The sequence below is a fragment of the Haliotis asinina genome, chromosome 1 (assembly GCF_037392515.1).
Source record: "Haliotis asinina isolate JCU_RB_2024 chromosome 1, JCU_Hal_asi_v2, whole genome shotgun sequence".
Taxonomy (NCBI): Eukaryota; Metazoa; Mollusca; class Gastropoda; order Lepetellida; family Haliotidae; genus Haliotis; species Haliotis asinina.
The window spans coordinates 93,350,481-93,485,067 of NC_090280.1; the positions used below are offsets into that span (position 1 = coordinate 93,350,481).

General features: G+C 40.0%; 1 protein-coding gene across 1 annotated transcript; it reads left to right on the forward strand.

The window, feature by feature from the left end:
* Positions 1–44,062: 44,062 nt before the first annotated feature.
* LOC137284420 (uncharacterized) lies at positions 44,063–106,926 on the forward strand. The gene is made up of 3 exons (XM_067816219.1): positions 44,063–44,438; positions 104,341–104,505; positions 105,722–106,926. Exons 1-3 carry the CDS (start codon positions 44,432–44,434, stop codon positions 106,591–106,593), a joined length of 1,044 nt encoding a protein of 347 aa, XP_067672320.1. The 5' UTR covers positions 44,063–44,431; the 3' UTR covers positions 106,594–106,926.
* Positions 106,927–134,587: the final 27,661 nt, after the last annotated feature.

A 134,587-nucleotide genomic window follows, 5' to 3' on the forward strand; every position in this document is an offset into this window, starting at 1 on the left:
AAAGAACTTATCAACATGCTTTATGTTCATACAAATATTCTAGACCAGAAAAATGCAGCGCTCTGTGGGAGAGAGTACCCTGTACAAGCCAGCTACCTGTCTACCATCTTATCATGTGATTGAATCCGACGTCTCCATCGTTCGGAGCAAATCGTGGAGGAAAATCCACGAGATTTCGGTACTTGTGTGAGAGTGTAAAGAAGTTCAGACCAGATCCGATGAAAAACAGTCAACCTGTCTCAAGGCTTGCTCTATTCATCACTTAATTGGTTTAATTTCTTTAACTTGAGACCCACATACATCTTGATGTGCGTCAACGAGTACAGTACGTTCATTGTCTCATTGATGCACCAAGATGATATGGTATGTATCCTACTGTTTTTTTTCATATCCGTCAACGTGGATACAAATGAGAGCTGCGATGGGTATGTATAGCGTATTTAACAGATGAAAAGTAAAAAAACGTAAAGTGAATCAAAAGATTAACACAAACAGTAAATGAAAATCTACTTAGCATTTATTTGTAAAACTTGAATGTTTAGCATGTTTGACTAGATCTAATTAATCAACAATTGCCAGTTAATTGACGAGGTGTGTGCAAAGCACGAATTACAGAAACGAAACGAACTCAGAACCAGCACTCTACGTTTCCCAGTAGTCTGACGTCCTCAGTTCGCATGAAGATGATTTCGCTTTTTAGATTTTGGAGTGCAACGTTATGAGATAATGTAGAAAGTCTGTTAACGACGTTAAAACGCGAAATCGTACAGACTAAGGACCCCTAATTGTACTGACTACTACGTTGTGGTACCCCCCCTTCAGGACCCTCATAAAAGCGTATGTCAGTCTGTCAATGCATAGATGACATTCACAAGATTCATAGTACATATGCACTTAGATCTAAGATAATATTATAGATTTTTTTTCAAAATTCCTTATAGCTGTCATCGGTCATATTAACGTCATTGTCTTAAACTCCACCGCGACGTCTAATTAATCATCTGTAGCTGTTTATTTAATTATTTGTTTGGTTTACAGATGTTTACAAACATCGCTCCTCTGCCGTCTGTATCACCCGCCACCATCTTGAGCGCGAGGAAGGGAAGGTGTTCGGAGGGGGCTGGGTACAAGCCCTGCGTTAATGACTAGTGTACATCACACGGTGTTACGTTACACCACGCACGTCCGAGCGACTGAGGGACGTTTAGCTGTCGCTGAAGCAACGATACGAAGCACCTGGAATCCCTTACTCAGCGCCTATCAGACCCATACCTCCCTCTCTCCATATTTCATTAGCAATGTGTAATTTATCAGCGATGTCAAAAGTTAATATGGGCTGATAAGATCGAGCCGGTAACTGACAGGCTCCCAATTCCACTTGACTCCAAGTGATACTGCCAAGGGGAGATCACTCTATTTGACAAGGAGGCAGTCAGGAAATCCCCTTACATGACAGCACGTGTCAAAGTTCCCATGGTATCTGATGGGATGTTTATGTGACGTCACATATATCTCTAAACAGCTGAGGTTGTCATTTCACAAAGACATTTCCGCTATTGTGATATAGTGATAGTATGCTGAAAACGCCACAAAGGCAGAATTATTTGTTTTGCGGTTAAAATTCTGAAAAAAGTCCGATAGAAAGCTATACATACTTTTTCAGAATATTTCGTCGGGACCCAAGGCGTACATAAACATGTTGAAATCTGTATTTTTGTGTATTGGTGCATGTAGCCTATTCTTTTGCAGCTCTGACTAAACACAAAGCATAGGTTGCAGCCTTAGTTCGCAATGGTGATTTAATATATGATAACTGGATTTAAAGACGACTGAAGTCACACAGCACTTACAACATAAAATATAGACTTGCTCAATACTCTAGGACAGTACTTCTGAATATAAGTAAGAATTTCTAGATGAAATCATAGGAACAAGTCGTCCCAGTATTGGACAGACGTTTTTCCCATTTGGACTTGCATTTCATAAACACACAATTGAGATACAATAAGATATTTATTGCATAGCATTCCATCAAGAAACAGTAGCAATATTTAAAACAAACGACAAATATGAACACAGTAGTTACAAACATATAGCCATATAGATACATAAATGATGTACATTACAACAGTTTACTGTAAGCAATATTATCACATGGAAGCAAAATGAGGCAATAAACTGAATTCATTGTAAATTGTAAATATCATGACATATATTTCAGAAAAGTTTCGGGATTTCGTTTTGAAAAACTTGTTAAAAATTGTTCTTTTTGAAGGTATAGCAAAGTTTTGATTATGAAAAAGCAATGTTTGTAAAAGTTATCCCTTTTCTTTACTATAATTAGTACAAGATAATATATAGTGTTGTTCATCTACCGCACGTTTCACAGAGGCGTCGTTCTAGTAGGGTTGCAGGTTTTGTATATTGTATCTTACATGTATACCTATCAAACTGTCATTTAGTAAAGTTTGCAACAGTCTGGAACAAGAAGAGTATCCGTCACATGATTCATTTTGCATTTTAAAACCATAACTGAAAACCTTTATTTATTTCATTTCATGAAAAACATCAATTAAGACAAATTTATGGATAACAACTACTTTCCTATTGTGAGTGCGACCGCTGTCTAGAAGGAATGTGTACCGAAACGTCACACTCGCAGGGTATAAGAAGTTGTCATCATAAATATGTCATTACTGTAATTCCTAACTTCTAAAGAAACACTCACAGAAGTTAAAACAAAAATCAGACAGAAAAGGAAAATCTGTAAACATGTTTCATTACACTTTGTATTAATAGACATGCATTAGTTTTCCTTGAGATATCGAGCTTCATAAAATCACTCGGTGATTCGGAACAAGAAATATGTTTGGAAACAACATTAGTGTACTCAGAGTAACTGCGCCGTCTTTATATACTGTTATGTTAAAGTACTATACTCATTACATTTAGTCTCATACGACTGTGGTCGAGTCATTCAAGTGAGCAATGTTCCACTGTCACGGGAGTACCTATTGCATTGTATGATGAAAACTGATGCAAAAATCCATAGAACCTCTTAGGTACCAAGCTGTAGAGGAGGGTCACACACCAATGGCATTTCGCTACCAACGTTGATGACATTAACTGATTTCTGATTTAACTGAAATGCACCTTCCTAAATTCAGGTCTCTCGTAGAGAGGTGCAGTGCAAGTATAGATTATACAAAATTTTATTTACAAGAAACCGACATGATAGGGTCATTAATATCTTTTGCGAGTTTGATATTATTTTCTCCGAGTAGTCAAATCACACATCTGAGAATTTATGTACGCTGATTCGTGAAATATTGGACTTTATGATGATTATTTTACATAACCCATATGTTCACTTTAATATTTCGAGGGGCGATGAGGTAGCTATAGGCTAGTGGTTAAAGCGTCTGCTACTCACATCGAAGGTCCAGGGACGATTCTTCACGTGGGTTCAATGTGTGATGTCCATTGTTGGTTCTCCGCTGTGATAGTGCCGGAATATTGCCAAAAGCGGGGTAAATCCATTCTCATTCACATGTTTAGCTCTGTTGACATGTCGATGCATTTCAATTTCGCACCCGTTTGTTTTGGTACCATTTTGATCGATAAGTCTAATGGTAACAATCTTTTGTTAAAATGATCATATACTGTACAATATGCACTTCACATATATGGGCCTATGGCCTTTCATGCAATACGCGACCCGTGAAGATCCGGGTACGAAGTAACCCATGCCTGTCGTCAGAGGCGCCTAACAGCATCGGGTGGTCCGTCTCGCTGACCTGGTTGCCACATGTCGTCGTATGCCAACTGTGTAGATCGATGCACATGTTGTTGATGACTGGATGTCTGGCTAGTGCGGCGTGAAACTAGACTCACTCACTTATGCAATGAACATTTGAATTTCAATTCAACTGCGGCTTGAAACCATACTCACTCGCTCGAGAATATTCCTATTCTCCGGTATTAAAAAGTAAATTCTTTTGTATGTGTTGATGTTACTGTTATTTATGAATGACTGCCACTTGTCACCACATTGAAGAAACTCGCCACAGGCATGCTTGCAGAATACACATTGTTAACCCTGTCTGTGGGTAAGTGTACATTTAGGTTTACATAACTACTGGTACAAATCTGTCAGCATCCTTGTGGTTCTCATCCTCAGCTGCTGATGGCGATAATGATTGACGGCAATTGTTCTCACCATAGTCCATCAATGAGTCATGTTGTCATTGTCCATAAAACTCAGAATTGCACTTCTCTGTCCAGTGCACATATTTCCAGCATCTAAAATTTCAAAATTGAATTCCATGCTTCCCTGTGACTCAGTAAGGCTAAAGTATGGTGTCCAGTTTAACAATACTCCAATAATTTCACAGCGATTGATACCAGAAATGGCTTCGCACGTTTTCCCCAGGTCGGGAATCGAACCTGGGTCTTCAGCGTGACGGGTGGATATTTTTACCATGAGGCCAAAACACCGACCCCTTTCTCCAAAATTTCCTCGTAAGTTTATCAACAATTTCAACAATTTACGAGAGAATGTGAAGCTGGAAAACAGCGAGGCGGAATATTCTCCCGTGAACTTTTTTAATCACATTATGTGAGAGGTCACAAAATATACTCGGTTATACTAATAAAATTGAAAAACACCGGGAGATATAGCGGAGAGAATCAATGTTGATATGATAATAAAGAATGTTTTGAGTGTACATCACCAAGTGCATTTCCTTATCACCACAGTTGTTTGTACAGTAATCCTTCTTGAAAGATGATGCATCACGTGAAATTTGCATGTGTTCTATTTTAATTTTAACAGCCCCCCCCCTCTCCCTCCCAAAAAAAGAAAGAAAAGAAAGGCTAGAAACAGACGCTAACAACTGTGTCTGTTGCAAGACTATTGGCAAAATTAATGGTCTACAGCGATTTAGAAGCGTTCTTAAAAACCGTCAAAATCAAGAATGACACCCCATGCACGTGCATGGGCATACTGCGTTGAGCACGTGCATCCTATGCGTTGTGTTTAGGGCGGTGATAAAGCAAAATGATGGTGCATTCATGGATGTCTGTCTTTGGAACGTTTTTAACGCTTATACTTCCTATCCAAACCGAAAGTTCAGGTTCCCCTACTTTTTCTAAGATTAAATGACGAGAGGATCAACGCTCCGACGTGGAACCTGATGCAGTTCACGGTATGCTGAGATGCTGATTCTGCGGATGGTGATGGCAGCAACACCGCCGACATTGATGCTGAAATTTGTTTTAGTTTACTCGTTTTTACATGATATAATTATGGAACGAAAGAAGCATATATTAAACATGTGGCTTTTTCAGATTAGTATTTTTTACCTTGGCTTGAAGCTCCAAATGGACTCGTTTTGAAACATCGTTATTAGAATGTGTCAAAAAATAATAGATGTACCAGAAGACACTGAGTATTAGCACCATTGAAATAGTGACACTATCATCTCATACAGACTTATCATCGCATCGCCGTGTCATTTCTTGGCTTACAAGGTTTTAAAGATAATTAAGAAATAATCTGAAAATCTTAATATGTTAAAAGAGGCAAACCTATTTCCTAAACAAAAAGATAATTTGTTTTTTTATTATAAAAAGTTAAGTAGATTTACGGGATCTAGATAATGTTTGTATGCATTAAGTGCTTTCCCCAGATGTACGCACTGTATATAGCGTTTTGAATTCAAAACAAAATTACGATGTCTTGTAGTTGAAAACCCAGTGAACGGCATGAAATGCGTTTAGTATTATGTTTAGTATATATGGTTTACAGTTTACAGACTATACAATCCGAGGTGGAACGGAAAGCCTAGTTGTTTGTGTCACTGCATTTTATAGTATCGGGTTCCATCATGTATCCGTGACGGGATCAGAGAGTAAATAGAGCCTGTCACCTAAGTAGACGAAGACAACAAGTTAACACCTGCCCATCACTGAAGCCTTCTACAGAAACACATTTGTAAGAATGGAAAGGGTGTATTCTCTGAAGCAAGAAGTATTTTCTACAACAGATGAGGCAGTTACCGTTACAAGAGCACTAAGGGCAATGGGGAGTCGAAAAACATCCTCCTTGAGAGACAAGCGGGACATTTCGTATCAACGAAGAACGAAGGTGAATACACAATGCCATTTAGAAAGTGATAAAGGTGCCTGAGGGTGTGGGTTCGAATAAATCCGGGATGAAACTCAACCAAACTAAAGTACTAGAATGTGTACTTTACTAAAAATGTGTAACCTTAAATATAACCTATGGTACAGGGGAAAGAAAGGTATTATCTAATACCCATAATGTATTGAAATGAATATAGTCTGAAAAATGGATAGCTAGTAGCAAGTTAATTTTGTGGATGGGAAGAATTATTTTTACGAACGTTCTAGGTTACTAAGAAAGATGTGTTGTCTTTGACAGAGAAATTGACCGACCCGTGAAGATGGGCGTTAGAACTGGCCTTCAGCAGGCCATGACTGTCGTAAGAGGCGACTAACATAATGGTCGTTTTTATGCAGATAATTAAATATATTTACCAGAGGCCTTCATACGTGAAAGAGAAGACTTTCTGTTTACTAGAAGGGATCTGTCACGTCCCAATCGAAACCATCAGTGTGTGATTCTATACAAAATGCAAATCTGAAATGAAGATTTTTACCGTGACTTTAACATTGTCAATGTATGCTCTGCTTTCGCACACACATAGCATCTTTAACTACATGTTATCGTCACGTTTGAGGTGTCGACTCCGAGGGTCATCCATGGTACGCCCCAGAAATTGTAGAGGGAGTTAAAGAAAATGATAATTGTACATTTTTGCCATACATGCCCGTGCACGAATGTGGCATACATGTACTGAACAACCAAAGCAATGCAAGTTTTTATACATGAACACGTAATCTCATTTTCATTTTTCGAAACTTGCATTTCTTTTAGTGTTCAGTATAGGTAAAAAAAAACCACCTGACCTTGTTGTTTGTGTAAAATCCCACAATCCATTCCATCAAATTCTTCGTCCCGTTTGACACCAAGTTTGATGAGGTTAAACACGATAAATATGCAGACCTCGCCAAGGTCAGTTCTGGAAATTCATGAATATGACTCGTGCAGTCAGGTACAGTGACTAGCACGCGTTTGTAAATAAGTTGACACCATTCTGTTTTGACTCATTGTATAACTGTGTCTGCATTTATTCTTCAGTCTGAAGATTTTTCCTGTTTCTAAACATCCGTGTTGACGTGTTATGACCCAGTATGTAATGGGTAATATGGATTTATTACAAGTATGTGAAGTTTATTGCTTTGGTGGACTTTTTCATTTTCCGAAAAAGGGTATGTGACATTCTAATGTACACTCTATATACACACTTCTTGTATTGCTGTACCTACCTACATACATATCAACATGTACTTGAAATACAGCTAAGTCAAATATTGATGAAGCCAGATAGTACGACAAACCAGAATTCGTGAATCTTTTTATATTATCAAAACTAGTGGAACAATTAAAATAGATGGGAATAGTTGGGAATTGAACCCAGACCTTCAGCGTGACGAGCGAACGCTTCAACCAGGAGGCTTTCCCATCTCCCCTGATGTATGTTAGACAGTTACAGTTGGTGACAATAACAGACGTAAAACGTATTCATGGGTTACAGTAGTGTTGCGTTTGTGACGTCATCATGTTTCTGACGTCATAGGTAGAAACAACAGTGGCGAACATGAATGCATTATGGTTTCAATGCACAAATACATACTGAGCTACATAAGGAAGATACAAAATTATACTTTTGAATTGAGCTTAAGTTTAAACATCCTTATGGATATTTTGTCTTCCTTCTGTAATTGTTTATCATTTCTAAACAACGGATAAAACGGAAAGATTGTAAACTGACCATTTCCGCATTCATCAAAGTGTTTGCTTACATTTATGCATCGCACATTAGGATATCGAATTTGCTGTCTGTGTTCAGTGACTTGGGCCTTTAGTTGCATTCCATTTTCTTCAATGTAATGTTAACCACATCCCGCACATGTCAAAACACTGTTTTCAAAAGAAGCTCTCTTGGAAATTTTACTGCTTTGGTTAAAAAAAATCCAAGAAAACAAAAGAAACAAATACAGAGATGGACATTATTCCATTTATTTGTGCTTACAACCCTAATAACTGTACAATTATGCCCATTATAAAAACGATTCTTCCAATTTTGTGTAAACGTAATGCTATGAAAAAAGGTTTATCCAAGACTAAATATGTGCGTAGCACTAGGCAGCTTAAAAATCCAAAACATGAACTGCCGCAGTATAAACGATATATACATGTAAATCTTTTAACATGTGGGGGATGTGTTGAACATTTTGCACAAACACAAACCTACTGTTTTACGTTTTACATCTCCCACTATTGTCACTAACTGTAACGTCATACTCATAATGACAACATGGCTATGACAGTTGTGCGTCACCTATGACGACAGTTAGTTTTCACTGCACACCTGAAGAGCCGTTGATCTAAAGAGATATAAAGGATTTTTAGCAAGAAGAAACATTTGGACTCATCTTTTATATATTTACTACTTATACACCTGCGGAAATATCACACACTCACACACACGCACGCACGCACGCACGCATGGACACACACACACACACATGCTGAATTTCAAATTTCAAGTACTACTTTAACCTTTTAATTACAATTTTAACAAGTGTTGTTACGGGCTTGCAAATGTGTCTGCCATATTTGAAGTCGTAAATATCTTGACAATATTTAATTTTTACTAAGTTACCAGTGCTTAGGGGGACTGACATGATATATGTTCCTTTGTTTATGATTTGATGTTGGTGGGAATGTCAAAATGTTTCGAGTACATGTACAGCATTCCACGTCACCTTTTATCCACTGCTATTCTACTAAGTCTGTTTGTAAGTAGAATCTTAGTTTCTCAATCATTCCATAAATGTTTTGTTTTTCATCAATGTTCTAGGATTTTTCATAGGTAACAGATGTATGTAAAAATCAAACTAAATGTAGTATTTAACGTTCGCAGAGGAATGTACCTCAACTACACAAAGAAAAAAAATGAAAGAAAGTGTCTTTTGGTATCGTTTATACTAAATATCAACACATAAGAAAACAGTTTATGGCTGAATCTGTATAATTCTGAGTATATTCAAAATCGAATATTCCATCCACTATATTGTCATAAATTTATACTACAATAGTTTTTCGCATTCGCTCGTTTGATACCAAAATCATTAACCCGTTTAATATAAATGGTGGTACACGGAAGGTCGTTTAGTATCCTCTTCGTATGCAGCAGATTTATGTTTTTGAATGAACGCAGAGAATTGTTGACAGTTTTGATCCACTCCATTATGCACTAACCTATGAAGAAATACATTGTAAAACAATCCATTCCTGCCTTTAATCCTTGATATCTAGATATAAACACTGCCGTTTTTAGTGCATTCCATAGCATTTATGTATACAGGTGGAATTTGTATACAACATTAAGACGTGTCAACATTTCATTTTAGTTTCTGTTAATAACCATTGAAACAATCTATCTCTTATGTTTTGACAAGAGATATGTAATTTACTTTATTTCAAGACCAGTGTCATCCAACATGAAATCATTCGGCTTCTCATATCTGCGAGGCTTCAAGATGTTGCACCTAAGCGTCTCCAGTCGACTTTATCTCGCCAAGACTTCGGCTACCATCGATTAGGGAATACCGTTCTTTCAAAATGAGCAAATCTGTAGCAAAAATCTTTGTTGGAAGGTGCTCGCGAAAGCTAACCTCGACCTTTGTAGGTCAGGGGTTACGTGAGACGTGACTGACGGCAGGATTTACGAAGAGTCGGCACCACTTTAGGGCAGAATGCCATTTTCGCTATAGATAAGGAAATGCCAAGAATATAACTTTTTAGCATAAGGGTACCTTATATTAAGTTTGAATCTTCAATTTTCAGACTACTTGTTTCTTAAGGTTAAGTCTGTTGGGTCATCCGGTCATACATTCCTGCTTCCGGTGCACCCTGCAGTTGGATTACTGTTATTCACACACCCACTCACGTACTCACTGGACAATCCCCTGCAAAATTCCATTTCTGAGCATAATGACTCAAAGTAGGGTTTTCACCGCCCTTGGATTTCCTTTCAAACATTTTAACGAATATACGGCACAAAAAGAGCAATTCAGGATACTATGAAAGAACTGCTTCTAAGTTTTTCAATACCTATCCGTACGTATACACGACACGGAATAAACCACAGATACATGAAAAGGTAAATGAAAAGTACGCACTTAAACTTTAGATTTGACGCAAAACTTACAGAAATTATTTAACAATGCCGGACTGAAACCACTCGCCAAAGCTCTGCAGAGTTAATGTTCAGCTCACTACCCTTTCCATCTGGGGAATCATTTGCTGTAGTAAAAAAAAACCATTATTTTCTTTTAGGAAATACCGTAAAAGAATCAACTCGCTCAGAATGAATATGATTCTATTGGTCGATGCCAAATATCGGAGATATTGAAAAGGAAACACGATATGCCACTTAAAATGCTGGACAGAGTGAATGAGACACAAACTGCCAACCACACCCAGATTCTCAAACACTTCACGTGTATACGTGAACAATTGTCAGACAGCTTATGTGAACGAGTGAGTTTCATTTTTAGCAATATTCCAGCAATATCACGTTAGTCCAGAAACTAGCTTCACACATGGCACCCATGTGGGGGATCGAACTAGGGCCTTCGGAGTGAAGAACAAACGGTCAAACCACTAGGCTATCTCACCGTCCCTCTACAACCTGGTCAGGTCCTGCGCGACGGGTTCGTGACAAGGACTCCACGTAAGGATGCCACATCAGTCCACGCACGCAATGTCTTACGATCCTATAGTATCGCAGGTATTCGAACCTACCGTCCGTTCCCTTTCCTGTACATCAAGGTCGTTGATGACTCGTGACCTAAGCAGTGCAATGCCCGAGGATGATTTAACTAAACAAAATAGATTCTGCTTACTCTGTACTGATGGTCATGTTCCTTTAGATCGTACCACGGGGGACTGATTGGCGACAGGTGGAGTACACCTTAATGTGTCAGAGTTCCAGAGTTTAGCTTGAGATGAATGTGTATCGGGCAGGATTTATTACCATTCGTGCCTACAGCAACGTGCAGATCTACATGGTTGGTAACCTTCAATCCGTGGCATTACATGTCCATCGCCATCAGCGGGACGCAAGATAGTAAGGGGTTCTTCCATAACCAGCTTGCTCAAAAGACCTAAACCCCGTCTGAATGCTTGACGGACACATCTTGAAGCGTCTCCATCCACCACAGACCGCCAACACCTGGAAGTTGCACCTTGGGACAAGCGGTAAATTATTACCGAAGACGTCATTGGACGGCCGACGACATAGATGAGACGGCGAATCTGGGTGTACGTTGGTGCTCCCGCTTGTCACAGTTGTTCCCTACAGTGCCTGCAGTATGTGAATCAAGTCAAGGTGATTATGGACATAACTGAACCAAGTCAAGGTGATCATGAACATACTTGAACCAAGTCAGGGTGATCATGAAAATACTGAACCAAGTCAAGATGCTCATGAAAATACTTGAACCAAGTCAAGGGGATCATGAAAATACTTGCTTTACTTGTATATTTATGGGTACTGTGAAATTGCGAGTTTCGATTTCATTAAATCATCATGTATACTCCACCTGTTGTGAGATGTTTGTTTGTTTGTCTTAGATCGTAAAATGAAATTATCGTGTCTGGACCAGACAATCCAGTGCTTGACATCATAGCTGCCGATCTACGCTTTGGGAAAGTATGGCATATGTCAACCAAGTCAGCGATCCTGACCACCCGGTCTCGTCAGTCGCCTCTTGCGGCAAGTATGGGTTGTTGAAGATCACTTCCATCCAAGATCTTCATGGAATAGTGCGATATTCATATAATGCCCAATCTAATCAAGTTGATCGCCATCGAATGGACGTTCCTACCCACCAACATATGACTCCACAGAAAAGCTGTACTTTCACTAACTGTAGGGATTTTTGGGGATCAGTGTTTTTGTTCCAGTTTGGTTCTGTAAAGAATGTATCTTTGAATTTTGAAAAAATACTCTCGCAGTTTTTGTTGGAACATTTGACTGGAAACACTTTTCCTAAATGCGTAAATGCTGCAAACACGTTATTACGAAAGAGGTCACTTAAAGTGCGTTGAATACACAAACATGAATGAAAACTCAATTCATTTAGACATCATGCAATTATAAATCTATTTCATTTCACAACAAAATTCGTTATCAAGCTGTAACAAATACAAACATAATCACGAGCACACATAAAGCCTTCACACGCATTGTAAACGTGTTAATACTGGCTCATTATTTTGGAATTTTTTCAAATTCATTTATTTTTGTTCGTAGTGATGCATTTTTAATGCTTTGTACATTCGCGTAAATAGAACATAGAAACAGGAATGCATTTGACGTAGTGTCATGACTTTGGAAGATTTATGCAACATCACGGTGGGAAAGGATTCACACACTGCACCGATATGAAGAATTGAACAGGAGTACTATTGGCTTGCCAGCGAACTCCTGTGCAACTGTGCTACCCAACCACCCCATTTTGATTTAGGTTATTTATATGTATATTTTGACTATATGACATATATTATGAAATACCATCATTTAACAGATTGTTGATCATGGATAAACGGGATTTTGTTGGAGGGTATTAAAAGCAAAGGGTCGTTCTTGCATTGACGGCTGTATCAACAGAGATATCTATTTACACACATGTTGTACCCCGTTATGCCTTTCTTAAAACTACCTCAATGCTCGATTTTTGCGAGACGGAGATGACTGAGTTGACAGGAGGGCTACGTTAGGTGGGCAGGAATGTTTGAACTGTCGGAGATTTTGGTTTTGGGAGATGGTTGAGTTTAAAGGACTGAGATGGTTGAGTTCAAAGAAAGAGATGGATGGGTGGATGTACGTGATTGGGTGGATGGAGATGGTTGAATTGAATGGATGGTGATGTTGAGTTGAATGGATGTGATGGTTGAGCTGAGTGGATGAAGGTGGTTGAGTTGTGTTGATAGTGATGGTTGAGTTGATTAAATGGACGTAGTTAAATTGAGTAGACGGAGATGGTTGAGTGGGTCGACGTGGATGAGTTGAGTAGATGGAAATGGTAGAGTTGAGCGGATGAATGTGGCTGAGTTGAGTGGATGGAGATTGTTGGTTTGAATGGATGGAGATGTCGAGTTGTGTGGATGGACGTGGATGAGTTGAGTGGATGGTTGTGGCTGAGTTGAGTGGATGGGGACTGTTGGGTTGAGTGGATGGAGATGTCGAGTTGTGTGGATGGACGTGGATGAGTTGAGTGGATGGTTGTGGCTGAGTTGAGTGGATGGTTGTGGCTGAGTTGAGTGGATGGGGACTGTTAGGTTGAGTGGATGGAGATGTTGAGTTGAGTGGATGGACATGGACGAGTTGAGTGGATGGAGGTGGATGGGTTGAGTGGGTGGAGGTGGATGCGTTGAGTGAATAGAGATTGTTGAGTTGAGTGGAAGGAGATGGTTAAGTTGAACAAACGGGGATGGCTGAGATGAGTTCATGGAAAGGGGGCTGTGTCGACGGAGATGAAAGCTGATTTATCTGCGTGGGCGGAGATAGTAAAGTGGACAGAGGTAATTAAGATATAATGTAGGCGAAAGTGAGTTTAGACTAGACATTATCAAGCTGTAAGCATCGTGGATTAAATATGCGAGGCGTTGGATGTTATTGTGACAATGGATGTGGAACTAAGTATATGATCATATTGACGAATACTAATGAGTGAGTGAGTGAGTGCAATATTCTAGCAATATTTTAGCAATATTCCAGCAATATCACGGTGAACACCAGAAATGAGCTTCACACACTGAACTCGTGTTGGGAGTCGAACCCGTGTTTTTGGCGTGACAAACGAACGCTTTAACCACTAGGCTACCCGATGAAGAATATGGATATGCTTTGATATTTTCCAACCAGGAGGCTTTGTAATTACGGAGCAGTGAAGAAGTCTCATCGTTACAGTCCGCTGAACACAGACATCAAAACAACTTCCTCCCATCCCCGGAGAAGACTGGCGTACCACTTTAATATACATATATATAGTCATGTAGTTGGAATATTGCTTTGTGCGGTGTGAACGCTGCACAGATTCACTGCAACAAACAAGACACAAACGAATCAGTTTTTAGTTTTCAAACGTATCGTGGGTATTCTACCGCCGCTTCATTCAATCAAACTGACTGTAGATCTTGTCTGCCAAACATGTTTTGGACTCTTCGTGGGGACGTATATTATATATTCCCCTGTGTTTCTGTTTACCTTGGCCATGTCACTTTAAATCCTATCATGACACATCTGTATATTTGTAACACCCGCTGGGCAGGTAGTGCGTTGTCCAAGCTACATACTAACAGGGAGAATAACGAGGATGCCCTGCTCTTGTATTCGATGCTATGACATCGTCTGTTTTTAAATGGTGGTGAAATGAAAATATATGTTTTTAAAGCCAAACTCTTTTGGACCTTGCACTTAAAATGGTAATGGATGCAAACCATCTTAACAACAACTCCAAGCTACATGAGTATAAAGAGGCTTCTCAAGTTGGCAAAGACTGATATTTTACTGACACTTTGCCCAGTTCATTTTTCCTAATCATTTAGTATTGTCAATCCATCAATCCATCATTATCAAGAGCCATAATGTCTTGAATTACTGGTGTTGCAAAATGATTGCTTGGTTGGTTTTAAACATTTAGGGAGACACGAGCCAGTAAGTGGCCTATTACCGTCCAACACATCGACTTGGTTTATTACAAATCGCAGGTTATTACATCACCAAAAGGAATCGTTTAGATTCACAGAACTAAATCTTTTTCTGACATTTGAGTGCCTGTCTAGATTACATTATATTTTCCAGATGTTAAGACAAAATATAAAACTGTCCTTTGCACGGACCCATGCGTTATATTCGTGTCGCGAAAGTAAGAAAGAAGAGTTATTTCCCTTCCCTTACACTGTGTCACTATTAGCATCTATTTTCCTCAGGTTTCAAACATATTTGGCAAATGTGTTTCTTTCTTCAACCTGTTTGCGCACTATAGATTCTTACAGAGGTCTGATATATGCCACTTAGCATGTTTATCATCGCCAATACACTGTATGCACTTTTACTGCAGCCGCCATATAGTTGGACTATTGCTGCGTTCGGCGTCTTTTTACAACAAAACTACTATCAGACTTGCAGGCAACGTTAGATACCATTTCAAGTCGCCCAGGTAAAAAAAGCCCTAAGTAAATTTATTTACAGATATGTGTATATGTGTGTAACTTTGATCTCGTCGCTTTATGTCGATGAGACGTAAAATAATAAATTATCCCTATTTCTTGAAAATAACGCCTAGGTTGCGCAGTAACCAAATGTATTCATGTACACAGCAAATGCCCCGTTAGGTAGTGACCCTGTATGGACACAATGGTGTATGTTGTCATATGACTCCGCGTCATGCGTGCACCCTTATTACCAATGTGACCATATGTCCGAAGATCGGTGGTTTCGTTACGTAACATCTTAGCGAGATTTCGTTCAATATATTAATTAATGGTATATTTTTGGATCGGACTATTTAGTGACCTGAAATATTATTCAGCGTTAAACAACAAGCAATGAGTGAGTGGGTGAGTTTAGTTTTGTACCAATATTCCAGCAATATCACCTCGGTGAACATGATGATGTGGGGAATCAAACCCTGGTTTTCGGTTGATGAGCGAACGCTTTGAACTACCCCACCTCCCAAACAACACAAACAATCACGTCGTGTGAACACGCTTTTTACGATCATTCACTGCGTTGAAGCGGCTGTAAAATCCTTCCCAACAATTCCGTGCAAGCTGGTAAAAATGACGTTAACAGTTGCTGGACTGGTTTGTGTCTTATCATCCTCGGTAATTACCTACCACAAACAGTAACTGACACGATGATCAATCTTGACTGCCACGTAATCAGCGTGTAGACAAACGTTTTGACCAAAGTTGTTGAGGGACGGTCGGGTATACGTAGCCTTGTAGTTTAAATGTTCGAAGACTCGGGTTCAATTCCTCACATGGGGATAATTTGTGAAGGCCATTTCTGGAGTCCTCCGATGTGATATTGCTGAAATTTTGCGAAAAGCCGCATAAACCCGTACTAACTCACTCACCGAATTGTCTCTACACAAACTGTTTCTGTGGCGATTGATCTTGATCAGCCAATGTTTTACCTTCCACGTACATCAATGGGATCTGGATATATGGCTGATACATTTTAGTTGATTAAATCTGTGCTGATAATGTGTGTCAAGGCATTATTCACTGACTGCCGTCATACAGATAATAATACTGTATGTGGGTCATTGAACAACAAACTGATATCTTTGAAAGGTATTCTAGAAGCTGAGAGGATGAGTGAGTGAGTGAGTTTGGTTTTACGCCGCCTTTAGCAATATTCCAGCGATATCACGGCGAGGGACACCAGAAAATGGGCCTCACACATTGTACCCATGTGGGGAATCGAACCCAGTTCTTCGGCGTGACGAGCGAACACTTTAACCACTAGGCTACCCCACCGCCCCTGAGAGGATGAAGAATAAGGGCTATGATTTATGGATATACAACCACACAATCAAGAGCACCCTCCATCCAACCACCAAGAGTACCAGACAACCTTGAATTCCCTATCAGCATCCCCTACATTGGATCAACCAGTCACCACATCCGCAGACTCTGGAAACAACAGGCCAACATCGACGTCACCTTCCAAAGAGGAAACACAATCCAGAACCTCCTGCAAGCAACAAGCAGACCCACATCATCCCAGAAGCCAGAACCAGCAGGTGTAGTGTACCACATTGGATGTGACTGCGGCGACACCTATGTTGGCGAAATCTCCAGACCCCTCGTCCATTGACTCAATGAACACCAGGCCTAATCAACTACACCAGAGACCACCCAGACCTCACCATCAACTGGAGCAACATAAAAATCTTAGGAAAGAACCAATAAGACTACAAAATCCGCAAACTACTAGAGGCACTCCACAACAAGAAGATTGAACCTGCGATCAACAGAGATGAGGGCTACTCGCATATCTTCACTTGTTAAAATAACTCTGTACATCAACCCACATTGTTGATCTAGATGTATGCAAATATAGATATTGGCAAGTTCATCTCATGAAGTGCGGTCGAGGTAGGGCGAGGGATAGTAGGTGAACTTATTGAAAAAAAATATTTGTTCAGTAGACAACCTGGATGACCGGAAAAGTAAGTCCAGTAGAAATTGCTTGGCTATTCCACTGAGAGTAAAATTACTTCTTGTGTAGACTGATACTGAATTAGAATGTCTGGTAAGCTTACGGTAAGTTTATTTCCTCCCATTGCTAGAAGTTGTTGTTCGGACGACGTGTTATCCTCGGACTTAATCTGAAGCAGTATGTAGTTGCTTTGTTGTAGGTTGTACTACCAGTTCTAACTGGTAACCGATGATGTGTAGGACCCCAGCTGCTGTCAGGGTCTAAAAGCTTATAGTTCCTCGTGTTTTGTTGTAGCTTCAGTTTTTAATACTGAAAGGACCTTGACGTTGTAATAAATATGGTTGTACACATATAAATATGGGCAAATTCATACCTGTACAAATACATAAACATGAACTAATGCATGTCTGAACATTTACATAGTGTTTAGTGTTTAAAACGTTCGCTCTTCAACGCCGAGGGCAGGGGTTAGATTCCCTGCATGGGTATTATGTGTTTTGGCGTCCAACACCGTGATATTGCCGGAATACTGCTAAACGTGGCGTAAAACTAAACTCACTCAGCCGAATACAAGCTATGTACAGATACATGTTTGATCAAATACATATGAAATCTGAACTTCAAATGCAAGTATGAACTGAAATATTTTTCCAAGAAAGCATGAAATACGATCAAAAACATACGTTTCACCAAATACATCAGTACTAGCTCACACATTTCGATTCCGTGGGTGAAGTGGGTGAAGCCAGTATCCAAAGTTGCCCGTCATGCCATTTCTGAAATATTCAGATCATCACAGTAAAATAATACTCACTCAGAAATACTTTAATATGGCTAAATGAGTGAAAAGGACAGATATTTCGGACTTAAACGGGCAATATATGTATGAGCATGGTAAATGTGTGTACTGTTTCTATCAACACTTCCAGACCATAATGCGACAGCATGATTCAGAGCATGCCCATCAAACAGTCACAGATCAGATGAGCACATTCAAAGTATCACGTTGCACCTAGCACACGTTGTCGTGTGCATGTCTGTTGACACGGTGTGTTTGGACGCCAAGTGTTGGATCAATGGGCATGACAAATACAAGGACGTGAACATCTCATCTCGTCATCATCAACGGGGGCAACATCGCTTTGGACGGTCGTTTCTGTTTCAGCGAGTAAGGGTTTACGCCGCCTTTAGCAATATTCCAACAAGATGAAGGGAGGCACACCAGAGATAGTTTTCACACAAATCAGGTGAATTAAACCTGGATTAGCTTCAGTGTCCGCATATATCAGCTCAATGAAGCAGGTATGAAATCGATGAAAACACTGCAAGATGCAATATGATCTGACTGACACTTGGTAGGATTCTGATTAAACTGGACAAATGCATACACTGTTGTCAGTTTAATACGTCATGTATTTATCGGTTTCTTCTCGATGACCCCAAAGAGAAATTAAAGCGGTGCTCATCCTGATTATACATGTAGTTTGCTTGGCTGCTTATTAATTTGTTGGGGTTTTTTTTGTTTTGTTTTGTTTTTTAGTTTTTTTCGTTTGGTCAACGCCGCACTAAGCAATATCTTAACCACACATATTTTGTCTGTAAATTCTCGTGTCTCGATCAGACAATTGACATCAGCATCGATCTACGTTACTTGGATGAGATAATATGCATCGAACTGACCTCTTGAGAGGTTTATCACCTCTTAAAACAAGCATGGGTTACTGAAGACCAGTTCTAACCCGAACCTACAAGGGAGTTTCACACATACTGCACTATCATGAAAACAACACCTACAGGCACTTCCTCTCGCTTTATTCCAGTACAAAAGAATTAAAATTGGTTGGTACGCTGTCCGTTTGTCTCAGCCAATGTGGGAATGCAATAATGAGTTATCAAACTGAATGTGTGAATCTGTATCCATGCCCGAAGTCTGTTAGAGGGCCGATGTGTTCTCTTTAAAATATATTTTAAACCTTATCATTTAAACAACTGATTGCTACCTTAGAAACGTATGCAAGCTCAGGTCGCTAGATGTGGTCGCAAATATGACCACTGTGTGACCACCGTACGTAAGACGGACTAATTTCTGTCAATTTCAGATGGTGACGGCTTTCACGGAACTGGAACACGTTAGTGTGAAGTCGATCAATGGATATGCTGCAAGAACTGTGGCTACATTAACGCTTTGTCTGCAACAATATATGCACGTGAGGGAAACAGATCACCTCTGATGTGGAAAATAAAGGAAACCTAGAAATTCTTCTTTTAGTGCATCAGCAATAAACAAGGGGAAGGGGGAAACTTTGTGTCAGGCCTAAGAACCAGGTAACCCCCAAACGCCGACATCGGCAACATAGATGTCAGTGATCCCGACTGTGTGAAGTTGGCAGCTAAACCAATGGTCAAAGTGTTCATTCGCGAGAGCGTATTCCATCCTTTCAATCATGCAGGTCAGATCCGAGCGTATAGGAGTGGATGGAAACGATTGTCTTCAGAATGCGACTTAAAGGTTCGTCCGTTCCAATACGGCGATACATTGGGCACATTTTGGAATGGAAGATGCGTCATGTCATCATTTGTGGAAACTGCAACGCTCAGTGTAACATTCATATCCTTCTGCAGCCGACAGCCAGTCCTTTCTCAGGAGAACGTCACGAGGTGCTAAAGTAAGACAGTGTCATGTGCTTTACAACAATTCAGAAGTTTCTAAAAATAGCGACCAAATCTGACAGACCACACAGCAATATGTATGTATTTATACCTACAATCGCATCTTAGCTAAGTCAAAGACACAATCATAGACAAATAGATAATTCACACCTGAAGAGTCGAAAGTGTTTCTACATTCAAGTCCCACGTCCAATTCTGACAAACCACACAGCAATATGTATGTATTAACACCTACAATCATGCCTCATTGACAATCATTTGGCTCCAATCAAGTCTCATTGACAATCATTTGGCTACTAAAACACAGCTACAACCACATGTCTACTTTATCACAGCTTCATGTAAGACGCACTTTTGATCACGTTTTATCAACAAACAAGTGTTAATTTGGGGAAATGTGAGACCGGGCTAGTTCACATCCGAAGAGTTGAAAGTGTTTCTACATTCATGACCCACAATTTACCTACTAAGTACAACTGTGTGACTGAAAGTTTCAGTAGCGGGCTATTTACACTCACACCGTACATCGATGCCAGTCACCTAAGGAGATCAACAATTAAAGTTGCCTCGATGCCTTGGCTAACATATATCGTCCTATCACAGTGTATCCCAAATGTAGATCGATCGCTGGATTGTATATTCCAAAATCGATTATTGATAGGCCGCCACCATATAACTGGAATATCGCTGAATACGGCGTGAAAGAAACAAACAAACAAACAAAACAGTTATGTAATAGCAAGATATCAGAGCAAGTCTTTTAATAAAACTACCACTGACGTTCCATAATGACTTAAGCCACAAAATTACCAGTCGGCTGTGTTCCTTGTTTGTCTCGATCAGCTAATTAGTAAGGCAGAGAACGGAAGAATAAACTCATTTACCCGAATCTAATATGAACTGATGATAAAGCGTGTAATAAATTGCGTAATACAATGCCAAATCAAACTGGTTAATGTGCTTAAAGCATGTAAGTGATATTGAAGTCGCATGTCAAAATCACATTACTGATGACGTTTGCTTTTTGTCCATTGTTACATAAGTGCAGTTATTTAATAGTGGTTATATATGCCTGTGCATATACGAGGGGATGTCAATAAGTTTTGAGCCTTGCATAGAAAAACTCAAAGTATTGGTATGAACCACATTTATTTTTCAACATAGTCCCCTTGTGAGTCAAGACACTTGTTCCATCTTTTCTGCCAGGCGCTGATGCCATCTCTGTAGAAGGCGCCATTTTGGTTCTCAAACCAAGCCTCAGTAGCAGCAATACGCTCATTATCATCCTGAAATCTACGACCACGCAAGTGTTTCTTGAGATTTGGGAACAGATGGTAATCACTTGGTGCCAGGTCTGGAGAGTAGAGGGGATGTGGCAAAATTTCGTACCCGCATTCCTGCAACGCGAGAGGTGTGTACTGGAGCATTGTCTTGATGTAGAAGAATACCACGTCTGACCTTGCCCCGGCGCTTCTCCTTGATTGACCGTCGCACGTGCCTCAACAAGTTAGCGTAATATTCCCCATTCATTGTTCTTCCTTTTGGTAAGTAATCTATGTGGATGACGCCTTTGCTATCCCAGAAGACTGTCGCCATTACCTTCTGCACTGATCTGGAGGCTTTGAACTTTTTGGTCCTGGGAGAAGTGACATGTTTCCATTCCATGGATTCTTGTTTGCTCTCAGGATCAAAGTGGTGGATCCAGGTTTCATCACAGGTTACTGGCTTCAAGTGAAAATCTTCTGGATTCTTGTTGTATCTGGTTAGCATGGAGTTGCTTATGGTGACCCTTGTTTGCTTCATTTCATCTGTAAGTATTCTTGGCACCCATCTTGCGCACACCCTAGACGTGACGAGATGTTCATGAAGAATTGTCTCGATGGATCCGTGTGAAATGCCAGTGTGGTCTCTTCTAACTCATGGAGTGTGATTCGACGATTTTCCAGCACAAGTCTATGCACTCTGTCAATGTTTTCCTGACTAGTACTTGTTGTTGGGCAACCTGGACGGGGGTCATCTTCAAGACTCTCTCTACCATGCTTAAATTCATTGACCCATCGTTTGATGGTAGCAGATGAAGGGGAAGATTAGCCATAAACTGCTGAAAGCCTTTCCTCAGTGTTCTTCGCCGAGTGTCCTTGAAGAACTAAAAAAATAATTTCTGCTCTATACTCAGTTTTATTCATTTTCACCCGTGAGGGGGGTCTCTTTCTGTCAATGTGAGCTGTTCAATAACTTCTGAGAGTAGGATACCAAAACTTATATATCACATCAGCTACACCCCAAGGTTCAATGTCGTACCATAGGTTGTGACACCTGGGTATGAAAAATGCTCAAGGCTCAGAATTTATTGACATCCCCTAGTACACAGCACCAGACTGTCGAGGTTACATAGTTGTGCAATGTTCCCCAGCCCACACCGTCAGTGATGACGACGCTGGGAGCGACGATTCTGGCCTGGAGTACAACGACGATAGCAGTAATTTGAAACAACTACAAAGTTTAATAGAACACAAGGCTTGTGTAAACTGAAACATACCCATGATTAAGTGTCACATGAAATATAACGGTATGCAAGTGTTAGCTGAAACATATCTATAATCAAGTGCCAGGATTAACATAACTGTATGTAAGTGTTAGATCAAACATGTTTATAATTCCATGTAACGTGAAACATAACTGTAATCAAGTGTTAACTCAAAATTCTTTATAGCCCAGTGTCAGGGGAAGACTAACTGAATACACGTGTTGCAGGAAGAGCTGTAATCGTGTCTCAAGTCAAACAATTTCAATTCCAGATATATTCTGGGTCAGCAGAAATGGTTCTATTCTCCACATACACATGTGGGGAATCGAACGTGGGTCTCCGGAATGACGAGCGGACGCTTTAACCACTAGGCTACCCCACAGGCCTGGGAAAATAGAGAGAAAACTACTCAGCATAACAACGGGTATCACCTGCGTTACCACATTCTAGTATAGAGAAATGTGTTGTCTAGCGCATCGCATTCTTGTAACATAATCAGAATAATTCAATGGACACTGTTTTTATTACAGATTCCTTCTTATTTGTCAGATCTATTTACCTAAATACCACGGGCGAATCGATCGTGATCCTAAATGTCACTGATCAAAGAGAATATTCGCTTACAGAGACGGTCAGACAGACAGATGAAATCAATGAAATTATGTGATATTTAAGTCTCGTTAATTGCAGGTGTCTGTATCAAACGAAGGCACTGAATACTTTCACCTCTCAGAACAGAGGATGATTACACAGTCTTTATCTCATAAGATGTGATTTGCATGGCGTCCAAACAATGGTAGGAGTACTGCTGTCAGTGTCAACCAAAGAATACGTATTTTCTGGTAAGGTATTGAAGCACTTGCTTCCTATTTGGTGAACACCTGGTGTCATCGGTGAATAACGTTACACCATTTTCGTACTTTTTTTCTACCAACGCCCTTCTGTTCCGAATTTCGATAATCACAACTGGTTTGTCTCTGGCATTGACGTATATCTGCTTCACAGGAATTCACAGGCTTACACATGAAGATCACAATAGTAACCTAGAGAAAGAAATAACTGTACAGACTTGTTGTATGGAAGCATACGTAGGCCGTTTTTCACACACCTGCGTATTTTTAACAGAAGTGCAGAAGTTTTCTTTAAAGTATATTGTTTACTTTTATTATTCAATGTGAGTTTTGTAAGATATTTCATTATCGATATGAAATAAGGAAGGCAGTAAATAGGATCTTACACATTAACTAACTTTTCAAAAAACAACAACAGGATTTTGTGTTGCTAAAAATGAATTTTTATATAGTAAAATCACACTTGATCAATGTTCAAAACTCAAAACAATATATTACCGGAGAGTAGCAACATTATCTCCAAATTAAACTTGATAAGGGGAGATAATTCTGGCTCAGGTTTGCCTCAGGATAACTGCTTGTGTAACTTTTCATTGTTAGTGCTCATTAACCAAAATATCATGGAAACATACACACATTCTTTACTTTTGTAATTTGTCTCAATCACATTTGGTACAATTTGTATTTTCATGTATTTCTAAGAATTTCAGTGCATTTAAAAGTGTATATATTGAAGCAAATGAAGAATTCAGTGGGTAAAATGTCATGGGAACTTCTGTATTTCTTTTTAAAAAAATATTCTGTCCAGTATAACCCCTTTTCATTAAATTAAAACTACATAGGTAATTTAGTTTCATTTATACAAATCGGGAGGTCATAAGAAAAGGAAATAACCGTGTAACTGATACGCGCTCCCAATGTTACATCCCGTCACGCGCAAACAGTTAAGGTTAACCTTAGTAACGGTTGTTTCGTGAAAGGAGCAACAGGTCTGGTTTTCCGACATCGTTTAAGCTGACACGCAATGATGTGAGCGGCATACCGGTCAAAGGGGAAGGGGCAGTGGGGTAGTCTAGTGGTCAAGCGTCCGCTCGTCCCACCGAAGACCAGGGTTCGATTCCCCACATGGGTACATTTATGAAGCAGATTTCTGTTGAAAACACACCCCACTCACGTATCCGGCATTTAATACACATCCAAATGTTGTTTTAGAGGATTTACAAGACAGTTACCTGACAAATGACGACTGAGTTGATCCCAAAACAATCCTGAATGTGAGAATAGGAACTGCAAATATGAAAGTGACACACATTCTGTTTAAAGCTTCCTACAGTTTGAACCAAATTACATTACGAGGAGCCTTCACGTGTTTGCTGGTGTCTACGATATCACTTGTACATTGCTAATAACAGTGTAAAACCCAGCTTACTCACTTCTCTGGCCTTTCAGTTACATCTTCGTGTTGTTTTGAGGAATGTTCATTTGGTCCTTAAATATTCCGAAATATAAAAGCAATATTAAAGTGACGAATTCAGTTTGACATTTTGATAAGCCTTTTTCATTTGAACAAGAGTTGACATTTCAGAAGAAGAAACCTCATTGCGCATTTCGTGTTATCTAATTAGTCACAAGACGTCATCGTTTTCAAAGGGGTTTTAAATACATTAAAGTTATGAAGTGAGAAATGTTAAGAAATGAACGGAGGGAAAGTTTCAAACGGACACTTGTGTGTCCATCTCCTTCAAGGTCATTTCTACATCATCAATACACATGTATTATTCTTTCATGCCTTCACTACAAGGGGACGCTGTTGTACATTGGCCGTGGTCTCTTTTACTGTGTGAACCCCCGGGCCCATCAAGAACTTTTTCAGTTTCCTCATGAAATTGGCGTTTATTATCGACAAACTGACTGCAATAATCAGTTCCTTTTCCTGATTCAGTAATTGTGCAAGTCTGTTTTTTGAATCTGACTAGTTCTTAATGACTGCGTGTAATGGATCAATCCTGTCACATCACAGAGCCGGAAATTTCCAAAACTATATTATTATGAAGTTAGCCGCCCTTCTTCATTACAAGCCAGAAACACCATGCACTCTTTATGCAACGCAACCTAAATAACTGTCCAGTAGTGACGTTTTAAATTGACGGCTCCTGCTTTCCTACATCCTGCAAAAAAAGGACATCGACAATCAGGGCATATAATTTATATTTATTAAAATTCCCTCATTTAAAATATCTATAGTACTTAGTGCAAAACTGGCATGGACACTCAAGGTACATTTGACTTAAATATCGTTGACGAAATACGTATGCTACATTACACGAGACTTGGCATGAACAAAACCCCCAACGAGAGGGTCTCAACAAACGCCTCAGCGACGCTTGATATACTGCACAAGAAATCGCCTGAAAGTTGATTATGGATGCAACGTACAAAGAGCCTCCAAGTTTGAAACATGGAAACGTATGTGACACAAACTGATTACGCTCGCAGACACGTACGCACACACGCAGGCGCACGAACTAGTACGCACACTCTCATCACGTTGCACTACAGAGCACACTGACACGGTGAAACGGCACAGACCATGTGAACGCCACCGTACAGTCAACCCAACAAATGACGGCAGTGTGTCTCGCTTGTGTAAATATAGCCTCCTAACGACATCAAAAACAGTTGAGGAACAAATGTCAACACGGCTTGTCCGTCCTGATCTAACCTCACTGATTAACTCATCGCAACCGTTAAATACAGTCATGTGCCTTCAGAGACAGAAGCTGATACAGACTGGAGATCGGTGAAAGATTATGTCCAGCAAGGCTTACTGCCTGAGTAACATACTTAGTGCCCTGGTGATCTGGACTGACATTTCTCTAACCGCAAAGGCCGGGCACTTGCATGGGTGCTGGGCGGATTAGAGATCTGAGCTTCTGTATTTGCATCAAAGAAGCTAAATAGCTAGGTCTCTCCGCCCTTGTGTTTGATGCGGGATTTGTAGGCAACATTGCGTATGTGGAGATAAATGTATTAAGATCATTACAAATAGTCCACGTGTTTTTCGATAAGGTTAAGATAAGATATGTATTGCATAGCATCCCACGAAGAAACGGTAGCTATATTAAATACACTGAAAACATGAACACAGTGGTTACAAATATATAGAAACACACATATATATAAATGAGATATATTACAACAATTTTTATGCAGTATAATCACGTGGAAATAATATGAAGAGAATATGGCATTACACAAAATTCATTTAAAATTTAAACGTCATTACTTATTTTGAACATAGTTTCGAGACTTCTGTTTAAAAGCATAATTTCATGTAAAAATTGTTCCTTTAGAGAGTGTAGCAAACGTTGGATCATCAAAAAGCAATTCTTGTAGAATTGATTCCCTGTTTTACCCATACTTGGTACAAGATATTTTATAATGCTCTTCACTGCACATTACACAGAGACATTGTTTTCGTGGGGTTGCAAGTTTTGTATACCTTCCAATTTCAGTTTTGAGTATGTGATTACTTAGCCCTACTTTTGAAAAATGTGACCCGTGAGCGTTGTTTTACAACGAAATAGATAATTCTCATGTTTTATAGATGACTTGGCCAATCTGTATGCTCTTAATTTGTTATTTGATGTGGGAGAATCACTTAATAAATGTTTGAACATGTCTTTACATTTGGACTGGAGTTTATTCATGGTAGATATATTTAATTAAGTCGCGTTCACTTTATATCATTAAATTTATGAACCCAGCCTATATTGTGATCACTGAGACTGATATCTGCTTCCAAGGTATCCTTAAATATTATATTTATTGTATTATCTATATGGATCTTGTAATTGATCCACACCCAGTTCTGTACGACAGGTCTAGTTATGTGTTTTCTTTTCTAATCTTAACAATGATTTACAAAACTCGATGACATCATAACGTTGATCTTACAATATCCAATATCATACCACACAATCCCATCATCCATGGCGTCCCTCTTCCCTTTCAAGGCATCTCTGGTCTACATTGACTGTAGTATCGTTGAAAGCAGTTACTGTAGGATTTGTTAATTCATTCACTTATCACTTGCCTGTCGTTCATCGTCTGTATTCTTTGTGACAGATCTGAAACAATTTGGTGTTACTCCCATTGACGTCAGTATTGGAACTAGTGGTGCTAACAGCCTGCACTGTCAGCGAAAGCCGAGACACTTCATGCCATTGCGATAATAACCATAACCAATATCCGTCTTTCTAGTAAGGTGAAAGGAATAGACTCTATAAATAACTTTCCAGGATCTGACGTAAAGACTCTTTGAGAAAACGTTCAGCGACATCAGCACAATTCACAGTATCCACGATCAGGGCATCATAGTTGCCCTCATGTACAACTCTACTGTAAGCTCTTACGATATGACTTATGGGAAAATGTACTAAATATTAATCCGTTTTTTCTCTCTTGTCGCCTACCGACCAGGCTGCATTCATACTTAGTAAGGCTAAATTAACTAAACCTCTAGCTGCACTGGTTACTAAAATGTTTAATAGACGTAAACGCATCTTGTAGTCCTGTAACTAAATATCTTCACTAGTGAACATTGAACTGTCGATACATTATTCACTATAACCTTTTTTGTTTTGACTTATCATTGGTGCTTATAGACTGTATATTCACTTCATGCGCCATTACCACTATACGTTCTATAGTGTCTTGTGTCTCGTAGGCCATTTGGCCGAATGTTATATTTTAGCAGCGTTTTAAATTATGTATGTATATTTTAGATAACATATGATACATAAAATTAATACATTCTCTCTCTCTCTCTCTCTCTCTCTCTCTCTCTCTCTCTCTCTCTCTCTCTCTCTCGCACTGGCTCTGCTGTATTACCTCTTGGATTGCCATCTTGTGTCTACTCTGAAAGGTGATTTTAAATGCTAACTCTGGTTGAGCGGTGTTGTATGGAACATTCCCGTAAGCGATAGTATTATGTCTAGACTAAACTCTAAATTTGAATCCATCTAACACTATATTCTGCCAACTTTTAATAATAACCGCGTATCTAAAGTTGACCCTTTGTGTTTCAAAGGAGCTATTTATGTCGTAACTATAAGCTGTGGTTAAACCTCGTTATTGTATTTGTTTATATGTCAATATAATTATTGTATCAAGACTTAATATACAATTCACAATTCATAAACGAATTGAATCCACCAATTGGTCTTAGTTCCCTTCTACTGACAGTGAGAAGTGTTCACCACTGACACTAATTAGAACAGATCATAGTCTCACATCCACATCCAGTGATCTTCTAATCCTTTATCCGAACAGTCAGATGGGGAAAAGTGAGGTTAAGCCATTCTACGATTCATGGCTCAAATAATACGCTCAGCTTACCGTGGGACTTCCATGATTCCTTGCTGACATTTCTCTCAGTCTCGCCCAGAGGGGAAGAACTGTTGGATAAGCTTAGCATCTTTACTTGCTCATCCGCCGAAAAAATACACCTGTTAATTATTTCCGATGCCATTGATGCTGCAAGAAGTGTGATATCCTTTTTCTCCAGAATGAATTTCTTCCAAAAAGGTTACTGATATTGATTTTCAAAACCAAATAGCTAGTCGACATTTCAAAAATGTGTTAAGAGTGCTTCAAAATAGGCACGTCCTTCACCTTGTTTTCATGCTGATATGTAAAGGCAAATCGATAGAGACAAACTTTTAATGATTCAGTGCTAAAACATCTCTTTCATAAAAGAGTTATGATTCTCGAATCCTCTTCCACGCATAGTTCATTTTTATAAGATATGCATGGTCTTTTGTTCAGCTAATGATAATCGGTTTGACAGTTTCCGACTGTTCGTCAGTATTACCGGAGCTTTCTGAGGAGTTTTTCGACCAGTGTTACAACATTGAAGGCTTCAGTGAAGCAATCAGAAAGTGAACAGCTGACAAGCTTTTGCATTAGATATCGTTATATTTACGGATGGAACCGGTGGTGCACGATACCATTTTTGCAGAGACCCGACATCAACATTAACTGATAGTGTCATAGATCTAGTTTTGAAACTGATGGCGTTGTGCAGTACACTGGGGTTTTAGCAACAGATTCTTGTGGGTGTGGAAAGGGATTTTCGCCAATGATTAATCGGTGTAACTAAATGTAGAATACTAAGAAGATACCAATTTTACCAATTGCTCCGAGGCCATGGGACTTCCATGGGTTTCATATGGTCGGTATCTGTTGAGAATGCTAGTGATATATTTCTTTCTACTGGAGTTTAAATAAATAACTGAAGCCGATTTAAAGAAACTTCGTGGATTAATTGACGCTCCCAAATCACTGTGAACTACTTCACGCATGCCGATACTAACACACCTTAATTTACGAAATAATAAGACTGTGGAATCAGTGATCAAGATTTATTGTGAAGATTAATATAGATATATTTATGGATCATTGCCAGACCACGGCACTACCAGATAGCACTGACAATGTAAAGGACAGGAAACTGACCACACCACATCAGGACCCTCCAGTCGATCACTGCTGCAAGGACTCGGGACAAATCAATCTATAGTCAATAAAATATACATAATTTTGACAAAAAGAAACAACTTCATTTTAAGTCCGATGAGAATGGAATGCCTCATTACACTACAGTATTGCACTACAGTATTAAGTACTTGATGGAAGGAGAAGCAAGAATCAGGACTATGCGACAGACTAGAAATCCCAGATCAACAGACAGGAGCACCTTGAAGAGCCTGCATCGGTCAAATTGACTTGTCTTCAGCAACCCAGGCTGGGAGAAGTTCTCAGAATTACTTTAATAAAACTAACAGTAAAGTTCCACGGCATATAACAATGACTCCAGTGACACAATTACAGATCGTCATTTTGTCTCGACGAGTTCATGAAGAGAACGGACATGTACATATAAACTCCTTCAACCAAATATGATATATAAATTGATGATAAAGCATGTAATAAACTGTGCAATATAATGCAATGTAAAACTAGTTAATGTGGTTAAAGCATGTTGGTGATGTTGTAGTCGCATGCCAAAAGCACGTTACTGATGAAGTACATACATGTTTCTAAACGATGGTCATGTTAAACGATGGTTATATCTGCCTATGTGTAGTTGTCTATACACAGCACAGTAATTATTTGTGTAATTACCCCCACCCCACACCGTCGGTGTGTTCGACATGTGCGACGTTAGGAATTGTTCCCTCCCCACACCGTCGGTGTCCTCGAAATGTGCGACGTTAGGAATTGTTCCCTCCCCACACGGTCGGTGTGCTCGACGTGGATGACGTTGGGAATGTTCCCCAGCCCACACCATCAGTGTTCTCGACATGTACGACGTTGACAATGGTCCCAACCCACACCGTCAGTGTTGTCGATATCATTGCTCTACGACTATCTGATACCAATATTAACTGACAATGGTATATTGTTACGAGTGTGTATATCCTGTATATTTTGTTATTAATTAAGTAATAAGTTATTACTGGGTCACAATGCTTAGTGTTTGAACAATAATTATGAAGGGTCACAGAAATTATAAATAGTCACATAAGCTGTATCACCCGCCATTCTAGGATAAACGCATGTGTTGTCTAACGTATCGCATTCTTATGACATAATCGGAATCGTACAATGGACTGATTTTACGAGAGATCTCTATTGATTATGGAAAGGGCGTTGTCACTTCTGTTTACCTCAAATATGGACAGGTGTCTGAGATACCGTGGGCAATGTGATAGAGCGTCTAAATGTCACTGGTCAAAGAGAATATTCATTTACACAGACAGACAGAAAGGTAACACGTCGAAAGCAATGAAATTAAGTGACATTTGAGTCTCGTTAATTGTAGGTGTCTGGATAGGGATCAAACGTAGACACTCAATGTTGCTGTCTCTCACACCAACCGATGATCAGACAGTCTGTGTCCAGGAGTAATTCCCAGGGGTATATTTACTGCCTATAAATGATCACGTACCACTGATAAAATGCATGATGGCGTGATAGGGAGGCCAAGCAGATAAAGCGTTCGCTCATCACACTGAAGACCCAGGTTCGATTCCAAATAAGAGTACAATCCCATCTGACTATTTCATGTTGTCACAAGGTTATACTTTGGGTATTACAATGTTATTCTGTTGACCTCCAGTTACGTTGTCACAAAGGTTTTACGTTGTGATACGTCAGTTTTACGTTGTGATACGTCAGTTTTACGTTGTGATACGTCAGTTTTACGTCGCCACAAGTCAAAGTTATTTGATGCTTAGGTGTTTTGCATTTCTTAGTTCTGTGTAGCGTTAATAGTTTCCCAATAGTGAACAGTACATACGAGTCAAAAGCAGAAGTTCACTTCGGTGGCGGGCGTCAATTGGCATGTGGCTTTGGTCCTGTTTTCTGAAGCTGCAAGTGAATACTGAGAAGGAACTCTCCAAGTGAGACATTCTACAGAACACCAAGTCATAAGAAACGTTTGTCCAAAGCACAAAGCTTTCTTGACGTACATTTGCAACGTTGTGATATATCGTTACAAACTAACGTAATACTAACGTTGGGACAACGTTGTGTCATGGCGTTGCCAAATGTTTTCTGTAAGATGTCCATTTCTGGTGCCCCCTTCCTCCCTCCCCCACCTTACTTATGATCTTGTGGAATAAAGCTAAAAGCTAACCTACTCACTTTTGGGCCTTTAATACACATCCAATTGTTTTGTTTTGTTTTGTTCTTTTTGTTTGTTTGGGTTTTTAGGTTGGTTTTTTTTTTTTTTTGCTTTTTTTTCTGTATATTTTGGAATGTGAAATCAGAAACGGCAAAAGAAATGATATGAGGAGACGAAGTGGTTTTGAAGCTTCCAAATTTTACATTTTGAACAAGAATTGATGAGAAGAATCAACTTCATTGCGCATTTCATTTCATCACATTAGTCAGTTTCAGCCAAATTAGTTAATGAGACGTCAACACTTTCAACGATGTGATAATTTTAAGTAACTCAAAGTTTTGAGGAGTAACTTTTTGTGAAATATTAAGACATTAATCGAGAGGAAGCTTCAAACAGACACACTTGTGTGTCACTCATGTTCAAAATCAAGTGTGCACCATCGATATGCATTTATCCCCATTTGTTTGCATGCATTCACATGCATTCATCACCCTTCATTCCTTCATTACAGGAGAACGTTGACGAGCATTGGTCGTGCACCCTTACACTGAATTGATCCTCTCTAAGGTCTCTTCTTCAATGTTCCCATGAAGTCTGTTGGAGCATATTATCGACAAACTAATTGCAATAATCATTTCCTTTTCCTGATTCGGATATTGCACAAGTCTGTTTTTGGAGTTAATGACTAGTTTTTAATGATGTAATGTAATGGATCAATCGCATCACCAAAATATAAACACGAATATGAAGTCAGCAGTCCTTGATCATTATAACCGCAAGAACATGGATTAAACAGTATTTACATTTTATGCAAGGTAAACTAAATAATTGTCGTTGTGCTGATGTTGCAAATTGATGGATCCAGGATTCCGTCACCCTGTTAATAGGAACCTCGATAATCAGGACACAGACTTTATAACATCTATGACTTAAGACATCTGTACTCCTGTGTGTGAAGTGGACAAAACACAAACAACTTCAGGTGCATTTGACTGAAAGTCTTTGACAAAATGCGTTTCATACATTGTACTCGACCTGGCCTAAATAAAACCCCCAGCGACGCCTGAGATTATGTGCCGGAAGTGGTCTGATCGTTTACCAAGGAAGTAACACAAAAACAATCCACCAACGGGTATGAAACATAGAACCGGGTGAGATCCAGAACTAGTACTGTCACACGCACGCACGTGCAAGTACGCCCACACATTGACAAGTACGCAGACTTTCATCTCATCTTGCCATAGACACACTGAAACGGCGACACGCCACAGACCATGTGAACGCCACCGTGCCGTCAAACCCAACAAATGACGACAGTGTGTCTCGCTTGTGTAAATATAGCCTCCTAACGACATCAAAAACAGTTGAGCAACAAATGTCAACACGGACTGTCCGTCCTGATCTAACCTCACTGATTAACTCATCGCAACCGTTAAATACAGTCATATGCCTTCAGAGACAGAAGCTGATACAGACTGGAGATCGGTGAGAGATTATGTCCAGCAAGGCTTACTGCTTGAGTAACATACTTAGTGCCCTGGTGATCTGGAGTGACATTTCTGTAACCGCAAAGGCCGGGCACTTGCATGGGTGCTGGGCGGATTACAGCTCTGGGCTTCCGTATTTGCATCAAAGAAGCTAAATAGCTAGGTCTCTCTGCCCTTGTGTTTGATGCGGGATTTGTAGGCAACATTGCGTTTATGGAGATATATGTATTAAGATCATCACAATTGACCCGTGCTTTGTTACCAAGCTGTATTTTAAAGTAAATGTTACCAAATCATTGTACTACATGACATGCGATCCAGACACATTCAAGTGAGTAGTTGGTGTACGACAGAGTATTCCACCTATCTGGCCGCGGGTGATAGTCGAGACTGGACCGGACAATTTAGTGATCAACATTGTGAGCATCGTTCGACCCAATTGGGATATCGCCATATTCATACGAGCGCACTTTGGTTACATTTGTATTCTGCTTTCCTTGTTGGCACAATATCCAAGTTCCATTGTTGAACATTCGACCATTGTTCAACACAGAAACTACCGGACTTTTCATACCAGGGACCCGTTTCATAAAACTCTCGTAAGCCTAAGGTCTCATAACGTTTCTCGTAGAATTCGTACCTCCTAAGTTACAGTAGGTGTGCTACGATATGTTACGAGAAAAGTTACGAGATCTTAGGCTTACGAGAGCATTGTGAAACAGGGCTCAGTTCGTGAACTTTCTTGAAGACGTGGTGCGTGTTACATAAAATATGTTCATTCACTTCTTCCCAGGTGCATAAACAAAAGTGACAAACACAACGCATGTAACTGTTTTCAACGAATATTCATATTCTACCCATCGTGCAAGCTGATGTCTTATATTTAATACCGAGCTAGTTCTTGAACATGACGGTTCTAAACGTTATGCAGCATAATAATATTTATAAATTCGCTCAATTTTGCGAGAGTAGTTGTCGTGTTTTCTCATCGAGCAGTGTGATGATTCAAATGGGTTCTCAAAGTGTTGTCTAAACCCGAATTTGGTTTCCATAGTATTCTCCTGAATCTGCCAATTCCATCTTGTATAATCGTCTTTGTCTCCTGTACCTCCTGCAGTGGACGTGATGGAACTGGGACATTATTTGTTCATCTTGAAAGCACTTCAGAAAGTAGCATAATTCTATAAGAGACCTCTCTTTGCGTGTCTTCCGGGGCCGCTCCCGGCTATCAGTGTTCATATTATCAATGCCATATGTTTTCGAAGGCGGGAGAAGACAGGTCTGAGATGCCCATGTATCGTGGATGATGAACGTAATTGATTCTCTTTCCATGGTGGCACAATTTAACAGATGTCCTTGCGTTGGATTTTGTCGATATTTGAAAGTGATTCATATCTGCAAACAATCTTTGATATTGCTGGGCAATTTGTGAAAGGTGTAGAAACGGAACGGATTGTTTGTTTGGATCACTTGTTACGATACATCAGTTTGAAATGTTAAATTTGAAAACATCGACACTCGCAATACCATCTTCGTCTGTATTTGAATTCTACTTGACCTCTACTTGACCTGTTTTGACCAGGATCTCAGTGTTTGATCGTCGTCTTTTTACCCTTAGCTTGATCTGCATCTGTCCAGAATCTGACCCGAATCTCAACCAGTAGTTGATGGTGGAAAAGGTAGGACCCATAAAACGTGTACTGTAAGACAGGAGTGATTAATAAGTATACACATTTGGAAAAACAAAATGACGGTAACAGATTAAACATATATATTTTTTCTGGCTGGATGAAACAATGGATGGATGGGCTGATGGATAGAAATAAACATTTTGTTGAATGTCACATCAAATATTTCCTTTTACGGTAAAACAACAAAGACGATATGCTACACAGTTCACACACTGCATAAGTGGAAAATTGTCATTTATCAGATTCTCATGCTCCTTTCACAGCCTGAGGTTCCTTTCACGAAACAACCTTTACTAAGTTTAGCCTAACTCCCATTCTTTAACACTGCCTTAGTGATATACCGTAGTGCTTTGTGAAAGCAGACCCTGATGTCGACCAACATGTTTTTCTTCTTTCTTCACGCTGATGTCCACTTTTCTTGGCTAGCCTCGTGATCGTATTCACAAAGTCCCATACATAAGGATAGCAGGATATCAATGAGGTTTTGACTTCAAATTTGTTTTTCTCGGTTGTTTCGGGGAGGGTGGGCGTTTTTAGGTATTATACCGAGTTGGCAGGGCAAGCTTATCTATTCGTGAACACCGGGTATCACAACTATTTGGTATCGCATCAGAAGTACGTGCATGAGGAAATTTATAGGTACAATGGTGCAAAACAATTCTTAGAGCAGATATTTATTTTGGATATGGAAAGAGACCCTTTGATTATATCATTATGCATATGAATGGGAATGTCTCGTCGGACTGACAAAAATATGAAGAAAATAGTAAGAGTAAAACGGGTAATTTTGCCAAAACGTTCAACATGGGTGTATCGATGACTGGATATCGATCTTTAATGTTACTTTTCAACCAACATTGGCCTTGAATATTGCTTAAAGCAGCAGGAATTGTCACTTCCCTCACTTATCACCCGTCTTTAATTTAGCGCCCGTTCTCCCAGTGTCAGATCGAAAACAGTTTGGTGTGATTTCCAATGACGTCAGCTAAACCCGAAACACTCCATGTCATTGCGATAATTCCCACATCCGATATCTGTATGGTAAGGTAGAAGAAATACGGACTAAAAATACATTTCCAGGATTTGACGTAAAGACCCTGTGAGAAACCGTTCAGTGCCTTCAACACATTTTACACTATCCTCCTTCGGGGCAAACGAATCAGTCATAGTTCCCCTTACCAAGGACAAGCGAATGGATGCAGTTGCTAATAGCAGTAACTAGCTCATTTGCATTAACTAGTCATTAAGTAGAGAAGGATTTACGTTAAGTGGACTTTTGTAGACAGTATCCTGGTTGAGGAACTGCCCGGAGTTATCCAACAATTCATGGCTCAAATAACACGCTCAGCTTACCGTGGTACTCCTATGACATTTCCCTCAGTTTTTCCCAGAGGGGATGAAAACAAGCTGAGCATCTTTACTTGCCCGTCCGCCGAAAAAATACATCTGTTGATTACTTCCGATGTCACTGATGCTGCAAGAAGTGTGATATCCCTTTTCCCAGGAATGAATTCCTTCCAAAAAAGTTCTCATATTGATTTTCAAAACCAAATAAACCATTGCTGGTGGACATTTTAAAAAATGTGCTAACAGCCTTTCAGAATGGACACAGTCTAGACCTTGTTTTAATGCTTAATATCTGAATCCGAAGCCAGGAACATTTAATGTTGTAAAACACATCTTCCTTAAAAGACTCATGATTCTCATATAATCTTCTAGACATGTTGGGTTCTGTTGACGATGATTGGTTTGATTGCTACTCACTGTTTGTCCCTAATTCCAGAAAATGACAAGTCGCCTTCATTGACAGTTGACTTTAAACAATATATGCATTCTCCTTTCTTCTGCTAACGATGATCGGCATAGGTGCAACTGACCGTTCGTTCTTTATACGAGACTCAAAGTTACCTTGCCAAGAAGTTGGTATACAATTACCTATTATCAGAGACATTTTTGCGGATGTGGATGAGGGAGGAAAGAGGGGTGTTTTTGATTTCGTACTTGGCATGAATGGGTGTCTTTGATTTCGTATTCGGCATGCAGTGGCCACATAGTCAGTGCTATGAGTTATGTATGTCAATTTGCTGATCCAATTCTTATATAATTCTGAGACCAGTTATAGGTCTTAAATATGTAGTAAATTACAGAGGTTTGCTTCAAGAAACAGGCAACCATCCTGACTACCCCAGAGGATGTGAGTGATACATAAATAGATTTAACTGACATATATGTCATCTTGTTTTGATAGCATATATTTGACAATGTATTAATGTATTTTTTTTATTTATATAAAAATATCCCAAAGTCAACAAGAGTAACATGTGTATGAAGTAGGAATTAATATGCCATGGGTTTTTCGTTTATGTTTTGAATAAAAAATTGTTTAGATGATAATAATTACAATGTAACCCTTAATCATTCCATGGAGATAAATATTATTATGTTTTGTACATGTATTTATATTTCTATATTCAGCAGATTATGCTTTTGTACAGTGACTCATGCTCATGTTATGAAAGATCAAAACACACATGCACCATCACACAGACATATCAAAGATAATTACAAAATTGTCCCCAAAGCAAGGTTAACATTATTGATCTGTTCGTGTAAGAATTTGAAAAATCAGTCCTGGAAATTAGACCTAGTTCTGAAAAAGGAAATATGAGTTTTGTAATATTATAACCTTTAATTAGTGTAACCTTCAGCTATTTTGCAATTCTTTTTCAAATCCGCCATGTCGCCATCACAATAAACCTGTGTGGTTATCAGTGAATGTGAGTGAGTTTAGTTTTACACCGCAGCCAGTAATATTCCAGGCATATGGCCGGGGACTGCAAATGATCGAGTCTGGACCAGACAATCCAGTGGTCAACAGAATGAGCATCAACTGGGATACGATGTAACAACCAAGTCAGCGAGCCTCACAACCCGATCCCGTTAGTCGCCGCATACCACAAGCACGGGTTACTGAAGGCCTAGTCTAACGGGTTTGTGGTTATCAGAGGCTGTGTGGGGTGTTGCAGACACTTTATATGTGGCGATTATTGCAACAGTGAATATCGTACATCGACTTTTCCGAAATACAGACATTCAACTCACTCTGAACTGGCGTTTTAGCGACTCAAGATGTCGCTGTTTTGACACAACATAAACTGGGTGCTAGAGCAGAGGTGAAGGTCAAGTAGAGACACTTTGACGTCAGCATCACAAGGTCAAGCCCACACTTTTTTCAGTCGAGTCTGCTCTGACTGAGCAGGAGAAACAGATAGTTTCTTCTTGAGGCCTGTAGAACATTGTAACGTTTGGCAGAATGAAACGTCAAGCTGTCGAGGCGACTGGAGTACGGACATGTCCCGTGATCTTCTATGGCTTGGCTGTTTTTCAGTTCGTTTTTAAATGATTTTACAGCGCCTCAGGAACTTACGCTTATTGTTACATGTGAAGAGTTTATTTTCAATTTATCAAAAGGCTACTGTAATATTTTAGAATATATACTCTTTCATTGTACAAATAACTGGTGTATGTCACATTTTTTTTAAAATTTGATATACCTACGTCTGTTTTCATCGAACAAAGGATTACCTTTCTATCCGTTATAACATCTACTCGTAAATCTCTTCGTGATTGGTCGCCTTAATATATTGTATCACTTATATGTATTATATTTGTGATTGGTCGCCTTAATATATTGTATCACTTATATGTATTATATTTGTGATTGGTCGCCTTAATATATTGTATCACTTATATGTATTATATTTGTGATTGGTCGCCTTAATATATTGTATCACTTATATATATTTTATTTGTGATTGGTCGCCTTAATATATTGTATCACTTATATGTATTATATTTGTGATTGGTCGCCTTAATATATTGTATCACTTATATGTATTATATTTGTGATTGGTCGCCTTAATATATTGTATCACTTATATGTATTATATTTGTGATTGGTCGCCTTAATATATTGTATCACTTATATGTATTATATTTGTGATTGGTCGCCTTAATATATTGTATCACTTATATGTATTATATTTGTGATTGGTCGCCTTAATATATTGTATCACTTATATGTATTATATTTGTGATTGGTCGCCTTAATATATTGTATCACTTATATGTATTATATTTGTGATTGGTCGCCTTAATATATTGTATCACTTATATGTATTATATTTGTGCGAGTGAGATGTAACTATTCTTGTCTGTCTTTCTGTCTTTCTGTTCCCCTTAAGAGCTACAGATAGGTATGGGCGTGGCATGGTTAGGCCTCTTTTCTCTTTTCCTGGAGATGTTTGTTTTACCCGTTTTTTCCCGCCGCCGTGGAAAAACTTATCATCCCTTGCATCAGATCAGGTTGACATTTCGTCATGTAATTTCAATGAAACAAATTTCAAAGTAAAGCGATTCCATATACATCAAACATGTTTTTAATAAAAACACTAGCTCGCGTTCTCAAATGTTTATATTCATAATCAAGCTGTTGCATATTTCGTTTAAAGCACTTGTCTCGTATTTTCGGTCGGTAACTAGGAGGAAGGGCTGGGGGACCGACTCATAAACGAATAGCCTCATAAGCAGATTTCCACTTCCTCGGCTGCACCCATGATTTCCCATTGTTCGTTTCATACGGGGTTGGCTTCATCGAAGTAACTCTGACTTCCTTATTCGCATAGTCCTGTGTAGACTCTATCGAACGTACACTGGCCCTAAAAAGAAACGCATAGGTGAAAATCCAATGTTATGAGAGATGATTTATTAACTTAAATTGCACAAAAAGTAATGGAACTTGAGCAATGATAATTCACACGGGTATTAACAAATGTGTGTCAAGACATATACAATCATTCACAGTGGTATTAAGCGTCTCTATTTTCCATGGCATAGTGAGAAAGTCAGTATCTGGTGTGACCACCACGGGCATCAATCACTGCTCTGCATCGCCTGGGCATTGACTGTATAAGACGTCGTATCCGCCTTTGTGGGATTCTTCTCCACTCATCTCGCAACGCATTCACCAACTGTAGACGTGTCTGTGGCTGCGGCTGTCGACGTCGTAACCGTTTACCCAATTGGTCCCATAAATGTTCAATTGGGTTCAAATCCGGCGATTTTGAGGGCCATGGAAGAACTGTAATGTTGTTGTTGGCAAGGAAATCCGTGGTAATGCGTGCTGTGTGCGGTCTTGCATTGTCGTGCTGGAAAATTTCCCTTCTAGCGTCAATTGTAGGAACAACATGACGGTTCAGAATTTCATCCCGGTAGCGTACAGCATTGAGATTCCCTTGCACATGCACCAACTGTGTCCTGCCGTTCATAGATATGCCTCCCCACATCATTACACCTCCACCACCGTGTCTGTTGACCTCACGAACGCACTGTCGAGCATATCTCTCATTTCGACGTCTGTAAACACGCATCCTTCCATCATGTCTGTACAGCAGAAAACGTGACTCGCTGAACCAGATCCTCCTCCAATTCAAGAGGTTCCATGCCCGAACGTTCCTGCACCACTGAAGACGTGCACGACGGTGATGGGGATGCAGAACAGGTCCTGCATGAGGTCGCATAGGTCGAATTCCATGCTCTCTTAGGCGATTCCTGATGGTTTGTGGAGAGACTCTACGCAGCCCAGGAACGTGATCAGCGGTATACGTAGCAGTGACGGCCCGATTACGCAGATGAAGCACCCGGATGTAGCGGTCTTGTGCTGGAGTTGTCACCCTTGGTCTCCCACTCCTTGGACGGTCTCTGGTAGAGTTGTGTTGCGTGTATCGTTGCCAGAGACGGGAAATCGTGTTCTGCCTCACATTCAGACGCCTGGCAACTGATGACTGACTTTCCCCAGCTTCCAGACGTCCAATGGCTCTATTTCTGTTTTCTTCATTTAACCTTGGCATTTTTCGCGTCGCATAGAAAGAAATTCGAAGAATGAATCGCAACAGGACCTGTCCGCTTTTATAGCCATCATAATCAAGATTGAGATCCTGCATTTGCACGTGCATAATGCTTTCAGATTTTCCCACGTGCAGATTATACAAAGCGTTTTCAAGGTGCTGTGGTGTGGCGAATAATCACCAGAGGTTGTGTTTGTTTGTCTGTTTTGGTTGTATTGACTATAAAAACACTTAATATTTACATTAATTGTCATTCCATTCCATATTTTCCGAAAAAATCTACTTTAAAAATGAGATTTCAGCTATGCGTTTCTTTTTTGGGTCAGTGTATTTCTGTGGTATGTCCCTATATTTCATTTCAAATGATTTGTGATGACATGTAAGTGTGTCTGAAAACATACAACAGAGCATGACTGTAGCTGTGCGGGATATCATGTATCTGTGCGTGATTGCATGATATCATGTATATATATGTCCGTGATGACATGTATCTGTGCGTGATATAAATGATCTGAGCGTGACTGCATGATATCATGTATATGTGCGTGATATAAATGATCTGAGCGTGACTGCATGATGTCATGTATATGTGCGTGATATCATGTATCTGTGCGTGATTGCATGATATCATGTATATATATATGTCCGTGATGACATGTATCTGTGCGTGATATAAATGATCTGAGCGTGACTGCATGATGTCATGTATATGTGCGTGATATCATGTATCTGTGCGTGATTGCATGATATCATGTATATATATATATGTCCGTGATGACATGTATCTGTGCGTGATATAAATGATCTGAGCGTGACTGCATGATGTCATGTATCAGTGCATGATGGCATAATTCTGTATGTTATGTCATGCCATAATGTATGGTGCCATGCATTTGTGGGTGATGCCATGTATCTGTGCGTAATGCCAAGCATTGACATCTGCTAGCATGCATTGGCGTGTAATGACATGTAATGCATATTTCTTTGGCTGTCTATTCCGTTAGTACAGGCGAATGATGAATGCGTCAGATCTCAATGGAAACACACTTGTGGTTATGTAATAGACATGGTAACCAGGGTAAATTCGAGACATGACCCCAATGAGTCAATAAGTACATTTTGCAGTGAACGTACAACGTCGTTGCATAAGTAGCCCCTAGTTTCCTTCCCGTCCGGCTCATCTATCAGTTCCGGCACTGGGGATTCCAATACACTGACATTCCTCTTTATGAATAGATTATGTCTGTGTGAGCTGGGCGCCGTTGATCTGGCTAGTGAGGAAGTAATAATAGCAGCCATTTTGGAACAACGAGCTATTTATTCAAGAAAGGTTGTTTACTACATGCTGTGTGTGTCCCTGGAGTGACTCCAAACTTCGGTTTTACAGTGACATTTAAGACAGTGTACGACTTTAAAATACATTTGCGAGATTAGTAAGGCTAATTAAAAAAGTGAAATGTTTCTCGGGTATCGACGCGTCACTATTATTTGTGCGCGTGACAATTTTTATTGTCATTTAAAACAAATAATTTTGATTTGGCCGCATCACGAGCATCCATTTGTGAACTATACGAATGAGTGTCCGTAAGAACGAGTGCGATTCTACTCATTAACAAGTGCTAAACTTCCTAAACTGTATTTCTGTGAGAAAAAAAAATGAAAATGTGTTCCTCCCTCGTCACCTTTTTCCCATCAACATTTTTTAAAAGACCTACCGCCCTCGTCACTTTTGAAAAAAATGTGCCGGAGAATCATTTATTTTTTTATGCAGCCTAATACTGTTTGTGATGTAAATGCATAATTAACCTGTGATATGTGTACAGAGTAACAGGTGTTGATATGATCTGGTAGGTGGCCTCCACATCCGGTCTGTCCGTTGGTAGCTAGAGAGACAGAAGTGAAAGGTGACATGAGGTTCAACATCGTACTAAAGCGAATGAATTGGGTTTTACGCCGCTTTTAGAAATATTCCAACAATATCGCGGCGGGGGACACCAGAAATGGGCTTCGCAATCGTACTTAAGAATATTTCGCTCATAAGACGGCGTGCACGCCACTGCATGTGTGGCTTTTTGTGCTAAGCATGAATACCCTACTCGGACACAATATACTTACTCCGAGCCGAGCAGTCATTAGTGCCGAGCGCCAGGCAAGGAAAAACAAGTACCACGTTTTAACGTCTTTTGGTATGACACGGGTGAGGATCAAACCCGCGACCATCCGCTCTCTGGACAGGCGCTCTAACCACTAACACGGAGGAAAGCAGAAGTGATGAATGGACGAATAGATGGATGGACGAATAGATGGATGGAAAGACATACTTGTAAAATGAAACAATTCTGAATCCTTGGGCGGTTTTTTAATTTTTATTATTATTATTATGTTTTTATTTTTTGTCCTAATCACAACTGCCAACATGTCTGAACAATAGCGCCAAAAACCTTTCCTTTGATTTCAAATTGCTCATGATAACGTGAGCACTATCGAAAAACGATAACATGTACGATTAATTTCCGTTCAGTAAATTGTTTCCTGCCTATCTGTGGCTCCCCATGTATTTAGATGAAAATATAAAGCTACTCAAAAGAAATACTTCCTCGATGTGAAAACAGGTTATTTAATCTTTATTTGAACTCACCCTTCAAAGAGAGTCCATATGTTTCGTGGCACTTTTTGCAATCAATCCGCAGTACGTGTAATGACTGCCAAAGGTAAACAGTGTCTCGGCTGTTATTTCACACAGAAGAGGTGTCTAATTACTGTGACCCTCACAAGCTAATCAAGGTCAGGCAACAGGTGAGCTTCAACGTCCAGACACATCGATATTGAAACAAACTGACCTAATCTGGAAGTCTCGCTTATTACCATGACTGTGATATTAAACCCATGGAACAAAGCCTGTATCCCTTCTCCTGATAACGCTGATGACAATCACAGCCGATAGCTTTTCGTTCAGCTATCGCTCACGTCGGAAAATCGAAGCTGTGACATGCGCACATAGTGTGTCGTCTGCTAGCAGAACCGCTTGCGAGCGAGTGGAAAGCGAGATCAACAACGCTTTATCGAGGCCGGAGGCTGTCACTTGGAGCTTACCTGGAGCCACCTGGAGCCACCCGGAGTCCCTGGAGCCATGAAGAACGATCTAACTATGTCCTCTCGGGTGTTCAAGAGCTAAGGGTGTATTTGGGGGCATTTCCAATCGCCCGGGAGCATGGCAGGTAAGGTGTTATGATTGTTTCCATATGACGGGTGCTTGTTTGCACCAGTTGTCGTTTCCCAGATGTGGGAAGGGTTTATGTGTCAACACTGGTATGAAGGAGGGAACGGTCCTTACTGTGTTCCGAAATTTGTTTTGAATAACATCCTCATCATGTTATTCTATTTCAGCGGGTGATTTAAGGGTTTGGACAAAAATATCCACCGATAAAATTATTCAGTTGACATCGTCTTCAAGTAGAACAGTTTCAAACATCTTTCATTTTTCTGTTTTTAAACGACTTTTCTTTACAGAAAAGGTCTCCGAGAGACGTTATGTTTGCAATTTGGAATACCTAACCAGCTGTAGAACTGAATGGACGGATCGATTGTACTGACCCATGAACACATAAACAAATACGGGTGCACATATAACCGAATTCACGACGTTATCCATTACGAAATTGACGTGTAATCTTTCAGATAAAATAACGAGGCCAGCTAAATGTACCCCACCCTACAGACGCCGCCAGTGGTATGAACATTGAGGAAGATTATCTACAAACTAAATAAGTAGCCTTTACCCACACATCAGGAAGATCCATTTTAACCATATCTGATTCAGTTCTAGCTGTCTGATATTTGTGGAATGGAATTCGTTTAATATGGTGCCTCAGATATTTTTATCTGCATCATTTTAATGAAAACGATTTTTAGAATTATTATCCTTCTTACCTTTTTGTTGTAGCTTGTACCTGCCAATATATATTTCAAATTTGTTCATATATTATTATTATATTTATTTAATAAACGAGGGAGACGTGTGATTTTCGGTTCACTTCTCGCACGTATAGCGTGATCTGACATAGGAAATGAAACTTGACTGTGATGAATCTCTGCCTCGTAGATATATCTACCTAATGAAGTGAAGTGTAATGGTCTCACGCCATCATAAGTCCATGGCATTTGTCAAGCGACGTGTGGTATTTAATCCTGAAATTGTATACCTCAGGAAATGTCATATATAAACGGGAGTTAGAGACGTCAGGGAAAACACAGTTAATTTTGTTCACAAATATGGCATAATTCCGGCTGTCGTATTTTACGGTGGGGTAGCCCAGTGATTAAAGCGTTCACTCATCACACAATGTTCGATTCCCCACATGGGTACAATATGTTATGCCCATTTCTGCTGGCCCCGTCGATATCTTGCTGGTTTCGACATAAATCATACTCACAATATTACTCGTGACTTCTGTTGATATGTCTATGTCCTTTGACCATGTAATGATTCACCCGTTTGTTTGGTTACCCCATCATATAATTCTGTGATCACTCTTGTGAAGGTCATTAGTAATAAATATAGAATGCCACTCTCGTCAATGATTCGTCAATTCGGACGTATTTCGCGGCCTGTGTTATCGGGATTTTTAAGATTTCTACAAGAGATTTATTGTTTCCTAAATATCAATTTGGCGAGTCCAATAAGGGTCTTTGTTTCTTATTTTGGATAAAGCTTTCGAGAGTCGGTACATAAGCTCTGGTTAGAATGTCGATTAAAGTACCCTGATAATCCAGTTATTACTCCTCTGCATTGATCGTGTAGTGGTTATCTCTTTACCGAAATGGCCAACGTCGGTCATTTGGTCACTGGGACATGTAGCCCGAACTAGATGACCGAGTAGTTTTAGACTATTAGATGAGTAAAGGAAATTGTTTCACGTTTAGCTTGATGAAAATGTGGTGGCTTTCCTATAACGTTTTGGGCAAGCGGGTAGTTGTGTTGATGTTATTAAAGGAACATGTACGTGATGATTTTACTGTAACGTTTAGGACAAACGGGTAGTTGTGCACCCGTTACTAAGTAAAGATGTCCATGGTGGACATGGTGAACGTTTTGGATAAGTAGGTAGTTGTATGGCTGTCATTAAATGAACACATGCGTGTTTTTTCGGTAACGTCTTGGACAGGCGGGTAGCTGTATGGCTGTTATTAAATAAACATGTCCATGGTGGTTTTTCTGTAACGTTTTGGACAAGTGGGTAGTTGCGTTGATGTTATTAGATAAACATGTCCATGGTGATTTCTCTGTAACGCTTTGGACAAGTGGATAGTTGTATGTCTAGTACTACATGAACTAGTCTGTCGTACAGACCCTGAGGTGTATGTCTCCAAGAAAGCCCATGCAAGTCTAGAAAATGTGGCAAGTCTAGATTTCAAGAGCTTCTGAAAATGAAGAAAGTCTCGGGCTCCATTTCATTATATTATTTTTTTTCCCTATGAACATTTTTTCAGTAAAATATGTTCATTTCAGAGACTAGCTGTTAGTCTATACATGAACATGTGCGAGGTGTTTTTTCCTGTTTTGGACACGGTTTGGGTCACCCGATATATGCTGACTGGTTGTGTATTCGCTTCAAATACATCCTGTAATCATGGAACGTTGTGTACTCAATACATCGAGCCGTTGAGGTTGCGAAATGCTTCCTGTATGAGACTGTAATGTTCCTGCCACACAACAATGATTGGTAAATGGAAACATCATGCTTTTCAATTACAAAACATGATCATGCCTCATTATTGAACCTGCTCTTCGTGTAATAGCGTTCAGTGTTTTGTCTGTACATTTTAATTTCCTTTATTGGCCAGTATTTTATTGTACTTTAGTAACAACTAATTTAACTGCATTAGCTCAATGGCTTCAGATAGATAGATATTTAGCGCAAGTCATTTCATTCATAGATGTTTTTGCTGTGTCTCCAGATCAAAGTGGAATAGGATGAACGTTTCTCTGAGTCAAGATAAAAAGAGAAACTTCTTTTTGCATTTAATTGGGACATTAAAAAAACAATTCCAATAACAGCATTGCTGTCAAACATAAATACGAGCAAAAGAAATCTGGCGCAAAACGTTAAAAAACCTAATTTGTACTATTCAGGGAATATCCCGAACTTGTGTTCATGAGGTATTGTGGAATATCGGTGACACCAGGTGTTATTCCTGATTAACGTCAAGTTGAAAAGTTTACCCTGTGACACGTGCATTACCAATACTGTTACACGTCTAACAAGTTCTGGTATCTCAGGGATGATGATGATGATGATGATGATGATGATGACGATAATGATGTTCAGACAAAGATGTGCAAAATGTGTGGCATGAATGTCCTCCACATTGATCGGTTAAAACATGCAGCGCGTTCAGCTTCAGCTCGACCTGATCAAGTGAATACATTGCGTGAACATGTCACAACTGGTTGGATCTGTTATTGTGAAGTGGAACACCAGTTGATTGTCAGCATATGGCGAGACAATGTCGCCGTGTAACATTCTCTGCGCCCCTATTTGTTCAAGTTAACTCGACCTGCCGTTTGTGCCAGTTGGCCTACTGGGCCATACATATGTAGACTTGCTCAGGTCAAGCTGAACAGGCTTGTACCTGTACTCATTCCTCTGGTACAACATGCAGGCCCTAACTTCATTTTTATGATGATAATGTCTGTCCATGGTTGGTAATATCCGAGAAATAGTCGGTAGTGATGTTGTTTAGATAAATAGCATCACACTGTGGACTGGCTTGCAAGGTCACCTGATCTTAATTCCACTTCACATGTTTGGGACATTACTGGAAGTCGTGTTTACGGTCTCCTGTTCACCCCCAGATTCCCGATGACCTTGAGCAGGCATTACAGAGAGAATGGCAGAAAGTTCCACAACAGCAACTTTAGGTCATTTTGTCAATGCAAGGACATGTAGCAGCCTACATTCGTGCTTTTGATGGTCATACGCGTTACCGAACACTGCTTCACTGTCAAAAACCGACACTAATATTGTTAACATTTATCCAACCAGACAACGGCTACTATTTAGGGATCGGAGGGACTTTCAAAATATTCAGGTCACTGACACAGATCTCTCCACAAACAAAAATCCGCACATAACACAGTTATTTGACCTGCAGTATAAACGCTTTGGGGTTTCTGTTGTCATGGTTACCATTAGCTAATATTTCCGCAAGATAACATCCTTGAATATTGCCAAAACACTATTTTCAGCGACTGTTTACTCAACGTTGTCATGGCTGTACGCCGTGCACATCACCCGGAAGCGAGCTTACGCCAAATAACATACGGAACCGTACGGGTACGAACCTTTTCGAGGTTCAAAAGGGATGTGCGAATGTCCACTTTCTCGATTTGGTAAGCTGTGTTCTGATTCGTCAGTCTCAAAGGTTACCTGACGCGACCTCCCATAACGTTTTGTTAGACGCAGTAGTGGAGTGTAACGAAAAGTACTGAGGATAAGTTTACTTACACTGCGCCTTTCCATTGCAACATTCAATGATCTGCAATTTCAATAAATGAAAATGTAATGGGATTAGACGGTTGTCTTGCTTAACTTTTTGTGAAGAGTATATTTGTTGTTTTCGTGCTGTTATTGCAGCTGTATATTATCCAGGCAGTTATATTTCGGTGGTCAACGCGATCTAGATCGTTTTTTGCAGGTAAAAGCTTGATGTGATGCAGTGATGTAGCTTTTTGTCATCTTTGTGAAACAAAGATCCTGGCAAACTGTAACTAAAATTCATGGCTCACTATGCCTGGCCCATTTGTGTCCTATCACTGTTACTATGATGCTGATTTGTTTGCCTTTTGTTTGGCGCCGCACGCTGCAAAGTCTGGACCCAAACGGTCAGTAATTAGTTGAGTGACATTACAAGCATCGATCTACGCAGTTGGGATGTGATGACATGTGTCAGCGAGCGTGACCCCGAGTTTGTCGCCTTGAACGCCAGGCATGCGTTGCAGGAAGTCAGTTCTGACCCGGATCATTTCAGGATCGCTTATAGGCGTAGCTTTTATGGTGGCTATGGTCAATTATAACAGTACTCATAGTGCGTCCACATCTAAAAGGGTTATTTGTTTAGTGAAACGAACGAGCACAGGTAACAAACCTAAACATGTGCTCGAGGCGAAGAGAGATTCGAACCCACGGGTTTTGTTTTTTCCTAGGGATTCAACCTTGCATAGCGAATTAATGAGCATTAGAAAACTGTGTCACCCCAATACATCCCGACTCCAGTGAGTGAGTGAGTAAGTATGGTCTAACAGTATTCCAGCACCAGTACGTCTGGGGCCACCAGATATGGGCTTCACACATGGTACCCATGTGGGGAATCGAACACGGGTCTTTTTCGTAACGAGCAAACGCTTTAACCACTAGGCTACCACTTCCCAGTTACAATATCAGTAATGACAGTAGTTGTTATCTTGATAGTATGAGAAATGAAAGCATCAGTAAACTTAACTATGGTTGTTTATGATTGGTATTCGTACAGGCACCTTCCGAACAAATGCAAAATTAGTTATAGTAATTATGTTTCGTAAACCGCGTGAGTTCCAAACAACAAACAAGTACAACATTCCTTCGGAGAAAATCATTTTGTGTTTCTGAATTGGAAATCGAGTCTACACCAAGTGATTGATATTATGAACTTTAACGCGACAACCGGATGTGAAATTATCTCTTGGCGACAAGGTTCCTTTGGACCTGGTTCTAGCCGGAACCCCCGTTGGCAATGTATTTAATGGATGTGAAGGTTCCTGTAATGATAGTCATTCCTGCTGGCAGGTTTTCCAACTGTTCTTAATCCAGTCTCAAGACTTAATCCCAAACATCGCATTCAGTTCATTTAGATGACTTCACGAGCCAGGGATATTCAGCAACCCGACAGTCGTATATCTCAGTACACTCTTACATATCCTGAATAGAGTCTTGCTTGAAATTATGTCTGAAGGCGAACCACATACACGGCACGTACTATACCACGAGGGAATGTGCAGCACAGACGGTGGAGGTCAAAGGTGACAGTTATTTCATGCTGTTGGTCCTGGCAGTTCACGCTGCTCTGCACATTTGTCTGAGAGTCTTGACCTCAGCAGTGACCTGTGGCGTTAGCTCACTCCACCATACATTTTAATACTATGTACCAAGTTTATCAGCCGGGACTGGGGTTGGGACTGAACATTATCTGGGTGGTGGTATTTGTTGTTTGTTTGCTGTTTAACGCTGCAATATTCTAGCTATGTGGTGAGCATCGATCTACGCAAATGTTATCATGTGACATGTATCAACCAAGTCAGCGATCCTGCCCACCCGATCCCGTTAGTCGCCTCTTACGACAAGCATGGGCTACTGAAGGCCAGTTTTAATCCGGAACTTTACTGACTATATCGAGAAAGTGAATGCGTTTAATGACAATTAGTGAGTGTTAGACTTAGACCTTAATCCTGACACCCCAATCTCAGCGCCCTACTCCCAACACCCTAATCCAAACACCCCAATTCCATCAAAGGATCTAACAGCACCCAGTCTCATCTCTCCAAGACTGACTCACCAGTCTCAATAGCCCAATTCCAGCAATGAACACATCATGTTCATTAAACATTCACGCGCTCGGGCCTGAACGATTAATAACGATGTTAACAATGTTTTGAATCTCCGTGGGTTTTCTATCGAAGCCATCACTATGGCTGGTAAAGACACTCCATACAGAGAACCTCCAAACCCGTTATCCAACAGATGGGACTGACACTACGCAAGACGCATCTCGCTCCTTACAATAATTGACGTTCAGCACAGATATTTTTCTGAACATGAATAATTATTTTTCTTTAAGACATATGTTCGGCAAGCAGTTCTGATACATCTGGAAGGACTAAATTGCATAGTCGTGTTGATACGGATGCCTTTGTCATTCAAATTTTGTTTTGCATGAGTCAGATAAAGCATGTTATATTTATGAACTGAAATGAATAACGAGCAATAGATTTACTTTGTTATTATTATAAACTGAACACACATTTTTTTTTATTTTCATATTTTCAACATACTGCCATGATTCACAATATTCAGACACATAAAACGAATACATATATTCTCAATAAGTTATAAAGACTAGCTTCTGATGTACAGTAGAGATAATTGATAACAATAAAAGACATCATACTCTCAATAAATCATGTAGGGAGGACCAGAATTTAACAAACATGTCTTCTTCACCTAATAAGCGGGATGAATATTTTGTGGAATCATAGTACTGTTTAATCTGGTTCTTGATGTAAGCAATATCAGGTTTTTGCTTTTTAATAGAGAATTTGTAAATCAGGTTTTTTACTAATAAAATTATCGCATTAATATGATTGTTTTGTTTTCCTCTTAAACCAAACATTATCTTTGAAATCGTAAATATTACATTTACTTGAACTGATTTCAACAACATTTCTAGATGTTTCCACATTTCCACAGTTTCTTTGCAATACCAAAATAGGTGCTCTATAGTCTCTACTTCTGCATTGCAAAGACGACAAAAAGGCGAATCTGATAACTTTATCTTAAACTTAAAACTGTTAATCGGAAGAATACGATGAATTATACTATATTGGAACCATTTTAGATCCGCACTACGAGTAGATTCTTGTGCAATGGTATTGAACACTCTCCAGTCTTCATCTGGAAAGTGTAGGCCTAAAGTTCTTTCCCATTTTTTATAGCAAGACAATTGTTGAAACTTAGAATCAAGCAATATTGCATAGACGTGTTTACTTTTTAACTTTTTATCAGTATGATAAAAATTGAAAGGGTAAATTGGACATAAAAGAACGTTTATTTCTTTTTCATTATGTTCTAGTTTGTGTATATAGGCTGACACTGCTCTATTTACGCTTTCGAAAGTCAAAAAAATTGTTTTAACTTTAAGCTTCATCTGAAATTCATCAAATTTTAAAACTCTACCTTCTTCACTAAATAGGTCGTTTACAAATACAACTTCTTCTTTATACCATGAATTGTAGAAAAATGGTCGATTGCCAATTCTAATTTCGTCATTATTCCAAATCGACTGACTGAGCAGTTCGGATTCTTGTATATCTAACGTTTTACAGGTTCTTAGAAAATGGGAATATGACAGAAGTACATCCCTCCACAAGACATTTGTCATAATAATTTCTTTTTCTATGTAGCTATCTGCTGTGCTATCTGCTAACCAAAATAATTTTTCATTTCTGAGTCTGTTGATGAACAACATATTTCACTTAAGATTTCCACTATGCAATCGGCCAATCCATCTCAGTTTTTGGTACATTATAATTCCTCTCATACTGGGGGCCTTTATGCCTCCATGTTCCAGGTTAAGAACCAAGAGATCTATTTTTACGTTATCTGGTTTACCTCTCTATATAAAGTTGAAACATTTTTTCTGAAGGTTTTCGAGTTGGACCTTAGGGGGATCTGGCAATGATGAAAATAGATGATTTAATTTTGGAAGTATAAGTGATTTCAATATAGTTTTTCTTCCAAAAGGAGTAAGACTCCTGGCTGACCAAATGTTCATTTGTTTTTCAATATAAGATATTTTTTCATCATAATGTGGTTTTTTTTCTTCTTTTTTTTTACTAAGTATATCACAATGGATTGAAACTCTTTACAATGATATAGAATCTCGTGTGGTCGTTAATGGGTTTGTATCAGACTCCTTTAAGATTGATCGGTGTTGCCGCCAAGGAGATCCAATTGCCCCTTACTTATTTATAATTTGTGTTGGGGTTCTAGGTATTATGGTTAGAAATAACAAATATATAAAAGGGATTAGATTGGGCAACATCGAATATCTTCTTGCACAATTCGCAGACGACACAACCTTAATGTAGATGGAAATGAGAAAAGTTCGTATGTCACTCTTAATACTCTTCAACTCGTTTTTCGGGACTAAAGATAAATGTGGAAAAAACAAAGTTAATTTGGATTGGCTCAAAGAAAAGGTCACGATATAAACTCTGCAGTAACTGGAAATTTGATTGGACTCGGACAGAATTCTCTTTACTGGGAATACATTGGGGCATGATACGTCACCAACAGCACACTATTTGGTAGTGATTTATAAACACATGCTTTACATAGTTATATTCATGTCTCGCCGGACAATTATAATCAGCTTTCATAGAGGTGGTTTTGTTTTTGTTTGTGAACGGAGACAGTTTTATTTCTTACACAACATCTATTGTTCCTGATTGGTTCCTGATTGGCAGACTGATTGGCGTATAATACCAGAGGTAAATAATGTTCTTCAGTATGATCTTGATCAATCTATTTTTTGCAAGAAGAGGGAACACCGCAACAATATAAATCCATCTTGTAACTACATATGTAATGTTCGTAGAGTTTGATTTGCTGTAATAGTAAGTACAAACTTCACTCACTGCGGCTCACCCATACACCCTCATGGCCTTTTGGCTCATTTCTTTCATCACTACATCCATGATGATCTTGACATTCAACACTCACCATAACACTGCGGTCACAGAACCAGTGTTGTGCTGGGCAGTACAAACGAAGTCATCTCGACCTCGGATTCCCAACATACCGTCCACCTACCTTTGTTTTTAAACGTCAACAATATTAGCGTATATTATGGACTGGAATGAGATGTATTTTCATGACCTTTCACGAATGTAAAATAAAAAATGTTCTTTGTTTCCTCTGGGAGGACAATCATTCAGTTATTTCAACGCCATATTTATCATGCTACCGTAAATACTACACTAACCAAGTTAGCGATTTCTAGAGTGGAATAATTCTCTGCCATTGAGTGTATTCCGTGGGAGGACTGAAAGAGAAGATAATAGTATTTGGTATAAGCTAGCAAAAAGTTTCAAACTAGATTTGAGTAAGCATCATGAAAATGTTTTCCATCAGCTTGATTAGGGCCGGTTAGGTAAACCGGTGGGGTTGAAGCGTTCTCTCGTCACTTCAAAGTCAGGGTACCATGCCAACAATAGTACAGAACTGAAACCATTGTGTTTCTTGATTCTTGCATTGAAATGACCGGAATTTTGTTCCTGGCGTAAAACCTGACTCACTCGAAAGGTCACCATACAGTACCTGGGAGGTCGCATATACAAACCAGCATTTCAGTTATTGGTACAGATTACATATACTGAGGGGGAACATAAGGGAACACTTGAAAGCACGAGGGTTCCCGTATGTTTGTCCAGGTTTCCTTACAAGCGTTACGTTAAAAGCTTGTGATGCCTTGGGGGGAAATAAGGGAACATTTGTCCTATCATCTTTCATGTTCCTTGGGGTTTCTTTTCCTTCAATGTATGTAGCGACTAACGGAGATTTGATTGTTGGGGTATTGGCCTTGGGTGGTACATATTATCGTAACTAAACAAAAACAAAACAGTGCAATAAGGCCTGAAACCACCCCACAAACTCCTTATCTCTATACCCGTAAAGCCGCCACTAGTAGTAGTAGTAGTAGTAGTAGTAGTAGTAGTAGTAGTAGTAGTAGTAGTAGTAGTAGATGCAATTCCTTCTAATTTGCCGTAATTCCTTCCATTACTTAGAACACAGGATCGGGTGGCCGGGCTCGTTGACTTGGTTGACACTTGTCAGTTGTGTAGAGGTCATGGTGATGATCACTGAATTGTCCGGCCCAGACTAGATTTTGTTACACACCGCCATCATGGAGCTGGAATATTGCTGTGTAGTTGTGATATATCCACCTTGGTTGTTATGGTTGTAGGTATGTCTGTAGTAGTAGTAGTAGTAGTAGTAGTAGTAGTAGTAGTAGTAGTAGTAGTAGTAGTTGCAACTAGAGCATCAGTTTTAGTAGTTGTTGTGTGGCATTAAGCCGACTTTTCCACCTCAAGTAGAAATCTCTGCTGAAAGCCTAGAACATTGTACAAGAGCTGCGCGGAAGGGAATATATGTCTCTGTGATACACACCATGATGACACCGGGTGTTTCGGTTATCAAAGGGTCAGTAGCGTAACCAGCAAATTCTTGCTATATGACGACGCTCTGGTCATCGACACTGGACAAGACAACCCCGCAAGATGCCTTGACTCAGCAAAGCAGACCACCCGATGCGTTATGTTGCTCAGAAGTCATGCGTGGGTTGCTGGAAGCCATGCGTTATGTTGCTCAGAAGCCATGCGTGGATTGCTGGAAGCCACTTGTTCCTGTGAGTGAATTTACTTTTACGCCGCTTTAATCAGTATTCCAGTAATATCACTGGCACACCGGAAATTAGCTTCACGCATTGTACACATATGGGGAATCGACCCCGGGTCTTCGTCGTGACAAGCGAACGCTGTAACCACTCTGCTATCAGACTGCCCAGAGTGTGCCGAAATTACAGTGAGTATCCAGTCTGTATAAAATAAAAGTTCATCGTTTCCATTCTTCTTCGGGTGCAATGTATATTTTATCTGCATCTTAATTGAAAAGAAATGTTTATGATAAATAACTTCCGTTTGGATGCCGTTGTCATGGAAACGTTCACATTTCATTGGCGCATTCAGCTATTGAAAACCGTCATCGTCTCAGAGAGGAGTCTCTTTGGACGAGATACGTTCAAGCATTGCGTGTTTTATGGTTTTCCGCAAATAAGCAAGGGCTCACGTTCGGCTCTCATAATACCATGGAGCACGACAGTCGTTGAAAGTGCAGTTGTCATGTTTCAGATTATAAAACTAATGATTGTGCATGTTGTTGAAGGAAATTGTCAAAAAGATGGAACGTGACGTACAAACTATTGTCATTCCCAACTTTTAATAGTAGTCATATGAACGATAATTATAGTTTATTAAAGACATCAGCTACGTTCACGCTGTTTGTGATTCGTGCAGTGTATATGGTGGAGGGTAGAGTACATATTTCCTGTGTTAAGTGACGTCAGTCACATTTAAATAGCCCATGACTCTTTTTTATTTTTTATGGGTATTTATATAGAGCTATAAGCCAATCCACATGCATTCTCAAAGCATATTTTTTGTTTTTCCTCAATGGATATCAGTCTCAGCGGCACATCATATTACCAAACTCAACTCCCTGAGGAACATACAACCCTTGCAGCCACTAGGCGCACCTAGTTAGTATGGTTTTCCCGTCCCTTCGAGGTACCCATTCACAGCTGGGTGGACTCAGTCACAGTATTTTGTCCAAGTTTACTGCACGTTGCTGTACCCGCAGCTGGGTGTTTTCACGTATTCATGTGGCCACCATCTGGTCATGTACGAACGGATTCGTGGGTTCTTTTACGTGCACAAGGTTGTGTACTATACACTAGAGGTTGTGACAACAACGAAAAAGTCTGGACACAAAGTTGACTCAGAGGTTTTTCCACTCGGACATATGTGGGCTCGATTCCGGCACTTTAAACTCGCTCAGTGAACATGTTAGAACAGCAGGCCATGTTAGACTGGGACGCGACAGCCAAATTAAGAAACGAGTCACTCTGACACAACGGATGTACATAACGTGGAGTGTACATACACATTAACGGGCTACGGGTGATAAGTTTAATCACACAGCCTTAAAACACGATGTATTAAGCCTCAAACATACCACCATGTTGCATACAGCTTAAATCACCACCTACCCATTACAACGTGTCATTTATGCTCTTTAAATACATCTGGACTTTTAACAATTGGATGGTAAAAGCAATATGTATTCAGGCTTCTACATGACATACATAATGTTTAAATTATTACCAGGTATTACTACGATGAGAGTGGTTCAGAACTCATGATTTAATGATTTGCGTGTACATTAAACGCCTAAAGCCGTCAATGCTGCCTCCGGGTTTGTTCTGACAATATTGCTGATGAATAACATGACTTTCACAATCCACTGACATCAGCTGTATAGGGGCACTCTATCTGTTTAATTTAGTTCATTCTGCGAAGTCAGTCTTGCATATCTTCGACCAATTTTGTTGATTATCAGTGTTGAAACGATGAATCGATGGAATGCTATTGATGAGTCTCCGGTAGCAATTAATCGATTGTAGAAACGAAAAACTATCTATGTATCGATAGGATGTGTGGCTGTCGATAGTTTACATTTATTTGGGAAATGACTTCAAAGAGATAATTCAAGGGGGAAACTTTTGCAATAATAGCCCTTAGAAGCCATTCCTACTGTTTGTGTATTTAACTAAATATTATACATGTGTTTGTAATGTGAAAAGAAAACAAATTTGAAATCTACAATGAAACAAATGTTTTTACCACAATTAGCGATAAAACTGGTACAAGAACTCGATATGTGAGTTACGTGTGGTCTCCACGTGCCGAGTGAAACGTTTAATCACAAACCTGCTAAACAACGTCTCTATATGGAACTAAGACACCGCTGATACGAACGTACTCATTCCACTGAAATGGCTCACACCGACTTTTCCTAACAGCGTAAATGTTTGTCACTGATTAAAGGTAAACAGTTTCTCACCTTCTTTCTCTCCTTCAGACCGATCAGCATATGACGCAAGTCTACGATATATTTAAACCTTATACAGAACTATTCTTCTTTATTCTATTTCGCCGTGCGTAGAATCCACGGAATAACACCGGGTGCTGCAAGTAAGTCAGGACCTGTTTACCCCGTGAACACCTGGTGTCGGCATTGATATTCGGTGATCCCTTCATGTTAATGTCAACGTTTTTATGCCTTTCATGCCTACTCGTGTCTGTGTCGGTGATTCCTGCCTTTTTCGTGTTATATTTACCAAAACTTAGAGGGGGTGGGGGGTGGGGTGGCCATGTGGTTAAAGCGTTCGGTCGTCACCCCGAAGACCTGGGTTCGATTTCCCACATGGGTACAATGTGTGAAACCCATATCTGGTTTTCCCCGCGCTGATATTGCTGGGATATTGCGAAAAGCGGAGTAAACTTAAACTCACTCATTCACACTCACCAAGCCTTAGGCCATTATCAGTTTGTGTTTTCCGAGGCTTTAATGACAAAACTACTGCGTTACTTTTTCATTTCTCTGATACCCATCAGCAGCTGGCGTTAACGGCAACGCAAATGTGTTATCTAGCCACGTTTAATGACACCCATTTGCACCTGGTTCAACACTAACGACAAATCAACAGGTGTTGTCAATCGTCGCAGTATCCTTAATAGCCAGTTACTCCCTGTAGTGACGCCCCCACCACTTAGGGCATTGGCCCTTTTCGAGTGGTTAAAGATCATATTTTGATTACGAGGTAACATTGTCCACATGACAGATATGTTTTATGGAAACTTTTTATACAACAAGCGATTTTAATGTTTATCAAGATTAAATTGTACACTGCCATAAAAAAACTCTAGTGTTTGTTCTGCATTTATAGTCCTGGGGCTGTTTCCCATATAGGCCTTAAATCTAGAGTTGGCTGCACCCCTACTCCAACATAGGTTTCTTGGTGTTTTCTTCTAGTTTGAACAGTAAATTTATCAATTCAGAACATTAACCAAACATAAATCTGTCCGTTGTGTTAAAAAACGCGTGTTTGCTGTTGGTGGTTGTTGTGAAATTACCAAATATCAAGAAAACATGCAACATGCTAAAAAATGATGAATTGATTACAAATATTTCCTTAATACCATTTAGTTTATGCCGGATATAACAAACAACAACAATTATATACTTATAATAATGTTTGCAAGTGCACATGTGAAAAATTAGCACATTTGTGTCCGGAATCTCTCATTTTAACTCTAGCAGTGACATTGTTTGTTGTATAATGACAACTTGTTTTCTTTTATACCATGATACATGCATATTCTTATGTTGGTATATTTAAACTCTATCACACAGAAAAGGCATCATCAAGATCCAATAATCCTGAAGAAATTAATTAACATTTCAATATCCCTACCCCTAACACCAGCAGATGTGAGTGAACGGTGGACAAGAACACTGAGTAATGGAATCTGAGCAAACGCAACTTATGCTACATTTAGACATTTTGCAATGTATTTACAGCAAGTGTGCTAGATAACATTGCAGAACTAAAAAGGATGGAATCTTGATTACATTACTGTTTGGTTGTGATTTCAAGATCAAAATGATGGAGTCTAAGATAAACGCCGTCGTACAGCAAGTACTGGCAAATCGAGTGAATGTTTATGCCATGGTTACTTACGAAATCCGGGAAAATTGGAAAGATTTACACCAACATCGTGGAACACATTCTGTAGAGCTGCAAAACGTCGAAAAGACTCTGTTGACATCAAGTTGAAGGAGTATATTGATGGCGAAAATGAGTTACCAAACGCTGTGACTGAGTTGGTGAAGCATCACAACTGTTATGCTACATACACCTTAGGCAAGAGTATTCAACTCTCTGATCAAAAACAGTCACAGACACAAAGTGAAACATCAAAGTGTAGCTCAGGTTTTGTGCCTGATGTGACAGTAACACCATTGACACGATCCAGTGTTTCTCAATCAGATATATTAAAGGGTATCATTTGCCAGAAGGACAAACGTCTACGTGGAGACAGACGCAAATTGGAAAGTGCCAGCCCAATGACTTTGTACTCAGCTGTTGAAACATTGCGGCATGCTGCAACAATTAGAAATGAACATAGGGTACTCATGCAGCTGTCAGGAGGTGCAAGAGGAGGAACCGATAGTATTGCTGGTGATGTACTTGTGCATAGATCATGTCGTAGTTCTTATACCCACAGTACATTTAGTCTTACCTTTGTCCAAGAAAACATATCCACAGACAATGCTTATGATGAGGCATTCAGACGTCTTTCAAATGAAATTATAAATGGAATCGTTGATGGTTGTGAAGTTTGGAAGATGTCAGATGTTAGAGATAGATTTATTGAAATTCTTCAAGATGTGGGCATCGATCAGTCAAATTACAGGTCAGAAAAACTGAAGAAACATATCATTAAGACATTTGGAAAGACAATTTCTTCCTGGCATCCAAAGTTTCGAAGTGAATCTGAGATGATATTTTCTGATATTGTCCCAGAAGCCATGCATATTGAAGCAGGGGCCTCAATACTCCAAAGCATGTATTATTGGCTGTTTCAGTGCATCATCTCACAGGTAGCATGGAACTAGTGTCAACATTAAACCTCTTTGGACATTGTATTTCAAAATCAACTGGAAGAGAGAGCTTGAGAAAATTCTGAACCTGTAAATGTAGTACCTTGTGATAGTACATGGATTATTGATGCAATGACCGTCCTACAGGCACTTAAGCTAGATACAGTTATGACCTACAGGGAGTTGTCACAGCTAGTCTTGAGCTATATTCTGAGAGGTGTTGGTATCTGTTCAAGAATTGCCTGGGTTGTGAACACATATCCAGCTATTTCAATCAAGAACGTAGAGAGAGAACACAGAACTGCATCTGCGCAAGGATCGCTGGGGACCACCATTCATTCAAGGAATCAGAAAATCTATGCACAGTTCAAGCGTGAACTGACACAGTTTTTGGTTACAGAATGGCAAAACCCCAGCTATGCATATTAACTAAACAAACGGACACTGTTTGTAACTAATGGCGAAGAGTGTCACCGACTCAGAGTCAATGATGAGAGAAACCAGATAAAATCGGAAAGCATACATGAGCTGTATGGCAGCCACGAGGAAGCGGATACTCGCTTACCTCTACATGCAGCGCATGCAGCCAGCCGTGGTTCTAGCTCAATAGTACTTAAGTCACCAGACACAGATGCTGCCTGGATTGCCATAGGCATGAGCCATTTCATACCTGTACAGATGATATTCAAAACAGGCACAAAACAAAGAACTCGGTACATCAGTCTCACATCCATTGGGCCTATCCTTGGGCGAGATGTGTTTGAAGCTTTGATAGGCTATCATGCATTCAGTGGATGTGGTTCAGCAAGTGCTTTTGTTGGGCGTGGCAAGGCGAAGGGTCTAAAATTGGTAAAGTCTCACCAAGGTTTCACAGCATGGCACAATTGGGTAAATCACTTGTAGCTGATGAAGCTCTATTGAGAGAGGGTGAATCGGCTGTTTGTGTCCTATGTGGAGGCAAACCCGAACTTGGTGTCAACAAACTACGGCTAGCGCTGTTCGGGTCACGCACAACAGATCCAGAAAATTTGCCGCCATGCAGTGATGCATGTGAGAAACACATTAAACGTGTCAATTACCAGGCAGCTATTTGGCGGCATTGTTTAGAAACAAAATCAGAAGTGGTTTCTTCCCATTTGAATGGCTGGAGGATTGATAGAGACATTATAATACACTGGATGGATACCCGAGCAGCTCCAAAAGCTGCCCTCGAATGTGTTAGCTGAAAATGTCAGAATTGTGCCAGTATTCGTTGCACATGCAGGGTCAAACAACTAAGATGCACCGGTGCTTGTCACTGCAATAGCAACGAATGTCAGAATCAGACAAACACGACTACAGATATGGATGAAGACAACTTATTATCTGAAGATGACTTGGATTTTGACTGAGAATCATCGCACTAAACTGTTACGCACATGTCTTTTGCTGCCATTAGTCCTCTCAGAAAGACAGCGAACCAACTACTCACAGTGTTGCACAGATGGAAATCAGCTGCAGACACCTTCTTATATTACTCAATAGCTCTTGAATATGCGAAAATGTTGATAAGTATATGGTATAACTTGCAACCACACACATTTGATCAGGTAAAACAAGAAAAATCATCAGGAGCAAATTGCTGTAACAACACAAGGAATTTGTGAAGAATAAAATTATTTTGCAAATATTTAACTTTAAACATCTGTGTGAATGTTATCATTATGTTTCCAGGTTAATTTTACAGGTTTCTGCTAATCTCTGAGAAGATGCTTAGCAAATTGATTTACATATAACATAGAGTGTTTTTTCATCAGTTGGTGATTTGTATTGGGCCCTCAGTAATAATAATTGGTTTTTTAATAGAACAGACACTTTTATTTTTGGTTAATGTTTTAAAATCATATATATACACTCCAAATATTATGAAAATGGCAAAAAACCTATGTTGGAACAGGGGTGCAACGAAAGTCATATTTTCTGGAACAGCCCTAGGACTATTAAGCTAGATTGCTACACTCGAATCTCAGCAAAGACCTTAATACTCACCTTGACGCTTATGAAAAGTTGCTTTATTTCCTTATGTGCTTTAAATGTTTCCCGTTAATGCTCCGAGTGTATGAAGCCGTGTACACCACTTGTGTTGACGTTATATTCAACAGAAAAATAAAGTGTTGACACACAAAACAAATAGCAGTATTCTTCAGTTATTGTACTAATAATCAAGAATAGGTTTTATCCCAACACCTGGTGAATTTCAAGACAAAAGGTGTCTCTTAAAACGGGCAATGTGCAAAAAACGTTAATACTGACTGCATGTGCTTGCGATTAGGTCGATAGAACCGACAAAATCCTTTCTCACATCCATAAGAAATTTTCTGCTAAAAGCAGAGTCGATTGTATGCTCGTGAAGAAATCATGATATGTTTGAGCATTATTATCGCTTTTCGATTGTAATTGGAAGCAAATCGAGTCTGGATCGAGTACTAACATCACTTGCTCGGTAAGGGTGTTAGTACCAGCACCGAAACGACACACCCATTGCAATAAAGAAGTTGACTATCATTAGAACGTGGTTTTCCTCCATCTATACAACCTCTAAAATGCCTTTCGAAGAAGTAATCTGTACTTTGTTGAGAAAAATGAAACAACAGATATAACGTTTGGCATATGGTGTGATTTTTTAAAAGGTTGTTAATTAGCTAAAAACTTTAGACTTATCACATCTGTATAATCCCCACCTTCGATAAAGTAATTACTACACGGTATGGCAACGAACACAAGGCAATAGTGCAGCTCTACTTAATGAACAGTTCAGGGTTATATCCCTGCATCCTGATATTGAATCTTCTATTGACAGTTGTTATTAATGTTGCTGATATAAACCATCATTATTCTGTCAATAAATGCGACATCAGATGGCGATGGAATGAAACAACGCATCGCGAGTGATTACGACCTGAATCTGTAACGGTATGATAAGATAGTTTGTCATTAACAGACGCAAGATGGCGCACCATCAATAGACGCCAGCTGGTATATGTTTAGAATTGAAAATACTGACATGAAATTAGATTTCGTCGTCTGTAAGTAAAATTGTGCAACAACAATGTGCTCTGATTATTTACATAATCCATAATCAGTTCGCAGAATGTTATCTAACATCGATCTACGCTATTGAGATACGATGACGTGTCAACTAACTCAGCGAGCCTGGCCAGAAGATCCCGATCCCATTAGTCACCTCTCCCAGGAAGCAAAGGTTGCTATAACGTTACGATATGTCGTAAAGTTATGCTTTAACATAGAATTACGAATGTATTTACGATACGAACGATTTGTGGATCGGGACCCTCAGAGAAGGTTCGAATCTCGAATGAGACAGAAACAGAGTACTATGCTCGGTCCTTTACTGACAAGGTGCAATCCCAAATCCAGCGTATGTTACATTTAACCCCTTTTTATAGTATTGTGTAGTCGTGAAAGATGAAAACTATTGAAGGCGTCCGAATTGATTGCACAAGTTGCCCGGGGATGTTAAGTAGTTCATCGAATGACACAATGGTACAACATACAGCTCCGGCGTCCCTTGTTGCGCAGGCTTTGTTCATGCAGCGTTAACGCTCTCACAGGTGACAACAGCCTGGCTAATGGCCGCACGATATTAACTGGCCACCCGGAATAATCCATCCGGACCGTCTGGACATGAGCGACTTTTGGGATCTCCTCTGGTGTAATGGCGAGTTGGGCATAAAATATGAAAACAAATATTTGAAACTACTGAACTATTCTTGCTAATGTACTTTCCTACTTAGCGGAGTAAAGTATGAAATAAACCTTCATGATTCTGTCCCATTTAATCAGTTGAGCAGATGAGGATGTGTAGAAACTGCACAGATATAAATACTGAAATATAAATAAGGAACCCAACTTTAACATGATAGAGCGTCATTATTGATATTTGTATTATTGGATATCTATATGGCGCACATATCCACGCAACTAGCACATGCGCAAGGTGTTGGTAGTTTTCACTCGATCATCGGATTTCAATCTCAAAGGCAACATCGTATTATCAACTCCCTGGTGACAGTACAACCCTTGCTGCCACTAGCCGCACCGATTTGTTGCTGGTTTCTCATCCTTACGAGGTACCCATTCACGGCTGGGTGGATTGGGACACACGGTCATAGTACTTTGTCCAAGTTTATTGCACGTTGCTATACACGCAACTAGGTGTTTTCATGTATCCATGTGGCCACCATCTGGGCATATACCAATGGATTTTTAGGTTCTCTTACGTGCACAATGTTGCGTATTGTACATAAGGGGGTGTGACAGTCTGCACACAAGGTCAACTCCAAGGTGTTTACACCTGGTAACAGGTGGACTCGACACGTCATCTCATGCTCACTAGCCTGGCGCCCTACACAGCTCGCCTACCACGCCCCACATAGATACAGCATGTTACAACATGCAAGGTCTCAGTAAAGTTTCAGTGAACAGTAGCATAGCATTTACATTTGTTAATGAGTGATGTTTATGGTGTTGACATGTAAACTAACGCAAAGATGGATGTGGGAAAGGTTTTGTCCCAAGTGCTTTACAAGCTGTTTCCCTCGTATGGTCCTTGTACCTTGCAATCTGATACCTGCTCTACCTCCATGCTGTTTGCACTGGTGTCATCGCTATGATTGTGAGATGAAACAGAGTCTGCTATTTGAAGCAGACTTTATCCTAAGAATATGGTTTGGCATCACTGTCAAATATTGACGACACTGAGGTCAACATGTTATAAAGCTCCTCAGCGCTACGACCACCCTATGTTTGTGTTGGAATAGCGCTAAGATAGCTTTGTGCAAGATGACCCTGGGCCCTTATTCTCGAAACGTTCGTAGCCCTCAGAATTCTTAACTTTGATCGTAGCCAATGTGTTAAGAATGGGCGTAAGAATTTCGTAGGGCTACGAACGTTTCGAGAATATTTAGCCCGCAGGTCTTCGTAAAAGCGAGCGTATCTTACCCTGCGGATAGCGCCACTCACAAGCACCTGCTAGGACAGGTTATTTTCTTATGCAAATAGAGTGAGTTTAGGACATTCCACCTATATGGCGACGGTTTGTAAATAATCACGTCTGAACCAGACAATCCAGTGACAACATGAGCATCGTTCTACACAATTGGGACACGATGACGCGTCAACCAAGTCAGCAAGTCTGACCACCCGATCCCATTATTCATAGATCTCTATGGGTTGATTGAAATAGACACCGGGCCAGAGGGAGAAACACGGAGGCATGGGGAGAAACACGGGACCAGAGGAAGAAGCACAGGGCCAGAGGAAGAAACATGGGGCTAGAGGGAGAAACGCGGGACCAGAGGGAGACACATGGGGCCAGTGGGAGAATCGCATCGGTCATACGTTTTTATGACGGATGCTTCTAATTTGAAAAGGTCTTCCATAAATTTTCTGTGGGTTCTACAAAGGCAATAGAGGTTGTTTCTTGGACAAACAAGTTTTGATCAGGGTATTTATGACGCCCTTTGAAGTCTTCTCAGGCAGATCATAGTTGATTGTTACTCAAATGTCATTATCTGTAAACACCGAAGTCTTGTTAAGTTCGGAAGTTGAAGTCACTGCTCTTGTCTGGAGGATCATTTGTTTTGTCCATCTGAATCTCAGTATTCATGAACCTTAGAATGAAACCAAGTAGGCGATTCCACGATTCTCCTTATTTTTAGTTCCGATGGATAAAGGAGTGGAAGAAAATTGGCCACGTAACTTTTGTTATCAGATCATGTGTATGCTAGAAGCTTAAGTCACCTCCCTGGACAAATTGCCTTCTGTTGATTTCGTCAAATCGAGCAGAAATTCTGATTCATATGAATAAAGAATGTATCCGCAAGAATGGAATCACAGTTGATGCCTTGGCAATACAACAACTGTATACGAAAGTCTCAGCGATGGTATGTGATATTCTCAACGATTGCATACGAAGCTCTCAGCGATTGTATACGACGCTCTCAGCGATTATATATGAAACTCTCAACGATTGCATATGAAAGTCTCAGCGATTGTATACGAAACTCTCAGCGATTGTATATGAAACCCTCAGCGATTGTATACGAAACTCTCCGCGATTGACGTACATGAAACTCTCAGCGGTTGCATACGAAGCTCTCAGCGATTGTATACGACGCTCTCAGCGATTATATATGAAACTCTCAACGATTGCATATGAAAGTCTCAGCGATTGTATGTGCAACTCTCAGCGGTTGCATATGAAACTCTCAGCGATTGTACATGAAAATCTCAGCGATTGTACATGAAACTCAGCGATTGTATATGAAAGTCTCAGCGATTGTACATGAAACTCTCAGCGATTATATATGAAATTCTCCGCGATTGTATATGAAACTCTCAGCTGTTGTATTTGAAAGGCTCAGTGATTGTATATGAAACTCTCAGCGATTGTATACGACACACCCAGCGATTGTATTTTTCCCATCACCAGGTATAATATTTCAATGTAAAAACTGTTCATTTAATTATTGATGTCTTAAAACAACTAGAATTGTTGAATAGTTTTTTATATGTTTTGCAAACAGATACTTTTTTATATTTCGTAGTTTACATTAATATCATGTGGGATTTTTCAGGGATCGTTCCTCAAAGGGAATTAAAGTACTGTAAAATTATTGTCCCCCTGAGAGAGTACTTAAGTCCAGAAACATTCAAAGGAAATTTATGCATGCAAGTTTTTTAACCACAGCATCATTATAATTTATGACAAGGTCGTCTAAAATTGCTAAAAGCTGAAGAGAAGGTGTAAATCCAGTAAGGGTCCATACGGGAAGCAAATGTACCCATGTCTCTACTATGGTGATCTAACGTCAGTCGTTGGCGATCTATTCCCTGTTTTGCTTAATATTGTTTTTGTCTTTCCTAGATAACACGTTTTAGATTTTCATATTAGTTTTACATGTATAACTATGATACTCTGTTCATTTTACTATCCTTTGCAGACAGGTAATTCTGTTATCTATATTTTCTTTTATTCCTTTCTGAACTTACAGCTTTCATAGTCACGATATAGCTGAAATAGCGCCGATATGACTTTAAAGTTTAACTCACTCACTCAGCGATTGTATACGACGCTAAGGCTCTTAGCGAATGTGTATGGGTCTCCCAGTGTCTCTGTGCAAGTTTCTCGGAGATTGTAAATTATTTGACTTAATTGGTGAGTGTATATCAGTGTAGTACTCTCAGTACTCGTATACGACTGTGCATTTTTAGGAACTTTTGCTGGAATATTCTTAAAGCGGCGTAAAACTCAACTCACTCACTCACTAACATTCTGAGGTTATCTTTGATCACAAACATTGTCAATGGATACACATTGCATGTGACTGTAACTAAAATTATGTGACGAAAAAGCCATTACTATCTCAAATGGCAGTGGTCAATTTCCTTAAGTTTGAAAACAAAGTCCCATATATTATATTCTAATGCCCTCTGGACATGTGTTATGTTGAGATGGAATAAGGCGGTGTCACATTCAAACTCTTTGCACATGTGTCATCGTATCGAAGTTGCGTAGGTGGTTGTCCATTCTGTTGATCACTGCCCATTTGATGACCGTACAGCGTTGAAAAACAAACATACATACATTCATTCAGCCGTAAGGGTATAAATATTTGGGGGAACAAGCATGTGCAGGGAGTAGGGTTTTCCATAGCTGATTAAAATCAAGAAAACCATTACGTCTTTTATTCTTTGCATGGGAGACAATCATGCCTCATTGTGTCCCGTAACACCGCCCCTCCTGAAAAAGCATTCTACCAGTTTTTCACACAGCTCCCCGCCTTTCAAGTTACTTTCATCGTGATAAATTAGTTAACTTTAATGTATTTCTACATCATTAGCTTCATGTCCAATCCTGCTGGTCGGAATCAGATTACGAACGCCCTGACAACAAAACCGTTATCAGTGCTGGTATTTCTGGAAAGGCCAAAGCTTACTACACTTGAAAGACTTTGTCGCATCGATTTTTGTAGCTTATTATGGAGAGAGGTGGTGTATTATTTCCCCCTTAAAGGCCCTTGTAACTGTTTAGAGGTGTTCTGTAGTTTAGCCGGTGATGACAATAGAAAATGAGACACAAGGACGACAGGAAAGATGGCATCTTTGCACGATGTTCCTTTTCGTTATGTCTCAATTATATATATTAATGATGGTAAAACCAGTATGATGTTTAAATTAGATTATTGCTGATTTAGCATTTCTAAAAATAGCCCTTGTTATTTATTTCTTCTTTAAAATATATTCGTGTTTCATCTTTGGAATGATTAAATTGTCCCCTCGGATTGAGCTGAAAGCGGTTTAGAAGCGACAATAGAGTCGACACGAGGCGAAAGCATTATAAATACTTTTCGCTGACTACGCACATTTGCTATCTTTTTTAAAGTTTGGTTTCAAGTCAGATTGTTTCACCTTTTACTTAAGATAACACTTTATCAGTCAAAGACGTTCTATGGGGAAAAGGAATTTCAAAGTGAAAATATCAGCTATTTTAAAGCTTAGTGCTTTGGCATTTGGGGCAGAGATTGTATCCACAAAAATAGACTGGCCCAGGGAAAATGCTTTAAGCAAATAATTATGCTTTAGACTGTTGAATGAATACAAATTGTTAGTGCCTGAAAATGCTTTAAAGCAATATCTTTTTAAACGTTTCGGCAAATAGTTTGATTTAAAGGTCACATGCAACCAAAAAATCAAACATAATTAAAACACAATTATCACTTATTAGTGACATATAATATACATTGCTCCTTATAAAAACAAATCAAAACAAAAACAAAATTATGAGCGTACAATCGCGATGCAAAAGTGCAATATTTTGTACTTGGGCTCGGAAGACCGAACCCATTCATGGCGGGTTGATGTGCACTCAAGTGTAACGATGGCTTCCGATTGGCTAGTTCATTTGTTGATACGATGAGGGCTTATTGTGTGTACAGAAAGATGATGTGTGAGTCACAAGAAAGTAAGATTCTTTATGGATAACAACTTCTTTTATTGTACTTGATGCGTCGTTTCAGTATGGATTCATATACCGTTGTCAAATAAAATCATACACACTAGAAGAACTCGTTATCCATAAAGAATGTATATAGAGATGCTGGGTCTTGTAAATGCATATTCTCTGAATTTGCGTTCGATCCAATCAAAAATCATCTCAGTAGAGATGGTGAACTATACTGCGTGGCTGGGAACAGTCATTCGTCCAAGTACAAATCAGGACTCGAAACTGACAAGGGTTTGCACAAGTTTTCGTCAGATACAGTCATTGGGAAAAAATGGATGTAGTTTGTTTGCAACCCACAGACATAAAAGCATGTCATGTGAACAAGTATAACACCTTTTTTCATCGCGTTTTTTCCACTTTATAGATTACATTCGCATTTTTGATGATTTGTTTCGGTAAATGCATACCTAAAGGTATCAGAATCTGCAAAGTTGTGCTTTACGTTGCATGTGACCTTTAAGAAAACAGGGGGTTTATTCAGTTGTTGGGAAAATACTTCTCCTCCTTCAACCAAGCAGCGATATTTTTATGTACTGTCAGTCCTGAAATGAATGCGGTAGTGAAAGTAATGTGGGAATGTGAGTGGTATTCGCTGCCATTACTTTAGATATGCATTTGTGTTTGAATATTGGAGGGGGTTGGGGTAGTCTAGAGGTTATAGCGTTTACTCGTCACGCCGACGGCCCAAGTTCAATTTGGCCAAGTCCACACAATTGTGAAGTTCATGCTAGACATAGTGATGTACCACTGAAATTGTATTTTATCTTGTAATGGGCGTCGTTTAACTTGTGATGAAGATTATCACCAATGTACAGGGAAAGCTAGAACTTAGGCAGCCAGAAGTATCCGTCAGTTGTACTCACATCTATTTACCGACTTGGAGTATCGGTCAAGACATTGCCAATGACATAATTTGAAATAATTCGCAATGCGTACGAAATTGTATAAATGAAACTATTGCTTTACCTCAAAAATATTGTTTTGGTTGGTTGGCTGGCTGGTTGTCTATCACCGGACTCGGCAATATTCCAGCTTTATATCGGTGGCCTGTAAATAGTCGAGTCTGGACCAGCCAATCAAGTGATCAACAGCATGAACATCGAATCTACGTAACTGAGATATGATCATATGTGACAGTCACGTAAGCGAGCCTGACCACCCAATCCCTTCAGTCGCCTTTTACAACAGAAACAGCTTGCTGAAAGCCACTTCTTGCCCGGTTCTTCACGGGATGTAATGTATATTAACCACCATTTTTCCTAAACCTGCTAATGGATTCTATATCGGCAAAGAAGGCAGAGTGTTTACTCTCCAGCGTTGTGTGCATAACAGTTAGTCAGTGACACTAATATATGAACCAGTCCTTTAACCATGGTGTTTATTGCCAATGTATTGGCGAACGTGCCCGAAAACGCCCCCAAGTCAACTTAGATATATTCCAAGATGTTTCCGTAACCGTTCACGTCTCCCAGTGCCATTAAGGTGACCTTGGTATGATTGACAGAGTAACAGTAAAACGCAAAACGACAATTTGAGAGTCTTTGCAATTCATGATGCCAACGTCAAGGCGATCCATTAGGAGTCATTACGTTTGAAACTCAGCCAGGATCCTTGGAGCAAAGCTCTGCGATAAGACGCGAGGGAGGCGTCTTTTACTTTACTGGTGTATTTTGGGTTCCCAGTGTTAAAACATCCGGTGTATCAATAATAGAAGGGAAAACCGAAAGCCGATGAAGTCCAGAATGAAGAAGGATGCTGGAATGTAGCGTTTCATTAAAGATGCATGAGCTGAAGTAAAGATGACATCCTCAGCTGTAAAAGTCGGTGGTACAGCCAGGGGGTTAACGGTAATGGTACGGTTTCCTATTTTTGCGTTAGAGGGCGCTGTCCACTTGCACAGAGTGACCATAGCGCTAATACCGTCTTAAGTCTATGTTAGAGTATTAGAGTTACGATCACCGTAGCGCTAAGATTGATTTGTGCATGGGTCATGGTATACAAACACCACTATGTCGAAGCTGCTGGGACTTTGCAAATGCTTCCAGTTATCCGAAGTTCGACAACATCACAAAATGGTGAAGAAATTAGAAACTGTATCTAGATTTTGGATGATAAAGTGTCTCCCGATATCAAATATATCAACACGAGTTGCTAAAGTAACAAATCCCGCCGGCATGTAATGCGGGGAGATATAGTCGACGCCTCGTCTGTCCGTCCGTCCGTCCACCGTCCGTCCATCCGTCCGTAATCATTTTGTTTCCGTAGCATAACTCAAAAGCTATTCAAGATTTTTCCTCAGTACTTGGTAGATATATGAGACTGAACCTATAGTGGTGACTTTTGGTATTTACAGGTTTTTGACTGACTTTCAAAAGTGAGAGGTGTGTTTCGTTACCGGAGCAGAACTGAAAAACTTCTTAATATATGTTGGTAACACTTGGCAGATTTGTGTTGCAGACCCAAAAGTGGTGCCTTTTGCTATGTACAGGTTTTTGTGATATATTATTTTCTCCATTTCCATGGAAACGTTTCAGATTTAGTCTCAAAATTGGAGGGACGGGCTTCGTTTCCGGATCAGAACTCAAAACCCATTCAATATTTTTCTGCAAAAATTCGTAGATATATCAGTCAGAACCTATAGTAGTGCCTTTTGCTATGTACAGGTTCTTGTGATTTATTATTTTCTCGGTTTCCATGGAAACGTTTTGGACCTAGTCTGAAACGTGAGAGGTGTGTTTCATTTTCAGAGCAGAATTCAAAAACTTCTTAATTTCTGTCTGTAAAACTTGGCAGATATGTGTGGCAGACCCCAAAGTGGCGGCTTTTGGTTTTTAAAGTTTTTGTTAGATATTATTTTCTCGGTTTCCATGGAAACGTTTCGGACATAGTCTCAAAATGGAGGGATGGACTTTGTTCCCAGAGCACAACTCGAAAACCATTTCATATCTTTCAACAGATCTTGGCAGAGACATGAGACAGATCTTGAAATTGTGACTTTGCTGATTACAGATATATGGCATTTATAATTTTCATGAATTCCATGGGAACAATTCAAACTTAGTCTAAAAAAACAATGAGTAACTGTGAGATGATTTGTCCTTTCAAACATGAAGGGGCCGGGGGGATATGTCATCTGATGACTCTTGTTACATTATCAACGATTGTTGATATAATTGACATCAGTAGACAATAGGGTGAGATTCTGTTTATCATCCAAAATCAATGAAAAATATACATCTCTGAACACGGCACTGCCAGTAGATGTGCAGTGCAATGATGTCATAGCATTGTGACGTCGTAAAGTTCATGACGTCATAGCATTTTCAGGGCATAGTGCAAAATCTATGACAAAGGCGACTCGTGTTTCTGATCTCACACAAGCGATATTTCCGGTGGAACATAATTTTGGATGATAAATAAGAATATATTATGTGCTTCATGACAACAGTTACTATAGGTTTAATACACGAAACTTCGACGCAACCTAGTCTGACAGTATGGTTTTAATATGTAAACGTCATTAACTAGTCTATATTTTCCACAATAGCTGATTACAATCTCCATAAAGACTAAAGATAACTCACATCAGACGTTCGACACGAACGACATACAGACTCACGCTCACAAGTTGCTATATGCGACCCCAAGTGTGGAGACCTTTCACTGCCACAATAGTTTCATTATTTGGTTACTCGTTATTCAAATATAATCATAAATACATTCATGTAAAACTTTCAGATAGTTTTAGTAGGATACAGGATACAAGAAAACGACAACTAAATAGGTCGGGCGGAATCAGTCACTCTGTTGATTGCAAGGCAGCGAAGACTGATTGTACGGGCCGCTGCTTATAATATCAGTCACCAGTTTGTATGGCCCAGACAAGTGGAAGACATCACATAGCTCAACACCAAACACTTACATTCTTCAACGACATTGTCTTGACAAGACACGAGTCGCCTTTAGCAACATTCCAGTAATATCACGGCGGGTATCTCCAAAAACGGGCATCACACATTGTACCCATGTGCTGAATTGAACCCGGTCTTCGGCGCGACGAGCGAACGGTTTAACCACTAGGCTACCAACTTCTACCAAAACCGTGATGATGGAAATGGCCTGTTGTCTGGCCATGCATGTAATATAATGAGGGGGAAAATATGGATCACATTAAAGCACAAGTGCTGCTATATTTTCTCCAGGTTTCCTCACAAGCTCGTCTGGCTTGTCCTTTCATGTGATCCCCTGTTTGCTTTCCGTCAGTGTAAAAGAACAGGGTACCTGGTCTCCCAAATCTGTGATCGCATCTTACTAATATGGAGCTTAGTGTATCATCATCCGGATTGACAAGTTTCCATCTAGTAGAAGGTATTATACAAAATATGTAATATTTCTTTGGCTTCGCGTCGGCGTTCCTGACAAGATCGTAAGGAATATGTAGTTCCTGAATTAACAGGGTTTGGACTAGGGATGATTTTCGGGGTTTTTTTTCTGGATGTGGAGAGAGAAAATGGCTACGTGTTGAGGGTAACCTACACCATTCACAGTACTAGGTAACAGCAGTGTTGGACTAATACAATAACGGCAGAAATTCTGTTGTATATTTGGATGAGATGTGTTGGGCATGGGCACGGATTGTGATGGTCAGTATGCACGAGTGCATGGATTGTGATGGTCAGTATGCATGGAAAGATCACGAAGAAAGATATATGTAGAGGTGGCACCCGATCTATGTTCAGGGCACAGGTCAGTTGAAGGTAATTGAATTTATTATGATTTCCAGCATGCTTAGTTGATTTTGTTTGAAATACCATTGTCCAGGACAGTTATTGGCAGGAGCGACTGTCGGAATTTCTACACCTTTTGCTTCCATCTGTACTGAACGTCTAGTTTCCAACAGTCACAGACACGGGACATAGTGCCTTTACTTAATACTTACTATTACCTAATTCTCTCTCTATCCCTATTCTACAATTCCGCTCATCAAATCATAACCCACAGAGACTGGCCGTGACAGGGCATTGCAAGGGACGATCGCTTATGTAAACTATGTAGCTAAAATAAAATGGGGGATGAGTTTAACTACATCATAGATGTGAAATTCGTCTCATAGATTATTGTATATTCCAAAACTATGTTTTCAATAGGCAAATGTATGATTATCTTTGTAAAATATTACGCCTAAATGCACAAAAGAAGTGAAATGCCTGTCTAGATTCATAAATTATATATCACACATTCGATCGATCGATTGATTGATTGAACGACATTAGAGCTGCCCCTGGAGGTGACTGATCTGTTCTTTAATCTCCGGAAATGTGACTAATGAGACAGGATCATCGTCTTGCAAACGCAAATGGGTTGACCACCTCTGTGGATGGGGGCTTAAGTACTGTCCTGGCCTTGGTTATCTGAGGATGCACTGATGACAACATAGACTAGCGAACTGTCTCTGAATGCACAAATGAAGAAACAGAAAAAAAACATCCTTTGGACTGAAAAGGAGTATAAGTTAGTTGGCGGGTCCTAAACCTCACCTAGTGCTTTAGAATCGCACAAGGAGCTGGGTGAAAGGAAAATATGTGTGTGGTTCAGGGACTTTGAGAAAGACCAATGATAAGAGTATCTAATGGCGACAGTTGTGTGGGTTCGCCATCGTCGAAATGTGGCCTTTACCACACGCACACGCACGCATACACACACACGCACATACGCTCTTTCAAATACTTCCCAATTATGGAGCAGTGTTTGAATGAGTATGATTGTCGGGAATAATAATATCAAATATATGTGGCCATACTATTTTAGTTTGGTGGATATAATTACTGGAATTTCGTGGTGTCAATGTTAGGCTGTGCGACGAAAGAAGTCTCGGGTTTCGTCAAGCAAGGCACCTAAACCTGAAATCACCACTAGTCCATTAGCGATAACAGTTATAGGGCTCACAATCACATCAGCATATATCACTCAGGTCATTGGACATAACGCCAGGCAAGCGAGATAAGTGATACAATTGACGCCCTCGGACAAATGAAGTAAGCCCAGTGATAGGATCCTCCTCGAACAAATGAAGCTGGGCGTCAGACTCGAGTAGGGGATCCAGTCCTCGGACAAGTGTATGTGCTCTGATGAGTTCTCTGAGTTTCATACATGTAATGATGGTCCACAGAAGTGAAGGAATTCAGTGAGTGAGGAAGACGTTCAGACAGCTATGCTATACACGGACAAGTAGGACAAGTCTTGCACTGAGTCAAACAAGCGTTGCAACAAGTCATGTAATCCTTGGAAAAGAGGAGCAAGTCTTCAATTGAGTCGATCAAGCGTTGAGACAATTGATTCACTACTTGAACAACTAGACCAAGTATTACGTTGCGTTGAGCAGGCGTTCAGACATGTGATCCAATCCTTTGACCAGTGGTGCAAGTTTTCCACTGTGTCGAGTTAGCGTTCAGACATGTGATCCAGTCCTTGGACCAGTGGTGCAAGTGTTCCACTGTCGAGTTAGCTTTCAGACATGTGATCCAAACCTTGGACCAGTGGTGCAAGTCTTCCACTGTGTCGAGTTAGCTTTCAGACATGTGATCCAGTCCTTGGACCAGTGGTGCAAGTATTCCACTGTGTCGAGTTAGTCATACAATCCTTAGACAGTTACAGCAAGTCTTCAAATCAGTCGAGCAGACATTCAGACAAGTGGTCCTCGGACAAGTGCATCAAAAGTTCCAGTGAGTCTAGCAAGCCTTCAGTGATAACCAGCAGGTTGTTCGACTTACATGTATATAGGTCAGACACATCGATCAATCTACATAGGTTTAGGAAAGCAACATTGAACTACTTTAAGCCTCAATGACTACAGATCGATATGTACTCTATAAATGTCTGAATGTCGAAATCAGAGCGTCACCTGTGGTAAGGAATCTATATTAATGCCCATTGTTATGTTACTGGCGGAATTAACCCGTAGTTGACCCCAGCCGGAGTGGTATTAATACCAATCCCTTATCATCAACAGCGACATAATGCAGATAACACTTTAGGCATAGTTCGTCAAGAGGATGTCGTAATATAAAAGGCAGTAACAGTAACAACACAATATGCTTGATATATTATTCCGACTGTATCAGGAGTATGTGTTAAGTAAATATCGATATTATGTGTGCCAGGTGAGCATATCCTGCTCTGATGCTATACATATCTTAAAGTACACTGGGTAAGGTGAATGCCTTGTCACGTTCAAGGTTATTGCACATACATAATCACTTTCATCCAGGTGTGCGTGTAGGTGGGTGACTACATTAATCCATGTCGTATTAATCCATACGTATGTCGTTGTAGTGTTTCAAAATTATTAGTTTAAGTGAAATACAGACTTGTGGGCGAGTCGGTATAACTATGATAATCGCTTTTTGGTCAACAACATTAAACCCTTAGTTGTTGTTATCTAATTACTATCCCCTTAACTGTGTCATTGCTTCGTTTTGACTTATGTTATGTCATGTGATTGGCTTCAAATAATTAGCTTATTTATACATGTCCCATTCTCTTGTTTTGGAGAATTCAGCAAAACCTTGATGTCAGGAAATGTGTCCAAAATTAGGCCCTCAGAACTGTGCACATTCATTGGGTGAGTCGTGAAATGTACATGTTTCCCAAATAATCAAGGAAATTTACACATTTCCTGATTTGATACGTTCCCTGTAACACATATATATAGATTCCTCCACTAATCTTTGGGAACCAGCCGCAGCCTTTAAACAGATGAATTGCACGAGGATCATGCATCAAGTTGCTGAAACGCAGTTGGAAATATCGTGCATGTGAACAGCTGCGTTTTTGGTTTGAATTTGTGTTCAGAACTGGCCCTGACTCATGGGAATAATATTTTCAACGTTACGAAGTTGTTTTACAATACATTAGTTCCTGTGCAAACAGTACTTTGAACGATATGGAATATTCTGAAGTATTTAGTTAATTCATTTGACCGAAGTTAGGGACTATAATTACACTAGTGAGTCTAAACTTTTGATGGGAAGTATATCCCTCAAGCTTAAGTGTAACACAAGATCAAATTTTGTCAACTCTTGCAGTAAATTCTGGATAAGGGAGCACAACTTCTTCCTTTGGGGTAACAACGACAAAACGTATTGCACTATGACTACTCCGTTAAAGCCAGGCAAGACCAAGTTCATCAGGTAGGTTTATATTAACTAAGTATGTGAGACGATCGGGGAGGGAAGACGTAGAGGGGGAGCTTGCGTGAGACCAATTCCTGTCTGGAAGAGAATCAATACCAACGCTTCACCTTCTTGTATAATTCATAGCATTTCTTCAAAGCGTGGACATCTCTTTAGATTAATTAATTGTAAGTGTGGTGGTAGACGCAAACAACGCGATGCTCTGGCTAGATGGATGGTGTGTGCGTGAGGCAACTGTTTAAAAGTGTTTGATGTGATGACCTGTCTTCCTGGTTACGACTTTACGTTAGACGGTAATTGCTCGCAACCTTGGCAGAATATGAAATAAATTTTCATTCCATACTTCCTATTTGTAGTGACAACAGTTATTATGAGTTCTCAAACAACTGAAAGACTTTTTAATTTTTTAATATAGAAAGTCAGTGAACGAAATGGTGTATGTTCTTTTGCTTTTGATATTGTTCTGATGGTTTTGATTATTACGGTTTGCATTCGCTTGTTTTGAATTTGCGCGGAATGGTTTGGTTATGAATTTGTATGTTGTAGTGCTTGATTGTTTCACCTGGGGAAACACAATTTATCTTACCTCACACATAAATGTCGCTATCTGATTGGCCGAGCGCTCTTCTGTTATTTTCCATGTACCCGTGCACAAGTCAGGTTCATTGCAATACATCCCGCTATCTATAGCAACTCATTCGGTACTTCGTGATCGTTACTGTTTTTTACCTCGAATAACATTAAATGACGCATGATGCACGAAAATTACCGATGTTTTGCGAATGGAAATCCATGGACGTGAGATAACTCTAAATGTGTGCTGCATGTGTAGTCCGCAAAATCTAGCGAATATTTGTGAATATTAAGGAGGGGAATTATATCGCGGCGATTTTTCTGGGACAATACCTACGAGTTACAACAGCAAGATGCAGGAATCGTTTGTTTCACACAGGTTGGCTGAAGTGTACGATCAGGTACCCGTGCTTCAAACAGTTCGGAATTAAAGCTGAGGTGTTCGGTAAGACAAAGACGTTGTTCACTGGTCCCTCTTACATTGTATGGTGGCAACAGAGAGATGTTTCTTAAAGAACATTATCTTGTTCAGTTAGGTCAACATCTCACCTTCAATGAATACAATTTTAATGTCCACAGTCTCTCAAAGAACCGTTACAAGCACTTGTAATGTCCACATTCTACCACACGCTGGTCACCAATTCACTTGTACCGTCCCCAGTTTGTCCTACATATTCAGTACCACACGTGTGATATCCACACCCACGCACATAGTCATCACCAGTGCACTACAGTTGTCCACATTCTGTTTCATTCTCTTCACTGGCACAAGTTTGAAACGTCCACATTCTTAAAACAATTTTAATCAACACACATGTGCTATCTACATTCTATCCCAACGTAGCCCACACACCTGTTGAGTCTGTATGACATCATCCACTATAATTAGGACTGGCAAGTTATCGAATTTCTCCTGACTGCACCAGAGACGGAGTTGATATACAGTGTGGTAAATATCACTTTATCAGTGTTCGCTGGAGCATACTCTTGAAGCCATTGTATGCCATTGTTTGCTTATGTTACTCAAGTCCGTACATCTGTCATTGTATATAACCGTCATCCTTTGACTGTATCGGTAATCACTATTCTACATGGCTTCTATACACTTGGATTCTCTGATGCAACAACGTTATCGTTTTAACAATGCGGCTGTGGTAGACCAACGCTAAGTATCCGAATATTTATAATTTTGAAGAAAACAAATGTATGTAATTCCATTTAAATTGAAAAGGAGATCTGATGAAATTGGAGTTTCAGAACACTGCGAAATCTTGACCTTTTGGGGGATTTAGCATTGCACAAATGGTTACGTTGAAGTGAAAATAATGTGGTTCACTGATTGTGAGACAGACTGCGTCTCTACTGCTATTTTACCAGTGAAAATAATCTGGTTCATTGGTTGTAACACAAAATTTTAAGACAAACTACATTTGTACTGCTCTTTTACCAGCAGGTTCCACGACTTCCACATAGGTCAACGGCAGAAGCGTAAGGCGTTTGGATTTCTTTTAAATCTCCCGACTCTCTTTACACACCGTCCTGTTAAAAAATATTACGATTTATATCCATACCATTATCTGTTCACTTTATGTCATTCCGCCCAAAAAAACGTTTCAACTAATCTAAAGAAAAAACACACAAACACCTAGAAGAAACCACTCTTGTAAGTATTTTCCATTCTTTTTTCTTCTTTGGGTTGTTGGTGTTTTTGGAGTTTTTAGTGTACAAAAAAATAGAAAATGTTTAGGAAGTGTTTTACAGAAAAACGTAGAAAATTTTAAGACCTTTTTGGTTGTGACTTTCAAGTCACAGACATTGAGTGCGTGTTACCAAAACAGCGCAGATATCCTTTACAGTGCTGTGAATAGCATGGGAACCATGGCGTTGTTCAATCGCAGGTGCATGTTGTAGGTCAACACTACATAAGCTACAGGTGCTGCTGGGTAGCCTAGCGGTCAAAGCCTTCGCTCGTCACTCCGAAGACACGAGTCCCATTTCCCATACTGGCACTCACGTGAGGTAACACGGGTATTATGTATGCTACCCTTCGCCTACACAGAACGTAACATGAACTTCTTTAATGAACTGTAATTATCGTTAATGGAACTACTTTTAAGAGTTGGGAATGGTTTGTAGTTTGTACGTCACGTTCCATCTTTTTGACAATTTCCTTCAACAACATGCACAATCATTAGTTTTATAATCTGAAACATGACAACTGCACTTTCAACGACTGTCGTGCTCCATGTTATTATGAGAGTCGAACGTGAGCCCTTGCTTATTTGCGGCAAAACCATAAAACACGGAATGCTTTAACATTTCTCATCCAAAGAGACTCCGTTCTGAGACGAGAACGGTTTTCAATAGCTTTCAGCTTAATACAACGATGAAATGTGAACGTTTCCACGACAACGTCATCCAAACGGAAGTTATTTATCATAAACATTTCTTTTCAATTATGATGCAAATTAAACAAACATCGCACCCGAAGAATAATGGAAACGATGAACCTTGATTTTTATACAGACTGGATACTTACTATAATTACGGCACACTCTGGGCAGTCTGATAGCAAAGTGGTTACAGTGTTCGCACGTCACGACGAAGACCCGGGGTTGGATTCCCTGTAAGCGTACACTGTTTGAAGCTGATTTCCGAAGCCCAAATATTCCTAGAATATTCCTAAAAGCGGCTTAAAACTAAACTCACTTACTCAACCATAACTTTTAGTCGATTACGATTGCTATTGGTAAACATGTTAACGGTACGTGTGACAATAACAGGATTATCGCATCAGAGCCCGGACGATTCGTATAGCTTAGAATGTCGCTGATGATGACTTCGAGCAGTCATGTTGCCAGAACTTTCGAGGAGAGAAGGTCCATGAAGGGACTATTGAGACCAGACGTGCCTGACATGTGAGTGGTCATCCCGACAAATGACCCGGATGGTCATAATGACGTCATCAGCATCAACAGCTTTATGTCACCTTATCACAGGAACACAGTGGTCAGACGGCGGCTTGACGTCCGGCCTCTCTCGGCACTAGGCCAATCGACAATTTCGATTCATGTCACTAACCCGTCAACTTCGGCTCAATCGGCTACGCCCGGTTGTAAACATGGGATGGCAACATCGCAAATGAGTGCGGTGATGAGTGGTGTTTTGGCAACATGTATACAGGTCACCAACACTGATCAAAGCATGAACGCTGTTGTGCGACCCCAAGGTACCAAGTATGTAGTTTCTTTTGTACGTCAGTTTATTGTGGATTGCTAGTGTAAGAAACTAGACTGAGCAGCAGAAGTTTCAGGAGGTCCATTTACACAGAAATCCAAACCGCAGTGACCGAACGCATGTCTAACGTGACATGCCATTGGAGAACTGTCGACCACGTCCGGTTTTCATTCCGAGTTTATTCTTTCTTTAGTATTTTTTCCTTTAGTTTTTATCCTTTTTCAATTCAAAGCTGGCATGAATAAAAGGAAGATGAGATCTGGTATAAATATGTCTTATATAAACTTGTATCTGTTATCATTTCGTGTAAAGAGAAGGGTAAATAGAAAGATACCATCAGTTATTCATATTCTTTGCAAAGCAACCATATAAATATATTATTGTAATGTTTTTATATGATCTTCTATGCCACGACAATTGCATGCTCAAGGACAGAACGTACGTACACAGTTTCTGATCTCTGCCCCTCAATGATCCATTCATATAATGTTACTGTTGATTGCCTATTTCGCTCAAAGGAAAAGGTTTCGACAGATATACGACAGTGCATTTTAATCACATCTTATCCTTGAAGATCCGGGGTAAAAATCAACAAACGTGCTTGTCGGCAGTGTTATTTTTGCAACTATGCACGACTGCACTGACCGTTGTTCTTTTGTTTTGTTTTCTGGGGTTTTCTTTTGTTTTGTTTTTGTTGTTTTTGTTTGGGTTTTTTTGTTTTGCTTTTTTTTGCTTGCACACTTGGGCTCCAGGAATGTAGAAATCCCACTGAAGAAAACAGAAAAGAAAAGAAAAATTGAAGCAACAGGTTTCTGTTTTGGGGTTTTGTTTAAAGACATTAGACAAGCACATTTCATTCGCTCACACATTCGCACCGGCAGAATAGGTATCAAATAACATGAGGTATATTTTAAATAAGGAAAAATGACCAACACATGATGGTGAAATGACACTTTCATGTTATGTACTGTTATATAGATTTGCTTGAGAAGTTTAATATGGTGTTATACCTATGGCTGCGAGTTTCTAATGGTCTACAAGAGCATCATACAACATCCATTTTGGGTAGAAAAAATTGTTTTCATTTTTAGATACAGTAATATTCGTTTATAACGAACTCAAAGGGACTGTTGTTTTCAGTTCGTTGTAAGCGAAGTTCGTTGTAAGCGATTCGGGAATGTTCGTGAATATTCGGAAATTACCAAGAATCGTCACCACGCCACTGGTTTTAAGACAAAACCAACGAACATGTAATTGTCATGGATCATTCACTTCATCATCGATCATGTATTTTATTATGCATCTTTAACAAAATCGGTAATTTCGTGTTTCTGTGACGTCAGCCAATCATCAACTGACTTGCTGTCAACAGACGAGCTTTCTCAGTGTGTCATGGCTGAACATATCCCTCGTCGCTTCTTAAATCTCTCTAACCACGACTGATTGGCCTTGAAATCTGTATGTCCAAGTCTGCTGTTATGTCAGTCTTGGATTTACCGCCTGCATCTACAGCTTGGAAGATTTGGTATTTTGTGTCAAGATCTAGAGCTTTGCGTTTCCGTGACAAGCCCTTCCATGCTGACTTGAAAGAAAGACTTCCCAGATCGCTATTTATGCCTTGACAATGTCAACAAGATTCACAAGATTAAATAAATGATAACATTTCACAGGTAAGTTTGTTTTATTATCCCCTTGATCCCCTGTGAGGAAGCCTGTTTATTTTCACAAGCTAACTGGTGACACGTGAGATGACACGCGAGTGGATTCGGATCAGCTGTTCGTTATAAATACGTGAATTAAAGCGTGAAACAGCACAGAGGGCCCATCAATTTTTTCGTTGTAACAGATATTTCGTACTATCAGTGTTCGGTGTACACGGTAGTTAATTCATAACAATATATAGGAAAGCAGATGGGACTTCTGAATTTATTCGTTGTAACCGGCAATTCGTTCTAAGCGTGTACGTTATAAGTGAACTTTACTGTATATCTTGATTTCTCAGTCTTGTATCTTTCGCTTAACAGTCTCTTAAAACAAGTAATATTTGGAGTGGAAGAAGCAGTTTGCATTTATTAAAATACAACTTAGCTAGTAACAAAATGAGGTCAAACACCTCATCAGAGACAAAATTGTCTCTGTAACCAAAAATAGCAAGCTCTAAGGTAAAGGTTAAGTTACATACATGAGACCCTTTTTCAAGTAACAAATCTGGGAATGACCTCAAGAAAAAATGGACATAACTGTATTCCCAAAGTATATGAAAATGAGTTTCAGCACAATCCCCACAAAAGCAGCACTTGCTACTAGATGCTATTTGAATCGTGGCCAAATAGGACCTGGTTGACAGCAATCTATGCAGTATTCTTTCTTGAAACCACTTAAAGATATCTCTTCCCGGTAGAGTACTCCTGAAACTATGTTCCCCCCATTTAAATGTAGCCTTGAAGAACTCTCTTGAAGCAGATAAGATGTAGTGATAAAATGACGTTCCCTCGTTAACAGAGAATATACTTCCGACAACAGATCATCTAACGGTTTGTATGAGGCAGGTCGATCAAGTGAAAGACTCTTAAGGTGCTGTAGCTTCTGATTGCACAAAGAACACCCTGGTTTGTCACAAAATTCACCTTTAAATCAAACTTTTCCTCAAAATCTCTTAGTGAAAAATATATTCCTTCAACATTCATGAAATCTGATAGTCAGCTAGTGCCTCTGTTAACCCATGAGGATTTAGACACTGTATTATCGGCAACCGAGATATTATTGTTGTAAAACACTTGTTCAGTAATGTAGCCTCCATATGATTGTGTAGAAATTGTACGAGAGTATTCATGGAGCTTTAACAGACAGTTTTTCCCTGCAGTTATTTAACACCTATTATAAAAGTTCTCAGGCAACCAGGCTTGTTATAAGAGATGACTAAGGGGATGACATGTCATTGTACTCTAACACGTAGGTGGTCATGACAAGACCAAGATTATTACAGTGTTCGAGGTAGGTTTTTATGCGAGTGCGTTCACAAACATTATTTTAAATATGGCGTCCAAACCTTTTGCACGTGAAATGTTCATTACAATCCTGAATCGTTTCAAAATTTCTTGTTTTTAAGGTGCTTTTTTTAAAATTGGGTAGATTAGAATCTATGTTTGCAAAACGCGCGCAAAATATTGCTGCGTGTTGTTCTTGTTGTTGTTGTTTTGGGGGAGGGTTTATGGGTTTTTGTTGTTGTTGTTTTTGTCGCTGTTTTTTTTTCTGTGTGAAACGCGAACACCATAAATTTAGATTAAAATTCTTCTATATTGTATACACAAGAATTCAAGGCACAGCAAATTTACAGGATAATGGTAACAGGTACAGGTAAAGCTTTAGAGTTGCGTCCCTTTAGGCACTCTTCCGCTGGGTGTGTGTTTTGACTATTGGTAAGCGAGGCCGATCGCGAAGGTTCCATACTTCGCTGGAATGCCCAAGAATCAGTGACTGTGCATATATAAAGCTGGTTGTTGTGTTGACGGGACACACACGGACGTACGAGTAATACTGGGGTTGTATCATCATCTGGCCTTTCTACATCTATATGTCTCTTCGTATGATTATCAACATCGACCTACACACGAGACTGCCCGCTCGTCATCTAACATTCGGTATAACTGTTTCTCGCTCTCAAACCAAGACTTTGGTGAGTTGATATTAAAATTATGCCCCATAACTTAAGAATTGATTCCGCTGCATTGTACTGGAAATCTCTATTGGAAATGGTTTTATCTTGCTCTTGCCTGCTCAATACATAATACTGAATATTTTAGACTTGTCAGTGTTATATTTTGCTGGTTCTGAAGGAGACTTCTTATGTCTTTTGTCAAGAAAGATTATTAATCGTAAAACTGGAATATTGCTGAGTCTCGTCTTCTAACTCCCACTGAAATGTGTGTCATTTGTCACAGTGATTGAGTTTGAAATATCGATCATGTTGACTTTAGATATATCTCCCACCAGCATCCCTGCGAATCTGTCACCAACACATCTTCTCGTTACCACGGGATTTGACTTATAACAGTAATGGATGGGTATCTGTGTCTGAGAGGCATGAACATATATTGAAATAGGATACATACTGTCAGATGCTTGCAAATTGCACATTCTGTATGTTGCATGTTGCATGACCCCTTGGAGATTTTAATTTCATGAACCAAGTTTGGGGTGCCAAGGTTCACGTGATGTTTATATAATTCATTGACTTCATACATAATGACGTTTAAAAAATAACAATGGAATGGGTCAAATAACACAACCCTTCAAGTCTTCGTCGGTCTAATCTGGTATTGCAGTGATTGTCGATCTGCCTCTGCCAATTGATGGTTTCTTTTCCTGTACATGTATATCTAATGCAATTCCAGAGAACTTTAATCAAAAGAGTATCGAAAGTTAAATAGTGAGTGATCTGGGTACAACTCGGTTTGAGCAGTAATCTTGCACTGGGCTTCACAATGTGTGCGTGAGTGAGTGAATGAGACTTATTGTGCCTTGAACAATGAGCTAGTTACGCCACTCGGGTCAACCTCAAGTGGAAGGAAGGATCGACGGAGCCCCATTTTTGTGAAGAGGTGAGTGAGAGAGTAATGTACTATGCCGCTTTTAGGAATATTCCAACAATATCACGGCGGAGAACAGTGCTTAAGCGAGAGGTGTAAATATGGACTTCACATATTGTACCCATGTGGAGAACCGTATCCGGGTGTTCAGTGTAACGAGCGGGCGCTTTAACTATTAGGGTACTCCACGGTGTCCGCCCGGGAAGTCGACAAATGAAATTTCATTAATCCCGGAAATTCGACAAACTGAGTCCCGGTTTGTAGACAGGTGCTGTACTGCTTTTGTCGACTTCCCGGATAGTATTTACATAATTAAGTAGTGATGTTTTGAGACTAATTGCCTGTGAACTTACAGATTCTAAGGTACTGTACTGCTTTTGTTGAGTTAGGTTGTGTCGGGTAGTGGTTACATATTAAGTACTGATGTTTCGAAAGTATGGATTCTTGTATGGACTCATGACAGACAGAGCCGATTATTCATGCACACGGATGTTTATCTGCCTGAAGCAGACCTCGGTGAACCAAGGACATCACCTTCTACCAGAAACTTTCCAGAAGGACTTTGAGCGTGCGTCCCAAAATGCTGTCGCTGATGCCTTACGTGGACACGTTTCCACCAAACTCAGTGTAAATGGCGTCGTGTCCAAAAGATCGGACTTGAAACTGAATACGTCTCTTCTTCACCTGGGATAGACATTGCAGACTATGTGGGTACATAAATGCTTGTTCAGCTGTATCAATGCTGATTTTCAATGAAAGACTGATTTATACATTATACATGATGATTTATACTTTGGTATTCACTTTGGATTTATACTTTGTTTGCAACATTTCATTAAATTTTAAACCGATGCTAATCCTTGCTGTGCTTACTGTTCGCCGCTTCGGAGATTTACCAGAGATTTTCGGGTACCAGCAACAATACGCGCCGAGTCAACTATGGAATACTGTAAGGGACATTCTCGCATTCTCGCGATCTCGACCTTTGGAAACAAGCTCAAAATGTCAAAAGTGCGAGAATGCGAGATCGCGAGAATGCGAGATCGCGAGAACGCGAGATTTGGCCAAAATCTCGCGTTCTCGTGATCTCGCATTCTCGTGTTTTTGGTACAGATCAAGTTTTTGTCAAAAGTCGACGACACGAGAATGCGACTTTTAAACATGCTGTCAAATCACGCAATCTCGACTTGTCAAATAAGGCCACAAAAACACGAAATCGCGAGAACACGAGAATGCGACATTTCCTTTTCTCGCGTTCTCGCGATCTCGCGATCTCGCGTTTTAGACGTTGGCGTTGCGCATGCTTATTATTACAAGGTCAAGGCGCATGCGCATGCTAGTAGTGCTGTGAAAATACTAAGCATGTAATTTACATTCACGAAGTGTAGGGTAGTCAACATAGTCAACACTAATTTTGGGTGGTAAACCTGCATTTGTCGACTTCCCGGGCTTGAACCTACCCCCACCGTACCTGTGAGGAGATGAACACCTGGCGGTGTCAAATACACAGGATCGTCACTGTTCAGATCCGCATTCTTATTGCTCATGTTACACAACATACCTTTCCATGAAGTATAACCTTGACATTCTGTGGCGCAGATCAGGCAATTCCCAGTATGAAACCTACGGAATCTCAGAAAGTCAAAGCTATCACCTTTCAACCACATGAAGCAACAAACTTTCCCTACTCTTCGGAAGAGGAGACGTTAACAGCTCTGCTGCACAGTTGGTTATATTTCTCTGGATAAAAGTGGCCAACTCATCTATGATTACAGATCTCGCAACAAAATGAACTGGTTTTGTCTCCAAACAATGCGAATGTTGATGAGAACCTTTCCGGTCAGTTGGGAGCCTTGCACCTTGAGAGCGTGCTAAAACCTATCGTATGTCATTCTCCTTTCATTTTCATGGATGATGGCTCTTGCACAACCAGTTTCATCTGTGCTGAATCGTTTTCATCTACGACCATGTTTCATCAACAATTTGCACTGAAAAACACATTGAACCTGATTACACCTCAATGCATTCCATTAGGATTTAGATGAAGAAAAATACCTGTTTGATTATTTAAAGCATTTTCACTTTCCAGACCGAATATTAATTAACAACTATTCAGGCGTTTGGATAGATAACAAAGGTATCTGACAGGGGCAAGGGCGATGATATCAGCTGTACCAATCTCTCCATAATGTCACAAATTAGACCTTAGTCTGGTTGTATTAACACTTCAAAGAGATTACAATCTCATGAAACTAATAACAGAAACATTTCTTTATCAATGTTTGATGTTTAATGTTTGCAAAATTGCCCCAAAGCTGGTACGATATGAACAGGGCAAAAGGTTAATAAAACAGGAAGTAAATACATGAAAAATATTATATTATCTCACGTCAGGGCAGACACATGGTGTTTTTATGGGCGGTGGAGTAGCCTAGTTGTTAAAGCGTTCGCTCGCCATAACGAAGATCTAAGTTCGATTCAGTGAGCATGTGTGTGTGTGTGTGTGTGTGTGTGTGTCGGTTGTTCCCTCAGCGTATGTCAGTATTTTTGTGAAAGCGGTGCTTTTGTGAAAGCACTTCCTCACTCATTCGCTGATTTCAAAATGGGAGAATACATGTAGAGACACGCGTGTGAAATTATCAAAAAGTTACCTCATATAGGAAATGACTAAATTCGGCTGTTGTCTAGGAAACACCATATCACCGGCATATGCTTCGGAATGGAACAAGACCGAATTCCTGGGAACTCTCAGGAACCCAGCCAGTCCTCTTTGCGAAAACTCCTTGAGCAATAAATACATTCTTAAGAGATCCACTCCATGAAGCACATACATGTAGTTACGATAATCATAGCGTTACGATCGTGTTTGAGGAACGAACAAATATCATATGGGTTGTACAGGATCATGTGCTATATTATTTATGACAATAAGCACTTTTAGCGGTTTTTTTATTTTTTGTGTTGCCATTTTTGTTGTTGTTGTTTGTTTGTTTGTTTGTTTTTGCAGTCGTCAATACTTTTTCATTCATGTTTGAATTTTCTGCGACAATTTTCGTTCATAGTTATGTTCAGTTGCTGGATGAAGCATGTTGAGCCACACTGCAAGAAATGCCTTGGCATTTCCAACTGACATTTAAGATCACCAGTCTCACATATTTGCCAATCATGTAACACAAAACTTACAATATTATTTCACTCACGTTCATCATTCCCGTGAAATACTCAATTTATTATTCGTGTATTGAAATCAATACTTAACTAAAACCTAATTGTCGATCACTTCTTTAATGAAGTTATACTATTAACTACCGCAGCATCAATTTAAAGGTCACATGCAACCAAAAAATCAAACATAATTAAAACACAATTATCACTTATTCATGACATATGATATACATTGCTGCTTGTAAAAAAATCAAATAAACAAAATTTTAAGCGTACAATCGTGTATAGTCGCAATAGTGTAATATTTCGTACTTCGAACCCAGTCATAGCGGGTAGTTATGTAACGACTGCTTCGGACCATCTGCTTCATTTGTTGATACGTTGAGGACTCTTAGTGTGTTCAGAAAGATGATCTGTTTGATGGGTATGTTAGAAGTATTGCGAGTCACAAGAAAGTAAGATTCTCTATGGATAACAACTCCTTTTATTGTACTCCATGCACCGTTTCAGTATGGATTCATATACCGTTGTCAAAAAAAGTCATATACACTGGAAGAACGTGTTATCCATAAAGAATGTATATAGAGATGTTGGGTTTTGTAAATACATGTTCTCTGAATTTGCGTTCGATGCAGTCAAAAGTCATCTCATTAGAGATGGTGAACTACTGCGTGGCTGGGAACTGCCATCGTCCAAGTACAAACGAGGACTTGAAACTGACATGAGTTTGCACCAGATTTCGTCAGATTCAGTCATCGGAGAAAAATGGATGTAGTTTGTTTGCAACCCATAGACATGAAAACATGTCATGTGTACAAGTATCACACCTGCCGGATTACATGATTTGGCAGAGACAGGACTCGGGTGCACGAGTGATAAGTCAATTTGTTTTGTTTATGGCGTATAGCCTGATAGGTGTTAAGTTCAAATTGCATATGGTCAATGATTGAAGCTGTGCATTGCATGCTGTTTTTAGCAGACAGGCCGGCAGACATATAGGTGTCAATGAACCAGACATTGTGCACAACCAAGATTAGACTGCTCACGACCTCATACTCCGGGCAGGAATACTGTTTCAAGCTCCGCGAACCTATTCACTGCGCATGCGATATGGGCGCAGCGCAGCACAGCTGTTGAAACCACTTTGTTCCCCAGCGCTTGGGGAAATTTAGTGAATCGTTTGACCTCCGATTTCTCTGGCTTTTTGTCATCGCGTTTTTCTTCAACTTTATAGTTTGAACTGGCATTTTTGATGATTTGTTTCGGTAAGTGCATACCGAAAGGTGTCAGAATCTGTAAAGTTGTGTTTTACGTTGCATGTGACCTTTAACATGCATATATGCAAATTCTTATATTTACCTTAACGCCACTATAAAAAAGCAAAGTGTTGTTAGCTCACAAAGTTTTTCTATTTCTTTTTCTTTAGAACTAGAAGCTGAACACGCCAATCCGAGTTCGGCAGTAAATGTCAAATAATTGTAAATATCTTAGAGATACATAAATTTTCAAAGGCAGATCTAAGTATTGACAAGTGATCTTAAAAAGTTAATGACTTGGTCATTCTTAATGAAAAGAGATCATGAGAATCTCCTACTTCACATCCAGTCACAGCGCGTGGTTTGAAAAATCTTCAATGTTTGAAAGTTGTTAGCACAACAATTGATACATTTACAGTACTTGTGCTTATGATTAATTATGAGCAGTACTTGTGCTTAAGATTATTTATACACAGCATATATGCTTATACTTAATCATCTGCACTATTTGTGCTTATAATTAATCGTGTGCAGGTTTTTGCTCATAATGAATCGTGTAGTATTTTTAATTATAATTAATTACATGTGGCATTCGTGCTTATTTTTGTAAAATGTGTACGATCCTTACTCATGAATAATTATATTTGGTAGTTGTGCTTATTATTAATCACATGCTGCGTTTGTGTTTATAATTAATCAAGAGTACTATTTTCACTTACAATTAATCAAATGCAGTTCTCGGACTTATGTATAATCAAGTGTAGCATCTGTTCTTCAAGAGCCCATGTGCCAGACTGATGCTGGAGAATAAACAGGCCTTAGTGCTTGACAAGCATTAGAGGAGATAGCGCAGTGAACGCGTTTGTGACAAGCAGGCGGAGCAAGTAATCTGGACGAATACACTTGGTTGTTACAAGCAGATTTGCGATTGAGCACGTGCAATACATGCTGACCGTGGCGTGAAATTAATACTGCTAAAGTTTAACACGTGTCACGTAGAGCGATTTAGCAAAACACCATCACGACACGATTCGCACGAGGAAATTGAACTTTTCAATATTTAGACGACAACCCGTTTCCCTCTTGTTTTAAATGGAATGTTGTGGAGGGCGTTCCCATACATGCAAATTGGAGTCGTTTGTCAGGTCGTGGCTCATCTAATGCTTGTCAAGCAGTAGATTTAGAACTGTCGTAAACACCACCGAGAATGTGTGTGACGCTGAAAAACCTACAATCACGGTTAAGTCGAATTTAAAATTCACATCCACAATCATAGATACCTGGCACGCCAAAGAGCGCAGCAGGGTAAAAATGTACGGCGCCTTAGACGAATTGTCCACATATATTTCTGTCATTTTCCTTTCAATACATTGGTTCTCTCCTTAAGCCATCGAGAAAGGCAATCAAGCGAGTTTCACCGAGACGCTCTAGGGAGTTATTATCTTTGCTGCAATGTAGATAAGTACACTAAGCTGAAATTACGACCCCGAGGTAAAGCGTTACGTTAATAGCACGGAATACTAAAGCTCTAATTCGGGTTTTACCTTGAATTATTAGAACCGGCAAAATGTTTATTGCACTAAAGGATGATTAAGCCGGAAAAGTCACCCTTGTTTTAACTTTTTTACTGTTTTTCATCTAAATGAATGACTGAAATGCACGTGTAAAACTAGCGTATGATGTACTCAGAATTCATATCCGGGATGGTCTTCGGTAGTTTATGCATATGCTTGTCGTAGGGATGTGTGAGAGTGGGTGGAGGAGGAAGGTAGTGACATAGACTCGGTGATTTGGTTGACACGTATCTCAGTTGCGTAGAGCGAGGCTCCTGGATTGTCTGGTCCAGATTCCATTATTTGCAGAACGCCGCTTTGTAGCTGGAATATTGCTGAGTGCAGCCTTAACCAAACTAATACTCAGATATAAATATAAAACTGTCAAGGCTTAGAATAGAAAACAAATGGTAACACACTAAGTGATGGATGGATGTACACATACGGCAGCTCTGAACATTATATTATCCGCCATCTCTGCCACTGTGACCAATACTGTCTGCCGCGATATGTTTCCTCATGTCGTTTTACCCGCTATTGTGTTTTAACATAACCCATCCTCACCCTTTGCCTGTCTTTTCAACCACTGTCTATCTTGACTCTTCGTCATTATAACGTGTCTCCCTTCACTTACTGTCTAAAACGTGGTTGGTTTGACGTAAATCGGTGCTTACTATCTTCAGCAGTGTGAATTTTTAATTAGTGTTTGGGTTTTTTAATCTTAAATTACGTTTTTACTTGGTGGCACATGGTCCTGTGCATAGCGCTCAGGTCACAAATCAGTTGGAGTTAAGCAACAATGGGCTCGGACAGCCATTGAATGGGTGACCATGTTGGCAGTTTACCTCCTCGGAGTTTCTAGGACGTCAGTCCTGCCTCGCCACGAAGCACTCTTGATTCATGTGGTCTCACCTTAGGCAAGTGAGTTTGTTCAAGTTACCTCTGTTCACCCAGCAGGAAATGGGTACCTGGTGGGATAAGTCACGAGACTATTAACCGTCTAATAGGCAGTGTGGGTTATCCGGGGTAATAATGATCAGATTGTGCGCTTTGAGCAGGATGTTTTGCCTACAGCTGTGCGTTACAAATATTCTCTTTCTCATTTTTAAATCCAAATTGTAGCTAACTTGGTCGTGTAACAATCACACTTTGCACACTACCTTTGTTAGTAACTGTTCCAGATGACTATCCCTTCCAACAAAGTACTACCCTTGTTTCTTTTACCTATCAGTTAAGACAGGTTGTACGCTTCCGCTCTGTCGTTGTCTTGCCAGAGGGAATGGGTAATCGGTCACCAAATGTCTACTAATCATTCACTTATCCTGGAGTTTAATCGGATAAAGTTAAACGTGATGAACGCTCTGGAACTGGTCTTTCAAAGCATTGTACAATGAGACAGTCACGTTAGCCGCTGTCAAGATAATTCGTTTGTCTCTGATAGTTGGGCCGATGCGATGTTGCGGCATTTCTCCTGCCACGGCGACAATGACGGCCGTCTCACACCGCGGTTTAAACGACGCTGGAAATGATACTCTAACTGATCAAAGATCTGAGTTACCATGGAAACCAGATGAAAATAGAAAGATATTCCGTACTATTACGTTCTAAGATAAACGGACAAGGTTTCTAGATTGAAAACATCCATTTGACTCTTAGTCAAGATTAGGCTCTTGTAGACAGGTCAACCCAATATGGCCTTTGCATTGGTGAATATGTCAGCCTAAGCTGGAAGGCGTTCTCTTGCTGTGCCCGTGTTGGTATTTAATCGAATAATTGGATTATCGATTCGTCTGATGGAAATATTAGTCTATTAATTGATTCTTTTATAAATCGGTAGTGAATTTATTGGTAATTCGCCGAAGGAATTGACTTGATTACCCCATTAGAATTTCATTGTGGCATCCCAATGTACCAGACGTGTAGCAATATATCTCCTTGGACATAAATCAAATACAAATGCATGAATAAAGACAATGTATAAGCACAAATAGGTCCCCAGTCTCTCCCTTGTTGCTGACAGTCTTTCCCTTGTTGCTGACAACTAAATACTGAATGTATAGAATAACAGTGTTTTGACAAGAATTACCAATCTCAATAACGGTCACTTGTTGCTGACTATGAAACGTGTTAAAAACGATTAACCGACAGCTATTGGATACATCAATTCATATATATGTAATCTAATAAACTGTATAATCTGGTTATGCTACATTATTCTATATGCGTCCATTACCCACCCCTGCACAGACTAGAACATAATGGCACATTCATATTGATAAACTAATAAACTCACATTCCTGGAACATATAGACTTGAAACAAAATAGCACTGAAAACGAAAAATTATGTGTATTCAGGCTGCAGACTCCTGTTTTTGCCCCGGTCGAGTATATGCTGGGTCTATTGTCAGCTCGGGCTCACAAAAATAATTTTGTTGGTTACTAATTTGTCTTGCTCTTTGATTGATGGTACCCATGTGCTCATTGATTGTTGTAACCTCACGTGCTCGTTCAATACGACAATTACGGTCTTGAGATTCTGGTTAAATCGCAAAAACATCGGCGACACAAAGGTCTCAGATCCTTTGGTTCTGATTGGAAAATGGCGAAATGACTGATCAGGAAAAAAGGTAAATCAGGTCGTCATATTTCCCAGGTTTTGTGCCTGTGTTGTTTCCTTCTGTTGTCTTGTCTTAAAGTGCAATTTGCCAAGATGTTTGGGCACATTGGGAGGCATGCATGGGAATGGGGTTGACTTTCCAGGTTAATTGGTCAACCGAGAATTAATACCGGCGATGAACTGCCTTGGTCACGCATGTTTCTTTGGTGGGTAAGCCTTCCGCTTTTGTTATGTTGTTTGTTCTGTCACTTTCGAAATAACGGTCAGACGACACGCAACCCTCAACACGTTGTCCAGCCTTCCAAGATTCCGTTAAGGAGGGCGGTGGATTAGTTTTGTTGTTAAAGCGTTCGCACGTCACGCCGCCGACGGTTCGATTCCCCACAAGAATACAATGTGTGAATTTTATTTCTGGTGCCCGTTGCTGTGATACCGGAATAATGCTAAAAGCGGGGTAACACCAAACTCACTCATATATTATTGTGGTTGCGGTTCTCCTTGCTTGACCTTGTGTTTCAGGTGTTCACTTGTCATTTCTGAGAAGGTTTGATCCCCTGTATATTGGTTGCATGTATGCATATAACAAGGGAAAGGTGAAACTGACAAGAATGTTTTATGGAAATATATCATTCACAAAGTAGGGGATATTGGATTTACAAGAATGCAAATGATGAAGTCAAGGAGGAAACAGATGATGAAGAGAAATTAAGGGAAATGTGACAATACATTCCATTCCCTTGGAAATGTTTCATCTGTATGGATATATGTCACGTTTTCTCATATGCATTGGCACTGGCTAGTGGTATGCTCGCAAAAATGCAATATTCCTGTTTTTGTAATGGTATTGTAATGGCGCACAATGCATATGGGAGAATGGTGCACGATGTTTATGGAGTACACTGTTTACGACTTACATACAACATAGGATTTGAATCGCCTCAGCCTCTGCACGACCTGAATCGTGGATTCATCTGAAATTCACACACGATTATGTACTTTGCACATGTCTAACCGACGCATATCACTATGTTTCCTTTTTGTTACTGAGTTAACTTTTAAGCCACTTTTAGCAATAATCAGAATCTATCAAGAAGAGGATAGCAGAAAGCACCTTTGTACATTGCACCTATGCTGGAAATTGAACCCGGGTATCCGAACGTTTTAACCACTTCGTGTATACCACACATGGGTGCAAGTAGGAAGCCCATTTCTGGTGTCCCACATTGATGTAGCAGGGCGCGGAGTCATCCCACAGATGACATCCTTACCTTGTCAGCTTGCTGACGGGGTTAACCTCTTTGGTCATGTGGACAAGGCGTCCGATTCGGATCGGAAGGTCCGTCGTTCGAATCCCAGCACGGGACTCGGAAATTTTGTGGCCGCTACATTGACGCCCAACGTGGGGCTGAGCACGTTCATATCATATTTGAACAAAATAATCCTCAGTACCCAACTATGCGTCCCGGGACGATACTTTCTGTTGACGGGGGAGTATGCAGCAGGGCGTGGAGTCATCCCACAGATGACATCCTTACCTTGTCAGCTTGCTGACGGGGTTAACCTCTTTGGTCATGTGGACAAGGCGTCCGACTTCGGATCGGAAGGTCCGTCGTTCGAATCCCAGCACGGGACTCGGAAATTTTGTGGCCGCTACATTGAGATATTGCTTGAATGTTACTGAAAGCGGTGTAAAACTAAATTATCATAGCTTTTCTTTCCAATTGCACCCTCTCCACATTTCATTTGAGATTTATCTCTATAAGCTTTTCAAAAGCATGTGAAAGCAGGGACAGAGGGCGAAACATAAATGGTCTCTTGGATTCAGGAACTCGAATCCGTTAGAACAACAACGTGGACGACGAATAATACACAATTGTGACATCGTTCGGGTACTAATACTTATGTTTGTTAAACATGAAGTCAATAACACAGACACAAGACATCTAAATATGCTGACAGATATGCCGCATGCGGGTAACACAACCTGCTGGAAGTTTCAAAAAGCAAACAAAACCTAAATTTGTAACATGGTAAGATAATCAAATAATATCCCACGCCGATATCAGAGGAACTCGATCCAACAAAAGAAAATGTCTGTCTGTGAACAATGATTGGCACTGACGCCACATAGAAATCCTACACTAATTGTCTCGATCAGTTCAGGATATTATGTGGAGTTTCCATCACTGGTTCCACTGTACCAGACTGCTGTGAGTTATCTGCAAAGTACCCCCGGAACTGGCACCAGTGGATCGATATTCCTCAGCTCTAAACCCAGTCGCAGACCCATATGCTATATGAGTCTTCAACTGTCATCAAGTTGACTCACAGAAACATACGTATTCTGAATGAAATCCTGCCCGGCAGATGCAGAAACAATAGCTGTGATTGATCCGACTAATATTTTGATTCTGAAACAACCCAACTTATGCTTTGTCACTGTCACATCAGGCCGTGCCATGGTTATGTCACAATTACACGATAATAGTCTAACAATTATTAGTGTTACATCAGATGATCCCTCAAATGTGTCCAAATTTACGAAAATGTGTTTAAAGTGGCAGTGTCCTGAATACTGTCAATATTACTCATGTACACGAATGCCTGTGTAGTGCCCCCATTTTCGAATACCTTTGTTTAAAGTGGCAGTGTCCTAAATACTGTCGATATTACTCATATACATGAATACCTGTGTAGTGCCCCTATTTACGAATACCTTTGTTTAAAGTGGCAGTGTCCTGAATACTGTCAATATTACTCATGTACACGAATGCCTGTGTAGTGCCCCCATTTACGAATACCTTTGTTTAAAGTGGCAGTGTCCTGAATACTGTCAATATTACTCATGTACATGAATGCCTGTGTAGTGCCCCTATTTACGAATACCTTTGTTTAAAGTGGCAGTGTCCTGAATACTGTCAATATTACTCATGTACATGAATGCCTGTGTAGTGCCCCTATTTACGAATACCTTTGTTTAAAGTGGCAGTGTCCTGAATACTGTCAATATTACTCATGTACATGAATGCCTGTGTAGTGCCCCTATTTGCAAACACATCTGTTTAAAGTGCCAGTGTCTCTGAATACCGCCTGTACTGTCCATGTACACATAGGCATCTATAGTGCCATATCTACCAATATATCAGAATGTTTATGCCGCCTGTTACTTATGTCTCAAGTGGAATCAGTCGTTCCTCTACTTACTGAACATATATTCGGCATCATGCAGCACTAGTTGATCGAAATTGTGGTGAAGGTTCGGAGACCTGGTTCATTGTATGAATGTCATTTCCCTTACTGCTGGATCCCTCACAATATCAGTCACTAGCTTCTCTTGTTGCCGGAATTAGTACTGCCTGCGGTGTTATATGAAGAAATATTCAGTCTGTTTTCATTGGTTTCATTCCTATCTGTAGCTAATCTCTACCAGTATACATCGATCTGGTGTACATTGACGTGCAAAAGAAACGTCCTCATGTATATTATTCTCTCTTAAACAACAGCGACAAACACAATAAGTATGTTGAAGGCTTTATATCAGTAAAAAGGTAGGCTATCACAGATATCAGCCTTGATTCAACATGTTTATAGGACTGTTTACATACAAGGGTTGATCGCTCGGTTTGCGGGCAAATGACAACATACACATCACAGCATACAAAGTTTCAGAAGACAGGACAAGTTCTAGTAACGAGTATAACCTTTCTCTCAGCGTTAAAGCATGCCTCGACACGACGTCGCACACAGTGGACAAGTCGTCTTATCGCGTGATATGGTACCCGTAACCACTGTCCCTGCAGGGCCTGAATCAACGGTGAGGGTAAACGGTTTGGGGTGCGACTTTAGTGTTGGTCCTACAGGTGCTCAGTCACATACCCGACCACCAGGTCTGTTAGTTTAGAACCTGCTTTCATTTGTGAAAAAACTCTCGACCCCAGTTTCGTTGCTTCTACTGACGAACATTACAATTTACTACGTCGCTGTTCACGCGTCGTTGAACGTTTGGTAGGCACGGATACCATGTGCACGAAGACGTCTGCTTACTGTCCATCTTATGACACGATGCCCGAGACTTTTCGCCGGTGATGACGTCGCAGTTACAAACATGCTCATCAGATGAAGCACCCGTAAATGGTGGTCTTCCTTGGGGATGGTGACCCTTGGCCTTCCGCTCCTTGGCTTGTCTGCTGTCCTGCCAGTTTGTGCCAATCTTCCAACTTTTCGTTTTGTGAATCCCATGACTCTTGCAACATGAGAGTACGTGGCTCTGACCACCAACATACCAACTGCTCGTTCCCTGTGCTCTGATGTTAATCGAGACATGTTTTGTTGGTCATGCGGATGTAAACGAGAACAGTTCAGCTCGTGTTATATATACATACTGCATACGGGTACGTTTCTGCACGTGCGGGAACTATTGACGCTCAAAAGTCATTTTTACCCTTTAGGACATGTAAGAGGTGTTTTCCTTCACATATAATGTTAATGTGTGTTTGGGAGATGTGTCCCCGACCATAATTCACGGGTGTGGCCACTCAAACGACAGTTATAATAATTTTTACTTTGGGAACGTTTCTGAGTGTTTGTTCTACGAATTGTGTCTCCATGTGAATGTTTGCACTATGCACTGATTATTCTAGCCTGAACGTTTCTTGGGGGTTTCCGTCATACAACACCAGCAAAATAATTCTATACCATTTCTGTGAAAACAGGAAGCCTGTTAAGTGGTCTGTTAGATATATTTACACTTAACAGTATATATATTTCACTATGTCAGACATGTTCTTTTATCGTCAGTTTGAGGTGTTTAAGGTTTAATGAAAATTATCTTAACTACTTATGATTGGACAGTTCATATTGCGATAACCAATCAGAACACATGTACTTTCAGTTTACCTAACCACAGTACATTACCCGCTTGTGCTATGTCGTTAGCTGCGATACCATAAGGTGTTCTCAATAGTGTTAACATCTGCTATCCTACCTGTAACACCCGCCATTCGCACTAAATGGTAGGCGCCCGGCGCCGAACACCATTATTTCTGCCAAGCGACAGCAGTGTGTAAACGCTGTAAATCAGTCTCTCCAATACGGTATCAAATGACAAATCATATATGACTGATTTATGTGGATGCAGGTTCAAATCAGAGTCAGTTGTTTTTTATACAAATAGTATCGATAACACGAACACAAATTGCTCTATTACGCATCCTCAATCACGCATGCGTTAAAGTTCTTGCTCAATTTCCCAATGAATTAAGAGTTAGTTTTGCGTTATGACCCTGAGCCGCTGCTCTCAGCTGACTGGATTTTCAGGTCGATTGGGCACTTGATTGTCCTGGTTTGTTTACAGGGCGCTGTACATGGCAATTGTACTGCTGTTCGGCGTCAGGCAAAAGATACTCGAGACAAATTTTGCGAATGGCGAGTTCTTACGGAGGGAAGGACATGCTCACCTTTTTCGCAAACACCTGGTGTCATCACTAATTTTCAGTGACACTGATTGGTTGCTTTTAGCTTACTGAATTACCGGGTTTGTTGGTCACTTGATTGTCAAGCCAGTTTCGCATGAGAAGCAAACCACATTTCAGGGAATTTGTTTTAATGATGTCTCCCACCGACGACTGTATAATTTTTGGACCCAAGCAGCAATGCGGCAAATTACCAAAATGTTACAAGGGTTAAATGGGCTGTGTCTCTGCCACATCCGAGAAAAATACATCAGCGGCAATCATAGTACTCTACGGTCGGTTTATAAGGCGTCTCGCCATTTCAAAGACGGTTCATAAATGCGTGTACTTGATTGTGTGGGGGTGTACGCGTCAGGCTTGCCTATCACAGGTCGACGACTATTTAAGTTTGTTCGTAAAACAGCAAGAAGACAAATGCACAAAATATTCTGTTGTCGCTCTGTCGAGCTTTGGAAAATATTGAGACTTTTTGCTTGTCTACTATGGTGGTTATAACGTGATGGATGACAATTCTTCAGTTCCATAATTATGTGTGTGTGCGTGCATTGAATACTTGATTTCGCATCTCCAACAACGCTATTGTATCAAAATTACTTTCTGATCCACGAAATATCGCCATCACAGCGAGATGTATTGAGGCTGGACACACAGACAGGTCTATTGAATTCTCCTGACATAGCCCGGTAGACGTCGTCTAATTACTGTGGTCGAGTTTCTTCTCGTCACAAAAACAGTAATGAACACATTTAGACGGTAGACAAGTAGAAGAACATTGCTCCACGCAGCATCAGCAACCGCTAGACACAAGTCATCAAAGTACAGGCGTAGGCTTGACGTGAACGGACGTAGTGCTGTAGGTTCCTTGGTAGCAGATTTTTAACGGTAATACGGGCTATAGGAGTACACAGTTGGGTTATAGGAGTACACAGCTGGGTTATAGGAGTACACAGCTGGCTTATAGGAGTACACAGTTGGGGTTATAGGAGTACACAGCTGGCTTATAGGAGTACACAGTTGGCTTATAGGAGTACACAGCTGGGTTATAGGACTACACAGTTGGCTTATAGGAGTACACAGCTGGGTTATAGGACTACACAGCTGGGTTATAGGAGTACACAGCTGGGTTATAGGGTTATAGGAGTACACAGCTGGGTTATAGGAGTACACAGTTGGCTTATAGGAGTACACAGTTGAGCACGGTGCTACTTTATGTATTTAGTATGCATATTTTAGTTGGTATGCTCTACTGTTTTCAGATAAAGTGTGGCGGTAGTCTAGTGGTTAAATCGTTCCCTTTGCACAAGTTTAGATTAGATTATTAGATTCTTTATTACGTATAGTAGTCCATGAGACCAACAGAACAACATGTGTAAACAGTAAGGTGAAAACAGACATATACGCCACACTGAAAATATGGATCTTATTACAATTGATATCATTATATATTCATGGCTATTTTTTGTTTCGATAGGAGAACAAACACTTTTTTAAGAAAGATACATTGTCTTAAAAGTCTATTGTTATCACTTGCTTTCATCAATTCAGGAAACATCTGGATACGAGGGTGTATTCCGGTAAATATCTAGAACGATATTCATTATAGAGAGGACACAATAATGTGCTGTGGAATTCATCGTCTAGTTCAGTCACACAGGAAGTACAAAACGCAGTTTCATAAGTTTTGGATTGTCTATAGGAATTAATATTGAAATTATGTACATTACAACGAATCTTTGTCAAACATCTCCGTAGATCTTTTGAGCCCATAGCTTTTGGAATATTGTCAAGATAATAATCAATCTTTATTCTTGCATAGAATGTCAAAGATTCAAAAAGGACACGTGTTGATGCCAGTCTTGGTAACAGATATCTTTGGAGCGCTGTTTATAATTATCAAGAAAACAGTCCACATTACTAATATTTTGTGCTATCCACACATAGCCGAAACCAAGTCTAAATAATAACATTCTCAGACACCTTTGATACCCACTTCTCGTCTCCATTATCATCTAGTCTTTATAGCATGTCATAACATTTCCTTGTATATCAGTATAGGGGTTGGCGTAAGATCCTGATCCGAGAGACAAGTCTTCATAGGAGAGTCGTTGGCTTGACGTGCACGGATGTAGTGCTGAAGGTTTCCCCTGCTTCCACGATACCAGTCTCAGAGATATGACCGAGCTACTGAAACAGTTGATTGAAACAAGACTTATTCCAGCACTGATAGTCATTAAAGCCTGATTCCATGCAGACGACATTTGTCACAGAAATGGAGGATTGTTTCAAAATTTCCCTAACGAGTGAAAACATGTGCAGTAGTGCACGACTTTCTAGTAGATGACGTTTATTACAGAGTTGATTAAAATGTATCTAACCGGCGAATATGTAGGATTTGGGTTTGAAGAAGAACACTAATAAGTCTTAAAAGCAGTCACGGTGGATTGAAGATGTTGCTTCAGAATCCGGGGAGCATCTGGACTTGCTTCATCTGGGCCTTTAGGATCACATCAACACTGTCATCAGGTCAATTGTATCGCCTGTTAAATTTCGGATAACGGTTTCTGAGTAAAGTGCACATCATAGTGTTTTTGGAATGTTGAGTCCTATATGAGATTCGAACCCTCACTATCAACCAGGCAGTGCAAATAATCACAAAAAATATATCCAATGAGCATTCAAGTTATGATTCCTAACCTGTTTGTTTAGTAAATAATGGTAGAGTGCCAGAATTGTTAGTGATGACTCTAATCACAGCTGGTGCCAGACAGAGAGACCTATCCGGGCTGTTGTCTGAACCAACCTCACTTCTTTGACTACCGAACTCACGGTCAAACAGATCCCAATAATGATTATTATGACATAATTGCGATATCCTCCGGTGTATGGTCGATGGAGACGATGTGATGCGTGAGAAGTTTTAATGACCCAAACTGCTTTGACCTTTAAAAGTGGCCAAGGTTTACGAGCTCCCCACAGCGCCCATGAAGTGCCGCTTCTCAGGCTCCGTATCGCACACGTGACCTGTGGAGTTCTCGCAATGATTTAAATAAATCAGCAGATTTCAATTGGTTTTGGCGTCTACCTGAAACCTCAGGGTTAATCAACGTGGTAAGGGAGAGGCTGTTGGCGGTGTATATATAGAAGAGCGTCTCACATGGATATATGGTCAGGTGTAAACAAGGATTAATTCATTATACATTCCGACTCGGAATCAGCGTCTGGTTTGATTTTATTTGACAGATTGGAAATAGAAAACTGGCCTCAGAGACAGTCGCTTCAAATTAAATGTCAGTGTCAGTTATTGATACAACTGTATTGATAGATATTGGATATACACGTGCTTCTGAGTTCCATCAAAGTGGTAAAGTTTAGGATCTGCGTCATTTCAGACTTTTCTCCAACATCACGTTGACACGCTGTAATATAGCTGTTTAAATCTGCTTTAAACCCAGTTCACTCATTCACTCACTCAGTCTCTTTGACAGGTTTAAAGGGCAGTTTTGTATTAATAATCTCCCATATCTTCCTTTCTTTGTAGTCACCATTGCAACTGACTGGAACCAGTTAATACGATGGACTCTGGCACTTCCCTTCTGCAAGGCTTATTAGAACCATCCATTTTTCTAAAGAACCATTTTCAAGATATTAACACAGAAACATAAGCACGTTGGAAAAGATTAAATTACCATATCGAGTCGGCCCCTACCAGACAAAATACGCATAAACCATGCATAGAACCATATGCAACTTGTCTTCAGCATGCAATACAACTGTCGATTTATGTCCAACACACAGCAGTCTCAAGCTGAACAATTTACAAAACTGTTTTACGCCAAGTAGCACCGTCGTCGTAAACATCACACTGGTTCTGGGTCAGTTTTTCATGGCCTATCCCGAAGACCCATAATTCTCCAGAAAGCGTTACCTCTCTGCCATGGCGAACACATGGCAACACAATCGGAAGCGACATAAATTGAGAAAATATCGTCATACAAGAAAAGATTGTATCACACTGTGTGAATGCCGGTCGGACTTGGGGGACATATCAGCTGGAAATTGGTCATGTATCAATATTAACAACCAATACGGGCAGACTAGAATTTTATTGAATTTACTATCAGTTGCTCAGTGCGGCGTTAAACTTCGGGTCACATAATAATCTCTATTCTATTAAATATTAAATAGTCAACATCACATGTCCCACTAACGCCATGTACCTTTCTGAGAAAATACGATATGTTTTTGTTTTATCCGTTGTAATTGTTATGTTGTTTTATAGCAATTTGAATCTCTTCTTTCCAGACTGTCTGTCGGAGACGAGTACCCACAATGCAATAGAATTCTCCCGAAATTCCACTTTGATTGTGTACCGCTGTCGACATCAGTTCTACCTCGCTTCCGGGAACCTAGTGCGCATGTGCAGGAATGGAACATGGACAGGATCGGAGCCATCTTGTCTTGTAGATAGTAAGTACATAAGGTGATTTTACTTGAACAAAGAAAAACAAAGAGAACAAAATATGAAAGTATTAAGTCATCAATATTTACTAGTATTTGTTTGTATGTTTGTTGTGTTATGATAGCTGTCGGTAAATATTGCCAGGAATCAACAACCCCGTAATAAATATCCTGCAGGAACAACTGCTACTTTAAGTATCCCATGGAGTAGTCGTAGTCGTAGTTGTAGTTGTAGTTGTAGTTGTAGTTGTAGCAGCAGTAGTAGTAGTAGTCGTCGTCGTCGTCGTAGTAGTAGTAGTAGTAGTAGTAGCAGCAGCAGCAGTAGCAGTAGCAGTAGTAGTCAACACTGCAGGGACCCGTGAAGGTCCAGGGGTAGAACAGGCCTTCAGCAACCCATGCTTGCCATAAAAGGCGACTGTGCTTGTCGTAAGAGGCGATTAACGGGATTGGGTGGTCAGGCTCGCTGACTTGGTTGACACATGTCATCGGTTCCCAATTGCGCAGATGGATGCTCATGTTGTTGATCACTGGATTGTCAGGTCCAGACTCGATTATTTACAGACCGCCGCCATATAGCTGGAATATTGCTGAGTGTGGCGTAACACTAAACTCACTAACTCACTCACTCAACACTGCAGGAACAACTACTACTTTAAATATCCAATAGAGTAGTAGTGCAGACTAACATATCTTCATACATACATACATATGTACATGCTGTCATATTGTCATGGTGGGGATATACGTACAAGTGGTAGTAGATGTAGTAGTAGGAGGAGTAGTTGTAGTAGCTGTAATGTTGGTGTCGATAGCAGCAGTTGTACCGGTGTTGTACAAGTGGCTGTGGTAAAGGTAGTTACTGGGGCAGTAACAGTCGTAGCAGTTGCATCAGCATGTATTGTGCTCGTGATAGCCGTAGAGGTTACATCATAAATTACTGTAGAAGTAATTGTCGTACTAGTTGGGTCAGTAGAGTGCATCTGTTCTCCCGCTGGCAGCATGAATATGGTTGCAGCTGCTTGTGCACACATCGAGAGAAACAATTTCCTCATTGCCTCCACATCCCAACAACTCGTACATCCTGTGTTTGCCAGACTCCTAAACGGTTTTCATTTACCATCGGAAACACCATGCCAGTTCATTGATTTCGAATAAATATCCCTGTGGCTCTCGTTTCTTCACAGCACTGGTGAGATAAACAACAGCTTTTTCTGCTTGTTCACAGGCATCCTGCCCAAACAGCTGCTCGTTCTTCTAATCGTCGGTGTCACCGTGACCTTATTCGCACTTTGCATTCCACTCGACTTCTACCGTTTCCGGAAACGGAAACGAGAATGCCGGGAAAAACAACAGCGTATCAATATGATGGTCCGGATCCAACCCTTCCATGCTAAAATGATGGGAATCCAGGGATCCAGCACGGAGGAAGAGGATCCACCACCTAGTCGGAGTTTTGGCCTTGGATCTCTCTTAGCTTTCTTCAGACTTGTCAGGAACAAGAGAAACCGAACGAAAAAGACGACACCATCTGAAACCCCGACAGAGGAAGAGATTAAAATCAACACCCCTTCTTCAACCAACACCCAGCCTGTTTGGAACCCCAAAGAGGAGCCTTCTGCCTCAAAGCCGCCCTTACAACCTATCCTAGAAACCAGTCAGAAGATAAAGACTTTCACTGATGCTTCAGCAACGAGCACAGATCGATTTGGGAACGAAATCCCAAATTTTCCGAGGACAAAATCCCTTGGAAGTGGAGTTGGAACTACTACTTCTGTACCTGTTACACCAAGGTCCGCAACATTTACAGACTCACGAAGTTTTTTGGCGGAACAAAGGAAGAACAATGTGTCAGTTAAGGGAAATAACTCTTCAAAGGGAGATAAGTTTCATCGAACAAATGAGAGTGACGTAGAAAGAGGGGACGACATTGCCACCAGACACCTTGCCACCAGGCCGTCCAAGAGCCTCGTTTACAATAACAGATATACTGTAACAACACGTGACTCGGACAGCGCCACCTCTCCATGTAAGCCTCTTCCGTCTGTTGGGTCCAGCCCCAGCCATTCGCCATTATGCGAGGTCAACATGGGGTTTTAGTTTGATGAGTTTTTGTTTGATATTTGTTAAATCAAAATCCCAAATGTCAAACCAATCGTTCCAGTATTTCGAGATGTCTATGAAAAAGAAATGTGTCAACTGTTTCCACAAGATATTTTGCAGCAATGTCGTGTCCAATAATATTTTTGCTGATATAAATGCACTTAATCCTGAACCGAATCACGGAAAAGAGACTGTGTGAATATTGTCATGTGAGTAAAACCAGTTCATGAGCTGAGAATACAGTAATACTTGTACTAATGTACAGTTTTGATGAACTGTGTATATATAAGTGACATTCGTTTCTGGTGCAAGTAAACAATGTTTTAAACACTGTGTCTTCTTTCATCGCTGTGCACATGTGAACAGACATCCGGTATTGTCATCAGAAAGACTCCGGGTGTTGTGCCTGGAGTTCAAGGATCAAGGTCAGATGACAAGATATGAAAGAAGGCCTTCAGTTCAAAATACTAGTGACGAGATAAACGCTCGGTACACGTCGTTTCATATCTTTGGCTATATCAGTGTCGCTTTCAAAACATTTTCAAACGTATTTTGACTGGGAGCATCCATTAAACCTATGTGAGATATCGAATCTTGTTTTCGCCCAGCAAGCAACCGTTTGCTAGACTGTCATGAGGATTTTAGCTGTGATATATGTAACGAAACTAAGGAAATTTGAATATAATGTATAATGTAATGAATCAAGCCCGCAACAATACATTCAGGGTCTCCATGGGCAAGTGAATAGGTTACATACACTGAACAAAGTTTAAAAAGAAAATGGCAAAATAGTGAAACCTTACCAAACGTGATGTATTGGGGATTATGCCTGGAATAGACAATCCAGTGACCAACATCATGAGCATCAATCCACGTGATAAGGATTTTATGAAGTTTGTCAACCAAGTCAGCGAACCTGACCATCCGATCCTGTTAGTCACCTCTTACGACAAACATAGGTCACTGAATTCTAACCCAGGTAGCATTGGATTAAATGCTCACAATGGAGCTTTTTCTTTTAAAAAGTATGGAAAATAGTGTTGATGCTCCAAATATATTCTGCGTGGTGATTGCGCGACGTTAACGGCTTCGATTATAACGAAGTTACCAAATGATGAGGTCCCTGTTGGAGTACCTTGAAGTAACATCACGTGACACACACAACCGACTGCATGCGTGCATGAGAACTCCTTTACAGAGCCTTTGAAAATTTAATGGCGGCGTTCTTCAAACATGCCCCGCCTTTGATATTAAACAGTCTCCAGATAGAGACTGCGCTGATAGATTCTAACTGTACCTGTTAAGCAGCGTGATTCCAGTGGTATCAGTTTTTTAATTTCAAGCGCTTTAGTAGATTAATTCGTGCAAAGTACACCAGCATTGAACAACACATTAAAAATTGACATAGCCTGAGAATCCCAGCCATTGAGGGAAGACCCAACGCTGCCGAATTTGCTTTAGTTCCTCAGTGTTTAATTAACGACCAGCATTCCGTGAACAATGTTATCCAGACTGGCATAAACAAACACCTCATGACAACACCAACACTCAGTTGATGTATTGTCTGACTCGTGACTGTAATTGATGTCTTAATTGCTCAGTCAGTCTCAGTGCAACGTCACTGTCAGCATTCCAGTTGGGTGAGGAATGCATGTCACTAAAACTCAGGTTTTTGTACTCTTTTTATTACTGCATATGAAAGACGTCTGGTTAGTCATAAACGGAACACCATTTTTGTATATAAAAAAACAAACTTGTGGTTAATTAATACCAAGCGCTTAAAAGCTGCTAAAAAGCCGTCTGCTTCTCTCTCGCCCGCAAACGAAACCGCAGACTGGTTACGTAATTCTGTCGCCAGAGCCCTACAGTGACGTCATAGAAGGAACGATTTTCAGTTAGTTGTATAGAAAATGTGTGGGAAGCTCGTCATTTTGCTGATTTCTCCACGTCACCAAAGATATGCCGAATTGTTGTGTTGCCGTCAATTACTCCTTGGGGTCGGGTGATGGTGTCACTATGCACAGATTTCCACCGGACCCCGTAGTTTGTGCTTAAATTGGTTGTTAGTGTGTGCGAAGCGAGCGTTGTGGAAGTCTGTGGTATATACTAAATCGGATGGTTCGCCCCCTACCACGCACCCAGGATAGAAAATGGAGTTCTAGTTTCATCGAATTTATAAAGTCATGACTGCTTACTACACATTGCTGACCAAAAGAATTTTGCTTGAATATAACGCTTTCTTCCTCGGAAACGAGGTTGTGGTCGAAGTGACAATACTATCGTAAGTAATATTATATTGACCCTTTATATTGACCGCATCCAAGAGTGAAATTGTTATGTTATAAGCAATGTCATGTAAATTCCTAATGTCCATCAATAAAATACATATTTTACTACCAGTTAAAAGTAATTTTGATTTTGTAAGTCGGTGAAAAGAAACTTAAATAGCATTTATGTTCAGACAGGGCGCCGCTATTTTTGACAATCGTGAAGTCAAATCCATTTGAATTAATGACATTATGGTTTGTTTTCAGCAAGTAAGAAAATCAAAACTACTTTCTACTAGTAGTTAAATATGTATTTGAATCATTACCAAAAGGAGTTTGCATGACACAACCTGCAACATAACCTAAGCGAGGTCGGGGTCGAAGTGAAAATACTGCGTGATAAATTTCCTCACTTGCTAAATTCACTTGATTTGTAACGTTCACTCGCCAGTATGTAGACACTTGTCACTATACTTCTTTATACTTAGTCTCATAATCCTAATTACTGTACAATCATACTTGTATGTATTTTGAAACTTAATAAAAAGAAGCGATCTGCGAATGTGTAACAGGAATGTAATATGGTGTCTATATGAATCATAATTCGAACGCACACCCTAGTGTATGTCGTCTGCATCATTACATTTCAATGATTCTGTTGAAAGCTACGACAACTTAATAAAAACAAAAATGCAAATATTTAAATTAAAGTCACAGGAGCAATGTCAGGCTATTACCATGCTCGAGGAATGTGTCCACCAATATCCACAAAAAACGGGTGATGTATAATTCATCTGCAGATTTCCGAAGTGATGCGTCTTTTAACAGTCTAATATACAAAAAAGTGATGTATCGTTTCAGGTATTTCGCATTGCTGTACAGTTTCATTCGTCACCCAAGATAGCACACCTGGCAACTAATTGCATAATGTGTGTCATTCTTTTAAAAACTTTATTTAGTTAACCAATCATGAGCAATCAATCAATGTATTGGCGGTTAATCCTATGAAAGAAGGGTGTTGTTTTTACATAGACACAGACACGATAGAGTGTATTCAGTATAGATTAGTAAATGTACATACATAAACACTGCCTTTTGACAAATCCCCCATTTAAATCCGCATAAAACTAATTAATCAATCAGCGTGTTATCGGTTAATCCTTTCATCGATCCAGACACAAGAAATGCCAAATACGGGCCTTTGTCGGGTAATCTAAGTGGCGTTACCACTAATTATGCCTTCATATGCCTTCATATGCCTTTATAAATTCATTAACTGGGCGTCAAGTGAATGATGACAAATAACGTGAAGGTTTATACCACCTAACACGGATTACGTATACAACCTAGCGACACCAAGTGATTTTGACAGAATCGTCTATGGAAACAAGCTTTTAAGGGTTGTAACTTGAAAACTGGGCAAAGCAGGAGACAAAACTAAATAATAGTAGATTGTGAGAACATATAGCTTTCATTTTTCTTAACAGCTGTCGCGACTTCAGGTTTGTACAAACCTGTAAACGAAATAGTTTAACCCCTGAAATGTAGATGAATACTGCACAGACCCTCATTTCTATACCTACAATTACGTCACGGAGACGCGCCGCTCTGATTGGTTGAAATTTCGTTTGCGGCTGAGAATTGTGCACTGTTGACCAAAAAGGTCGATTTAAATTAATTACAGGTCGAAATGAGTAGTTTTAATGGCGGGGTTTCGTTTGTAGCGATGTCAGCAAGTGATTTTTATTTGTACCCTTCTAGAGTATATGTGATCTTTAAAAGGTCATAGGAACATTGTTTCATGTCTCACTTGGCATTAATCACGACATAATATTGATTACCAACATAATATTGATTACCAACAATATTGATTATCAACAATGAAAGATTAACAGGATAAGGAATAATATTAACTTGTTAAATGTCTACATTTTCTCCTGCACAAGAGAACACTAAAACAAGACACCATCAGCAGCAACAGCACCATCCTCATCATCATCATCACCTCAACTTTCATTATTGTGTCAGATGATGTCAAGTTAATGTAAATTTTTGTGAGGTATTTTAGGAAGTGGCCATCGATATTGTCGTCGTCGCCATCGTCGTCGGCATCATCACCATCATCATCATCATCATCGTAATCATTATTGTCTTTATTTTCCGCGTGACGGTCAATGGTCCATATTGCTCTTGTTACAAAGGATCAACTAGTAGTCTGAATTTAGAGTTAACCCTATTTGTTCCAAACTCCACGGCCTATAACACATACAGTGAACGCCTGTCGAGTTGAGTGATTTCTTCAGACGTTACCATATTTCTGTAAATTGACATAGCATTTCTATGGAGGTAAATAATGTATAATATAATAACACAATTGAAGAAAAAGTATAACCACACGTGTAAAATCCATCGTCGAAAATACGGAAAGGAGAAACTTTGTATTGTTTGACATGGATTTGACTGTGGCAAGCTCTATGAAAAAAAACACCTTAACTTCTATTCTCTAACATTGCTCTAAGGTTACCTTAGTGACTTACGATCACCTTAATGCTTTGTGAAAGAAGGCCCTGGACTCACAAAGCGCTCGTAAGCCAACCATCTCGAAACTCGTAGTATTCGTACCTCCTGTGTTTCAGTATAGTTATGAGATCTTAGGCTTACTCGAGCTTTGTGAAACAGGGCCCTGATCATGAGACTGCTTGAGGATCATGGTTCTGTTTTCTAAGTACGTAAAGGCATCTACTTCATGATGGAATATCTGTTGATTGATGAGCTGGTCGTATCAACAGAAGCTACGCGTTTGCTGAGTTAGTGAGTTAAACAGTATTTCAGTTTCAGAAAGGGGCTAGCGATGCAGGTGTTCGACATTTATCAACCTAGATGAACCCACGAGATCCAGATCAAATGTTGAAATAAGGCAAACCTGATTCCAATTCACAATCATTGTTTTGTGGCACGCCAAATGGACGCAAGTCTTCTCTCTGAGGTGTATCACCTTACACATGCCATCTTTTACCTCAATGGATGAATGAACAACGGATAATAAATGTTTTAATCAGTAAAACCACGTTTCTCATATGAGATTAAATATTCGAATTACACATATATTGCCGTCAGTTGAGTGCAAAATGAATATTGAAATAGTTATAAATATTAATCGTCTCCTTGATATGATCACACGAAATAACATTCGCATTGAAGATCATGTCAAGTCTAACACAACCTTCAAGTTTAACACATGTTATATTTGGGATTACACTTTCTCATTAAAGTATACCTTCAAACTTTTTTATATCCCTGTAACCCAGGAATTAAGATTTTTGATAACCCATTCTTACATTCCAGGCAATGCTTTATTGTGTCATATACCATAATAGTATACATGAAATAGTTCCTCATTGAAGTGAGTGAATTTGTAGAACAGACCACCTGTAAAACGCGATAACGTTGACGTGTTTACAAAGGCAAACTACAAATACGTTTGCTGTATTCAGGATTATATATTGTGCCAATGAAATTGTTTATTTACTTAAAACAAAATGTGCACAGGGTAAATATTGTCCGATGAAGGTTTTAAAAAGCAATGATAATTACATTTCGAACATGGTAGGATAATCAAATATTATCTGAATAATGTGTTTCACATATCCTACATCGTGACCTCCGATCCAAATCCAAAAAAAGAAAGTGTCTGTGTCTGTGAAAGTGTCTGTGTCTGTGAAAGTGTCTGGCAACAATGTCTCGTCCAGTTCCTGTTCCTATCTCAGTTCAGGATCTTACATGGAGCTTCCATCACTGGTTCCACTGTACCAGACTATGAGTAATCTCCAAAGTGCCTCCGGAACTGGCACCAATGGATCGATACTCCTCTGTTGTAAACCCAGTCGCAGACCCATATGTTATGTGTGTCTTCAGCTGTCATCAAACCTGCATTTAGAAGCTGGGGCAATAAGGAAGGGTGACAATATATGGATGAACAACTTTATCGTAGTGTGAGCGACGTTTCGGTTCTAACACCGTTATCAAGCAAGTGATGAACAGCATGGTGATAGAGGAGCATATTTACTAGTGATGTTTGGAAGCGTAGTTAAGGACACTTGTCTAGTTGGTTTTCAGTAAACTGTAGTACTAAGGGTATTGTTAGTGTCCTTCAGAACCAGTACATCAAAGATTGGTGTTCGACTTTTCTTCTATGATGAACTAGATATGTAGGCTTTGGGAGTTGATGTAGTCAAGAAGAGCTTTAGCATCGTTCTCATGCTTAAGAATGGCAAAGGCATCGCCCAATTTCCCGGACCAACAGAGATGTGTCATGGGAAACGCTTCCTACCATCCACCCCATGTGAAGATAGGAATCATTTCGACCCTAGTACGTCAAGCCTACAACATCTGCTCCACCAGGCAACACCTCACCACTGAGCTCCACTATCTAAAACAAGTCTTCACACAGTACAACAACTACCACGAGGATAGGATCCACCAGGCAACACCTAACCTACACCCGATACAACCTACACCGAAACGTTGCTCTCGTAGCAATAAAGAAGTTGTTCATCCATATATTGTCATACTTCCTGACTGTTGACTCCTAGAAACTGTTGGTGTCATACACATTCTGAATGAAACCCTCCGGCAGATGCTGAAACAATAGCTGTGATTGGTCCCAGTCATAACTGGAGTGTCACTGTACACGAATGCCTCTATAGTGTCTCTGTTTACAAATACCTCTGTATAAAGTGCCAGTGTCTCTAAATACTGTCTATACTGCCCACGTACATGGATGCATCTATAGTGCCCATATATATGAATGCATCTATAGTGCCCATATATACGAATGCATCTATAGTGCCCATATATACGAATGCATCTATAGTGCCCATATATACGAATGCATCAGTGGAATATTGATGGTGCGTATTCCATCAGGTTCCAGTAGAATCAGCTGTCATTTCTCTACTTACTGAACATGTATTGATCATCCTGTAGGACTCCTGGTTCGAACTGGTCGCGAAGGTTCGGATCACTGTATGTCATCGTGCCCCTCCTGCAGGAATTGTCGCTCATAATGTTAGTCACTGGTTTATCTTGTTGCCAGAAATAGAACTGCATGTAGCGTTAAGCCAAACATATTTGATTTGTTTTCTTTGCTTTCATTCCAATTGGAGCTAATCTCTACCAGTTTATATCGATCTGATGTATTTAATACGGCAACAACCGCCGAGTGTTTGTTCTACGGATTCATTGTGTCTCCTTGTGAATACGTCCACAGCGCACTGATTATTCTGGGCCGAATGTGTCTTGGGGACAGGACAGTAATCTACCGGATTTCCCCTAATAGGCGATAAATCCTTATAGGACGCTATAAGCAGAATTCAGTACAGTTGGAGCCGGTTTTAGATTGCAAACATTTTCCTTAAACAATAGATGCCTAGAAAACTCATATGCCAATGTCATTAATGACTGCATCTTAGTGTTAAGTATCTAATCTCTATTTTTTAGCAGAGCCTTCATTGTCAGAGCTATTTGGAGGCTGGCTAAAAAGATGAAACCGAATGCTTATTAGAGAAAAGACGGTATATGTTGGCCGAAAAAAATGTAGGAAGATGTGTTGTCACGACCCGTTTCGGTAGATCTATATTTACACACAACTCATTGCCCCCTGGATCATCATGTGATGCAGCAGCTCAATAACGTATATAAATATTGACATTTCAATATTGCGCATTGCATACCCGTGAATATCCGGGGCTCAGGCTCCCCTGACTTGGTAAACACATACCCCAATGGTATCCGAGAAATGCTCATGCTGTTGACCACGGATTAAACGACCAGCCAACCAGCCAATTGTACGTTGTAAATAAAACAGCAAACGAATAACCAGTCTTGACTTTTCTCAGAGAAAACATTCCCGTCTAACGGGAAAAAATGATGTAAGTTTACATGAATGAATGACTGAAAATCAGCGATAACACAAGGTATACGCCAAAAGGGAAAGCATGTCCTACCCTACTGGTAACACCCAATCTTACCAAAACGTAAGCATTTGCAACCTGGCAACGAGCAACAGTGCTTCTGTCAAGCGACGGCGGTGTGTAAACGCTGTAAATCAGTCTTTCCAATACGGTATCAAATACAAATCATACATGACTGATTTATGTGGATGCAGGTTCAAATCAGAGTCATTTGTGTTTTATACAAATAATATCGATAGCATGAATACAAACTGCTCTATTACACGTCCTCAATCACTCATTTGTTTATAGTTCTTACTCAGTTTGCCAGTGAATTAAGAGTTAGTTTTGATTTATGGCCCTGAGCCGTTGCTTTCAGCTGACTGCATTTTCTGGTCAATTATGCTCTTCATTGTCTGGTTTGCTTACAAGACGCTGCCCATGGCAGTTGTACTGCTGTTCTGTGTCAGGCAAAATATACTTTAGACAAATTTTGCGAAAGGCGGGTTCTTACGGAGGGAAGGACAAGTTTGTCCCTTTCGCAAACTCCTGGTGTCATCACTGATTTTCAATGACACTTTTAGCTTATAGGGTTATCGTGTTTCTTGGTCACTTGATTGTCAGTTCATAAGCCGGGGTCGCATGAGAGGCAAACCACGTTTTAGGGATATTGTTAATGGCGTGTCCCATCGATGAATCCGTACATGCTGACCCTTGTCGCGAACACCTCGTGACATCAATGATATATATCTAGTGAACACCTCGTAATCCACTCATATAACCGTGAAGAACAGGATTAGAATTGGTCTTCCGAAACCTATGCATGTCGTCACAGACGACTATCCGGATCGGGTGGTCAGGGTGATTGACTTGGTTGACACATGTCATCGTATCCCAGTTGTGTAGATGATGTTCATGATGTTGATCACTGGGCTGCCTGGTACAGACTGGAGTATTGCTGGAATATTGCTGAATGTGAAGTTAAACACCAAACAGCCAACCATCTAACCAGTCAAACCAAAAATGTCAGTAAGCATTGTCAAGACTGGGTTCTCTTTGAAGTGCCTCTGTATGACATTACCATGCAAGGAGACTGAAGTGATTCTGGTCACATCTGTGATTACACAAGCAGACAAGGGGCTATTTAAACCGTTAAACCCAAAGGTTAATTATACCCTGTAAGGTCATGAGTTACACTGATGCGGTTATTTCCATGCTACACAGATCCCGCTCCTCTGTTATCTGTCAGTGTAATTAATGGTCATAGTCTAATACGTTCTAGTAAGGCGCTGTGGGCGTCATGGAAATTGTGAGTTATTCCACTGGTTTATGGGTAATGACAAGCCAGAGGCCGCTGTACAAAAATTTCCACTTCATGCAAAAGCCTCTCAGCAATGTCGTGACGCAACATTGCTCGGGTTCTTACCGCCTCAAACTCAAAAAGTTTTCGATTAGGTTTCGATTGCCCAATTTCAGAGCCTGAAACTACCAGGACAGTGTATCTGTGATGTCTCGAGGTCAATACTTTCTTCAGAAGCATCACTCAGACTTTCATCTTTAAAAGTTTCTTTGAACCAGCGTTTTCTGAACATACCATGCCCTGGGCACGTCGGTGGGTTGATTGATGCTGTTTTCAGGGTTAAAAGGTTTTGTCGTATCTCAGCCACATCCGAAAAAGATACAACAGTCTTACTACTCTACGGACGGTTTGTAAGGCAGCTGTGCATTTCAAACACGGTTCATATGTCCACAAACAGATACTTGTGTGCGCTTGATTGTGTAGGTGTGTGCGCGTCAGGCTTGCCTCTCACAGGCCGACGACTATATAATTTTGGGAGCAAAATGTTCCGTTGTCGCCCTGTTGAGCTTTGGAAGATCTTGGCTCTTTTTGCTTGTCTACTATAGTGGTAATGACACGACAGGCGTGACACGTCTTGAATTCCATAATTACGTGTTTGTGTGCATACGTGCGTTCATGCGTGCGTACATGTTTGTGTTATGGTAAGCATGTAAATATTATCTCGGTAAAAAGTGACAAACAAATATACCGAAATAAATTCGAGATAATATAATCCTCTAAGGACAACCGTTTTAATACAATCTCTTACGTTGAAATGTCCATTGCAAAAAAAAACAAAAACACTTTTTGCATCCTTGAGGGTATTGCGTCATTCTGGTAGACAAGAACAAACACTCCCCGAGAGCATTTCCCTCCGATCGTATGGGGCACACCGTGGAATTCACTGTCATCGTTCCTGCTGAGTTATGGATGAGTATGTAGTCCGACTTATGTTACTCCTTGACAAGCCCATATCGTATTGTAGATTTTACTTCATTGGGGTCGTTCTTTGGTACAAAGCAGATTGCTGTCTCATATGTGTTACATGTCTGCAGTGAATGAGTCATGAATATTCATATTCAAGTCCTATGTGAAACACTCCAAAGATATCTATCACATGTGTTTTTGAAACGTAATTGGATGAAACGCGGTGGGATTTCTGGGAATTATTTTTCTTGTTTCTTTTAATGTTCTGAAGTAGAAACACATACTCAACTGTAAGGATAATCATGACTGTTAGATACTTAAACCAAATCAATGAATATCATAAGGACTGTGACATTGACGAATGCTATTAACAATTACATTTCAACACAGATTTTCCGGTGATACGGCTTATTTGTGTATACAGTTGGGCGTGGTGCTACTTTACTTATTTGGTGTGCACATATTTGTTGGTTTGCTCGACTGTTTTCAAATAAAAGAGCGGCCGTTCAAAATTTCACCTGGCTAATAAACTCAGAAATCACACAAACAAATTAACAGGGCAGCTAAAAAGGACCACTGAAAGAAATTTTGTTCAACCCTGACATTAAGCCATTAAAATACCCGGAAAATGTAGAACAATTTTAAAGCTAATAGTATTCAGGGCAATTCCAAAATAATCATTCACCCAAACCTTCCGTCCACGCCACAAATATAGACAAAACTAACGTAGTAGCTGGCCATTTTTCGAAAATCAGCAGCTCCACCAATTACCCAGAACACTTCCAAAAAACAATAAAAAACCAACCAACCACTCAGCAATCTTCCAGATAGCAACAGTCTGTAAATAATAACAACAATAATAATCAGGCAACCAGTGATCAACACTATGAGCATCAATCTACGCATTCGGGATGCGATGACATCTGTCAGCCAAGTCATTTCGTCTGACCACCTGGTCACCTTTTTGGTGATTTTGTTTCGTTTGCTTGTTGTTTCACACCACATATATTCTAGATAATTGGCGACAATCTGTAAATAATCTCTTCTGGATCTGACAATCCAGTGATCAACACCATGAGCATAAGTCTACGCAGTTCGGATACGATGACATATGTAAACCAAGTCATTGAGTTTGAGCACCAGATCCTGTTATTCGCCTCTTTTTGGGTCCCTCTCTTGTGTATTAGACGGTATAAATCATTTCTGTCTTTGACCAGTTGCTGATTGTTTGAGAACGTTCAAGTATTTCAGTATCCGTATTGTGGAAAATTATGTTGTAAAGAAAATCTAACTTGAAGATTATGAAAATGTAAAACAGAATACAGACTAATGAAACTAAATTCTACATTAAAGTATATCAATGATTTCACATCTACTGTGTCAAAATTACTTCCTGATCCACGATATATCGTCTTCGTCTCGCCATTACAGCTACACTTGTATTGAGGACCGAGGCTGGACACACAGACAGGTCTATTGACTTCTCCTGACATAGCCCGGTAGACGTCCTCTATTTACTGTGGTCGAGTTTCTTCTCGTCACAAAGACAGTGATGAACACATTTAGACGGTAGACAAGCAGGAGAACATTGCTCCACGCAGTATCAGCAAACGCGACACACAAGTCATCAAAGGACAGGCGTAGTGCCCGGAAGTAGTGGTGTAGGTGGAATATTGCTAAAAGCGGTGTAAAACTAAATTCACTCCCTCACTCACATAAAACCATGAAAAGTTTCACGATGCTCACCTGTTGTTTTCTGGTGTGTTTTGCTTCATTTGAGATATTTGGCGACGGTCTGTGAATTATGACGTCTGGATCAGACAACCAGTGATCAACAACATGAGCATCAATCTACGCATTCGGGATACGATGACACATGTCAATCATGTCATGACCACCATGAGTCTGACTACCAGATCCTGTCAGTCGCCTCTTGCAGGATCTCCCTCTGGTGTATTAGAGGGTACAGCTCAATATATGCATTAATGCACGACTGTCTTGCAGATGACGTTTGAAGAAAGAACACTAATAAGTCTGGAAAGGTTACGTTCAATCCCGTATGGAATTCGAATCCACACTCCCAATCAGACAGTACAAATAATCACACAAAATATGCCCAATAAACATTTAAAGTAACATTTAAGTATTTAACCATTCTCACTCACTCATGACATTCCCAGGTTAGTGGCACTGACCCCTCATTACCTTATGTGACCCTGTCTCCTCGATGCTGGTCTGGTGACAATGTGACCGCTGACGTGACCTACGTAACAACTAATTCTACAACATGCCATAGAATGCGTTTAACCTGCTTGATAGGTAACGTTTGACTAATTCAGTGTTGGCATGTGATAACCCGTGACATTGCGTGGAAAGTGATTGACATATCGCAGCAATGCAATGCTAACCACAGGAAGTGCAACAGATCTAGTGCTTTCCGTGGAACTTTGCGTGTCCGGGAATGAATATATGAGCCCTAAGTACCAGAAGGTGACCTTAAATTGGCAATAGGTGTAACTGGGATCCAGTGAGCTTATCGTATTGCCTCTCTATGCTTCATAGTTGTTACGATGTCTGTTAAACGTGGCATCACAAATGGGCAAACAACATGGCGGCTGGTTGGTAATTTCCTTAGTGATACCCATGACGCTGAAAATAGCATGTTTTGGAATTACGCAGCACTTCAAAACTGGCGATCTCGCAACGGAGCCTTGTGGATAACCCAAAATTGAAGTGAGTAAGTAGTTGTAGAAGCGGACATCACACATATACCCACGTGGAGGCAATCACATACATCTGCAGCGTGACAACAAACGCTTTAACCACTAAACTACCCAACATGCAATACTACTGTCCATTTACTTTCAACACACAGCTGCCTCACGTTGAACAATTTACACAACTGTCTTTCGGCAAGTAAGTACCGTCGTAAACGTCACACTGGTTCTGGGCCAATATTTCATGTCCTACCCCAAAGACCCATAATTCCCAGAAGTGACATCTTCGTCATGGTTAACACATGGCAACACAATTGGAAGCGACATAAATTGAGAAAATATCGTCATACAAGAAAAGATTGCATCACAATGTGTGAACGCTGGTCGGACTTGGGGGACATATCAGCTTGCAATTAATGTCATGTGTCAACGGTTGAAATGAACAACTGTGCAGGTTGACATCTATTTAATTGTACACCAAGGGGGAGATGGGTGGGGAAATATTAGCTTTAACAACCAATAACGGGCAGACTAGAACTTTTTATTTTAATTTTCTTTTTCAGTCGCTCAGTGCGGCGTTAAACAATACATCAGGTCACATAATAACTTAATATAGTCAACATCGCACATCCCCTAACGCCATGTACCTTTCACCCGTCTGAGAAAAATACGATTTTGTCTGTTTTCTCGGTTGTAATTGTTATGTTGTTTTATAACCATTTGCACTGTTTCTTTCCAGACCATTTGGCGGAGACAAGTACGCATAATGCAATAGAATTCTCTCGAGATTCCGCTTTGATTGTGTACATGAGTTTTACCTCGCTTCCGTGAGCCTAGTGCGCATGTGCAGGAATGGAACGTGGACAGGATCAGAGTCATCTTGTCTCGTAGATAATAAATGCATAAGGTGATGTTACGTGAACAAAGAGAACATCCTACGTCAAAATGTCACAGCCATAAGTCATCAAAGTGTGTTTGTTTTGTATGTTTGTTGTGATAGATGCAACTTCTTGTGTACACATCGAGAGAAACAATTTCCTCATTGCCCCCACATCCCAACAACTCGTACATCCTATGTTTGCCTGTGACTCCTAAACGGTTTTCATTAACCACAGGAAACGCCAGGCCAGCTCATTGATTTCGAATAAATATTCCTGTGGCTCTCGTTTCTTCACAGTACTGATGTATGAGATAAACAACGGCTTTTTTCTGCCTGTTCACAGGCATCCTGCCCAAACAGCTGCTCGTTCTTCTAATCGTCGGTGTCACCGTGACCTTATTCGCACTTTTCATTCCACTCGACCTCTACCGCTTCCGGAAACGGAAACGGGAATGTCGGGAAAAACAATAGTGTATCAAGGTTACACAACACCAAATGTTTTCCCATAGACTTCAAAAGAAAGTTTATTTTTTTAAAAAAAGTCATACAGGCTGTAAACAACCATTCCATGTACACATGGGGTCAGTCCCGCTCGGGGAGCATGCGATATTGATATAGTGTAGTGGAACCTGTAGAAAAAATGGTCTGCATCTGAACTAGGCCAATCTGTGATGTATTTATAGTAAATATGTGTAGCTCCTTAGAAACAAATGGAAACTGGATCAAGTACTATATACTTTGTTCTCACCATCATGTCTGTGTGACACCTATATGCACAGATCTGATACATCATAAAGCTATTAAAGAGTTAAAGGATCCAGCTTATTGCAACATGTATTTCTGTATTAATAAAGAACTTTCTACCACCATCCACATGCCTTTACTGAGGGGTTCAAAGGTCACTTCCATGGCTGACAGATGATGCTTCAAACATGTCACCCTAAAATATCTTTTCGACCCTGTCAAATTGGCATTGCTGATAAATTCATATTTCCATTTAATTGATGGTGTATTGTATGATACATCTCATGGAAGTTGTTGGGACACCAATTATATTAAGTCTTAAAAGACTGGACAGAGTCGACTGGCAGGAACTGCTACTCCTGCACTGTTTAAATCTAACTGACAGGTCCACATTTGGTATTTTAACTATGGGATGGCAAGATCTCATGTTAATGCCTTCATTCCACTGTAAAATTCATAGAGTTAGCATCTTGGACATACTCTGGAAACATGGAACGACACAAAAAGTGTTCTAAATGTTGTTTCAGAAAAGAGCATAAGCCTTGGAACCAAGGGAAAAAGTACCCAGGAAAAAGCAAAATAGCTCAAAAGTGACCAAAACTGTCAGGTTGCCCCTTGAGCTACACAAGAAATTGACCAGTGCAGGGGTAGCTGGGTTTCAGCCAGTACAAACACTTACCAGTTTGCCGTACCACCAGTTAAAGGGGCACTGATGCGGAGCGAATAATGTATCTCGCCGACGGTCTAATTTCGAAACCAAACTGCAAATTGATCAGTGCCCGCTCCCTCGATCGTGACGGACAAAGGGATTGGGCTACGGTCCATAGTAGCAGCATGTCTTCACCTAAACAGTCAGGAGGCCGGATGCCCATCATATACCATTATTTAAAAATAACAAAATAACAAAGTAACAAAATATCTTAGCACTGTAGTTATTTTTTTTCGGATGCTTGGATGGTATAGTGACTGATCCAATTTGACCCTATTTCTGTTTTTTACCTCGATATTTAATCATGTTATGTGAAAATATGATGTCTACAGACACGTAGCAAGCCATTTGTTTCAGTCAGAAAGATTGCAAAGCTTTATATTTAGATAGCTTTGAGTGTTGACCCAGCTGCCATTGCTCCGTAGGATATTGGAATATGCGAGAAATGCCTGTACAGTGCATGTCGGGACTCGATGGGCGAGTGACAGTTACTCATGTAACTCAGTTCACCAGGACATGTATGTGTACCCGATAGGTTGAGATGTCTAACCTCCTAGCGCCTATCAGATAGAATGGGTTACAAAAAGTCTAAAAAGAAAATGAGGAACGCCTTCAAAGTGGACTTCAATGATTTTAACGAAGTTACCACAAGTTGTCCCTGATGGCGCAATCTCGCGTGACACACACAACCAACTGAATGCATGTATGGGAACTCCTCAACACAACCTTTGAAAATTTAATGGCGGCATTCTCTAAACATGCACCACCGCTGATATTCAAAAATTCTTCAGATAGACACAATGTTAACAGATTTTAATTGTACCTGTTTATCAGCGTGCTTTGCGTGGTATCAGTTTTCTATTTCAAGCGCTTTAGTAGATTAATTCGTGCAAAGTACATTAAAAATTGACATAGCCTGAGAATCCCAGCCATTGATGGAAGACCCTACCCTGCCGAATTTGCTTTAGTTCCACAGTGTTTAATTAACGGCCAGCATTCCGTAAACAATGTTATCCAGACTGGCATAAACAAACACCTCATGTCAACACCAACACTCAGTTGATGTATTGTCTGACTCGTGACTGTAATTGATTTCATAACTGTGTCGGATAAAAAATTCACATTCCTAAATGAGATGAGATAAAAGCCTCAGTGTAACGTCACTATTAGCATTCCCATTGGGTGGGGAATGCATGTCAGCTCCATTAAATGGTCATAGTAACATGCTTACATGAACTCAGGCCAGTGTCATTAATCACGGTATGATATTGACTGCATTTGACAGCTATGACAGATTAACATGATAAGGAGTATGATCACAGACAAACTGTTAAATATCTATAACAAAACAAGACACGGATATTAAACCGTTACTGTACCAGATATCATTTTTATACAACTGTCGTCGTCACCATCATCGTCATTGTCATCATCATCGTCGTCGTCGTCGTCGTCATTGCTGCACACCGCCGTCATAATCATGTATCATCATAATCTTCTTAATCACCACTTGCCTTATTGTGTGAATTGTTTTAAAGCACAAAGTGGGAATTTAAACCTACCGTTATTGGTTCTTAACTTCACTGTTTACAATACAAACATTGCCCGTGTCTATCGAGTTCAGTGTTTTCATGTTCGGTAAATTTTCATCCACATAGTACTTCATGCAGTTTTAGTTTTAGTTTGATAACATAACTGAAGAACACAAATATTAACACTTGTAAAATACATCGTTGAAAATGCCGGAAGGAGAAATTTCGTTTTGTTTGACATGCATTGACGGTGACAATCTGTATGACAGGAATAAACGTTTCTGATGAATTAATGAATTTCTGTGAGTGAGTGAGTTGATTTTTACGCCGCACTCAGCAATATTCCAGCTAAAAGGCGGCGGTTCGTAAATAATCGAGTCTGCACCAGACAATCCAGTGATGAACGGCATGAGCATCGACCTGTGCAACTGGGAACCGATGACATGTGTCAACCTAGTCAGTGAGTCTGACCACCCGATCCCGTTAGTCTCTTACGACAAGCATAGTCGTCTTTTACGGCGTCCAGGAGTTAGGTAGATCAAAGGTTAAGATCAGTTCAGACAACAGTCCGGATGAACTTAAGTTCATGTCTGGCACCGGATGTGCCCCTCGAAATCATCACAAAAAATTCTAGCGATTTGTCACAAAATACTGAACAAAAGTCAAGGTTCATGACTTCTTTGTGACTATTTGTATTGCCTTCACAACAAAGCACACTTTGAAATATTATGATCAACAAAACGCAAACAGATAAACATACGGGAACTTAGGTGCAACATGTGCAACACGTTGTGTACGACGACGCTGACTGTTAGCATGGTGAAGACCCAACATCCATGATAGCGCCTGATATAAGCAGCAGCGTGATGCAGTCTGGCTTTGAATGAGTGTCAGTGACGATTGATAACGGTTTAGTTCGATGGAGGGCAGGCTCGACTGCACGATTTCAAATCCTCCTACCCGAGGTAGTCTGTCATAGAGACCCTGAAACAAATGCGGCCAAGAAAGACAAGCAACTCTTGAATATGTGGCAAGTCTAGCTTATCACAGTTTCAGAGCTCCTTTTCATTTTATGTTTTATGAATATGATTTAAGAATGCCTTAAAATATGATTATCTCAGAGACAACGCTGTGTGGATCGCTGCTCAAATTGCTGCTTGTCTGTTCCAGACTCGATCTGTCTACAGGCCACCGTCTCATCGCATAATTGGTCATTAAGGTTTTACATTACAATTAGAGTGAAAGAGTTTGGGAGGTCATGGCAAAGTATGGCCTTCTGTGTGATGTAATGAGGCGAACACGACAGGGGTTGCAGGGTCGGATGCAGTTTTTTTATACAGGGGGTTGCACATTTCATACACTTGCAAATGTCCACATGGGTACAATGTGTGAAGCCCTTTTCTGGTGTCCCCCGTCGTGATATTGCTGGAATATTGCTAAAAGAGGCATAAAACTCAACTCACACAATGTTTACATTAAAATTACACTGTACATGATTTGGCTGCTGAGATCGTTAGAAATACATTGAAACAACTCATTATGATAAAATCCACCTATTCGTTGATAATTATCCTGAGACTGGCATCATGAAAGCATGGATAAAATTCACAGCAGTTTATCCAGGCACGTTAAGCCCACGACTGACCTCTGATGGGTTATCTCTCACGAAATCCCAAGTGTGTCTTCCGATTAGTTTTTGTTTTCAAACAAAAAATGCTTCAAAGCGTGAAATATCTTTGGAGTGTTTCACACAGGATTTGATTATGAATATTCATGACTCATTCACAGCAAACGAAACACGATGAAACACAAAGCAAATTCTACAATACCATATGTGTTTGAGAAGATAGGGATGCACGGCGGACCACATATACATCCATTATTCAAGAAGAACGATGATGTGAGTTCCATATGGTGACTGGCCACCTCTCTCGGGGAGGGACTGTTTGTTGTTGTCTACCAGAATCACGCAATACCCTCAGGAATGCCATCCGTATGCCAATGGATATTTCTGTGAATACGAATGCAGGGGGGAAACATGGTTGTCCTTAGAGCATTATCACCTCGAATACGTTTCAGTATTGATTTTCTGTTATTTATTTACTCAGACAATATTTACGCTTGTGCGCAGAGATGGAACCCTAGAAGAGACCAAAACTCGATAGTGAGACAACACAAGACATACCAAACATACAGTCGTGGACCCGTAATAGTCAAGCAGCCATACACATACACATACACACGCGCGCACAAGCACATTTGTATGCTTGTTGACATATATATTGTCTTTGAAAGGTTATTTTTAGATGCCTTATAAACCGCCCCGTAGCGTAGTAAGACGGCCAATGTATTTTTCTCGGATGAGGCTGAGACACGACAGTTCTTCTAAACCTTGAACACAGCGTCAATCAACACGCCGACGTCACCAGAGCATAGTATGTTCAGAAAACGCTGGTTCAAAGAACCTTTCCAGATGAAAGTCTGAGCGATGCTTCTGAAAAACTACTGACCGCAAGACATCACAGATGCACTGTCCTGGTAGTGGTAGACTCTGAAATTGGGCAATCAAAACCTAATCGAAAGCTGAAGTGGAAATTTTATACAGTAGCCTCTGGCTTGTCATTACCAACAAACCAATGAAATGCTTCACATCTTCCAAGACGCTCACAGCGCCTTTCATTAATTACACTGACATATAATAGAAGAGTTGGATTTGTGTAGCATGGAAATAACGTCACCACTGTAACTCATGGGCGAACTGGGTTTAATTAACCTTTAGGTTTAACGGTTTCAATAATATATATGCTAATGACCATATGTATGCTCAAAGCGCTAATTACCCCGGATAACCTGAGCTGGTTGACGCGTTAGAAGATTAGTAGTCGTATGACCTATCCGACCGGGTACCCCTTATCTGCTCTATGAACAATACCGATTCGTGGGCAAACTCACATGACTGACGTGAGACCGCATGTGTCATCTGTCATGTGTGCTTCGTTGTGGGCAGGACAGTAGTCCGAGAAACTCACAGGTGTCTGGCTGACAAACATGGTCCATCATCAAAGGACTGTCCGCTACGTACGTTGTTCTTGTCAATGTGAAAGACGACAATTATTATTAATTATTATAGGATATTATATAACACACATATCCATTCAACTAGTGCTTGCTCAAGGAGCTGGTATTTGCTTCCCAAGATTCATTGGATGTCAACCTCAACGTCACATCATATTATCAATCTCAACTCCCTGGGGAGTATACAACTCTGCTGCTACTAGACGCATCGAATTTATTGTGGATCTCTCAACCTAACGAGGTACCTAATTCACAGCTGGGTGGACTGGGACACATAGTCACAGTACTTTGTGCGCATCCATGCGATCACCTTCTGGCCATATACCAACGGATTCATGGGTTCTTTAAAGTGCACTAGGGGTTGTACCAACACGCCTAGATGACTGGATCGTGGAAAAACTCCGATGACACCAGATGTTCCCGACAACATGTCACACACGTCAGTGCTAAAGAACACCTTGACAATCACCAGAAACAAATCTTCAGTGTAAGGAAGGCGAGAATAGTTGTGGACAACTGACATTGAGAGATGACACCAGGTGTTCTCGAAAAGGACAAGCATCTAATTCCGTCCATTATTACCCGCCATTCACAAAATTTGTCCCAAGTACCTTTTGTCGAACAGCAGTACCACTGCCATGGGACAGTGTCCTGTAAACAAACCAGATAATAGACCTGAAAATCCAGTCAGCTGAAAGCAACGACTCAGTGTAATAAATCAAAACTAACTCTTAATTCATTGGGAAATTGAAGAACTATAAACACATGCGTGATTGAGGATATGTAATAGAGCACTTTGTATACATGTGATCGATATTATTTGTATAAAACAAATTGACTTCGATTTGAGCATGCACCAAATCAGCCATGTATGAGTTGTCATTTGATACCGTAATGGAAGAAGACAGATTTACACTATTTGTTATTTAATCTGAAACCGGCACTAACTGCATTGAATTATAATCAGCCCTTGTGTAGGTTGGCGTCCCAAAAAAAAGGCCTTGGCCTCACGAGGGAAAAAAAGGTAGATTACGATATACGCCGCTACAAGAATGAGCAACACTTTCGATGATGTTTTATGATATAAATCCCCAAGAAACACTTAGTCTAGAACATTCAGTAAACAGTGCACACATTCACAAGGAGACACAATGAATCCGTAGAACAAACACTCAGTGGTTGTTGCGGTATTAATTTCACCAGGTCGATGTAAACAGGTATGGAGTAGTTGCAGATACTAATGGAATCGATGGAAATTGGACTGTATTAGAATTTGTTATTTGACATCCAGCAGACATATTGCTAGCAGACTGTACAAACTAGTGATTGACAGTATGAGCGACAACTCACATGGTAAAGTACCAGGACATGCAAAGAGCCAATACTCTAGAGCCATTATATTCATTGTTTCCTCTGACGCCAAACATGGGTTGTCCACCTGGCTGTTCCTTTCTCTGAAACTCCTCCTTCGTAACAAATAGTGAACTGTGTCAATAGTTTAATGATAGTTGGTTAAACAAGTTCTTAATTCTTAGGACAAAAATACTGCAAAAAAACTACACAGAGTTGGTATGATGTTCTGATTATGACCACCGTTTCATTGAGTATGTTATGCTTATTAGTTTCTGAGTTCGGTCCGCTTTTGAGCACAGCAAAGCACAGCAAAGCACAGTACAGAGGTCAGCTAGCACACAAAGTCAGCCGTATTGGAAGCAGTGGCTGAGTTGGCTAGAGGGCTGACCTCATGAGGTTCAACCAAATAATAGAACTAGAATCTGTTCTTTACTAAGAAAGAGTAATCCCAAATAAAAATAAATAAATATGTAAACAAACAAATACATAATTACATACATACTCGCATTGTTACGTTGAATAATTTGCCGTGACAAAAGGTATAAGAAATCCCCTCAGAACCAACAAAAATATAACACAGACAAGTCTAAAATATTCAGTAATATGTACTGAGTAAACAAAAGCAAGATACAAAGATTTCACAAAAGAAGTTTCATGATGCAACTCAGTTAAATCTTAAGTAATGGGTCACAAATATAATATCAACTCACCAAAGTCTTGGTTTGAGAGTGAGAAACAGTTATACTGAATGTAACGCGGCGAGTGGTCAGGCAGCGGTCATGTAGTTCAAGCGCTGACAAAGCCAGGCTGATTGATGTTAGCCGTATGATATACTCCAATTACTCCGTGTGTCTCCGTGTGTCAACCCAGCAAACCAGCTTGTATATACATAGTCACTGATTCTTGAACATTCAAGCTCAATTCGACCATCGCCATTAACTTAGAAATTTCTCGGTCAGTCTCGTGTTTACCTTAGGCAAAACATTCTCAAAGGGTAGTAACTCCAGAGAACTGCCTTAAAGAACTGCTCTAAAATACCAATAGCACTGACCACTTATGATACGAAATGTGACCCATAAGAATTATCACTTTATCAATAATAAAACTTACAGACAACACACTCTCGTGACAACATACATGCATGCATACATACTTGAATGAATGAATGAATGAATGAATTGTAAAAAAAATAAGTATTCATGCAAAGTGAATTGACTTTGATTTGTTGTCTAGATTCAGAGGAGCTGAATAATGCAGCAAGCCTTGCCGTGTTGCGTGTCCAAGAAGAGTTTGGTTGAATTACATTTCCCGCTGTGACACGATTCAATTTCTGCTTGACTGAAACTCAATGACAACTGTAAGCACAGCATGCTGAGAAGATATTACCTTACTTCTCAGATATGATTGTGGACATGACAGTGAGTTTGCAGCTTCAGCATCACTTCAACAACTCCCATCACCCAATGTCCAGTGACTGGAGCCTGTCGACTTCCTTGACCAAATCCGATGCGAACACTTGTGCAGATGAGGAGTCTGGAAGAAACGTTTGCTGAAAGAACTAAGAGGTGACTAGCTGAAAGGATGACCTACCCATGAAGATCCGGGTTATAATTCCTATTCAGCAACCCAATCCTTGTCTACCCCTAAAGATACGGCAAAGAATTTGTCTTCAGAAAACCGCTGTTTGTCTACCCGTAAGGATCTGAGGTAGTCCTGGCCGTCAGCAACCCAGGCTTTTCGAAAGAGGTGATTATCTGGATCGGATGGCCGGGCTTGCTGACCAGGTTGACACGTGTTACCGTATCCCAATTGCGTAGATCGGTTATTTTTCTGTGGATCACTGGATTGTCTGATCCAGACTCAAATATTCACGTACCGCTGCCATACAGCTGGAATATTGCTGGGGTGCAGCGTGAAACAACAGTCAGTTGGTGCACACGTCAAATACTCATTTTACGACCGCTTCAGCATCCGATCGAAAAAGGTGAGCAAGTATTGCCTAACTCGTCATCATCAATTTTGCTCCTAAAATATCTTTTGTTTGACAGAATACTAAACACAATAAAAATATTGAGTACGATCATTAAAATCTTAATCAAACGTCACAATCGTGTAAAAAAAGACACTCACTCCTGCGATAAAAATCTCTGTTATTATAGAATCTTATCTATTTTAAAAATGTTAAAATTGTGATAAGAAACTGGTCAATGAAGTTAAGATAAAGTAAGAACATCATAAAAGCTTTGCCACATGCAAAATCAACACTTTCATCTAAACTGTACTTGATACCACTTGGCCTATGGCTGCGGGTACGTGTAACGACTAATCATTTTCTGTCTATTCCATACATTGTAATGTAATAAGTGAGCGATACGAGATCATTAGCCATCCAAACGTGGCATATGGGATGCATTGTGAAGAACGTGGTAAAGACTATCTAAATATTCAAACACGAATAAATATTACGTGACGTCTAATCATTCAAGGCGTTCGTAAAATCCTGACTTTTACCTCAAGTGACCTGCGAGAAGAACGCAATCCCCCAGCATATCCCGTCATGTCACGAGTGTGTGCGAATGTGTGTATGTGCGTGTGTTTGTGTGCGTGTGCATGAGTGCGTGGGGAGTGTAGGGAAATGCATACGGCCTACAAAGACACTAAAACTTCACATTTAGATACACTTGTTGCATGTAACAAATCTTGTGAATGGAGTGATCATTCTTATTGCAACATATTGCGACCGAGTAAATGATTTGTCCTAATTAAACCACATCATACAATCAACCGGTTCGCAAGAAATCCTCAAAATAATTAACAATACGTACACCAACCTCGAGTGGTCGTCTTAGGTGAATGAGTGAGTTTAGATTTCTGTTGCTTTTAGCAATATTCCAGAAACATCACGCCAGGGAAACCAGACATGGGCATCACACACTGTACCCATATGGGAAATCGGCGTGACGAGCGAACGCTTCTACCACCAGACCACCCCACCGCCTCTGCAGTGCGAAGACCCCGGCGGTGAATATTTAAAAAAAAACATTGACGCCACCTTTTTCTCTTTTTTTTTGCGTAACCAGCCCGTGAGGTAACGCGCGGTACGGTTGGTTGACTTGTTGTTTAACAGCAATATTTCAGCTTTATGGCGTCAATCTGTAGAAATAATACCCGTCAATGTCCCAGGGTAGAATAGGCCTTCAGCAACCCACACTTGCGATAAATGGACACTAGTCTTGTCGTAAGAGGCGACTAACGGGATCGGGTGGTAAGGCTCGCTGACTTGGTTGACACATGTCATCGGTTCCCAGTTGCGCAGATTGATGCTCATGCTGTTGACCACTGGATTGTCTGGTCCAGACTCGATCATTTACAGGCTGCCGACATATAACTGGAATATTGCTGAGTGTGGCGTAAAACTAAACTCACTATTCAATGAATGAGAACCAATCTACTCAACTGGGATATGATGACATATGTCAACCAAGTTAGCGAGTCTGACCACACGAAGTAATGACATCATCATAAAAGCTTTGTCATATGCAAAATCAACACATTCAAGTCAGATATCGTTGATACTACTTGGCCTGTGGCTGCAGATGCATGTAAGAACAAATCATATTCATTCTTGTCCTTAAACTATATCGTTAAAATGTAATAGGTGAGCGATACAGAGTCAGTGCGCATCCATACGCGTAACATCGGTGATAGACTGTTGTCATGGTGCTGACTGCGTTAATGACCCTTATGTTACGGTTATTGTCTCAACCAACTGTGGTCGTCTAGAATCACTATAGTGATCTTAGATAAAATAATGGAAAAGACAAGATAAGATAGGATATTTAATGCATAGCATTCAATCAAGGAACAGTAGCAATATTCTAAAAAAACTACAAATATGAACACAGTAGTTACAAACATATAGAAATCTAGATACTTACATTACATTACATTACAACAGTTTATCATATGCAGCATAATCACATGGAAGCAATATGAGACAATACATAAAATGTATTTAAATTTGTAAAAATGAAAAAGAGCAGAGCCCGGGACCCGGCCCGGCCAGCTGTGACAATATTACCCTTATTAAGACTTTAACACATGAAGACGTGAAGATCTGAGGAGGGTACCTCAATAATCTTCAAACAGACGGAAGAGACATAGAGACATAGAGATATGAACAAAATTTTATCTTCCAAGACACTAATCTTTGAATTCTTATGAAACTTTACATGCCTATAATGCGTAAACGTTGAGAATATGAATTTTCATATTGTGATAATAACATTAATACACATACCCCGTGACAAGACGATGGTCTATTTCATGTAGTTACAAGAGGAACGCCTAACTGAAGAGGTGAAAATAGAAGGACTTACAAACATATTCCTGTATCCAGCGTTCCAAGAGGTCCTAGTTGGTGTGAGTCCACCGTGGGAACTCCCCAACTAGAATGGTTTAGAATTTATAGGAGTTTGGCGGACGTCGGGGAGGACAACCTCTCACTTGACCAAGAAGGATTGACACTGATACTTAAAACTTAGTAATTGCGTTTCTCAAGCATCAGGTTTTAATACATTGCAAAATGGTGAATGAATCTAATGAGTTGAAATCTGGACATGTAATAGCAGGCGTCACTGGGTACTTTCAAATATAATTGAATTTCTAATTGTCATAGAGTAACTAACAACGAAGATATAGTTCCAATGAAATTTACGGACGAAAATACTGCATTCCCCCTAAAATATAAAACTCTACACACATTAGATCACATGGCCTGAAAACTAAGTATTATGGGCTCCTTTGCATGATATAAGATTTACGTTAAATTCACGAGTTGATTTTAAATCTTCACATTAATGTCCGTAACGTACACTCATATACCACATAAATTGCATAGCATTCAACTTAATACGGGGTTTCGACATAATTGTGAAAAACGCAGTAAACAGAGTATAGATATCCAAACACGTGTAAATGTGTGTGTGGCGTCTAATCATCCAAGGCGTTCGTAAAATCCTGACTCTTACCTCATCCACGTGTTACAGTCTGGGACAGGTTACAGAAGGGAAAGTGCCCCCCCCCCCCCCCCCCCCCCCCCCCCCGCGCCATAGCAACCGTCACAAGACGGAGACCTAACAGCAGGTGAACGGTTCCCACATCACACCTCTCACCACTCGCGAACATAAGAAGACATTTAAAACTTCCTTCGACCAAGCAGCAGTTCAACAAGTGGCAAGGGACTTAACATGGAGCCTACTGCAAAATAGCTTAGTTACGTGAAACTTAAATATTCAAGCAGGTAGTGTTCGTGTTCAACCACTTTACTTGCAAGTGCACGTGGATGATGTTCTGTTGTAACCGCTTAGGTTGCCTGTACAGGTAGACGGTTTTCTATTTTAATCACTTAAGATCCAAATACCTGTGGATTTTGTGTTCTTTACGTACTTTAGTTGTCCGTACATCCATGATGGTATTTTGGTTTAACACCTTTAGTTACAAGTACATACACATGTAAATTACGGTTTAGTCTCTGAATTTTTAATTTTGATGGTAACAACTATACCTATTTAAAGTGAAAAGAAGATCCAGTGACTCATGAACTAGGGTAAATCTGCACGTGCTTCGTTGCAGGGGTGGTTATTTTTTATAGATAGTAGGGGAAAAAATCTGGTTGAGGTACAGTGACACAGACTAACACAGGGTGTGTTAAGGTTTAAATACCTCAGTTGCAAGAATATGAATACGGTGTTACACATCGTACACAAGTAAGGTGCAAGTTCACGGAGCTGTTATACACGACGAATCAGCTTTGTTGCATAATGAGTACAGGACAATGACATACGAGTGGTTTTATCAGTTCATTATGATATGCCCAGGGTTGATGGGCCTGGGGAGTAACTGTTAAATATCAGGAGAGTGAGGTTGCCTGTCTGGCAATACTGAATAAAGCGACTCGGCAAAACTCGACGATCTTTATGTACCGATCTGCGACAGCTGCGGTCATGCAATAGATTACTCTATGCGAATATTGATTTAGCTAAAATGCACACATGGCCTTTTAGTCGCATACAGTTTTAAAAGGCAGTTTGTTCCTCATATCGGACACATGTTTATAATGCAGGTGTGAATACACATAATGTTTTAGGGCCTTCAAGTCGGATACACTTTAATACTGCAGGTAGGGCCTTCAAGTCGGATACACTTTAATACTGCAGGTAGGGCCTTCAAGTCGGATACACTTTAATAATGCAGGTAGGGTCTTCAAGACGGATACACTTTAATAATGCAGGTAGGATCTTCAAGACGGATACACTTTAATAATATTTAATGCCGGTAGGATCTTCAAGACGGATACACTTTAATAATGCAGGTAGGGTCTTCAAGACGGATACACTTTAATAATGCAGGTAGGGTCTTCAAGTCGGATCCAACTGAATAATGGTAGGGTCTTCAACTAGAATAGAATTTAACAATGCAGATAAGCCTGCAAGTTA

Excerpts from the sequence above, each read along its gene's own strand:
- LOC137284420 (XM_067816219.1), top strand. Across the intron at positions 104,506-105,721 it reads GCCATCTTGTCTTGTAGATA|GCATCCTGCCCAAACAGCTG; the intron begins GTAAGTACATAA and ends GCTTGTTCACAG.